General features: G+C 46.5%; 1 protein-coding gene across 4 annotated transcripts; it reads left to right on the plus strand.

The window, feature by feature from the left end:
• The first annotated feature begins 32,011 nt into the window (after positions 1-32,011).
• JCAD (junctional cadherin 5 associated) lies at positions 32,012-114,328 on the plus strand. Of its 4 annotated transcripts, none has more exons than XM_043563592.1 (5): positions 32,012-32,116; positions 57,021-57,104; positions 84,372-84,710; positions 100,180-103,922; positions 109,559-114,328. In XM_043563592.1, exons 3-5 carry the CDS (start codon positions 84,430-84,432, stop codon positions 109,576-109,578), a joined length of 4,044 nt encoding a protein of 1,347 aa, XP_043419527.1. In that variant the 5' UTR covers positions 32,012-32,116; positions 57,021-57,104; positions 84,372-84,429; the 3' UTR covers positions 109,579-114,328. The 4 variants fall into 4 exon arrangements, with proteins under 4 accessions (XP_043419527.1, XP_043419525.1, XP_043419524.1 ...); XM_043563590.1 differs by having other exon boundaries at positions 32,013-32,116; positions 109,464-114,328; XM_043563589.1 differs by lacking the exons at positions 32,012-32,116; positions 57,021-57,104 and adding an exon at positions 72,019-72,135 and having other exon boundaries at positions 109,464-114,328.
• Positions 114,329-144,179: the final 29,851 nt, after the last annotated feature.

Below are 144,179 nucleotides of genomic sequence, written 5' to 3' on the forward strand. Positions count from 1 at the left end.
GTTGATGGTATGTGCCCTTTATGTGATGTGATGAGAATGGTACTTTATCTTTGTGGTATTCCTCCTAAAATCCATAACCCTAGTCTAACCTTGAGAAAAACAGCAGGCAAACTCAAATAGAAGAACACTCTTTCCAATACTTGACCTGTATTCTTCAAAACTGTCAAGATCACCAAAAACAAGAAAGTCTGAAAAACGATCCCAGTCAGGAGGAGTCTAAGAAGACAGGCCTACTAAATGTGATTTGCTATCTTGGATGGGATCCTGGAACAGGAAGAGGACATTAGGTAAAAAAATAAAGAAATCTGAATATATTACAGCCTTTAGCTAATGTTGTAACAATACTGTTCATTAATTGTGATAATTGTTGACAATTAGGTAAACTGGGTGTGGAGGTATGGAGCTGTATACTATCTTTGCAACTTTTCTGGAAATCTAAAACTCTTAAAACCAAGAGCTTATTTATTTATTTATTTATTTAACATTTATTTATTTTTGAGAGAGACAGAGACAGAGTGTGAGTGGGGAGAGGCAGACAGAGAGGGCGACACAGGATTAGAAGTAGGCTCCAAGCTCCGAGCTGTCAACACGGAGCCTGACACGGGGCTCGGACTCATGAACCATGAGGTCATGACCTGAGCTAAAGTCCGACACTTAACCGACTAAGCCACCCAGGTGCCCCTAAAGCTTTTTTTTTGTTTGTTTTAAAGCAATGGCATGGTTTATCAATTCTCTTTTCAAAACCCAGAAATTCATTTGCATGCCCCTTTCCTTTAATGTTGCAGACAAATCCGTGGTCCCTAAGAGCGCTAGTTGGCTTTGGCCATGCCTTTCTTTCCAGAATTTCTCCTTCAGCCTGCAAATCAGCAGTAGCCCCTATTCAACTGTAAACGACTTTTGTTCCATGAATTTCAGAGATTTTCACAGCACAAAGTGTCTTCTGATTGTGACTGAGTCATCTGTGATGTATCCATAGGTGCCCCACCCCCACTCTGTCCTCATGTCATGGCCAAGGCCACCATGACCTCACTGACTGGTCCTTCACGGCCCAGCAGGCACAGCACAACACCGCCATGCACCACCCACCACTGCAGATTGTCCCTCACTCAGTACAATGGCCTGGTTTTTTAATTGGATGATCACAAAAATATTCTTTTGGGGCAGTTTACTTGTTTCGATGTTTGTAGGGTTTGGACCTTCCTCTGGCTGCAAATGATGTCGTCTTTCGCCTAAGGAGAGGCATTGAGGATACCTACCTTGCTGAATTGTTGAGAGACTATGGATATTAATGGCCATGCCTGCTAAAGGCACACACAGCTCTTGACACGCACAGACTCACAGTAAATACTATACTTCCTTCTCTTCCCATTCTCCTGAGCACAGGCCCAGGGCAGGGTTTCCCACATTGGGTTCTATGCATCACTAGTAGACTGCAGGGTAATGGGTGTGCTATAAACACACATGCATGGGAAATCCTATACACTATACCCATCTTTTGAAAAGTGACCGTATAAATTAGTCTGATGGAGGCTCAAAGAACCCTGTAGTAAAGAAAGGTTTAATTTTTAAAAAATAAAATTCCCTACACCCACTGGACCCTTTTACTGTGTATAAAGCATCTACCATTGAAGCAGCAGGAGTCCTTAAAATAGCAGGCCAGAGGCCAGGTAGAAGGTGGAGGATGTGGAAGTTTGAAGACTAAATATCTAAAAAGTAGACAAACACGTTAGCCACCAGCTGCTCCTGAGGATTTGGAAGACTGGGGTGGCCAGAAACCTTTGCGTGGCTCCCAGTGATGCCAGCCATGGGTGGTCAAGTCACTTTTTCCCTAGAAGGGTGAGTGGTGGAGGTGGGAAGGGGCTGTAGAAAACCACAGAATTATGTTCTCCAGATACACATGGTGAACTTACCACTAGCTCCAAGTCTTTTGCTGCCAGGGAAAGCAAAAGTGGTCCCTGAAGAGCTCTCCCTGCTTGACGCCACTGCATACACAACGGCTCTGGTGGATGCATGTGGCCCAGAGCCTCTCCAGGATGCTCCAGCTTTGTGCTGTTTACTGGATGGGAAGGCCTGGGTTTCTCCCCTGAGGTTTTCCAATTCTCCTGGGAGGTGATTAGCTGTCCTTCTAGCATCACTGTGTTTCCTGAGATAAGTTAATCCTTGAATTATCTGCTTAAGAGGAGATAACTCCAAAGTGTGTGCCTGTCCAGATCCCAAAAGCCTCTGAGAAGAAAAGCAGGCCTTTTCAAAGCAGCCACTGGGAGAGGGAAGTGCAAATGTGGCCGGCCCTTAGCCTGCAGCAAGGTCACGCCCTGCAGTGTTTGGTAGGCAGAGTCATAAATAGTTATAATCCCATTCTTTGGTTGATTTAAAAGCCTTGGGGACAGACAGAACTCAGAGTGAAACACAGAACTGGACGTTCAAACATGTCTAAGGAAATCCTCCTCCTATGAGATAATACATATGGGTCAGCCCTATCTTCTAGATCTCAAATTCTCCTTTGGTATAAACACAAAAGTAGCAAATCCACATACATTGCATTGCAGTTATTTCCATGACCTGGCCTGTAGTAATAGAGATTTTTTTGAACTGGTTGTAGTCTAGTTGCTTCACTGAATGACTGTATGACAAATCTTTTCTCTGCTCTTTGTCTTTGTACAGTGATTTCTATCTTATTGTGGATATTTAGTTTTGAGGGTGGGGAATGGGGAATGTTTCCTAGAGGCTGTGGGGCTTTTTCTAAACTGCAGTTCCTCATCAGTAAAATACTTGATTTCAGGGTTCTGGCCCCCAGAACTGTGAGAAACGAGATTTCTGTTGTCTTAAGCTACCAAGTTTGTGGTTACTTGTTACAGTGGCCCCAGGAATACAGCCCTTTAGAGATGAAGATAAAGTGTTTATTCAAAGATCTCAGAAGGACCCATGAGCAAGGTGACAGCCTGAGATGACAGTGGAGAGTCAGGAGCCAGGCTTTCCCAGGTCTTAGAGACCCTAGAAGATGTTTGGGTTGTTCTAAATACAATGAGAAGCCGTTGAGAAGTTTAAAGCAGGAGCTATAGTGACCTAGTTTTTAGAAGGAGACCATTCCTGCATGGAGAGAGAATGGAAGCAGAGAAGCTGATGCAGAAGCATGAGTGAGGGCTAACAGTGACCTGGATGAGGGGGTGCCGGGGGGGATGAAGGGCTGCAGAGAAAGTCAAGACATATTTGGTGGATAAAGTTGACAGGACTCGCTGACCGATTGGGTATGGCGGTGGAAGAAAGGGAAAAACCAAGAGTGATGCCTTGGTGTCTGGTTTGAGCCAAAGGAGTAGACATGAAAAAGCCTACAGAGAAAATAAGTTTGGAATGGGGAGGGGTGAGACTCAAGAGTTCAGTCTTGAACATGTGAAGTTTGAGATGGCTGTGGATTATCCAAACAGATCTGTCGGGCATGAATCCGAATATACAAAGCTGCAGCTCAGGAGAGACGTCTAAGCTATTGTTGTAATTAAGGAATCATTATTGAGATTATATAAAATTTGGGTCCCCAAGGGAGAGACAGAGAAGACACTCAGAACTAGACCTTGCAAAATACCAACATTTACAGAAGGGAAGGGGAAGATGATCCACTAAAGGAGGCAGAAGAAGGCCAGGAGATGGAGGGAAAGTTAAGGAAGTGTGCAGTCCCAGAGGCCAAGGGAGGGAGGTGTTTGAGAAAAAAAACTGTGCTCAACCCCTACGGGTGCTGCTCAGAAGTAAAATAAACAAGGCCACAGGGCTGGCTTTTTGATTCACCAATGTAGAAATCGCTAGAAACCTTGTGCAAAGCACCATCAGGTACGTGGTAAGGGTGGACGCCAGATTGGGGTGGGTGGAGGAGTGGGTGACATAAAATAAATTCCAGGTGGAATACAAGTAAAACCATAAGAACAAAATCATAAAAATATTGTAAGAACATATTGGAGAATCTTTTTTTATAATCTTGGGGGTAGAACTCTTTAAAAGGAACCCCAAATCAAAACTAAGTTTTGATTATTCAAAATTAAAATGTAAATAAACTTATTAATTTATTTAATAAAATTAGTAAATTTGATTACACATCAGTTATTAAAAATTTCTGTGTGATAAAAGAAAACTGTAAGCAAATTTGAGGGGAAAATGACTTATGGATTTTGACACGCAAATATTATATATTTGCAATGAATACAATAGAAAAAGGATTGCTATTCAGAATTTATCATGAATTTCTATGAATCAATAAAAAAGAATAAATAATCCAACAGAAGAGTGGGCAAAAGATACAGAGGCATTTCACAGAAGAGGAAAACCAAGTGGCCGATAAACATATGAAAATATGTTCAGCCTCATTAGCAATATGAGACATGTTCATATCAAGTACTGGTAAAAGGTCCGGGACTGGGCATTCTCAAACATGGCTGGTCATAGTGGGAGTGCAGATTGGTACAGCCATGGAGGGAAAATTGGAATACTCTTTATTAACAAAATCCACTTTGTGTGATAGGCCCTTCAGAAACACTTGCATGTAGTGATGCCTGGGTGGCTCAGTCGGTTTAAGCATCCGACTTTGGCTCAGGTTATGGTCTTGCATTTTGTGAGTTTGAGCCCTGTATGGGGCTCTGTGCTGACAGCTCAGAGCCTGGAACCTGCTTCAGATTCTGTGTCTCCTTCTCTCTCTGCCCCTCCCCTATTCCATACTCTATCTCTCTCTCAAAAATAATTAAACAAAAAAAAATTTTTAAAGAAATACTTACATGTGTCTAGAAGATGGTTCATTGCTGGACTTGTAATAGGGAAATGCAATCATGCCATCGGCCAGCCTGCTGTCCTTCCCAGAGCTCTGGGTCCTCTTTCCAGTTCACACAGAATTCAGTTCCTTGAGGCTGTAGGACTGAGGTTCAATTTTCTCATGGGCTGTCAGCTGAGAGCTGCTCTTAGTTCTAGAAGCTTCCCGCAGTCCACCGCGGTATGGCCCCCTCAAAACATAGTAGCTCACTTCTTCAAGGCCAGCAGGAGAATCTCTCTTCAGGAGAATCTTTTATCACGGGAGTTTATATTACGTGATATATTCAAGAGAGTGACCATCCCATGAGGCAAAAGTGTATAATATCAAGGAAATTATTTAAAGAGTCATGGAAGTTATTCTGGTATGGTGTGAAGTAAATAAGCCTATGATGATTTTTTGCTTATGAATTTAGCTTATCTCACAGGAGATTAGAAAATACTCAATTGTGCAGTATGAATACACTGTGTCCTTTATCCTCAGCTTGTAAATAGATTGGCTTATAGTCCAAAAACTTGACCTTGTGATCAAATTAAAGGGGTAACGAAAATGGACTAAACTAAGCTATTAAAAAAAAAAAAAATCCCTGAAACACTAAGCTTCCTGCTAGCTCTCTGCCCTGCTGCTGCTTGTACAAACATTTCCGTAGCTTCCCATCTCCTGGAGAGCACCGGGAAATGCTGTCAAAAGCAAAAGCAAGTTGTGTGGAGGGTTTTGCAACCTGGGTTTGGTTTGCTTGTTTTCCATTATGGATAAGCTCATTGATGATATAGGCCTTGATTAGAACTAAATATGACCAGCAGAAGAAGTATATATATGTATGTCTCCTATTGTATATATATACTGCTGGTGTATATATGTATATATCCTGGGATTTCCTGCAGAGCTTGTCATCTTTGGAACATTCACAGTGGAAAATAAAAGTATCCCTAGTCTTCTTGTTCCCTGTGGCTATGATAACACAAAGCTGTGTTCTTTAGATACTTTTTGCTGCTCAAGCAGTCCATAAGAGATTTCCTCTTTGTCATTAAGCCACCATCATGAGCAAATTGTTTTGTCAGTTGGCCAGGACCTCCAGATACTCAAGGATCACGTTAGCAGGAAACTCCAGCTGCGTGTGTGGAGGTGGGGTGGCCATGCCTTAAAGAAAGTTTCATTTTTGTTTCAAGTTGTCATAATCTTTTATTGGGCTTAACAACATCAGAGGAAAACACGTCCAGGGGTGTTTCTACATCTGGAGCTTAGCTGTCCCGCTGAGGATAGTCAGGGTGACTTCAGGGAATAACCATGGAAAATGATGAGGAAATAATTCTAAGATGATCCAAAAATATTAGATCCTGTGTCAAACCCACATGTGCCCTGGGAATAATCAGACCCTACCAAGGTCCCAGTTCTCTTCACCTCATCCAGCTGTAGGTCATCTACTGTTCATTTCTTTAGACATGGGCCAGCCTATGCCCTAGCCAGTGTCTGCTCTGGCAGGAAGTATATATGAAGGCTTTAGCCAAGACTTGTTGATCCATTGTACCCAGTTAATTGGGGCTGCTTGTGGTTTAATTTGCTTAACTTGCTGGACTCCCCATGTGTTTTCGGCCAATACTAACCACCTAGTTCTTGATTTTAGTTCAACCGTCTTCACTCTGGTTCAACCATACTGAAGTTCACCTATACTCTGGTACTCTAGATCTTTGTTCCATTACTTATACTCTGTGATTTGATCTTTGGTTGTCACACTCTTCCTAACCTCAAACTTTCCCTTTTAGAGCCTGTACAATGATTCTCTCGCAGTCTCAGTGCCCACTGACACCCAAAGCCCACCTGCTCCCTGATGTCATCTCTTGAAATCAAGACATCCTTACTCCTCCTTGACTCCACTCCATCTTCCCTCAGGGTGGAGCCTCAAGTTCAGGGAAGAAGTAGAGTGAAGGATAAGGTTAGACTCCAGGATGAATAGGATGGGGATGGGAGAAGGTGAGAGCCTACATTTCCTGGTAACTTACAAAACTGGACATTTAACGGTATGATCAGGGCTATGGAATAAGTATGAATGTCCAAATAAACTCATCAAAATGGCCAAGTCCAAATAGCCCCATAAAAATATGTGCTTTGGCTGCCCATGTCCTGCATGACAATAAGTGTTACAAGGCAACATTAATAACTTTCATGTTGTAGCACTTCTGAGTTTAAAGATTGTCTTTACATCTCATATTTAACTGATTTTAAAATTATAAGATACATTTTTTCATATATATATATATTTAATTAACATTTCTCAAACTATACGCATCTTACAATCGGTGTTTTATAGTCAGTGTAGGCAAGGTGTCAGTTGTTGCCTACTTCTTTTTAATAATCAATTTTGTTATTGAAGCACAATTAACAAACAATGTTATATTAGCTTCCAGTGTACAGCATATTGATTCAACAATTCTATACATTATACAATGTTCACTATGCAGTCATGATAAGCATAGAGAAGTTGTGACAACATTTTTACTACTATAAACATTTTACTACATTACCTATGCTGTAATTTTCACCTCTGTGACTTATTTATTTTATAGCTGGAAGTTTTTACCTGTTAATTCCTTTTATCTATTTTACTAGTCTCCTCAACCCCCTCCCCTCTTGTAACAACCATCTTGTTCTCCGTATAAAAGTGTCTGTTGGTTTGTTTGTTTAATCATTTGTTTTGTGTTTTAAAATCCACATGTGATAAGTGAGTTCATATGGTATTTGTCTTTCTCTGTCTGACTTATTTCACTCAGCCTACTACCTTCTAGGTCTATCCATGTTGTGGCAAATGGAGAGATTTCACTCATTTTTTTTGAATGAGTAAAATTCCATTATATTTTATACCATGTCCTTTTTATCCATTCATCTATCGATGGACACTTGGGTTGTTTCCATGTCTTGGCTATCATAATTAATACTGCAACAAATATCAGAGTGCATATATCTTTTTGAATTAGTGTTTTCTTATTCTTTGGGTAAATACTTAGTAGTGGGGTTACTGGATCATAGGGTATTTCTATTTTTAATTTTTTGAGGAAGCTCCATCCTGTTTTCCGCAGTGGCACTTGAAATTTGAAATTGATTTTCAGATTGAAATTGAAATGAAAATGAAAACCACAATGAAATATCATGTTACACTTGTCAGAATAGCTAGAATGAAAAAGATAAGATATAATAAGTGTTGGCCAGCACGTGGGGGAAGAAAAGGAGCCCTCATGCACTATTGGTGGGAATGTAAATTGGCGTCATTGCCTAAGTTTTATAAATGCCAGCATCAAAGTTTGCAGCATGAGTGACAGCAGCCTGGAAAAGTCCCAGGGACAATGTAGGGCCAGATTCTTTGGTGGGAGATAAAGGGAGGGAAAGATGGTGAATCCCATGGGTTTGGCAATTCTTACCGAGGAGGTTCAAAAGAAGGCAAGATCTAAATAATTGCAGAGCCAATTTAGGAGATCAGTACAATTGGCTTCTTGCTCTTGGATGGATTCTTTTAGGATGCACTGTGGCATTAAAACTCTTCATGGCATAGAGGACAGTTTATATAGAAAAACAATAGCTTTTAACGATGCTGAGTCAAAAAGCAGTTTGGAAGACTTAGAGGAAGACTGTGAAGATATTTCTAATTTATTTCTCTCGTGTCTTCCTCTTCTATATGTCCATATTATTATAAAACCTGTGTCTAAAGAAGACTAAAACAGCCCTTCCAGTACACAGAAGATAAAAACACTCCACAATGTGAAAATGTTGTGTCATAGTTTGACAAGTGTTTTTTTTTTTTTTTTCCTTCTTAGAAATGGTGCATCTTCTAGGCAGTGACTCACAGATCGTGAAATGTGTGTGCCATTTGGTCATTGAGAAGTAGACGATACTTTGCACTGTTGTGGCCCACAGGTCCTCCCTTTGACGTGACATGGATTCTTAGTTGACAGGATTCATTAGAGATGTATCAGTTTCCTTCTGCTCTGGTGGACTGATTTGGCTGTGGTCACAGAACATTCCTTACTTCTTTGTTTCAGGACACTCACAGTGGCTACCTACATCAAGATCTAGGCTGATAATGCCTTTAAAATTGCTGTGCCTTCTACGAAGCCAAGCTCAGGGATGGAATAGTGAAAGTACAACTAAGTGCATAATATCTGCCAAAATGTGCCGTGTAGCCTGAATAACGCAGGGAGGGACTGTCAGGCAGTTCCTTGCTCAGCCAGCAGCCCTAAGAAATGTAGGGAAAGTGTGATGAGGAAATATTGCAATCCAAGAGCATGGAAATCAAACTTTGTGTGATCAATGCTACCCTTCAAGAGTCCACAGTGCTCATGCTAGGATTTGATCGTAACCACAACATTTAATACTTATATTCCTTTGGGGAGAAAGACTGATACCTTATTGTTATATTCACTTTCCTTTCCAACAGCCACCAGTTTCCTTATTGGGGATTACACTCTCTTGTTGGACATTTTTTTGGCCTGAAGACCATCCTGGTTGCTGCCTCTCACTGCCTCTCCCTGCATCTCCACACAGTGGAGGCCAAGGGGCCAAATACTTCCTCCATCTGCCCACTGCTACAGCCAGAGTGTCAGCTCAGGTCAGTGACGAACATAGGCTTGACCAATCAGATGCTTGCTGTTGGGGACTTTGAATTCTGTGCATGTGACATAGGAAGGAGAGGAGTTTCAGAAGTTGGACTCATCACAGTGGTGAGTGTGACTCACTGGTGGCTTTCCTGGTGCCAGTGACGTCTTGATCATGCTGTACCTGTAACAAGGCTATTGCCTTATTTTATACATTATGACCCTTCTCTCCAGGCCTTTCATGGTTCTTTCTGTCCCAAGACTGTACTTTCAGCTTCTCTCACATTCTGAGAGCCCCAAATAGTATCCCCTTAGTCCCTTATTGCTTGGAAGAGCCAGAACCGGTTTTTATTACTTGCTGCTAAGAACCCTGATCCAATTCCGCTCATATGGGACAAGAGGTATTGCAAAGGAGAGAAGAGCCTAAAGAATTTTTCCAGGTGTCTTCTTTAGAGTTGTTAGAAAGGAGAGAAGAAGGAATGGAATCTTTCTCTAGAGATCTTTAAGAACACAATGACGTTGCATCTAACATAGGGTGGTTGTGACAAAAGGATAATAGATACGATGTTTCATGGTTTCTTTTCCTCAATATTAGGTGACTTGTATGTTATACAGATGTTCAACAGAAGCGTTTAGGCTGAGAACACAGGAGTCCTTGTCTCTAATAGCTCCCATCCTATCTTTTTCTCCCCGAGGTGCCAAAGGAGGGAAAGCCAGATTGTTTAATATTTTAAAATTAAACTTCCTTCCTAGGATATGCACATGTCTTAGCCTTGTCACACTAAGAACTGCCACACCCCTCCCCGTGCCAATGAAATCATACAAATCAATGGGAGGGGCAGTCATTTCGGTGACAAGCAGATCTAACTCCTAGAAGAAGGTGGTGGGGTATGTACATGTATTTTTGGCATTCAGAAATGGTTCCTCTGTTTATAAAATTATCCTGGACACTTCATTACATATTTCATGGCAACAGACAAAACAGAAGTGGCAGCCAGTGGCTCATGATGGCAGAAAGATTAGTATACTTGGTGCCCTTGGTGAACTGTACCAACAGATCCATCAATGCAGGAAGAGTCAGAATTGCCCATATCTGAAGGTGGTTTGGAGGTGCTCAGCAGTCTTGCCCTAGCTTCTCTGCAGCATGGAGGACTATGGCCCCGGTTTCTTGAGTCCCCATCCATTTGGTTCTCTAAGTCAATGCTATGCTTTGCGTGGGAATTAGACTTCTCATCCCCAGCAGGAGGACCCAAAATGTGAATTATTCTTCCAGTTAGAAGCAACATATTTGACTGGCTGGGCATATTTTTTATGCAGCTGCCCAGGCTTAGCAGTTCTACTCCAGATGCTGAATTTGCCTCAGAAGCACAGCAAGTGCTGACAACATAGCCTTGGCCAAGAGAGTCCAACACGCTGGCCACTAAGTTCTTCCTCCTTTTCCTTGGTGTTACAAGAAACGAATGTAGAGGGATTTTTTTTTTTTTTCAGTAACTCTTGCTCTAAAATTGGTTGGAGACATTAGCGCAACGGTGCAAGTTTCACTTGCCCAGTCAGGAATGTTTCCGTTAGTTACACGTAAGCTAAGGAGAGATTAAAGATGAATATTTCTGTAAAAAGGAAAAAAAAAGATATAAAGGAACTTGAACTTAATGGTAAGCATCACGGATAAAAAGCAAGGCTAAGGTAGTCAGTCTCTGGGCAGCACTTCCGAGTTTCACATTTAGAGATTCCTTTCATTTCTTAATGAAATGAAACTTGATGCTTTAAGCCTTATTTGCTCACATTTCAATTTGGGAAGGGTTAACAGGGAACTAAAGATGAGATCCTGTCCCGGTGTGAAGTAGGAGAGATAGCTGGGAGTTGAAGAGCCCACTTGGGAAAAGGATAAGCTACTTTGAAATGGGTGGGAGGTGTCCAAGACAAACATAAGCCCCTCTATCTGGTGAACTTGAATCTGATGTATGTCAGAGTTCCCTGGGGCCTCTTTCCAACAGAGACTGCTGGACCCCACTCGCGGAGGTCCTGAATCAGTAGGTCCGGGTTAGGGACCAAGAATTTGCATTCCTAACAAGTTTCTAGGTAAGGCTGATGCTGCTGGTCTAGGAACCACACTTGAAGAACCACTCATCCAGAACCCTGGGTTGGTTAAAGCACATGTGAGGCAGAATATAGAGTTTCATGATACCTATTGTCTCCTAACACCCATGGCTGTGATAGCACCTGGTTTGCAAACCTATTTAAATCTGTACATGGGCCCAACCTCTGTGATAGGTACTGGTTAACGTCTCAAGAGATAAATCTTAGAAGGAAGTCAGGTATCTTTATTGACTCTCTAAAACACTCTAGAACTTTCTCCCTGTCTCAGGCAATATCTCTGCACACAGGAGAGGTTAGAACTTCTTTCCTGGAGAATAAGAGTAGCAGGCACGTCAGAAGAAAGGCCAGGTCCTGTTGTTTATGGCATTATGTAAAAATGAGGAAATGTGACTTTAAGAACAGAGATGGTTCCTGTAATTCAGAGCAATCTTGATATTGGCAAGGTGCTGGCAGCATCCATCCTTTGAATCTCAAATTCCTGCTCTTTGACATGTTCTTCCAGGCTGCCCTGGCAGATTGTTGGTGGTCACCGTGGAGACAAGGATGTCATTCTGGCTCTTGTTACTTTAGATGGGTTCTTCTTGTTATGAACAGTTCAAGGACTTCTCAGTGAATGAGGCAAGATTGTCTTGGTCTGCTGAGAAGGGAGGAATGTATATGTGTGTGCATTTTAAAATGTAAGTTTTCAACTATTCTGTTCTAAGGATCCCGTTACACTCTTAAAAATTATTGATTACCCCAAAGAGCTTTAGCTCATGTAGTTATATCTATCAATATTTATCATATTAGAAATTAAAATGGAGATTTAAAAAAAATTATTTATATATTTTGAGAAAGAGGCACAGCACAAGTAGGGGGAGGTGCAGAGAGAGAGAGAATCCCAACCAGGCTCTGCACTTTTAGCACAGAGCCCAGTGCAGAGCTCGAACTCATGAACCTGAGCCATGATCTGAGGTCAAATCATGACCTGAGCTGAAATCAAGAGTCGGACACTTAACTGACTGAGCCATCTGGGTGCCCCTAAAATGGAGACATTTTAAAAATATTTATTTATTAATTCATTTAAAAATAAACACAAACTATATTTTCAAAAATAAAGATAATTAGAAGAAGAGTAGCATTGCTTTACATTTTTTGAACCCCCCTTCATGCCTGGCTTATAGAAGACACTGGATATTTGCTAGAATAGCTTGAATAGGGAAGACCATTTTACTAGCCTTTTTAGATAATTGTGGATATTCTTATTTGTTACTACATCAAAATTTAACCAGTGGCATTTTCTTAAAGATCAGTTGCAATGTAGAATCCAAAATCATATCCATGATCTATTAATACCCTGTTACATTAAAGTCTGTTGGTCTTTCTTATACTCTGGATAGAACTTTCCTTAGGCTTTTTGTTTGAAACATAATAAAATTAGTAATTTTACTGCTTTATCCAGGGTATTTTCAATTGAGGTTTTTCTTCATCCTCTGAGTTTGTGATGGTGAAGATTTTAATGGCTACTGGTAAAGCTGATTTGTGCTAATACATCAACAGTGGTACCCACCATTGTTTCTGTATGAATGTCAAGAGAGTGGAAAAGGTAAATAGCATTTTGGTATCATTCGGAAGGTAGTTTTGACTCCATGCACTCTCTGGAAAGGTCTCAGCGACCCCCAGAGGTTCATGGACCACAGCTTGAGAGCCACTATGCTAGAAGACTGAGGTAAGAACTATACCCTACATTTTTATCTTGCTGGCTCTCTGATCCTTTCATCTTTCAGTGTGATTAATAAAGAAAACCCCAAAATCACATTAAAACTCTTCTAATTTATTCATGACATCTAATTACAAGGCAAAACAAATGACCAAAAAAAAAAAATTGGAAAGTCTCTGGAATGCAATAAAAATAGTAATTAGTAACCCAATGGGGAGTTACCCTCCTGGCAGTCAGATAATGAAATACAGTATAGTCTAGAATACGTGGGAAAATATAAGCTTGAACTTGCTGTAAACTTATGGGAACTATCATGAGAAACTTAAGAAAAGTGGAATGCAATCATGTCTGCTAGGTTTTTGTTCTTTCTGTTTGGTGGAAGTAATGGGTATGACTGGAACCTCTGAAAATCCCATGGTGCAGTGGGGGAGAGGCCAAGCACAGAACTAGGGAAGACCTTTAGGGAAGGGGTGGGTAGGAGGAACGCTTAAATGTAAGAAGCCCCGACATTGAGCCTAGGTACCCCTGACCCTGAGCTGTGTGCTCTGTTCCTCCCCAGCCACCTGCTGAACTGGATCTGGCCACTCCAGACTCTGCAGAGATCAAAGAGCAGCAGTCTAGCCTCTGAGTCAATTCCAAGGTAGCAGTCATTTTGCATCCATATCCTACACCATCCTAGATCCTTGCCTTCCCCTGACACAGAGGCTTGGTACTCCTTGTCTTGACTTCTTGTCCTGCAGACCTCTAACTTGCCCTTGACTCTATGACTTTAGAAAAAGCATTCCCCAGGTTTGACTTGGCTCTTGGGGATTCTGGCTCTTTTCTCATCCGTCTCCCCACATAAGCCTGGTCCCTGGTCTCAGACCTGAATTGAAAGCCTTGGCCTTGACCCCCACCTGACTCTCTGGACTATTGGTATTTTGATACAGATATCCAGTCAACAAATTTTCAGGGCCAATGGGATTCCTTGGGAAGCTCAAGAAGCCAAGAGAACGATCTGTGGTGTCGGTATGGCCATGATAGTTAATGAATTGTCTCCTCTTAGAGAGTTTCCTTCAAAAAAAGTCTCCTCTTAGAGAGTGTGTTGGCACTGTCTGTGCTGTTGACATGTAGAACCAAGGAAACTCAGGCCATCCGGTTGCTCACCAGCCCCACCCCAACAAAACAAAAGTAGCCATCAGGATTCTTTCAGAGGATTAAATTCAGAGTTTGACCCTTCACACACAGATTGAAATGATTGGAAATGAATGAGTCACTAGCCAAGGGAAACTTTTATAGGAACCTCAAAACTATTCATGATGGAAGCACAACCCTCCAATGACTTGCAAAGGAACTCCAGAGATCACTGAATGCAGCTCCAAGGTGGCATAAATGTTGTTTGCCCACCACTTCATCTTCAGAGTCCATCCAAATGTCTAGCACATAGTAAAGGCTCACTAAAGATCTAACGAGTAAAGGAATGAATTAATGGAACCTCTGGACAAGAGCAAGGGGACCTTGGACATAAGGAAGAGGGATCTCCTGTCTCCCTAGATCTTCTTCCCATGAGTTTGGATTTCGAGGTTCCTAAGCATGATCAATGATACTTCCAGGCAACGAAGATGGCCTTCGCCCTTTGGAGACCAGTAGGGAGTAAGAAAAAGAAGCAGGCATCCTAGAAAGGAGGAGATGACAGTATTTTGATGACACATGGTCTGATTCTGTTAGTTTCTTTGTTTATTTCTCTTTCGTTATCTACAAACTTTTAATTTATTATTCCAGTGCTGTTGCAAATGCATTGTAGGGAATAGATGCAAGAGTTTCTGTCCACATTTAGGTCAAAGCTTTAATAAGGGCAGACCGTTGGGGCGCCTGGGTGGCTTAGTCGGTTGAGCGTCTGACTTCGGCTCAGGTCATGATATCGCAGTTTGTGAGTTCAAGCCCCGCATCGGACTCTGTGCTGTCATCTCGGAGCCTGGAGCCTGCTTCCGATTCTGTGTCTCCCTCTCTCTCTGCCCCTCCCCTGCTCATGCTCATGCTCATGCTCATGCTCATGCTCTGTCTCTCTCTCTCTCTCTCTCTCTCTGTCAAAAATAAATAAACATTAAAGAAAAAAAAAAGGGCAGACCCTTGTAGGCAGGCTTATAGTAGCCCTAAAAGGAAGGGTCTCCAGGGAGGCAGGTGTCAGAATTACAAGCGCCCAGCTGATCTTCCTTGGAGTTCTTACTTCATTGATTCTATTTTTTTTTCTTTTTTTAAGAAAGTCAAAGTTTTGCCCGCCATATTATCTTTGACCAACCTGGCTCTATTACTCTCCACTGCTTGGCATGAACAGAGGATTTGTGGGAGGCAGCGGCTAGAGCACATGCATTTGCATTAACCTGTGAACTACCTCTAACATCTGACTGTGGATCACAGGGTTGTCCCCACTGGATCACCAGTGTCAGCATGGGGGTGGAGGACATGGGGCCACCCAAGTGACGGGAGCAAATGACTGCAACTGCTTCGGAAACATGTCACACGAGTGTGTTCTGTTGACATCAGCATTGTTGGGCAACCACACTGATAACACAGAGTGTCCGTTGAGGGCAAGACAGTCTCATGGGCAGCTTTCTGACACGACTGCTTTTAAGTTTTAGAGACTTAACCATGTATCTTGATGCTCCAATGAATAGATATTTTTCAGACAAGTGGCCTTCACAAATGGAAGGTGAGCTCTCCTTTTTTTTTTTTTAACGTTTATTTACTTTGAGAAAGAGAGAGAGTGGGGGGGGGGGGCAGAGAGAGAGAATCCCAAGCAAGCTCTGGGCTGTCCGCGTGGAGCCCGACATGGGGCTCGATCCCACCAACTGTGAGATCATGACCTGAGCCGAAATCAAAAGTTGGATGATTAAACAACTGAGCCACCCAGCACCCTAAAGGTGAGCTGTTTCTAGTTCCTGATTAAAACAGCAGTGAGGAGCTCTAGGGCCAATTCAGCTCTGTAGCTGGGTGTCTACGCTTAGATCTCTACAAAGGCAGCCTGATGTTAAAACCCTCTGAGAAACTGGTGGTTGCGGCTGCCATGTTTTGTTTCGCGACTCAGTATATGATAATATATTTTTAAAGTTTGTACCAGATTTACTTAGAAACAAATGTGATACTGCATTCATCTGTTTGCCCTCATTCCCTAGACTCCACTGTTGCATTTTGTCACAGATCTTCTTCTCCAGGGCGGTCAAAATCTCCCAACACAGCAGAAGTATAGTTCTGAGGTTAAGAACATGGGCTCTGGAGGTGGATAGACACGTCCGAGTCCCACTTTTACTGTTTGTGCAACCTCACGGGGATCCATCTGCACAATAAAGATGGTGGCACCCACTCATCAAGCACCCAGAAGGATTAGTGGTAATCTACGTAATGCACTCATAACAATAAATGCCTGACCAATGATAATAAAGGCTTTGGGAAAATAAATATTAACATTTATGTCATCAATACACAGTTCCAATCCCCTAGGTTACTTCTACTTTAAAATGTTCTGTTCCCTTATCAGGCCAGGTGAGGGAACACGGGTTCAGGAGACGTGGTCACTTCTCGCTACCCTCCCCCCCGGAGGTACCTCATGCCTCCTTCAGGCAGCGGGTCAGCGTGGCCCACGTCCTGGGCTACAAGAAACGGGTTTGTAAGAGCGTGTCCCTGGGGCTGACAGGAGACTGGGAACTCTTCTAAACACGTCCTCCTGGAAGAGTCCATGGTGCTGCTTGCTGGGCTGCGCCCTGCAGGGAACAAGCTGGGGGCGGGTGCCTGCTGGCCTTAAGGACCATCCATGTGGAGCACTCTGCTCCTCCAAAGTAGGCTGCATGGGTGCGGTGTGGGATGGGTGTGCATGTCACGGGTGTGGCACGTGTCGGTGGTGTGGCGTGGCATGCGTGTGACGTGTGTGTGTGTGTGCGCGCGCATGTGTACGCGTGTGACGTCGTTGGCTTCGTAAAGAAGGGGCATTTCCTGGGGGGGGGGGGGTCTCCACGCGTGCCCGTGTGGGGCAGTCACCCCACGTCGGCATCCGGCCAGCCTTGCTGAAGTGCTTCAGGCCCTGGCACCTGTGCCTTCTGGATCGCGGGCCAGCCTCTTGGAGAGAAGGAAGACTGTGCCCCAAGATGGGGAGATGCCAGCCGCGTTCCTTTGCTTCCAAGCAAACCAGCCTTTCCTGAGCTCCACAATGACAGCCCCGCCTTTTTCCTGGCCCGAGCGTTTGCTCCTTTTCCTCCAGCATCCAGGGACCTCAGCGGAGCTGCCTCGCTCCCACCTCCTTGCAGCTGCCCGGGGCGGGCGGCATGCCCAGCTTTGCTCCCCGCCCCCAGCCGTCCCTGCTCCCGGAGACTGGGTGGGGTCTGCTATGTGGGCCGAGGTGGGGTCCGCAGGTGAACCCGACCCCAGCTCTTGCCTGCTGCCTCAGAGTCTCCAGATTGAACCTCCCTGGTTCATCCGGGGATCAGTAGAGCCTTCAGGAACGCTGTCTCCACACGGTGTCGTTTACCACGTGGGAGGGCCCTGCAGACCCACAGCTGGGACAGTTGGAGTCAAATTTTCTCCAGGTGGGGGACCCAGAATAAAAACACCGCGGGGAACCCTGATGCTAGGCCAGGGGTCTGAGGTTAAACTGGCTGCGGTGAGGTGCTTCTGGTCTTTCCGTGGGGGATTTTGTCCCCACGGTTACTTTCAAGGTAGGAAAATAGCAGATTTAGAATGAATGCTTCAGGACTAGATGCATGTTGGTTTTTTGTTTTTTTAATGTTTATTTATTTGTTTATTTTGAAAGGGGGGGGTAGGGGCAGAGAGATAGAGGGAGAGAATCCCAAGCAGATGTCCAGGGTCAATGAGGAGCCCAACGAGGGGCTCGATCTCACAAACCTTGGGCTCATGACCTCAGTTGAAACCAAGAGTCTGACACTTGACCGACTGAGCCACCCATGCGCCCCCCAAATCAATCTGTCTTACAGTGAGCAAAATCACTCCTCCCTGCTGTCAGCAGGAATGAGACAGGCTGAACCCATTTGATGCCGAAGTCAAGGCTTGAGGAAGACAGATCACTCACAGGGACAGGCAGAAGGCATATGGCTTAGAATTAAGGAAAGAGGAGGGCAATAATCCATTAAAAACATGCTGAGGCACCTCAGTGGCTCAGTCGGTTGTCTGATTCTTGGTTTTGGCTCAGGTCATGATCTCAAGGTTTGTGAATTTGAGCCCCATGTGGGGCCCTGTGCTGACAGCACGGAGCATGCTTGGAATTCTCTCTTTCTCTCCCTGTCTCTCTGACCCTCCCCGGCTTGCTCTCTCTCTCAAAATAAATAAATAAACTTTAAAAAAAGAAAAAGAAAAAGATAGATTGATTTAGTTTCAGCCTGAAACTGTTTTGGAAGTACTTACAGTCTGAGGCTATCACTGCTGAATCTGCATCTAGAAAACCACAGACATAAAATCCTAACTACCTGGAAACTTAGAAAGTGAACATCCCATACCCTCACCACAGAGTGGGAGGGGTGCTTTGCCTTCTTTCCTTCCGTCACTTCCACCTCCCTGCCTTTCTCTTCCATCCTCCACCCCCACCATCCCACCCCCACCCTGTCTCTTAACACCCTGGTATCTGATTGTCTTAAAAACAAAAAGAGGATGGCTTGTCCTGATGGATGCCCTCAAGGGAAGACTTAATTACTCAAACAGGAACTTCCTTGGTGCCTGAGGTTTTGGGATAATCCCCATGGAGCCTGGTGGGGTGGGACTGGGGACGTAGTTACCAAAATGCTGGGAAGAATCTCCTTTAACATTTTCCTTTTTCATTTGCCCTCCTGGCAAAATGCGAGGCGGGGCTGCAGTGAGGTTCTCAGGTATTTCTATCCCATCAGGTGTCCTTTATTGGTTATAGAGCGGAGTTTTGTGTTGCTTATGCTTCTGTGTGATGTCAGATTGCCTTAGGACCCTAGGTTTCCTCACCCCCCCCTCCCCATCTAGGCCTCACCCCAGGGTGCATGCCTGTTCTCTGTCACGGCCATCCATCACCCAACGATTGTGACAAACGGGAGGCCTGCCCTGATCGTGAGTCTGGTGGCTCCTGTCACCTCTGGGGGCTGCCGGAGACAATGTCTCATACTCTCAAGCCCTGACCAATCTCATAGTCAATGTGTGGGTGGTTGGACTTTGACAGGACCCAATTCTAGCTACTATATTCTGAGCACTTGTTCGGCTAAAGTACCTTCTCATTTAACCTTCAAACAATCTCACACTGTAGGCACTACTATTATCCCCCATTTTTCTGATGAGGGAACTAGGGCTCAGACAGGTTAAGTGTCTTGGCTAAAGTCACACAGCTCATTGATGCAAGCCAGGTCTGTCACCAGCACCAGAGTATTCTACTCCCGCTAGGGTTACAAGACGGGACAGTAAGCATTTGAGGAAGGAGGGCTGACAGAGACAACCCCAAACCTCTCCCTGCCTTCCCAGGGACAGTGTATCCGACCCTTGGGGCCGGGAATCTTCACTGGGGCTCTTGTTTATGTCCACAGCTGAGCTTCAGGGAGCCCCTGAAAACCCGCCTGAACCTGTGTGCAAGATGTGGTGGGTAACGTGTGGTATGTTTTTTACCTGAAGAAAGAATGCATAATTTCAGTGACCCTTGAAAGGTGGGTGTCCCCCAAATGTTGAGAACCCCTGACATTGTAACAGGGTCACATCAGTTTACCACACTGTCTGCCCCTCTTTTACTCTTTCTCTTGCCCCACCTCATCATCCCTGCTGATCATGAAGAATCCAATGCAGAGCTTATTTGATGGTGATGTGAGGTGAATGGCCACAAAGGCGGTCAAGCCTGACTCTCACCTGCCCAGCTGCCACATTCCTCCTGAAGTCTGCCCAAACTCCATGGATTCTGGACCAACTCTGGGTGGAGACATTGGACACAGAGCCCAGGGAGGCTCCTGGCCAGCCCACTTGGAGGTGTTACAATAGCAGGTGAGGGTCTGGTTTCACTGGTGTGAGGGGCAGTGGGCCAGCATACCAGCTGAGCCAGGGTCCCTGCCTCTGTGTGCTGGACCCTCACTGGAAGCTTCACTTGGAATCATAGGTGGCCTCACCCCCACTTCCGGCAGGGTCTTGCACTTGAGGGACCCTCCCATGAGAGAAGTTATGAGAGTCAGGAGACAGACCCCTGGTCCTTTTGACTCATTTTCTTAAAGTAGGAGCTTCAAAAGGAATTTCACATGCAGCAAACTTCAGCGGGGCAAAGGGTACGGAAACGAAAGCGTCAAACACCACACATTCCTAAACGATAAATAGTTTTCTTCTGAATAGAGGTCATGTCAGAAATAAAACCCTGTGAATTATGAACAATCACAAGCATGCTGGACTCCGATAATTGTGGTCCAAGTTAAGAGGAGCCTTGACAACAATCTGGCCTTCACTTCCTACAAACTCTTTTTCTGAAACTTCCCCGAAAACCATGACACCTCCATTCAGTTTTGCCAGTTGTTTTTGGTTGAAGAAAACTGGCCTTAATAATGGGGGAACAAATTTCTTTTCATTCTTCCTTCATTCCCACCCTGTTCTCCAACCTGAAAACAGCCTGCCTTTGATGAATTAAGACGATCTTTCACTCCACAAAAATGACCACGATAAACGTGTTTTGTTCTTGAGGCACTTGGGTGGCTCGGTCGGTTGAGCGTCTGACTCTTGGTCTGACTCTTGATCTCGACTCAGGTCATGATCTCACGGTTCGTGAGTTCTGAGCCGACAGCACGGAGCCTGCTTGGGATTCTTTCTCTCCCTCTCTCTGCCTCTCCCCTGCTCATTCAGTCTCTCTCTGTGTCTCAAAAATTAAAAACAAACAAACAAAAAAGGAGTATTTTGTTCTTTTCCTTAACTTGTATGGTTGATGTATCCTGAAACTGGATAAGAGCTGAGTTTTCCACCGAATCTGGTTAACAGCAGGTAAATATATCTGAAAGTCCTGTGGGCATTGATTTGCTTGAAGCCAACAATTGATTTTAGCCCTGAGCTGCCTTAAATCATTTTGGGAAGAAGGCATGTGCAGATATATTAATAAAGGATTTGGACCCTGGTTCATAACAAGAATGTGGGTCCCCAGCTGGACCAGGAAGTGAGCCAAGGGTCTTGGGTCACCCCTTTGTTGCCTGTTTACTGTTTGAATAGAAGAGAAAGGTCCTGGGGAAAGGCCCGATGTTAAAAAAATTTCTTCCCTCAACCACAAGTTTTATAATTTAAAGAGAATAGAATACAGTGCAAATAAAGTACTTTTTATTCTGGCCTTTTGGGAGAATGGAGTCAGAGATAGGAATGAGGATTGCTTGTTTGGAGCCACCGGGGAGAGACAGGTTCCCAGGATAGGTTAGCTCAGGTCATTCAGAAACTGACTGCTGGGCCCCTGTCCCTCCCCCGATGTGTGACCTTGAAGAAGCAGCTTAACCTCCTTGCCCACCCATTTCCTTATCTGTAATATGCAGATAGTAACTGGCCTCCTGGGGTTGTCTTGTGGATGAAAGGAGTTAACATATAAACTGGCTCCTGGAAAGCACTAGATAAAAGCTACCTGTGATTGCTGCCCATGTAGCAAATACTGTAAAAATCACCTTCATTCTAGAGGATGCCAGAGCCTCACTGGTCGGACTTATAAGGGTGTGATCCTCACCACCTCTTCTTTCCCCTGCCAGAATTCTACTGTTCCAGACAAAAATCTGTTTCTCCTCATCTTAAAAGTCTTTTGGAAAGGAGAGTCTACCAATTCCCCAGTTATCTGATCCGTAACAATCCTTCCAGTCAGAAAGTTTTCCTTATAAGTAAATTAACCTCTCTTCTTGAAATTAAAGCCATTTCCTCTCATTTAAACCCCTTGAAGATGGAGAAGTGTTCTCTCCTTAAAATAACTCTCCTATATTTAATTGCTTGATGAAATCCCGTTTCTGGCTTTTCATCTCCTGAAAAGAATTGGAATCATTTAACTTTTTCCCTAGGGTTCATTTCCATTACCTACTTGAATTGTTCTTGTTCTTGCCTTCCTGTTTTCTGTACCTCCCTCTTAAAAACCAAAGCCATGGCTGAAAAGAGCCAATTATGACAATTCTTGCTGATGCCGCGAGGGAGGGAGAGATTACTTCATAAGTCTAGTCCATTCTATTCCTTTTGTCTTGGTATCAGACTTGTTTTCATGGCCACGGTTAGACATACTAATGAATGACCCCCACACTTCAACTGAGGGGACCCTCCTTGAACTTCTTCAAGGTCTCACCCCTTTCTTTTACTTTCGTTCACTATTTTCAATTCTTTCTGTGCCTTTTAAAGTGCTAGACTCACCTCCAAATGTGGACTTAAATCTATTGAGTGAGAAGGTGATAGAGAACAAACTGAGGGTTGACAGAGGGAAGGTGGGCAGGGAATGGGCTAGATGGGTGATGGGTATTAAGGAGGGCGCTTGTACTGAGCACTGGGTGCTGTATGTAAGTGATGAATCACTGAATTCTACTCCTGAAACCGATATTGCACTGTATGCTAACTAAAATTTAAATTAAAAACGGAAAGAAAAAAAAAGAAATTACTCAAAAAAAAAATTGGTGAGCTCCTTGAGGCAGAATATTTGATGCTGTATCCCTGTACTCATCATGATTGATGCCTGACTCACAGTAGATCTTCAGAATACATTGCTAGATGTCTTTTCTAAGCCATGCTAGCTATGTGAGGTCTTGTTAGGACTAAGGCTGGTCCTGAAGACTAATGTGGCATTCCTTGATAGACTTCCTCTCTCCCACATTCCCACATGGACATGGCTGGGAAGTGGATATAGATGTAACTTCCCTCAAGCAGTGTGTACCCATATGGAGATGTGGTGCATAGATTTTTTTTTTTTTTTAACCCAAGCGCTATTTTATCTCAGAGTTGGATGTTCTCAAGAAGCATTTGCAAAACCTCACAAAGGGAAAACCTGATATACTTAGGGCCTGGATTCCATTCTGATGAGCTCTTTGGAGAGATATGGAGGGAAAAAGCCGGACATTGTGAAATCAAACGAACAATTACAATGTCTTATAACTCCAACTTGGTTGGGAATTATTGGTTAAAGTCACACTTTCCACAGGGTCACTGTCTCAGAATAGTGTTCTTCAAAGAGAACTACATAGCCACTTGTTAAATATACATAAACCAGATTTATTTCCATCTATTCCAATATGTGTCCCCTCCACCCTCGTCAGCTGGCCCTACTCCCTGCTCCTGGCTTAGTCTCTTTCCTGGCTTTGCTAATTCTGTTTTGTTTTTGTTTTTACCAGGGTTGCCCTGCCCCTTCTCCAGTCCAGGGACATCTCATGTAGCATTTAAATCCAACCTGAGCCCTCCTTTCTCACCGTCAGTATTCTCTCTTTGTTCATATGTGCAAGGTTTGTCTTCCCAATTACTCATCCCTGAAGATGAACCAGGGGATGCACTTCTTTTCCAATTTTAGCTCCCAGCATAGTTTAGTACAGAAGAGCACTAGATCAGTAGACTTCAAACCCAGTCAATTTCCAGAGTTACCTGAGAAGTTCTTAAAAATATCTACAGAATCAAAATCTCTGTGAAGCCCAACAATCAGCTTTTCACTTTTTTTTTTAATTAAAAAAAAATTTTTAATGTTGCAGACAGTAAGTCTGATGATAGGTCAAGTCTGAGAACTACCATAGTGTGAGAGGAATCTGTGCCAGGTCAAAGTTTTTGGTACTTAGGTGATACAGCTGCTGAGACTTTGACGTGGTCCCACAAAACCAAAAAGGCTTTCTTCCTAAGAGGTGCTCTTGAGTCGTTACCACTGGAGTTCCTGAGAACATTTGGCTGCTATGACACTGTTTACATCGAGATACTGGCTTTTCCTTTCCTACAGATATTTATGTACTTACTCATTTTGCATCACATCCACCTCCAAACTAAATACCACTGGCCTTACTAGCTAATCGATTTTGCATCAAGATGAACAAGGCTTTGCTGGTCAACTATCATTTTTCATCCCTCCTACCGTGAAAGATGGCTTCTCCTTGGCAGACATACAGGATAAATTCTGTTCAGCTTAGCGCTTATTAGTAATGGTTTTGTTCATGACATGCTTGTTCGTTCTCAGAAGGTACAGTCCCAACCACTGTCATTACCACATTCACCATGCTTTTCTAGACGTGCCTACTTACATGTGGCAGTGGGCCATTCATTTGTTCAAGAATAGTCCAGGCTGCAGGCTCTAACCTTTAGACACACACAGCCAGCTTTGCTCAGATGTTTGACTGTAGCCTTTATAAGCTCTGGCTTGGACTCTCCCATAAGCTTAGGATATGCTTTAATATGTTGACATGAAAAACTTTCTGAATCTGGAGGCATCAAATTTCACTTCCCATGTGCTATCCATTTATTTTATCTTAAATTACCATAATATCAGTATTAATAAAACCATTTATTGAGAACCTAATACGTGTAGGACAATGTACTAGGTAGGTGTTGGGACTTCAAAGATTACTAAGATAAGGTTCTTGCTCTTTAGAGGACCATACTCTGATGGGAGATATAGGATACCATTCATAAAAAAACAATTTAGAAAGCCACACAGAAGATATCAAGTATCAGATGAATGGCTCAGGATTCACTAACCACCCTTAGGTTTTGAAGGAAGGCTTGACCATCGAGTACTTGAAAGTTTCGTGGGGAACTTACTACCACATGGAGACTGGCGTATACCAAGCACTCAGTAATCCCTGCCAAATGAATGAATGAATGACTGAGTGGATGGCGCTAAGATAGGAGCTGTGCCTTGGAATATAGGTAGGGAATGTTCAAGAGAAGAAGAAGCACGCACAAACACACACACACACACACACACACACACACAGCTTCTTTATCAATGGAGCATGAACTTATTTTCAGGGAGTAACAGGAGTGAGAAATTTAGGAAAATACAGCTCTTGTTAAGGTTCACCTTTTTTTATTGGTGGTAAGCACTTACTGAGCAGTAACTACATTAATAGCACTTACTAAATATTGTTCATTTAGTAAGTAAATTATCAGTAAGCAAATTCTTAGTGCTTGAAGAAGTAAATTATCTTCAGTATATAAACACTCACTGTGCAAATTCTTTGATTCACCATAGAACAGGGAGACAAAGAGATACCTATTCAATCAGCTGAGCAATGTATAGTCACTACCTGGTTTATTTTATAATCAATTAATTTCTATTCTACCTCTTTCCAAAACACATTTAATATCGAACAATGTATAAGACCTAAGATAGGAGTCTTCTTGCAGTTTGGGCTAAAAGGAAAGCACATGAGTGACTTAGAACGAGGAATCAAATAAGTTTCTGGGAGAAGAAAGAAAAAAAAACCTTTCTCCTTGTTCCTAATTTCTGAAGAAAACTTTTTCATAGGGCTATTTTTATTCCTAATCCCTGGTTAATTGCTGCTATTCCCATTTTTACTAGCAGTGGCTCTCTTCCTACCAGCTAGTTAGCCAACTTTTTATGTGCCTGGCACTATTCTAAACCCAATACACACATTAAAAAAAGTTCTTCCTACAATCGCCCTGTGAGTAGGTCCTCACCTCTTGCCAGCAACTCTTTTTATGTGCAGTCCTTCCTAAAAGCAGCCGGATACTCTCTGTGAGTAGGTCTTCTCGAGCCTGGGAATCCACAGAGGGTGAGCTGACTACGGACGGCAGGAAACCTGCCCAATGGGAGATAAGAAGATACCACTGTGGAGACAACTTTGATCTCCAGTGAGGAATAGGCACACAACTATGTCTCATCTGAGCAGCTCAGGGAGATTCAGGAGGAGGTCTCGAGGCTCAACAAGAGAAGAAGCACCTCTGGTTGTCAGGGACACTGGATTGCTCAACCTCTGTCTTAGTTGTTTGGAAGAAACCATGTGTGGAGGCCGATACCCTGAAGTTGGAGTCAAAGAAGACGTTTCCAGCTGTCCTCATCAGAGCAGGCCACTCCACATCTCTTAGCTCCAGTTTCTCCTGTTAACTGAGGTAGGGAAGGAGGTCTGCCCTCTCTTCCGGGGAAACAGATGAGGAAGTGTGTGTAAAGCATTGAATATGAAACCTACAACATATGATCCAGCCCCAATTTAAAAATTGATGCGTTCTTGTTTCTACATGAGACCTAAGAGTCACTAAAAGTCCTTACTATCTTCTTTTATTCTCTTTCTTACTTTTGTGTCCCCTTCAATATGCCCCAAGTCCTGGTAGCTGGCTGCCTTTCTGCCCTGCCTGTCCTCTTCCGATCCTCACTTAGGGTGACACGACCCACCGTAGATAGGAAAGGAACAAAAAAGAGAGGAAAGGGAAGAATATTTATTGTTGTACAAACATCCTTATTTAAAAAAACAAAAAGGCAATTGTGGAACAAATAATCCACCCATCAGGTGTCACCCTAACCTGGCAACTCAGTCTTCCCCACACCGATTCTAATTTATTTATATGCAATAATGATTTTCAGATGTCTGTGATCACAGAGAGGGTACATTTTGTGACTCGTAAGTTCTACTTACTGAACACTGCTATGAACAGTTCCCAAGTTGCTACATCACTTTCATAATTATTTTTGCTACTGGTTGTAAACTATCCCATGGGGCAAAGCATCTCATGATGAAAATCCCAATTTTATTATGGTTGGACATTTAGGTTTGTTTTAATAAATAATGCCATAATGAATACATTGTGTATGTAGCCTTTTTTTTTATCCTAATGAATTAGAGGAAAAAGTGTTTATAATCTATTTTTTCTAAAAGCCAGGCAGAGTTTTCTAAATTCTCCACACACTGGTATTTATCAGCCTTCGCTGACCTATTCTGCTTTATCTTGCTTAATCCTCATGGGATCTTCTGGTCAGGGAGGCAAGGAATTAGCTGCTGTTTCTAATCATGATTTTTTTTTTCTATCAACAAGCCTCTTAAAATGCTGTTTCTTGTTCTCTGAAAAGGACAGAAGAGTTATGTAGATAGCCTCATAGCACTTGCTTCATGGTCACCAACTTTGGAGACATGACCCTATCCAAAGAATAAAAAGGAAGTCTACCCAACAGCATGAACGTGCTGTGCAGAGTCCCACTCAGGCTCCTGGCAGGTGCTGGTTCTTTGACCTAAAGCAGAAATGGCATGGATAGCTGTATCACTAAGGGTCCGACCAGGAAAATGAGAGCAATTATAAGCATTTACAGCAGGGTAGTGACCACAGATAATGGAAAAGCCAAGAAGCCAAATGGGGGTGGGGAGGCAATTGAGAGATCAGCCAAAGTGGAAGCCATACTACCCCCGGGCTGAAGGACAGAGACAGAATCATCTGGTAGAAGTTGGGCCCAGGGAGCCTGGCCCCACAGAGCCAAAGTCATGGGGGAGGAGATGTGGCCCTGCTGGCAAAACGATCAGAGGCAGAGAGAGAGAGAAGGAGAAATACCCTGGCTTCTCCTCCCTCCAGCCTTCCAACCAGTGCCTGTCCTTGGTTGAACCCAGCTGGAAACCAGGTGTCTTGAGAGTCTATGACATACAACTTGCAGGGGTGAGCATCCCCGCCTCCCCCTTGATACCGAGTGAAGTAGGGAAAGGATGAGGAATGAGCCCATGGGCAAACGAGCTAAGAACAAGTACAGAATCACATTGTCAAATACTCATTCAAAATGGCGCTGAGGCGAGAAAGGAAAACCCTCTGCAAGTGCTGGGCAAGAAAGCAAAAGGTACTAAATGGTTTGGTTTTAAGTCACCGTATCAGCCACACACAAGAGCATTGTTAGTTATAAATGGTACCTCTAACTACTGGGAGCCAAAACATTATTTATTGAAGACCATCAGTAGGTCACAGAACCTCCAGGAGACCCAGGTCAGGCAGAGAAGCTGCACGACCAGGAGGGAACACAATACAAGTTTTGTTAGGGGGCTGTGGGCTTTTGCTACAGAGGCAGAGCCAGGCCCCTGAGCTCACCCAACAGACACCCAATAGACACGATGACTGGCCTTCCTTGGGGCTGCCTCTGAGAGCTGATGACTCCCTGCCAAATGGCGCTGACCTCCTGTAGAATGGATTCAACCCCTTTCCTGCCTCTTCCTGGTCTTTACGAAGTTGAAGGCAGCTGAACACCCAGCCTGTGACATACGCCTGTGCCCCAGCTGCAAAGGAAGCTGGAAGAGAAAGCCTGGTTTCTGCTCTGAGAAAGGGTGACAACCACGGAGTGAGTTGTGTTCACCTCACCCTACAAAAAATTCATATGTTGAAGGCCTAACCCCCAATATGACTGTTTTTGAAAGCAGGGCTTTTAGGAGATAAGTAAGGTAAAATGAGGTTATAAGAGTAGGTCCTAATCTGATAGGATTTGTGGCATTATAAGAAGAGGAAAAGAGAGAGAAAGAGAGAGATGTTCCCATACGTGCAAAGGCCTTTGGAGAAGGTGGATGACAGTTTGCAAGCCGGGCACTGAGTTCTCATTGAACCTGAGGCTGCTGGCACTCTGATCTCAGAATTTTAGCTTCCAGAACCATGAGAAAATACATGTCTGTTGTTTCAGCTACCCAGGCCATGTTATTTTGTTATGGAAGCCTGAGCAGACTTAGACAAGGACTCAATGTGAGAATTCCACGTTCACCAAAGGAAGACTGTTCACAGCCGTGGAGTGGCCACGCATATGATAAATGTCCAGCACATCCACATAACCCTCTTTTGTTTACTGCAGAATATTATCAAGGTCGTGCCACCTTTGTGACCATTAGAAAGGATGCAAATAAGAGGAGGCGTAGCGGCACATCTACTGAGAAGGTGCAGTGCTACTGACCCCACAATGCAAGAAATCTGGCTCCTTTTGTGCCCCAGACCCACAGAGGGGACATCTGCATCCTTTGGCCATGCAAAAGCTCTGTTCTGATGGGCTCACACCAGGGAAACTAGGCTTTACCGGAACTAAGCATGAGAAGTGAGCTTAGAGAATACACAGATTCTTTTCCACCTGATGCCAGATCTTTCCAGGTCTTCTGACTGCTCTAGTTGTTACAGAGATTGTCTTTTTCTAACTGTTGTTGCTCTTTCTGCAAGGAGACTCTTCCTCCACAAATTCCAAATTAAAGGACCAGCTAACGGGGCACCTGGGTGGCTCAGTCAGTTAAGCATCTGACTCTTGATGTCAGCTCAGGTCATGATCTTATGGTTTGTGAGCTCAAGCCCTGCATCAAGCTCTCTGCTGACAGCATGGAGCCTGCCTGAGATTCTCTCTTTCCCTCTCTCTCTGCCCCTCCCCTGCTCTCTCTCTCTCTCTCTCTCTCTCAAAATAAATAAACTTAAAACATTTTTAAAAAAGGACCAACTAACAAAGGATGTGTAAAAACCCAACTCAGGGGCAGTGTTAGAAGGACAGACCCAGCGTCATCCCCGGGAAGGCTATTTCAAGAACACCTCATGTTAAGGGAGTGTCAGACAATCCTTTTGTTCATTTCCTTTAAGACCGGGTTCCTGTGGAGTAAGACTGACTGAGTTATGTTTGTAGAAAACCCCTAACAGAGTGTCCACTTTACATGTATTTTACAGTATTAGGTTCTGGGGATAAAAAGTTGAATAAGAGGTCATGATCTCGCAGTTCAGGGGTTCAAGCCCCACGTTGGGCTCTGTGCTGACAGCTCAGAGCCTGGAGCCTGCTTCAGATTCTGTGTCTCCTTCTCTCTCTGCCCCTCCCCCACTCAGGTGCGCACTCTCTCTCTCTCTCTCTCTCTATCTATTTATCTCTCTCTCCCTCATCCCCCAAAAATAAATAAAACATTAAAAATATTTTTTTAGAAGTTGAATAAGATATCATTCTTACTCTCAGAAAATGCATAGTGTGCTAAGAAAGGCAAACAGAGAGATAATTGGGGTAGAGCTACAAGAAATGCAAGAGAAAAATAAACAAAACACGATGAAATCCTGCAGGAGGGAGCAGCTAACTCTTTTTGGAGAGACCCAGAGAGGGTTTCAAAGACAAGGTGTACTTGGGGATGATATGGAGAGGGCCTGAGGGTGCTTCCAAGGCTGCTGTTTGAGAGAACAGTTGGATGCAGCCACTGTAGTTTCTTGGGGATGAAACTAGGTAAGCTGAGGCAATGTGCTAGGTAATGCCTGAGCGAGAGTTTCTCTGATGAAGGAATAATTGAAATGGAGACTCAGGGCCTGAATACGGGTTTGGTGGTATGAGTAGGTGCGTCTTCCATATTGAAAGAGACTCCTTGTTCGTTTTTTCTACCTCTAAGACAAGACACCCTAACTCCAGTCTCTGCCGCATCCACTCCACCCCACTGTGGTAGTACCAAAGCAGCCATAGACAGTCCATAGATGAGTGAGTGTGGCTGTATACCAATAAAACTTTATTTATAAAGCGTCTGGATTTGGCCCAAGGGTCATGCTTTGCCAAGTCTACTTCTATCAGATGAGATCTGAAAATGAAGTCATCACTGACTCCTGGTTTGTGATTTTTTTAACGTTTATTTTTGAGAGAGAGAGAGAGAGAGAGAGAGCCTGAGTGGGGAAGGGGCAGAGAGAGAGAGGGAGACACAGAATCCGAAGCAGGCTCCAGGCTCTGAGCTGTCAGCACAGAGCCCGACGCGGGGCTCGAACTCTCAAGCTGTGAGATCAAGACCTGGGCCGAAGTTGGAAACTTAACCGATTGAGCCATCCAGGGGCCACCCTGGTTGGTGATGTTGAGGTCCGTTTTGAGGTTGTATATGCAGGTACTGGGGAAGGGTGCTGGGGGACTCGGGAAGGAAAGCCACGTGCAGATCAGAGAGGTCCTGGCCCCAGGGAGGAAAGGGCCACGTCAGGAGCACGGGTCCCGCACATTCTTCCTCGCCGAGCACCTCTTGGCCCACTGTCTCACTGCCGCTCCAAACTGACTGCCTACGTCCGGGCCAGCTGCTGCTAGGCAGGAGCTGTGGTTCGTCCCCGAGGTGACTGTGCACAGGATAATTTATATTTTGGTGTAAACCCACCTCGAGCTCCTTTGAGATGAAAGAGTCTATATAAAACTGAATTATGACCCTGCTTAATGGGAGCACTGCTGAGTTTTTCCAAAAGTGGAGTTAAACCCCTCTGGCATCTGGGAAGGGCTGGCTGTAAAGGACTGTTGGCCATTTCAGCGGCTCTAGTTTCTGCTGTTGATCTGCGAACGATAAATCATTCTCCTCCTCCGAGTCCAAAGTGGCATTTCTATTTGCCAAGATACTGAGGAGGAAGATCTCCAACTGGTCTCAGCTGAGGCTGGATCTTTGCTTTTTCAGTTGTTTGGGAAGTGAGAACACACACGCACACACACACTCACACACTCACACATGTTAATCTTCCAGAATAACCTATTCCAGAATAGCTATTCCCTTACCCCATAACTTCATATGGCTTGTTCATGATACCGGTTTTGTTTTTACACAAAAGGTGTGATTTGGTCCTCCTCCTGTGTCATTCCGTACTTTTAACCCCCGGAAGACTCCTTTATTCGTGTGGAGCAAAGCTGTCTCCAGGTGTCACGGTCTCCTATCGGTGGCCCAGGGCTCCTGAGGCCAGCTTCATGCTTCAGACAGTATCAGACAGGGCATACCAACGTGTCTTTTTTTAGAAAAGACCATAAGTGTCTTATCTTACTCCTTTGGAATTTTCCGCAGCTATTTAACCTCTAGTTTAGGAAAAGTTGGTTTGAGGGTTCTTCAAATGTCCCCGAGCTCTTACATCAGATCGGCGAGCTCATTTCACTCGAGGTGGATGGTGCTTCTGCTTGCCAACGTACCTCATTTCCATCTCTCCTCCCTTCTGACTAGAAACCTTGTGGTTAAAATAACACACAGCCTCTATTCACGGCTCAAACTCAGAGCTGCCATCGGAGGCAGATTGGGGATTTCAGGAAGTCTCAGAAGAGGATTCCGAGTGGTTTTCTCCATATTCAGTTGTAGACCCTTGTGAAGACTTCAGGGATCTGGTCAGGTAAATGGTTTCTTTTCTTTTTCACTGTTTTATTGAAAGGGAAATATGATTAAGAAAATTGTGTCAGTAAGCGTTGGAAGAAGCCAGCTGATTTCTAGCTTTTGACTCTTGAACGGGGCTTGTGTCTGTTTCTCTGAAAGGGGAATCGAGTAAGAATCTCCTGGAGAGGAAAGTGCAGGGGCGATTCTGTTCCCGGAGAGAGGGCTGGGGGTTTGAGGGAGAGATGTGCCTTGGTGGGTCAACAAACCGCATTTGGGTGTGTGCAGGTCGTGAAAATAGGAAACAATAGTTGGGTTGGTCTTACTCTGTGCAGCTTTTGGAGATTGGTCACGTGACCAGGGCACAGGGGAGTGAGTCCCAGCCCTATCTTGTGATCACATCTTTTTATGGAATAAAACTAAACAGATTCTCCTTCCCTTGCTGATTTCTCCTCCACTAGTTGGGTGCCACCATAATCTATCTATCTATCTATCTATCTATCTGTCTATCTGTTTGTCTATCTATCTATCATCTCCCACTTCTAGAAATCTGTGAAATGTATCTCTACTATCTTATTTTTAAATATTTTAAACTCATGCTTTTCTCCAGTGATAGTACATTAAAGATTTATCTTATGTCTATTTGTCAAATGCATTAACATTTACTTTGAACACCTGTAACTATGGCATCTTGAAACAAAGTAACAATTCAGGGGCGCCGGTGGCTCTGTTGGTTAAGCGTCCAACTTCTACTCAGGTCATGATCTCACAGTTCATGATTTTGAGCCCCACATTGGGCTCTCTGCCGTCAGCACAAAGCCCTCTTCAGACCCTCTGTCCCCCCCGCCCCCCACCGCCCTTCCCTTGCTCGTGCTCACTCTCTCTCTCTCAAACACAAACATTAAAAAAAATTAACAAAACAATAAACTAATTCATTTGTAGAGTGAGCCATTTTTCTGAAAAATTTTCCACCACCCCTCCAAGTCCTTCTTCAACTATGCATTTTTTTTTTTTTGGCAAACATTTATGCCTATGGAATATTTCAATATATCTCACCCTGGCTGGGTCAGGTTCTGTTTACTTGCTGATTTTCCCTCCCTCTCTCTCTTCCCTTCCCTTGCCCAGACATCTTGTTTCCCTTTATATTTTAATTTGAAGAAAATTCCATTCTTATTTGGTGATAGAGCCAAATCAATCAATCAATCAATCAACCATTGGTCAATTAAACCTTTATTCAAGTGTGATCTATATGCTCTGTATTGAAATAGTTACCAGAGTTGGAGGAAGTTTATCTCAAAGTCTATAAATACCATCACTATGTTTATCATGTGTTCTGACTCCTCCATACATTCAATAAATAATTACTAAATATTATCAGTACAAAATGAAGTGGGAAATTTCAAACTTGGGATTATAGGAAATGCTGAAGCAGTGACCTGACCACCATTCCTGAGAGTTCATTACATACCAAGTACTAAGCTCAGCACTTTGGTCATCTTGTTTTATTCTCTTAATAGCCCACCTTTGATGCGGCAGGAAACTGAAGCCCAGGGAGGGGTCAGGTGCCCAGCCTCACATGGCTGATAAGCAGCAAACTCAACGCTCAGAGCCTCAGTCTAGCAGGTGCTCATGCTCTGGCAGGCGTCAGAAAATGTGTCCCAAGAAAAGAGCTTCGTGGGCTGGGCCCTAAAAGTGGCCAAGTGGCCAGAAGGAGCAATTCTGAGGGCGAGGCAGGGTGGGGGGAAGCGTAGGTGTGTCTGGGGGACAGTGCAGGAGTGCGGTGATGGGAGGCGGCAGGGAAGTGCTGAGAGGAGAGAGGCAGAGGTGTGGGCACAGAAGGAGCATTGTGCCCGACTGTGGAGTGAAATGAAGAAAGGGGGTCAGATCACCAGGAATATCGTACAGAGCTGCCGGCATGCTTTTCTAGTCCCTGCCTTTCCTGGTAATTACAGGGCACGAATCCTCCTGCCCCAGGTCTGTGACAGAGGCTTCTCACCTCAGCTGAGAGGTTTCCTGGACTCTGCTGTTCAAGGAGCACCCTGTGGCCACCCCCATTTGCTGTTCTTGCTGTGGTAAAATGCACATAACACAAAAATAGTCTTTTTGAACCATTTTTACAGTGTGCAATTAAGTGGTGTTTAGTAGGTTCACAACATGGTGCAACCATCTAATTCCAGACAAGTTTTCCATCATCACAAAGGGATATCTTACACCCTCTAAATCCTACACTCAGTCCCCACTCTTCCAGCCCCTGACAACCAACCACTGATCTGCTTTCTGTCTCTATGGATTGGCCCATTCTGGACATTTCAGAGAGATGGGATCATACGATATGTGGCTTTTGGTACTCGGTTTCTTCATCTTGGCACCAAGTTTTAAAGTTCATCCGCGACGTAGCATGAATCAATACCTCATTCCTTGGCATGACTGAGTGATATTCCGTGGTGTGCGTCCATCACGTTTTGCTCACCCAGTCATCACTCGATGGACGTTTGAGTCGTTCTCGCCTTTCAGCTGCCGCGAACAGTGCTGCGGTGACATTCATGGGCAAGTTTTTGTTGGAGCTCATGTTTTCAGTTCTTTTGGATGAAAGCACAGGAGTGGGATTGCGGGGTCATTTAACTCCACGTTAAACTTTGTGAGGCGCTGCCACACTGCGTTCCACAGGGTCTGCGTCACTTCACGGTCCCGCCAGCATGTGCGAGTGCTTCGATGCCCTCACGCCCTCGCCAACGTTGGTTACTTCCCATTTTTATTTTATTACAGCCATTCTGGTGGGTGTGAAACACTGTGTCGTTGTGGTTTCAATTTGCATTTCCCTCATGACACTGAGCATTTTTTCACTCGTTTGTTGACCATTTGCTCCGTTCACATTTTATTCCCTTTATTCAGCTCTATTCTTTTTTTTTTTTAAATAAATGCTTTTATTTGTTTTTGAGAGAGAGAGAGAGAGAGAGAGAACATGAATGGGGCAGGGGCAGAGAGCAAGGGAGAGAGAGAACCACAAGCAGGCTCTGTGCTGACAGCAGTGAGCCCGATGTGGGGCTCAAATCCACGAACCATGAGATCGTGACCTGAGCTGAAGTTGGACGCTCAATAGACTGAGCCACCCAGGTGCCCCTCGGCTCTATTCTTGATACATAAGTCCTGTGATTTACCACTTCTTGTCACATTACATGTTTATTTATCTATCTCTCCTGTGACTAGGTGATCTCCAGGGTCAGGGACTCTGTTTTGTTCATGGTTGTGTCTCAGTACCTGGGACAGGGTTTGGTACTGCAGGGACTTGGTATGTATTTGCAGAATAACTAAAGATCAAATTATGCTTATTCCCCACAGCCCTGAGCCTGAGGCCTCACGTTCCTGCTGATGGGTCAGCAGAAGGGCAGCACTGTGAAGGGAGAGCCAGAGCTGGTCGGTACATCAGTCCTGACCATGCTCCCACCCTCCCTACCCTCAGCTCAGGTTGCTAGAGCCATACTACCCTTCTGCCATCCACCCACCCTTTGGATTTTGGGGAGAGAAGTGGGAACAGCAAAGTACTTATAGAGATAGTCAAGGTTTGAAGTCGTGAGAGCCAGAGCTAAGGCGGCAGCAGCAAGAACAGAGTGGGAGGAATACCTAGCAGGGGGATATTTAAGGAAAAATCAGTAAAACTAGACGACTGGCTAAAGTGTCAATCAAAGTAACTTCAAATTTTGAACTTGGAAGGTTGAGAAATCAGTGGCACCATTAGCCATGGAAGGAAGTTGGGAGAAAGAGTGTCTGGGAACAGGGGAAGGGAAGCTTGCTTTACATTGAGTTTGAGAAGAAAACAAGAGATGGGAACGTGCATGCTGAGGTGGTAGTGGCAGACACAGCCCTGGACTCGAGGAGACCAGAAGGAAGATCCTCTTGATAAGGGAAGGTCAAGCATCCAGGACATCTATGAGATGTCCAACTCAGAGAATGGACAGAGCTCCAGAGAGAAGGGAGAGAGGCATAAAGAGGGAGGGAAACGTGTAAGTGTTGCACTGGTAAGTGTGGGTAGAAGAAGAGGGGGGAGCAAAAGAAAGAGGGGCAGGGGGAAGGGCACAGGGAGAAACCTAGAGTTGGGCAATGTTGATGCAGAAGAGAGGAAAGTGAGGGGAGGTAGGACACAGATGAGGGAGCACAACAAAGGAAGTGGGGAGGGAGAAAGGAGAGGGAGAGGTGGGTTAGGAAGAGGAGGAGGCAGTGAAGGGTTGGTATTCCAGAATACTTTCCACCTATTCAGAAGCGAGAGAGAGAGAGAGAGAGAGAGAGAGAGAGAGGGAACAGAGAGAGATTTGGCAATTGACTTGTGGGTCCACCTTTTTCCCTGCCCCCTCTGCCCCCTCACTCTCTCCAAACACTGTAAAACTAGCCTCACCTGACCGCCTGCAGCCCAGGACCTTCCAGATGAAAGGTTAGTAATGAGTAAAGTCCAGACTTTTCATTCAGAGAGTTTATAAGGACATTCCTGAGACAGGGAGCCTTTGAAGCCTCACATGGCTTCTTTGCCCCATGGAGCAAAGTTCTGCCCTGCACATGGGTATTCTCTGCACTCTGTGGAACCATGGTAGAGAATGACCTCAGTGCACATGACAGAAGTATCTAAAGATCCCTGAGCACAGGGGCATGTGAGAAAAGCAGCCTGGGGAAGAATGAAGGAGCTCGGCCCTTGGAGGATGGTGGGGAGCAGCTCCAAGGGTCTCGGTCTACAGCTCTGGTTCATGTATTTCAACCGGCTAAGTTGGGCCAAGGACTCCAAGCTCAGCTGCATCCAGATGCAGGGGTGGAGACAATCTACTCCCAAAGTGTTTAGTGGGGAGCGTGTTTATGGGAACTTGCCAAAAACATGTGTGAGCTAATTTTTTTTTTAATATGAAGGACATGGGGGTTTTCTCTTCCATCAAAATGTAGGCTGACCTATATTTATGAAGAAGGCACTTATTACTTAGGATGGAAAACTTTGACTTGGGAAAGAGTATTTAGTGGCAGAAATCTCCTCTCACAGACTCCATGGAGACTCCAGTGAGGGGATGGTCCCTGCTGTCCTTCCCTGTTGGCTAAGGACACCGAGGAGGGTGCTTGGTGTCACCAGGGATGATGGGGATGATGAGCCTCTCACTTTGTGTCCCTGTTCTGAAGTCTTAATAAAGGGTCTTCTGAAAAGAGATTAGAAGAGAAGTGCAAAGAAACCAGGTGCAGGGCTTCTTGCATACCGCTGTGGTCTCCCTACCTCCCTAGCACACCCAGCCAGGAGGATAATAACTGAGAAATTAAACGGGAGAATGGGCACCTTGTGAGTTATCCAAGCTTAAAGATGTATAGCCCAATGTGTTGATCCAAATTAACCCTCTGTGCTACTGCAGGCTTTGCAGTGATAAAATTCCAGAGAATGTACTCGCTTTTACATGATGCACCCTTCCCTGTTGTAAAACATCTGTTTAAAATAATAGATGATGTCTAAGCCATCATCTATAATAATGGTTTTAATGTTCTGGCATTGTGTTTGAGCAGAAACACTGGTAGGGGTCTTAGTGCCGTAGGATGTTTTATCCTAGATACTGCGGCTTCCTAGATATTGCCTCTAGGATATGAGTGATTACATGGGTTAGCACAGTTGGATTAAAGCTGGGTCTGAGCCATTTCAGGATTTAAGATGTAAAACCACCATTGTGGACTTTTGCACACAAACTGTAAAAATCAGCCTTTGATCTTTTATGTTTATCAAAAGCAGTAATGCCAGTTAATGCCAAAGCTAATTTATAATGGCAGATGATGAAAATAAAACAGCTATCCCACTGGCTTAATTTAGGCTTTGAAAAGTATTTTTTTAATGTTTATTTATTTATTTTGAGAGACAGAGAGAGAGAAAGAGAGAGAGAGAGAGCATGATAGGGGAGGGAGAGAGAGAGAAGGAGAGGGAGAATTCCAACTGGGACTCCACACTCAGCCCTGGAGGCCGATGCAGAGCTCCATCTCATGACGGCCAGATCATGACCTGAGCCAAAATCAAGAGTCAGATGCTTAACCAACTGAGCCACCCAGGGCATGTAGGCTTTAAAAAGTATACGATGAATTATTTTCTAATAGCCTTACCTTGCTGATTCTTAACTTTCTTAAATTAATACTGAAGTCATGTTTACGTTTCAGCACACACAAACTGAAGGTGAGGAATTGGGCCAGAAAACTGGCAGAAGGAGCCCCTTCGGGGTTAGATGTCACCCACAAGACAGGGCTGCAGAGAAGCATTGTGAAGCTCAGCTTTTGTCTTCTTGTCATCCTTTTCGATGCCAGCCATAAAAGGGTGTCTAAAAATTAGTTTCACCTCTCCCCTGGGTACTCTCCTAAGCGAAATCATTGCCAACTAGACTTAGCAAAGCAGAGCAATATGGCACCACAGTTAAGAGGGTAGAGTTAGAAATAGAACCCACTAGGTTGGTTCCCCAGTCTGCCTCTTTCCTAGAACCTCAACTTCCCTAAGCTTCAGTTTCCTGATCTGTAAAATCAAAATAATAAAAGCTCCTAGCCCTCAGGAATGTTATGACAATTAAGTTAATGTATGCGAAGCTCTTAGCACATTCAATCCGAGTTAACTATTATTATCTCAGGTAACCTGTGAATAATAGAAGTGAGCTGCCATCTTTCAGCCAATTGCCAGCCTGCCTCTTTTTTTCCCCTCCTGTGAGTTTAGTTATAAAGCACAGCTCTGATGAAGTTACTCCCCTGCTCAAAACTGGGGGTGGGGGTGGAGGTGGGGGCTGGAATTAAGTCCAAACCCCTACAGCTGCCATGAGGGGCCCCTCCTGAAGGTGTTTCTCTCTTCCTTCCCGCCAGCAACCCTCTCCAGCCCTGTGAGCCCTACATTCCAGCACCCCTAAAATCATAGCCCTTTCCTGCAAAAGCCCTATGCCCCAAGCCCTCTCTCTGTGAGTTAGCTCCCAATTCCCTCATTCTTGGTGCCCTTTCCTCCCCATCTCTGCCTGCTGGCTAGTCCCCATCAGAACCAGTCAAGCTGGAGTTAATTCCTTCTGGTGGGTTTCCATGATACTTTGTGCCTTTACTGTAGCACTAACCATGCTCACTTTGAATTATGCCTCCTGTTTTATACAGCAAGCTCCCTGAAACCTGGAACAAGATCTTCGTCAATTTTATGCCTCATATAGTACTTTGCATGCTACTTTGACCATAACCAAAGAGCAGAAAAGGTTGGTTGAATTGAACTGAGAAGTTGTAGGTCTCTAATTGTAGGTCATTCGAGTAACAATAGGGATAGAGGAAAAGTTTGTTTGGGATCAAAAGATCTGGATATTTAAGTGTGTGTGTGTGTGTGTGTGACTTAAACACACACACATACACACACACACACACACACATATATATAATATACATAGATTTCCTCATCTGTGAAATACACATATGACATACGAAGTTCCTTTCAACTCTGAATCTCTATGTATCTGGGTTACTGGCCTTCCCCCCATTTTTTTAAATGTTTGTTTATTAATTAATTAATATATATATTTATTTATTTATTTATTTATTTTGAGAGACAGTGTGAGTGGAGGAGGGACAGAAAGTGGGAGGGAGAGAATCTCAAGCAGGCTCCTTACTGCCAGCGCATAGCCCAACATGGGGCTTGAACCCATGAAACTGGGAGATCATGACCTGAGCTGAAATCAAGAGTCATATGCTTAACTGACTGACCCACTCAGGTGCCCCAAAATGTTTACTTATTTTTGAGACAAAGAGAGAGCATGAGCGGGGAAGGGGCAGAGAGAGGGAGACAGAGAATCTGAAGCAGGCTCTGCACTGACAGCAGAGAGCCCAACGAGGGGCTCAAACCCACAAATCACAAGATCATGACCCGAGCCAAAACCTGACACTTACCCGACTGAGCCACCCAGGTGCCCCTGCCTCCCTATCCTTATACGACACCTGTAAATATTATGGCAAAAGTATAACCAGGGCTCTGCCCTCTAGAGCCATGTGAAGTTGACTAGGCAAGAGGTGCGTCACCAAGAGTGCTCTGAAAGGTAGTGGGCCACCTCATCCTCTGGCCCAGCTGACCTTTCCCAGGCAGGGGCCACAGCGGAGTTGGCTCATTATTTCAGTCCTGCTTTTTTTTTTTTTATTTTTTTATTTTATTTTTTTTATTTTTAAAAAAATTTTTTTTTTCAACGTTTATTTATTTTTGGGACAGAGAGAGACAGAGCATGAACGGGGGAGGGGCAGAGAGAGAGGGAGACACAGAATCGGAAACAGGCTCCAGGCTCTGAGCCATCAGCCCAGAGCCCGACGCGGGGCTCGAACTCACGGACCGCGAGATCGTGACCTGGCTGAAGTCGGACGCCCAACCGACTGCGCCACCCAGGCGCCCCCAGTCCTGCTTTTGAAGTCAGAATGTGGCAGGTTTTCTGTTCTTCATTGCACTACCTCACATGCATGTTAGTACCTTGCTCACAGGAGACACCCCATAAATATCTCTTGAATGAGTGGATAATCTTTCATCAAATTAATAATAATAATAATAATAATTTTAAACACATCTATGACAAGAGTCTGTGCTTAAAAACAAACCCACAATTTCTACTGAGTAATGGATCCTCCTCTGTACATTATGCATATGCTAGCTCACTTAATTGTTACAACACTCTGTGGGTTAGGAGCTACAAATTCAGACTTTTTGTTGTTGTATCTAGCAGTGGTCACATAACATTATTTGTTGAGCTTATCACTATCCAAAATTATTTTATATACGTTCATGTTTATTATACTTCTCCCTATAAATGGAGATAGGGATTCCCCCCCACCCCCCGCCCCCGTCATCTTATGCATGGCTGTTTCCCTAGCATAGTGCCTGGCCCATAGAAGGTACTCAATAAATACTCGCTAAAGAGAATTGTGATTTATATCAAGACTTTGGTACTAAATAAGGTCTATGAGAAAGAGATAATCATTTAACCAGTGAAGCAACCTCATTCTGAAAAAGAGAATGCAGCCTGAGGTATAAGTAGTTGGTTGAGTTTAGGGAGGGGGGCGGTGCGTAGACTAATGAAAGTTTTTTTTTTAACCCTTGATTTGTTTAGATAAAACTGTTAATGAGGCAGAAAATGGGAAGATGGGAATCCCCTGAAGGTTTTGGAAATGATTATCAGAGACCTTTCTTTCCTAATGTTGTCTGTTTTGAAGGTATGGAGTAAGATGAGTTGGGGATAATTGTAGGTTTCATTTTCCCCACTTTTTAATATTTTTAAGGGCAAGCATGAAAACTAAGCAGATCAGGATTCCTGGGTGGTTCAGTCTGTTAGGCCTCTGACTCTTGATTTCAGCTCAGGTCATGATTTCATAGTTTGTGGGATCAGGTCCTGTGTTAGGGTCCATGCCAACAGCACAGAGCCTGCTTGGGATTCTCTCTCTTCCTCTGCTCCTCCCCCATGTAGTCATCTTCTCTCAATAAATAAATAAATGAATAAATAAGCAGATTGGAAATTTAGAGGAAGTCTACGGAAGAGATGACAGAAAAAGTCCAGGTGGAGGATAAACTAAAAATCTCAAAAGCCAACACAGCTTTCCTGGCAGACAGATGGCAAACAAGAAGTTCAGAGGCTATCAGTGAAATCAAGTGAAGGAAACAGTGGGGAAAAATTAAAAAATGCACTGTTAAGAAAAGAAACATAGACGTAGTTCAGTTTGCCAGCATGAGAGCTGACTATTTTAAGGAAATGAGAAGTTTGGAGGGTGGGGCGAAGGTAGTAAGTGGAGCAAATAAGGGAGCAGTAGGGGGATTTTTAGGTTAGAGATTTCATGGCAAAAAGTTATGGGACAATAAGAACTTTGGCATGGTGGTTAAAGATATAAGTCATCCCAGAGACTAAAGAGACTTCACAAAAAGTTGCGAATGTGTTAGGAATCAGAGGACACCTGTCATTCTGAAGATCTTACAAACAAACCAGAATTCATTCATTCTTTCATTTATTGAACATAAGCCAGCTACTGGGGCTACGAAGATGGATGAATTGGGCCAAACACAATCTCTCTCTTAGAGTATGCAAATCAATACATTAGATGATCTCACTGGTGAATATGTATGTTCAAGTAGGTGTTCTGGGCAAAGGAGTTCACATGGAAGCATGAATAACAAAAGAGCCAGGTCTGCATTGGCTGAGGAGGGTTGGAGGTATAAGCAGGCTTTCCAAGGAGTGGCATTAGAACTGGGATCTTGAAAGGGAGAGGAAGGAAGTTGGGTGGAAGAATCCTTCTAGATAGAGGGAACAGCATATGCAAAGCCCTATGGAAGAAGGTTCATGGCACCTTCAGGAAATAGAAGGAAAACCAGCGTAGCTAGAAAACAAAGAGTCAGGAGGTTGGGATGAAGTAAGGCAGGAGAAGTAGACAAAGCCACATAAGGCAGCCCAGGAAGTCATGGTCATCGTCTAGGGATTTATCTCAAGAGCAGTAGGACATCATATGGAACTACAATTTCTTCCTTGTGGGAAGGATGAGATGCACGGAGTGGCTGGGCTTTTCAGATAACCAAAATTCACTCATTTGTGTGCCAAAAATGCCTATATTTTTACCACCTTCTACGGACAAAGGTCTGGATGAGGTTTGCTCATTTTCTATCCTTCCTGAGGCTTACATCCCTGAATTCTTAACATTTTTCTCAATGGAGCAATGCATCAAATATTGTACTTCTGAGGTATAAAGGCTGCTTGTCCTATGCTCAGTAATCCTAGACTAGTTGTCTCTTTGAGTCCTGGTCTGTTTTCAACCTTTTTCATTTACAGTTGCTGCCATTGTGTCTGCCTCTCTATATAGTTGAACGCTCCAGTCTGTTGTGGAATGAAAAATCAGAGAACCAAATCAAGAGGCTTCAGATGAGCTTGAGTACACGGGCTTTGTGGCTCCCTTGGTACCTTTTAGGTTTCCTCCTACGCGTTTTGATGCTCTAAGTGGCAAGGTGACTGGAGTGGGTTTCAGCTGGTACCTTAGAGCTGTGTTGTACAATACGGTAGCCTCTAGCCACATGCGGCTGTTTAAACTTCATCAGTTAACATTGAGTAAAGTTAACAATTCAGTCCTTAGTCTCATTAACCACATTTCAAGTGCTCAATGACCACATGTGGCCAGTGGCCACCCTAAGAGACAGCACAAATCTGAACACTTCTATTATCACAGGAAGTTGAATTGGACAGTACTGTCTTAAGATGTTGGTGGAGACCATGAACTGAATAATCTATAGTCTTGTCATTCATATTTTTAAACATCTATCTGACAGTGACTCTAGGCATGTACCAAATGCAGAACCGGATGTGGCCTTTCTTGTTCCTCCAAGCTTACAAAAATACATCCCGTAAATTGTTCCTTTCAGAATTGTTATAATTACTGTAATGCTATTGAAGAAATGCTTAAAGATCTGCTATTTCCAGCAGAGAAATGGACTCCAAGCTCATTAAAATTCTACAGTTTCTCCCTGGAAAATCTGAGCTCTTGCTTGATTCACCTTCCCACAGTGTCTCCAAATAGATACACGTTACATATATGCCATGCAGCCTTAATTATCTGTTGGAGAAATTCGATGGCACCTCCCGAGCCTCCATCAGTTACACCTCAACTTCAGGAAACCAGGTATGTTCAGGAACCTGAGACCTTGGCACAAGCAGATGCTCATTAAAAAAAAAAAAAATCAGCTTGTTGAACTGATGAGCTAGTTATCCTATGTTCTGAGCTCAGAATAGCAAATGAAGAAGAAATAGATCGAAGATAGTCTGGCTGAATGTTATATAAAAGTCATGTCAAGGTGTGATGAATAATGCATTAGAGATGCCTTGATTTTCATTATGTGCTAGCTTGAGAATGTGGTCTGTGTCTAGATGCACAGATCATAACGCAGTCATAATGGCATGGATACAGGATCACTAATCCCTGGGATGATGCTGTAAGACAGGTAGCATTCTCGTTTTATAGATGAGGAAATTGAGGTTCAGGGAGATGAGGTTAGGGGCACAGCGGGAGTCCAGCTCAAAGCTGTGGTGACTGTAGGCCCCCAGGGCTAGCTCTCAGATGCTTGTTCCTCTGTCTCCTGGGACAGGACAAGGCACGCAGGCAGCAAGGCAGAGTGACTGGGAGAGCAGGACTTTATGGTCCAGGCTGCTCAAATTTTTCTGGAATCTTCTCCTCATTGTAGCTCCTCAGGTGACGGATGGTATGACTTGTGTGCACTGAACCTTGACTCTTACTGACGGTGAAAAAAAAAGTGAAACACGGCATATTTTTTGTTGTTGTTGTCAGCTGACTCAACATGGCATGACTTTCAGAGAGAAGTTCCGCTTTATTTAAAAGCGACAAATAAGCAAACAGAAACAAACAAACCTGCAAAAAAAAATTCCCCAGGATGAATGGAAACAGCCTACCTCCTGCTAATTTGGTCATTTGTTATTACTGCTGCTTCTGAGAGAAAGTACTGTCCATGGCAAGGGTTTTTGGATTCTGCAAGGCCTCTTCCCTAGAGAAACTTAACAGCTAATCTGAGTGACTCATACATGTTTTTTCTCAGCACCTGTCTTGTGTTCGGCACTCATGATCCAAGGGTCAGTGAGATGCAGTCCTTACCCGAGAGGAGTCCGTGGTCTGGCCTGGGAGAACCACACATCAGCAAATAATTAAAACACAGCAGGATAAATGTTATGATACCAGGACATAGGAAGTGTGAATGACTTGAGTACTAAATGCATACGTTCAACCCCAAATCTCAAGTTAGGTCAGGGTAAATGAGGATGCCAGCTTAGAAAGGGGACAGCTAGGAGCAGGCTGTGGTTAGCACTGAGGGAATACAGGCACGATGTCTGGGACATAGGCACCCATTGCTGAGGTCACAGGGCCACTGGGAAAGCTGGCCCAGGACTTAATTTAGAATAACAGTTTTATAAACCACCGTTCACTCAGAGAGAGAATCAGTTTTAATAGTTGGCTGGTAAATATCAGCAATACTGAACTAGAAGTGAAGAAATGGGCCTGGTGACAAAGATAACTTCAAAAGATGAGAGTCATGGACTCATCCATCGGGGCAAAATTGGGAACTGCAAGTTCATTGGGGGCACGGACCATGGAAGGACCTAGAATCCCAGGGCACAAAGGGCGGACATACAGTTTGTCCCAAGGCCACAGGGAATACTAGGGAGAAGGATGAAATGATCAGAGGGACTCAGAATCACACCATAGTTTACAATGGACCAGCCTGAACCCATCCTGGACTGAAGTCTAAATCACTGGGTCCAACATCCTACTCAGACAATTTGAATGGAACTTATCTCTGGTGAGAGCTAGATGTTCTCCTTGGCACTTCCGAATGGGGGACTTTGTAGGCTCGTTTTAGAGAGAGTGTGGGAGGAGGAAAAGATGGGAAACTACCCCACACCTCAGTGAGTTCAGGGACAGAGAAATTCGGGCAGAAGATTGGATAATGAAAATGACGGAGACAGGCAGGCTAAATCTGTGAGATGTGTGGGCAAGAAGAAAATAAGGTAGGAGTGGGTGGCTGGCCTTTACAAAGGCAAGAATGGAGCTTTAGTTTAGAGCAGTGAGAAAACCAGTTTCTTTCCATAAGACCACCACCTGTCTCCCCCAAGACTGTGTGGGGCGGAGTGCAGGAGGCAGTAGAACTCCTTTGCTTTCAACAAGAAGGCAGGCATTCTGTACAGCCCCCTGAGCAGCTACAGCAACTCCATAGCACCTGGTGGTCTGACTCACTCCTTTCTTTGCGCCTCCCATCATTCACAGCCCTCCCATCCTGCACCAGTGCACATGTCATGAATGTTCACCTGGGCTTCAATACCAGTGATGACAAAGCAGGAAGGCAAGTTCCTGCTGACTTCCTAGAGTGACCCTAAAGGAAGCATCACTTACCTTTCTTCTATATGGCAGTGCCTTCTTATGCTCACTGAGTCCCTGGGGGCCTACCAAGGTTCTAGGCAAGATTAGACCGAGTCCTAGGAAGTCCCCTCTAAAACAAGATGCCCAAGCTCTCACATGAAGGCCTAATTATTGCAAACAATAGCCAATCACCCAATAGTCTTTAAAAAATTTTTTAATGTTTATTTATTTTTGAGAGAGAGACAGAGCGCAAGCAGGGGAGGGGCAGAGAGAAGGGGAGACACGGAATCTGAAGCAGACTCCAGGCTCTGAGCTGTCAGCACAAAGCCCAATGTGGGGCTCGAACTCACAAACTGGGAGATCATAACCTGACCCAAAGTCGGATGCTCAACTGACTAAGCCACCTAGGGGCCCTGCCGATAACCCAATATTCTACACAACCAACCAGTTTAGAGTTTACTTTGGAGATGCTTATTAAGGAAACTTGACCTCCTTGGACGTCTGGGTGGCTCAGTCGCTTAAGTGTACGACTCAATTTTGACTCAGGTCGTGATCTCACAGTTCATGAGATCAAGCCCCACATAGGGCTCTGCACTGACAGCATGAGACTGCTTGGGATTCTCTCTCTCTCCCTCTCTCTCTGCCCCATCCCCACTCATGCACACATATTCTTTCTCAAAAATAAATGAATAAACATTGAAAACAAAAAGAAACTTGACCTCCAAGTAGTTGCTGAATCTCAAAGCCACATTCTGTCTCTGGGGCTCCTTTGGCTTTGGTGCTGCCACTAGACTTAAGGCCTGAGTGTCAGAGGACTGTCCTGATAATACAAGAGGGCTACATACAAGAGGCTGGAGTTCAGGAGGTATTTGCAGGAACTCAAGGATGCAAGGCATTCAGCCATCCCACATGCAGATGCTCAGCACCCCACCCACTCTCTTTCTCCGTTTGTCCCACAGTCCTGAGGGGGCCAGCTGCAGGCCTTCCGTTTGTCTCACACCTGTCCACAGGCAGCTTATATGCACCAATGATTTTACTGAGTTGCCAATTCTAAATAATCCAAACTGACACGGGTGCCCAGATGTGAAAAACAATGGGCTTGTAAGCAGCCCTAATATATGGACACGAAAAAGTTATTCTAGAGTAAGCATGCCATTGGGACCCACATGGACAGAGTAGGAGACCATCTGTGGATTTGGGTAACATTTAAACCACGGCCAGCGAGCGTGACACCTTAGTTGTGGCTGAAGGCAGATTCCTTTTATTACTTGGTCTCAGGATGTAGATCAGAGCACGGGCCTTTCACATCTCAAAATCGGAAAGTACAGTAGACTTAACATCCGGGACCCTGGCATATGTGCACATACGAATTTGAATTCCTTCTGTAGTATATCCTTTCCATTATTTTCTAATGTATCAATGCCATCTATTTTCTGGCAAAAACCTACGGCTCACTTGGAGCTTTTTGCACTTTTCACTTTCAAAATCAGCATACTTCGTTGGCTTTCTTTACAGAACTTTTCCTCAGCAGAACACTTTCAATGGTGCCTCACGAGAGTTACTGAGAAGAAAAATGGCGAAACCTGAGTTGAAATGCAGATGCCAAGCAGTGAGCCAAGCTGATCGCCAGCTAAGCGGCTGGCCCTCACCCCAGACAACTGCTCTTGGGCCATTCTAGTCCATGCCTCAGCAGAAGAACAAATTATTACATGTCACAGGCTTTTGGGGTTGTTCACAGAGAGTCCAGACCAGGAACAGTTGATCTGCAAATGTCCATTATCCAACGTGCTGGCGCTGGCACTATTATTGATCCTGCCTTCAGGAAGGAAAAGGCTTCTTTTTGAAGCCTCAGGAGCCACTCACTATGGGGGCTGTGTGACCTATGGCACTGGGCTTTGTGCTCAGAGGGGAGACTTTTGCTCAGGATGTTGGCCATGGGTTCAGGTGTACATGAGGAGAGCCCTTGGGTGTTTCTTCCCTCCAGTGGGGCTGCTGGCTCCTGTTTGCAGGGCCTGGGGGTTGAGTGGGGGAGGGAAGGGAGGTTGTGATGGTTTTGATGAATATGGAGGCTCCCAGCTGCTCTGTTCTGCCTGCCACCATAAGCCAGGAGCTGTGGTTAGGCACTGCTGTGCAAATATGTGTCTTTGGCCCTTCCTGCCGCCATGGCCCTACTTGGATCTCCACGTACAACCGCCCATTCCCTGACCCCCTGCCCGGCCCCTGTCTCCACGCTCCACTCTTCTTTCTCCTTCCAGAGGATCCCTCTGTGTTGTAGAAAACATACTCTGTGATTTTAGACCTAAAGTAGGTTGAGAAGAACTTACTAGAGTTTCGAATATGGTTATTGCCATCATGAGGACATTCAAATAGCTTTACATGCATTTCCACCTTCTTAACTCCTACACTCATCTGAGAAAATTTGACGTCAGTTCCCATGTGTCAGCCCCCCCACCCCTCCTTTTGACAGGAACTTCCTTTAAAGATAAATTTAAACAGAAATTCCATTATGCCATTAGAATCTCATCCAGAATCGCATCTATTTTTGAACCGTTTTTTCTTAGCGCTGTTTAGTGATCTTTTAATTATGCCAAACAACTGTCAGAACTCAGATTGCAGAGCTGCTCTCAAATGTACCAGTCATCTTTAAGTCACCATATTGTTACTCCTCCAGAGCTTGAATGCTTTTGTTTAGCCATGAAAATGAAGACAAGCCTCTGCACCTGTGGTCCCAAAAGAAGATTCATGAGTGTGGCCCCGCCCAGCTGGGAGGGCCCAGGCCAGTGCTCCATGTTCTCTAGGGGCTGGGTCTGTGCCAGGCTGCCATTTCTAATCTTGCCTGGGGCCTGGCTCTAATTCCCTCTCGCGCCCCCTATCTTATTTATCAATAGCATGTGAATTAGAGCAGAAGCTAACAGACAATGAGCTAATCATGGCCCACCCTTCTGCCTAGTGAGGACAGCTGTGTCCCAGAGGCCCGGATGAGCCACATTCCCTACAGTGACTTGATTTTCAGTTTCTGGAGTCCTGCTTCTCATGATATGGTAGGACCTTTGGTCGAATATGGAAAGGGATTTAGGAGTTGACAAACATAAGATCTCGAATGTTCACATTTTTCTTCTTTTAACTCCCTCTTCTATCCACATCCCTCTGTGATTTCCTTTCACTTGTGCAAAGATTTCTTCTAAAACATTCCTCAAGCAATCAGCAAGTAAGCAGGTTGTGTCCCGGATGAGTTTTGCACTTTGATTTATTCTTGGGGTATTTTTAGTGTCATTGGCTTTGGAATCCAGGGAATATACAGAACACCATTTATCACGCTCCTGGACCAGCAGCTTTTTGGCTGATAACCCCTAAATTAAAGATGATAATACTTAAATAAGTACCCATTAGGTTGAGAAGGAAAACATCAGCATATTCTCTAGTCATTAGTAAAAGGTAACCACGTTACAAATCACCGATGTTGACTACTGGGACCCAGACATTCTTTTATCCATTTTCATAAATATAATTGGGAACAAAACAAGCCAGTCATTTTGAATTTATATTGAACAATTGTGTTTCCATACATCATGAATAACTTTTACAGGGCAGAGTTGATGTGTGTGTGTGTGTGTGTGTGTGTGTACTTTAAAAGCCCCCAAATACATAAAAGTCTTTCTATTTGCTAGGCAGCCGGCATCTGCTGTTCTAGTCCCACAGATTAACTCACCCACAGTGACTTTTCACTCTTTCGGGTAAATCAGACAGTGTCACTGGCTACAAAAATGGTGGTGGCCAGCCTGTGTGCTACGAAACAATTATCCAGCAAACTCTAGATATTTTTGTGTGTTTCAGAAGGGACTTCCAAAAAGGTCTTCCAACATTTTGTCCCTAGACAGCCATTAGCAGCAGCTAAGAAAATATGGAAGGAGCATCCACATTTCACACCCCTCATCCCTGATGTTCCGCTGAGATTCGACAGATGGAAGCACAGCAGTAGCTTTGCGAGTAGCTGCCAAATAGGGCAGCCAGACGAAGCGGGGCGAGAAGAGGTGCTGTTCAAGGTGCTGAGAGACGGATGCTCCTCCTGCCTCCTCTCAGGTAGCCGTCCACGGACACCGTGGCAGCTCCTTTCGCTCACCAGTTAGAGGCCGCCGGAGGCAGAGGCCCAGCCTCACCACCAATGGAAGGAAGCCGCCTAGCCCTTCATTTCACAGATGGGGAAACCATGATGCAGAGAACGGAAAGTGACTTATCAAGGACACGGGACGTTTTAGGAAAGCTCTAGCCTCTTGACTCTCATCCCAGTGGTCAGTCTACCACATGCCAGGGTGCTGTTTCCATCACAGAAGCTAAAAAAGGGTTTAAGAACCAGATCCCTTTTGTCATCAATGGTTTCTAAAATTTGCCCTGAAGACGGGGAAAGACCCTTCTTGATTCGGGTTAATGAGTGTTATTTTTTAAACATCACCTCCCTCCTTGGGATAGAGATCAAGGCCTGGGAACCAAATGAACTTCTTCTAATTCCTGCTTTTGAATCACTGGGTTTTTGAACTTTATTTTATTTATTTATTTTTTAAAAAGAAAGAAACTGAAATTGAATCAGGGCCTTTATCTTGCTATCTTCCAAACTATTTTTTAAACATGAAATTTATTGTCAAATTGGTTTCCATACAACACCCAGTGCTCATCGCAACAGGTGCTCTCCTCAAAGCCCACCACCCACTTTCCCCTCTCTCCCACCCCCCATCAACCCTCAGTTTATTCTCAGTTTTTAAGAGTCTCTTATGGTTTGCCATAACTTTTTTCCCCCTTCCCCTCCAAACTATTTGATTTAAAACCTGAACACTGAGCTGGCAGATCTCTTCATTTGCTCTAAGTAAACAAACGAACCATGAGGCCTGCAGTGAGGATCCCTCCAGCTTTGGCTGAGACCAACAGACTGAGAACAGCGTTGTGTTCTGGCACTCCTAAGGGTGACGATTTTATCCTGAACTTCCCGTGGGGAGAAATACTGCCATTTTCTATTTTAATACTAATGATCTCTCTTTGGGTATTTGAAGCTGTTTCACACTGCCTGTTTATGATGTTCACACTCAGACGCCTTTGCTCTTTTCCACCAGATCCACTCTCTATCTTCATTAGTTTTAAGCAAAACTTTACTATTGGTCAGTGAGGTGCCAGGTACCATGAAAGAAGAAAAAACTCCCCTGACGATTCCTCTCCCACATTCAGAAACAGTTGAATCAGGCAGTTTTGTTACAGATCAAATGATGTTGGAGAATGTGGTTTCAGTCTACTAGCCAAGTGGGTTTAATACCGTGCCCCTAAATTAGACCTGCTTTCAACTTCGGACAGTGTTGCTGCTGAACAACCACGGCCCCCGCCTTGAGGACTGACTGTGTGTATGATGACTGGGAGGTTTGGGGGAGGAAGAAAGAAGGTGCTGAGTGTGTTCAGTTCCTCCCAGACTTGACAGTGAGATGCCACCTTGCCTCGTGCCTGGGGTATGGTGTGTGCGGGAGTGGAGAGCCTGGAGTATGACTCTGTGTCACCAGTGGGGAATATGGCTTCCTCCATCCTACAGGTGACCCTAAATCAGAAGGGCTAGGCTTCCTGCCCAAGTCTCCAGACCCCAAGTTTGAGATTGGGTCCTCTATACCTACCCTCCTCTTCTGACAGATAACAGCAAGAGTTCTTTAGCAAGACATAAAAATCTACCAAAACTAAGAAGTTTGCTCTGTTTTTTTAAAAAGGAGAGAAATATAGCAATATACCTTTTAGAAAGTTATTTCTGACTTCTTGGGTCGATTGAATTGCTTTTTTATTAAGAAGTATATGAACATTTCTATTTATTTTTTATTTTAATTTTTAAAAAATGTTTTGCTTATTTTTGAGAGAGTGCAAGCGGGGGAGGGGCAGAGAAAGAGGGAGACACAGGATCTGAAGCAGGCTCCGGGCTCTGAGCCATCAGCACAGAGCCTGACATGGGGCTTGAACTCGTGAACGGCGAGATCATGACCTGAGCTGAAGTCAGACGTTTAACCAACTGAGCCACCCAGGCGCCCTGAACATTTTTACTTCTTTAATGTTTATTTATTTTTGAGAGAGATGATGGGGGTGCTAGGGACAGAGAGAGGGGGTGACAGTGAATCCCCAGCGGACTCCACACTTCAGCACAGAGCCCGATGTGGGACTCAATCTCACAAACTGTAAGATCATGATCTGAGCTGAAACCAAGAATCAGATGCTTAACTGGCTGAGTCACCCAGGTGCCCTTATATGAACCTTTTTTAGATCATATGCCTCAAATTGGAAACAATTCAGGTCTACTGAATTCCCCCATCTCTTCCTCCAACATATGAGCTATGGGAAGGATCATGGTTAAAAAGCAAGGATGTATTTTGTCAACTGGAAAACAAAAACGAAAACAAAACAATGAACAGCTTTTTCAATAGTGGGACTGGATTTACACCCAGGCTAGACAGTAATTGAGGACCCTAATTTGTGATGTGACTCTCAGATGACAAAAGTCACTGTTGAAAATCCAAAGCTAAGATAACTAAACTTCCCAACTTGGGCTACTGATGTCATCCAGCAGGCAAACCAAGAGAAGAGACCTCTTGATTGACTTGTCTAACGCAGCTCATTTTGAACTCAGTAGTAGACTCTATTTTCTGCCCTGTCAGTAAAACACACCCTTTGGGTTAATGCCCTACACAGCTGACACACAATTTGTACTGATTTGTCTGCCAAAGGACAACTCAGTCCTTTGTGGAGGGGACAAGTTCAATGTCCAAAAAGTGGCAGACAATAAGTAGACGTTTCTCATTGTTTTTCTGGGCAGCTCATCTTTTGTGCACTTTATACGTGTTCATTCTTCCTTGAGGAAAAATCTTTTAAAAAAATTTAAATGTACTGGTTTATTTTTCTGGTGGCAGTTTGATGCTAAAAAAAATTCTGAATTTTACATTTTCCAAACGGGTTGGTAGAGATACAGAGTTTTATATATTTTGTCCATAAAATCCCATCCAATGCTCCATGTAGTTTCAATTTTTAACCTTTTGAAGGAGTTCATATAAACAAATAAGCTGTATAGAAGGAGACCTAGATTGGTGATAGAATTTGAGTAAACAAAGCTCTCTCCACTGCTATAGATTTCTACTGCACTGGTGAGCAGGGGAGGCAGTTAGGAGCCCACAGATCAGGCAACATCACCCTAACTCCATGGACACTCTTAGATACAATAGGTTAACTGAGTTATCAGTGATGCTAGAGATTAGGGCTCTTGGCCTAGTTACAGTGATTGGAGGGCATCTTCGAGGTCAACCCATCATTTCCCACTCACACACACAGTTTCCAACATCCGCCCTTGGTTCTCATCTCTTTGGCTCATAATGTGTATTATCCCTCACTTGGAAGCCCTTTCTTCTTCCCATCCGGTGAGGGCATTTCATTCCCTTCAAGTAGCCTTTTGTGATTACAAGGCTCTCACTGACCTCCATCTTTGCAGGGTTTCTGCAAAACCTGTGTCCCATATGTCTTCTCTCTAACTTGATGGTAAATTTGTTGAAATCAAAGACTTTTATTCCTTACAGAATTTTTGAACTAGAAGGAATCTCTTATGGTAAAGAAAAATGGACCTATGTAGTAATATGACTACACTTCACTGAAGTGTAAAGACCCATACGAAGCCACTTGAAAATAGTGGCAGATCGGGCAGATGGTCCACCCAGAACTGGGCCACAATGTGCTCATTTTATAGTGGATCATTTTATTTAAGCCTTGCCTGACTTCACAGTTTGAAGGACTGACTTTAACACCAAGTGTCTAGGTCATACCAAAAGACACCTCTTGAAATAGTGAAAATGTAAAAGCTGAACTTGAGTTCATAAACAAACTAGAAGATTAATGAACAAAAAAAGTTTCTATAACTGGAAGAAAAGTCACCAGTGAGCATCAGAGTACTTATTTCTGTATTTCTAATACTGTATTAGTACCTAATACTGTATTTCCAGTATCAGGATTGGAATGTACTGCTAGGTCAAGTATGAGGACTTTTACTTTGTTTTTGTGGGGGAAGATACAAGGGCAAATCAATCTGAAGACCATGTGAGGGCAGAAAGCACAATGAATGGTTTCCAGATTGTAAATAATTTTATGTGAAGCTAATTGGATTTACTCTCTTACCTCATGAATAATAAACATTTTCAGACTCTTTACAAGTGTTTTGGCCAATTGCATGTTTCCCTTCTTATGGTCTACGTGCCTGATTTCTGTTCTGATTCAGTACTGACTTATGTTCAGGCTGAAAGACAGAAGTTTCATTTGGTTCCCATGTAAAATTATGGATTGAGTCATTTAAACACAGATTGGATGGCTTGGCAAATAGACACTTGAGCTTTAGTTATTAAATTAAAAAAATTTTAATGTTTATTTTTGAGAAAGAGAGAGAGAGAGAGAGAGAGAGAGAGAGATTGCGAGTGGGGGAGGGGCAGAGAAAGAGGGAGACACAGAATCTGAAACAGGCTCCAGGCTCTGAGCTGTCAGCACAGAGCATGACAGGGGCTCAAACTCATGAACTGAGATCATGACCTGAGCGGAAGTCGGATGCTTAACCAACTGAGCCACCCAGGGACCCCTAGATTTAACTATTAAATTAAAGCTCTCTTGGGTGTCTGTAGCCCTGTATTTTGTTTCTGTTGAGTAGAGCGAGATGCCCATAAATAAATATATTTGAAATCTTGACAGCTGTTTGTGGTCATGTAAAATGTTGTCTGAGAATCTTTTATCAAATCATTCAGTAGATCCACATACACAGACATCTGCAGAAAATCTAATATGAGGGACTATTTATAGAAATGATCCTTTCGAAAATGCTTGCTCAGCATTGGGTGGAGGTGGTGGGAAGGCAACAGAGAGAATGCTTGGTTTCCAGCTGGTCTACCTCTAAACCATTATCGGACCCTAGACAAGTAATTTGCTTCATCTGTAATCACTTCTGAAGGTTTCACCAATTTTAGAAAACTCTACTTTTGTAAAATAGGAGATGATTTTTCCCCTCCTTCTTATGCTTACTATAAGAGAGAAAACCATTTCTACAAATGGGGACAGGAAAACTATGCATTTCTGGAGACCCCTGGAAATGTGCACCTGGAATTGGTCTGGAATCAACTGCATCATCTTTTAAAACACATATTGAATTAAGTTTCAGACCATTTGATCAAAAGCCTTTTTTTTTTTTTTGCATTTTGTGACATTCCTTAAGAGCAAATTGTCATAGTCGTCCCATAGCAAAATTTTTACAAAAGAATCCGTATCCTAAGGGATTAGAGTAAGTGAGAGCTTTTCTTAGCAGTACCTGAGAACTGACTCTATTTTTCATCCTTCAGGAAGCTGCATTTGACAGCTAATGGATCTGTTTTGTTCTAAAACTACCATCTGCTCATGGAACTTTTAAAGGTTTCTATCATCACCATTATGTGTGAGATGTATAAATATATATATTCAGAATTATTCGTTTCTAAGAAAAAGGCAAAAACACAATTACACTTTCACTTCAAAGGTGTAACACTTAAACAAATGTGGCCACGTGGAAATTGTAGCAAATAAATTTGATACATCCACCAAATCCTCGCTATGCACACATATGATATCCCTGAAAACTAAAAGAACATTTTGTTGCAACAGAATTGCAGGCAATGCTTGAGGTGATATTACTAGATAGAGCTTGCAAACAAGGGTCTGCTGATTCCAGGAGCTGCTACACAGCGGCTGTGTGCCATCTTTTCAGGGATGTGCTTCTGTGATACTGGTCTCTTTGCTAGTTAGAGGAACACTGGTACTACCATAGTACCTGCTGGCATTTGAATCCCAGGTTCTGGTTCAACTCCATGCCTTAACCTACCCAACTTGTTTGTCTACCTTTTCTTCAACCCCGTGATCCAACTACATCCCTGATAATGGCAATGCTAGTTCGAACTGGGTTTTTGTCATCTTAAACCAAAAAAAGATGCCTGACTGATGTATAAAATGTCAAAATAGGGTTGTCTGGTTCAGTCGGTTGAGCATCCAACTTTGGCTCGGGTCATGATCTCACTGTTCGTGAGTTCGATCCCTGCCTTCACCTGGGGAACTATGGGTGGTCAGCAGTAAGGAGGTTTGGGCCGCAGCGAGGATACATTCTATTGTTCTTCAGGGAAGTTGGATTACGAACAATGCGTGATACAACTTTAAAGCAGGACTGCACCGGTGAAAAGAGAATTTGTTTTCCTCTTTCCATAAGCCTACAGAGTCCTGTCTGGTGGGAGAGGAGCTTAGGGAAACAGCTGGGCAACAGGCGCCACAGACAAGAAGATATGGGCTGAGCCAGAGGAGAGAGTTAAAGGAAAGCCTCAGTGTGTGCAGACCTGGGCATTGCTGCTGGAATTGTAATCGAAGGGGGCCCGCAGGGCGATGATGATGGGGAGCATTCCAGAAGAAGCCTTGGCCTGTAGAAAGGCAGAGAGGAGAGTGGGCCTAGCGCAGTGGACTGAGGGTGGTCAGAGGTGGGGCCCACTACCCAGGAGAGAGGGTTGATAAACCAGGAAGCATTGGATTAGGAATTTAATATAGGAAGCGGGTGATGTAGGATTTGAATTCGACAGAGGCTTTACCACAGGTTCACAAACGGGAGTAGGGTGATGATCGGCATTCGATTTATGTCAGATTGTTCTCCAGGCTTTATGTGGGAAATCTGAGGGAGTAGAAGAAGGTCAATGGCAAAGCCCCAGACAGCACATTGTTGACGAAAGGGACAGGTCCAAAGGACACAAGGTGGTGACTGTCGTTAGGGAAGAAGAGGTGAGGTGGGAGGGGCTGAAGAGGATTCCAAGCTTCCAGCCCCAGGAACTGACTGGAGGGCACCATTTGAAGTGGGTGCCCTTTGAAGATGGGACCAGGGGAGGGGGAGAAGGGGAAACAACACTGGATCTTCAAGAAGACAGAAGTGATGCTTAGAAACTTGGTGGTTCTTCCAAGATGAGAATTCCAAAAAGAAAACAAGATTTTTTTTTTTTTTCACTCAGTGACAATTAGATGGAACCACTGGACAGTAAGAGGATCAGTTTGATCTGGACTCATTCCAAAGACATCTCAACTCCTCAACACAGGTAACTCATTAAGGGAACTCTCTTATAGACTTTTTTACTGCCAAGAGATTTGTATGGATATTATTTTTACTCTTGTTCATTCTTCAGGACAGGGATGTTTGAAATATTAAACAAATGATGAATAATAATTGGGAATAATTGTGCAAGTAAGACCTGAGCTAAATTCTTTCTATAATATATTCTCATAATCTCAAGAAACCGTTCCAAGTTTTAGGCAGGGGAGACAAATGTGAAGTCCTAGTGTTTGGTTTTCATAAGTGCAGAGTTAATTATGAGCATAGGTGTGATATTCCAGAAACCCTCCTGCCCACTGCCCTCAAGTGTTTAAATGGGAGCAGCCATGTTGTGTATCATTTGACCTAGCCCTCCAGCGCCCAAACCCCTATCCCCATCACAGCCAATGGGAACCAGGTCAATGAGCTGACACAAGGTCAGCCAAATCCATGGCCAGAAATCCAGAAGGTTTGGAAAAACAAAACAAAACAAAACAAACACTCCACCCAGAGATGATGGTGATTAAGTAAACCAATCAGATTGTTTCTCTTGGTAATTTCCCTCTTTAGAAACTCAAAGAGCCCCACCTAGAACAGTAATATCTCCCTCACTCTAAAGTTCACGTGTACCTTTCTGTTTTCTGCTGCCAATGAGCCAGAAGCTCTTATACTTACTTGACCTACTAACGAAGTCAGATCCCTAGACCAGCATCACCAGCACTTTCACTGGTGTTGAATGGAGGAGCCTCACCAGAGCCTGACAACTAGAGCCCGGAGCCAGATTTGAAGAGCTCTTACCGCCCTCTCCACCACACCCAATACAGTTACCGGCTTCAGGGGCATGTCAAAGAGATGACCAGGACATCTCACCACCCATTACCAAGGTGTATTTAAGAGCACTGGCCACACCCTTTCTCTCCTGGGTGTTCTCCCATCGGTCCCCCATCAGGGGTGTGCCGTCGTCCTGAGGGTCACCAAGGAGAAAGGCTCTGATATATCTAGTTCAAAAGAGGAATGCACGATTGTCCTGTGGCCTTTTTATGTAGGAGTATAAAGGGGCCTGCTGCCATCGGCCAATCACCTGAGAAGCAACTTCTCTGACTGATCGGTCCACATACAGCTCTTTCCAATTATCACAGGTATAATTTATGGGTCTTGCTGTCGGGTCAGAGCAATCAGCTTTTCCCTCAAAAAGCAGAAAACCCTGAATGGTCACCATTTGTCTAGCTTTTCAGCCATTAGAGAATCTATTTCAACTATCTTCACAGGCTTGATGGGTGATTTGCCTGGTTTGCACTAAATGGCAGGTCTCTGAAGCCGCGGTATTAAAAAAAGAAACCCTTCATCCAGCCCACTGGGATTGCAAAGTGTCTTTCTTGATTCAGATGTTTGCCTTTCTACAATTGCAATCAGTCTCTGTGTGCTATGTGGTTGTGACAGTTACACGATGGAATCCCTGCCGAGCTGCTCTGAGATTTGTCAGGAAACAGGCTGCACGCAGACACTATTTGGTTGACCAGGGCGAGCTTCTGAAATTTCAAAGGACAAGCCATACCTGTCTCAGTGACCAAATTATTAAGAGTATGGAATGCAAATCAAAACCCCAATGAGATACTGCTCTGCACCCATTACGGTGGCTATTTTAAAAAAAGAAAATAAAAAAAATAACAAGTGTTGGCAATGGTAGCGGGAAATTGGAACCCCCATTTATTGCCGGTGGGGTTGCGAAATGGTTCAGCCAATGTGGAAAATAGTTTGGGAGTTCCTCAGAAAGTTAAACATAGAGTTACCGTGCAATCTGTAGCTCCGCCCATAGGTACATACTGAAAAAAAATTGAAAGCAGGGACTCAGACAGCTATTTCTATTTTTTTTAATGTTTATTTATTTTTGAGAGAGAGACAGATCATGAGTGGGGGAGGGGCAGAGAGAGGCAGAAACACAGAATCCAAAGCAGGCTCTGGGTTCCGAGCTGTCAGCACAGAGCGAGACATGGGGCTCGAACCCACGAGCTGTAAGATCATGACCGGAGCCGAAGTCCACCGCTCAACCAACTGAGCCACCCAGACAGCTATTTCTGCACCAGTGTTCCCAGCAGCCTTATTCACAACTGTTAAAAGGTGGGACAACCCATGTCCATTGACAGATGAGTGGTAGTCTCAACACCCAGTGGACTATTGTTCAGCCTTAAAAAGGAATGAAATTCTGGCACATGCTCCAACGTGGAATCTTGAAAACTTTATGGGAAGTGACATGAGCCAGTCACAGAATGGGGAGTGTTATAGGAGTCCACTTCTGTGAAGCACCTAGAATAGGTACATTTAAAGACAGAACATAGAATAGAGGGTATCAGACGCTGAATGGGATGATGAGTGGGGACTTACTGTTTAATAGGTATAGGGTTCGGGATGATGAAGATGCTTTGGAAATGGACAGCAGTGGTGGCTGTGTACCATTGTGAATGTACTTAATGCTATTGAATGATAATGCTTAACAATGGATAACATGGTGAAAAGAAAGGTACATGTCTTCTGTTCAATTCCCTGCTGAGGGCAGCCCGATTCCATACACCATCTTCTGCTCAGGGTTTGTGAAAGAAGCCACACCCCGGGTGTCACCTTGTCACAGAGAAGACTAGAAGCTCTGACTCTGGGAGGCAGGTTTCACTGGACAATTCCGGCTGGCTTGCAGCCGCCTTGTTAATATTCTCCACAATTCCAAGTGTCTTCTTAGATTTTTTCAAGTTCAATCAAATACATGTCCGTGTATTTGCCTGTCTTCCTGGGCAAGCAAGTTCTGCTGGGGAATGTGCCTTCCCCTCTCCCTGAGAAACCCTTTTAACATGAATAAAACATGGGCCTGAGCAATTCAGCCTTCCCAGCTGGTTCTCACCAGCTTAGAGTATGTCTTTTGTTCCCTTCTACCCTTGACAAGCATGATGGCTTTGCTCTCATGCTGACTTCTATTACTGTGAAGTTGAGGATAACAGGCCTTCCCTCGGTCCCTTCTAATACAGACTCTGGTCATTCACAATGCCATGCTGCCCAGGACCACACGTGTGTCCTTATATTGTCCTACCTGCACACAGATAGCCCTTCACAATTGCACTGCAAAATTCGAGAAGGGATAGCCAGACAGCACTGGGATGCATCCCCTCAGGGATGAATGTGAACAGGGAAACGTGAACCCCTGTTTCCACATCTGGCTGCATGAGATCCACAGTCTCGGAGGATGATGCTTTGAAACTCAGCTCAGGCTGTGGTTTCCGCAATCAACAAACACCTGTACAGTGTAGCTCTTTTGACTGAATCAAGGCATTGGCATTCTATCTCTAGAAAGAAGGAACTCTTGTCAGATTTCTGGGTAGGCACCCAGTGCTCCAGAAGTCCTGTGTGAACCATATTTATAAATTGGAAGTGAAACCACGTATGCCCCAGGAAGCATCAGGCTAACTCCATTTGTCATCTCGGTCGAGAAGATTCAGAACAAATGGCAGTGCTTGGGACAAAGTGTTATAATGAGGATACAGTGGTGGCAGCCTGTGGAGAACAGAGAACACACATGGGCATGACAGCTTCGTTGCTTTTTACCCCAGTTCTTCCAAGGGACTTGCTTCCCCCCGAGCACACGTTAGTAAAGCAAAACACAACTGCCCCGATTTTTGACTACCTTCCCCCACCTCCTACCCACTTCCGATTTTTCCACTGGGCTGCTCCATAATCTGATGGCATGATTCTGACAGGCTGGCATCTGTCAGTGCTTGGTGTTTGGCATTTCTGACTTGACACACTGGCTTCATTTTATGCGAGGGTTTTCTTCCAGTCTAGAATGAATATAAGTTCCTGGAGGGGGTTAGGCGTACCGCTTCACTTCAAAAATCCAACAAAGTCGTAGCAAGCCTTGGGTACTCTGTCTCCTTGGCTGGCCATCAGCTCAATTATTACATAGAAACTACCCAGTGTCATCGGTACTGACAGGAATGTGAAATCAATTAGGCCATTCCAGGGAGTTGAGACAAAGCTGTGTGAAATGACACCGGACTAACAGGTCTAATGAGAAGAGCATGTTGTTCCTCAAGAATCCTACTAAAAACATATTGAAGGCAACACGTAACACAGTCTGTCACATGTGGGCTTTTTTCATAGCATTGCATTAGGTCCTCCATTTCCAAAGCACATGTATTTCCTTCAGAGATTAGGACAACCCTATCCCATTCCATTCTGGATTCCAAGACCTTTCTCCCCAGGGAAGAATATGGTGGTGCCTCGAAGTCTACACAGAGTTCCCGTTTGTGCAGCCAGAATTTGAATAAAGTCATTAGAGCCTTTAAGAGCTAGTTTGAGGTGAGAAATGGAAAGGAGTGGGGCGGGGGGCGGGGGGAGGGTCTGTCTTCCAAGCAAGTTTTTGCTTTGCTTCACATATGAGAAGCATCATGTGTTGGGATGTGAAGGATACAGTAAAGGGAATGGTCGGCATGCCGTGGGTAACACATGCTCTACGACCTTCCTCCTCCACAACCCTGCTCAGAGGATTCCAACACCCCTTTTGGATTCCTCATCCACGTGGGGATCGCTGGCAGCTGGAGGTGAGCACACAGCTGCAGATATTGTCTTTCCCTGGCAACCGTTGCCGTGGGTTGTTTGGGCAGATGCAGAGCCATGTACACACCAGAGCTACCCCTGCCATGACCCACTCGTACATGAAGAGAAAGATTGTCCACCTGGGAATGCAAGAAAAGCCAGGCACCGATAGCCAGGCTGACTCCTCTGGATATTTAGGCCGGAGAATTTGGCCCCAGATACATCAGAGTATTTCATCTTGAAATCACTGGAAGTTTCAGTGGGCTTATAATATGGTTGCCTTACTTCCACCTTGGTCGGTTGCCTGCTTGGCGCCCTCCCGTCCAATTTGGAAGAAAGGGGTGAAAGGCGGTGAAGTAATGTCCCAGCCACAGGTACGACATGTGTTAATATCCAAAGGAAGAGTCATGTAAATGTATCCCGCTCGTGTAGGCTTCAGAGGATATACTTGGTTTAGTATCAGATGGCTATTTTGTCCACAGTATTTTTGTCAAGATTTCTAACACATTTATTCATCCTCTCGTCACTGGGCCAAAACTGGTCTTCTAAATCCTAAAAGCTAGTTCTTTTACTGCCCTATACACACTTACACACACACACAGAGCCATATGCTCAGATTAAGCTCGGAGACTTCACATTTTACATTAAGTAAGAGTCCTTTTATTAAAGTGTTCTCTTGGAATCCTGTGATATCTGGGCTCCCTAGAAAAATGAAGGTACTCTAAATATCCTGCTTTACACACTATCTTAACTAAATTCTTTATGATATTTCAATAGCTTTAAGGACTTCTTTTTTTATAGAAGTTTATTTATTTATTTTGAGAGAGAGAGAGAGGGAGCACGCAAGCAGCAGATGGGCAGACAGAGAGGGAGACAGAGAATGCTAGGAAGGCTCCGTGCTGTCAGCACAGAGCCTAACCTCGGGGTTCAATCTTACGAACTGTGAGATCATGACCCGAGCCAAAATCAAGAGTCAGGTGCTTAATGGGCTGAGCCAGCCAGGCACCCCACTTTGAGGACGTCTAACCTTAAAATACACATGCTCTCTGCAATACCACTTTCTCGTCTGGAGAGAAGGGAGGAAGGAAAGAAACACCAATCTGGCTTTCCATCCAAAAGGCTAAGTGGAACAGTCTTTCTTAAAATTTGTTAATCATCTAGTATCTCTGTAACATTTTTCCTATAAAAAGCAAATGAATTTAGAAATAGTTTCCTCCCTTGGCTCTCAACAAATGAAGGAGCTGTGCTCATAAGTTATATTTAGTGGCCAGAAACTGACGATACTAATAGCTGTCATTTGCAGAGTGCTACGATGTGCCAGGTGCTCTGTGTTTCTCTCATTCATTCTCCTGTGAACCCGATGAAGAGGGCAGCATGAGACCAGCTAACATTTATGGAACGTTGACTCTGCACTGAGGACACTCACTAAATACCTCATTTAATCCTCATAGCAAGACTGTGCTCTGATATCGCATAAAGAAACTGAGGCTCAGAGAACTGATTTCCCTAAAGGTGCACAATTCATAAACAGCAACATGTGCATCCAACCCAAGTCTGTCTGACTCTGGAGCCCAAGTATTTCCTCCTTCAGGTTTTGGTACCTCCTGACAAGCAGGGGAATTGGGAGGCACTTTTACTGGGAATGCATTCAGCTCCCCCAGGGGGGCAGCCGGTCCCTTTGCAGTTAATGAGACCTACAGAGCCAGCCAAGAGGTGGTACCGGGAGACTGTGAGTAGTAGCAGGTTAATATCAGGCCAGGTCACAAGCTGTGGCTCGCAAACTTTGGTGCTCATTAGAATCAGGGAACTTGTTTTAAGGCAGGTTTCTGGGCCCCGCCTCTATGTTCCTGGCCAATGACAGCTAACCACCTGTTCTTTTCCAAACGGCCCATAACTTCACCAATTCATACTTCAACAGATTCGGACGATGACATTTCTAAGCTTAGTGGTTTATGTTGTGAATGGCAGTCGTCATCAGGTATCTGGCCATTAAGAAACTCACAATCTGGGGTGATGAAGGAGGCCTTCGTGCACATAGGAAGGCTGCAGAAGGCACACACTTATTTGGAGATGTTAGTAGAAATAGTGTCTGCCATAGCAAGGAGTACAAAACATAGCACGTAACCTGGAAAATGGGAGTGTTAAATAAATAGACGTAACTCAGCAGCGGGAGTTAGCTGTGAACTTAAAGAGGTTTCATGGCACCCGCCTTTCTGCGAAAGGAGAGAGCATTCTGTCTTCCCAAAGCAAAGATATATTGGTGTCTGTGGGGATCCTTCTTACTGTCTTTATATTAGCGTTTCAAATCTGCCTCTAAGAAAATCTACCTGTCTTCTAACTTTTTAAAATATTCTTTTAAAATTTTGTTATTTACTTTTAGAGAGAGAGGGCCAGAGAGAATCCCAAGCAGGCTCTGCACCATCAGCACAGAGCCCGATGTGGGGCTCGAACTCACAAACCGTGAGATCATGACCTGAGCCAAAATCAAGCGTCGGCCACTCAACCAACTGAGCCACCCAGGTGCCCCTGTCTTTTAACATTTAAATACATTCCTTTAAACGTAGTTACGAAGACCCTACGATTTTACATCAAATGACTGAAAATCAGACTTACCATCCCGCAACCACTTCAACATTATTTTGTCCTCACGCTCTTCGGTCTGCCAACATTCCCATTCCCCCCGTGTTAGTGCCCTGTTCATACTACAGTTCGTTAGGACAGCTGGATAGATAGATAGATAGATAAATAAATAAATAAAATGGAACAATTTACTGAGGGGTAGCCGTGAAGAATTCATAACTAGGAATGTTCTTCTACATTTTAAATGAATCCTTCAACATACAAAATCCATCATAACCTCATCAGTAGGCGTGCCTACTGGTAAACAGGTGGCCCCTGATAAAATAAGCAGGTGGCCCTTGACCACAGATAAGGCAGGGCTCTCTGGAAAGGATAGTCGTTGTGTTTATGAATATCATCTGTTCCAAGAATGTATAATATTATAGCTCCAGTGTATGCTGTATAGAGAAGGGGGGAGAATAGGACTGTATTTAATATTACATCTGTGACTGGTTAGTTATGGTAACCTTCAGGTATTTGGTGGTTTCAGCTAAAGGTCTGATGCACATTCCAGGCATCAAGAACTATAGGGAAGACTATAAAAATGTGTAGACAAAGAATGAATACAGTCACTAGTTTGAGAAAACTAGAAAGTACATGCAGTTCCTGCCGTCTTGAGAAAGGCACTCAGTTCGGCCTCTCACCAAGAAAATGTGCTCCTGGTCCCCATGCAGGAGAGGCCCCAGTGATGGCACTTGCAGGAATGGAGAGCCTTGCGGGGCCTTATCAGCAAAGACTGGGGAAAAATGAACCCGGTTATCAGGGGAGGGTGGGTTACAAAAGAAACACGGCAGTAACTATTCTGGAACCTGCTAACCAATGTTCTAGCCGAATGAGACGCTGGGCTACTTTTTAACTACTGTTGATGTAAGGCTGGCTTCCGCCAATTTATTTTCTTTTCCCTGAATTATGTTTCATGTCTGTTTGTTGCCTTCCTACAAACTACTGATTATTCCCTTTGCCCTCTCTTATTTGCATGTTGTATATTGCCTGCTTTTAGCAAATTTAATTTCTGTTGGATTACACCAAAGACACAAATAGCATGCAATCTGCCTGATCTCTATGTCACCCAGGTACTTGAAAGGCTCATCAACAGAGTTTGAGGAGAGTAAGCTGTTTTTAAGACAGAACACGGAAAAAGCAAAAGCAAAACTCCAAACAGATTTAACACAGACAGAAATAATTCAAGAAAACCTAGCCCTTTTCTCAAAGTGCTGGCCAGCCATTTTTCCTGTGGTAACCCTTAGCCCTCACCTAAGTGTTTTGACCCCATTCGTATGGCGAGGATTTACAACTTTGTATTTGCACAGTGTGAGTTTAAATGATCACTCTTCATTTCCGAGGTACTCACCAATTCAATTCAACAGATAGCTGTTTCATCTAGCTGCCAAAGGTATGGTGCTCGGTTGTGGTAAACAGTGGGACTGATTTGTACCTGGGTCTTAATTTATAAAGGTGACTGAGTGACAACCTGAAGATGTAAGTACCATTGGAAGAAAAGTTCCCGGGCACCTAGGTGGCTCAGTCGGTTGAGCATCTGACTTTGGCTCAGGTCGTGATCTGTGGTTCGTGAGTTCAAGCCCCGCATTGGGCTCTCTGCTGTCAGCTCCAGAGCCTACTTTGGGTCCTCTGTCTCCCTCTCTGTCTGACCAACCTCCCCCACCCCCACCACTCACATGCATGCTCTCTCCAAACAAATGAAAGAAAAGTTTCAAGTCACTCACTGCTCCCCTAGAAACAGGCATGGCACGCCATGCTGGACCACAGGGGGAAGCACCAGTGTCCATCAGGAGGCAGAAAGAAGCAAGAGAAAAGCACAGACCACAGCCTTTACTGAGGTCTCTGTGCAAAAGGCAAGGCAGGGCTGGGGAATCAGTGGAGGGTCCGCTGGTTTGAATAACTCTAGTAGGTTTTGAGGCAGGTGGAGAGGATAGGGGCTGCCTGGGACGATTAGGTCAGGGAAGACACTGACTTGGTGTGTGACAGGTAGATAAGGAGGTGGTTTAGAGGATGGGCTCTACATCACCAGGGGGTTGTAAACAACCATGGCCATCAGGTTGGCCCTGTACTGTGATTGATAGATGCCAAATAGACAAGCAGAAGGGTGAAGAAAATACAGTTAGGATGGGGATGATCCTAGTGGAAGGGGACAATCCCTTCCACTAGGAACTCAGAATCTAGTAGCTGAACTAAACACATGGGTTGATGAAGCAAATGCAAGGCATGCCACGATCAATGCTGTACCAAGAGCTTAAACAAGATGCTAGAGAAGTTTCACAGAGGCGAACAAGCAAGCTTGTTCAAGCAAGACATAGAAAGCTTTCTTATATGGGAGATTTCCGATATCTTCAACACTCAACTAGGAGCACTTCTTCAAAATCAGAGCACCCTGGTAACAAATGCTGCCCTTATGTACATGAAAGACAACAAGTCAAGACCTAGCAAGTACCTGGCACATAAGAAATATTAAATGAGGGCACCTGGGTGGCTCAGTCAGGTTTAGTATCCAACTCTTGATTTCAGCTCAGGTCATGATCTTGCCGTTTGTGACTTCGAGGCACGTGTTGGGCTCTGTGCTGACGGTGCTTGGGATTCTCTCTCTCCCTCTCTCTCTGCCCTTCCTGCACGCTCTTGCGTGTGCTCTCTTGCTCTCAAATTAAACAAATAAACAAAAAAAAAAAAAGAAAAGAAACATTAAATGAAAGGTAGTTCACACCTCTCCCTCCCAAGTCGGTGTCCTTTTTGTGTTGCTAGCCATTGCCAACTTAATAAGAGGCCAATATGTCATTCTCTCCCCCAATGGAAGCATTGCATTTTTTTTCAATGAATGTTGGTAACCAACTTGTATCCTTTTTGTTCACATAGTTACCAATTTTTAATAAGAAGTCATATGGTTTTTTTTAATGTTTATTTATTTTTGAGAGAGAGACAGAGCATGAGTGGGCAAGGAGCAGAGAGAGAGAGAGAGAGGGAGACACAGAATCTGAAGGAGGCTCCAGGCTCTGAGCTGTCAGCACAGAGCCTGACGCGGGGCTTGAGCTCACGGACCATGAGATCCTGACCTGAGCCGAAATGGGACGCTTAACCGACTGAGCCACCCAGGTGCCCCAAGAAGTTGTATGGGTTAAAGAAAATGCTAGAGTTGTTTTTAGTTGATCCCTGATTAGCTGGTATGTGATGGCAAGAGAGGTAGCTCAGGGCTGCCCATGTCTGGACCACTCTGATGTCGGCCACATCACTGTCTTTTTGAAGTCATGTGTGCATCTCCCTTCTACCAGTGGGATCCCAGCCAGCCACTGTCATTCCCTGGAGGACAGGAAAACAAGGTTTCCTTAATGAATCTGGGAAAGAATCGCAGACTGCAGGCAGGGGGATGCTTGGAATGTTCTGTCAACCACTAGTAAACAGAACCCTTTGCTAGGGTGGCGACAGGGCTTGGGAGAGAGGCAGAGCTAGGCTGTTTCCCATTAATGTGTAGCCTCATGGAGGAAAAAAGCCAACAAAGAGATAGCAAATGATTAAAAATGATTTTTCTTATGCAATAACCATGCAGATTCATTCTCCTTAGAGTGAAGGTATATGATTAAAAATATTTGTTATTCTTCTCTTAATCCCCAGGATTGTCAATTTTCTGTCTGGGTTGATGCCAAATCTTCTAAGTCAACAGTTAACAAACATCTATTGCATTTTATTCACAGGGGGCATCGCTGTACCATTCCTCACCATCATACAATGATGTTGATGACTACTGTATTTTGTTTTTTTAAAATTTTTTTTTAAATGTTTTTATTTTTGAAGGAGAGAGAGACAGAGCATGAGCCAGGGAGGAGCAGAGAGAGAGGGAGACATAGAATTTGAAGCAGTCTCTAGGCTCTGAGCTGCCAGTACAGAGCCCGACGCGGGGCTTGAACTCACGAACCGTGAGATCATGACCTGAGCCGTGCCTATCATTCTGTTAGGTTTTGACACACTCTTTCTATTTCTTGTGCTCTATTCTTGCTTCTCAAATTTTATTTGTGTAAGAATCATCTGGACCTTTACTGGACATTCACTTTAAGAGTACAGATTCCTGGGTCCCAACTGCGGTAATTAGAAATTCTGATTGTGTCCGACGTGGATGAGGACCAGGCATTCGGCTTCCAGTCAAACCCAACATTACTCTGAAATTAGGTGGTCCATGGAACGCAGTTTGAGAAACAGATTTCCAGTTTAGGGCTAAAAATAATTATGCAGAATAGCCTCTGAATTAATATAGACCATGTCAGTATCTAAAAAATATATGAGGTTTATTAGCACTTGTTGACATAAAACCTTTTGTAGTTTTTGTATAATACTTATTGTCTGACTTTTAGTACAAGCCAACGAGAAGGATTCAAGATTTTATCAAGGACATTAATCTTTAAAAAATGAGAACTGGTAGTGTTTTTCAAACTCAGAAAAACATCAAAGAATATCTAAGTCAACGAAAGGAAACCGTATATTAGGTCATCACAAAAGAGCCCTAAAGCAAGGAGGGAAGAGGGTTATTCTAGGTCCTTGAAAAGGCAAGGAGTTAAAGAAACAAGGTTTTTTTTTTTTTTTTTTTTCGTTTTTTTTCTTAAGAGGCCATTAAGCATTCTTTCTCTGGTCATCGCACATCTGCCCTGATGACTCAATAATCCAAGTTCCTTCCTGAGTCTGTGAAATCCCTTCTCCAGGACTCAGAGAAAGGCGGAGACATTCGGGCACCCGGGGCTGGAATCTGGCTCACGTTCCCTAGCCGGTGCTGGGTTTCTAACAGCATCACGCTCAAAGTTGTTTTCAATCATATTTTATATCACATATCCCATAAGCAGCAGATAGATATTTTTGTCCTGTGTTTAAAACTCCCCGAATCAAGTAGGTAGGAACAAGTGACTGAAGTTGCACAGAAGTGGGGTGGGTGGCAATGAGGAGAAGGAACGTGACTCTTCTTACAGTCAAAATAAAACTTACACAGGTGGTTTCTGAGCGACAAAATCCTGACTTATGAAGAAATTTCCTTTCCTCTAAAATCATAACCGCCAACATATGCATACATGCGTATGTACAGCTGGCTTCTCACATATCCTGTCCACCACCTCGTGTCTATGCCCCGGTCACCAGTGTGGCAAATTGCCCAACGGATGGACCTCACCAACTTTCATCCTCATCTGGGGAAGCACCACCCTCCCCTTTGTAACTCAGACAACTGCCTACTCATACTCATGTATCTTTTCAACCTTTCCTCCTTCTTCATTTTTCTATTTTCAAATCTTTTGAAAAAATCCCCCCCCCCCTTCTCCTCGCTCTCCAGCCCCTCCACCACCTTCTATCCTCATGTTTTCATTTGCTTGTTCATTTGAAATGGCCTTAGTCATGGTTGGGAAGCAATAGAACAGGGCTGGTGACACATCAGTGCTGGAGAAAGAGGGAAGCAAAACATCTTGAAATGAGGTTGTCATGATAAAGAGCCAGTGCTCAGAAACCACAAAAATCTTTGAAATTGCACCGTCATCTTCTTCAGAATCTACAGTATCTCAATCTCATTACCTTCCTCTAATGAAATCTGCCTTTACCAACCTTTCTGCTGAGACACAATTTCTTATTAAACTTTATTTAGGTATGTTTAGCCTAGTTGCTGGTATTGCTTCCGTGTTTTCTCTACTGCAACTATATAGCATTTCAGTGACATTATAAAACTTCTGCGGGGGTGACCCAGAAACCCAACAATATAACATTGTTCTAATCAGTTTTCGGGCTGATAAATGATCTCGCAGGAATATTGAGCTCCATATGTGTCTGCATAGTGCTGGGCACGTATAGGCATTCCACAAGAAGAAGAAGAAGTTATTTCATTGATTTGACAAATTGAGGACAAATGGGAATTGTATGTCACTGAAGCACTCTGTCCCTGAAAGATGTGTTTATGGCAAGAAGCAATGTCACCACTGTGTATGATTATGATTTTCCCGAAAAGCCTCTGCGATTCATTGTCTTTTTTTCTCATCTTAACTCCTCCAGCCTGGAGATGATACCCTTTGTCTCTGCCTAGACACAACCCACCTGTCCTCCAGGGTGCCCTCCCAGAATGCCTCCCCTGCCGGCTCCAGCCCACAGAACTTTCTATGGTAGGGGCTGCCACTTTCTACATTTTCACTATGTGCCAGGACTATGCTGAGTGCTCAAAAGGCCTTACTTACCTCCTTCAATTCTCATTTCCTAGGAGGTGAACACTGTCATTATCCCCATTTTGTTAGAGAGGAAATTGAAGTGGACAGAAGTAAAGTAACACATCTAGAAAGTGGCAGAAGTACCCCAAATCGGGATCCACACCTTCTTCCTTGAGCACCTGATCACGCTGTCCTGTCTGCACCGTCTCCCCGGTATGCTTGATGTGCGGTAGATAACGCACACACACACAGCATCGGATTTGATTGTTTCTCTTTTCCAGTGTGTTTAGCTCTTTTGCTCTCTTGGCCTATACACTCTTCCATAGTCAGGGTTAAGGGCAAGGGTCTTTGGCCTGATTCTGCAACTTCTGTGTGCCTCCCTGAGCCCCAGTCCCGGTAGTGAGGATAAAAAGAAAACAATCCTCGGACCGGGGTGGCCCATGGTGACAGTGCAAACAGCGTCATGTGTTAATGCTGTTCTGACACTAAATCTACGGTGTGGCTAAGAGGTTTCCTAAAAATTCTGCAGGGATTCCAGTCTGCTCTGCCATCCATGTTTGCCCCTTGGACTTGACTTAGCCAACACCCTCTCTCTCTCTCTCTCCAACTCATCAGCAAACTTGAACGCTTCATGTCTTTTCTCTACTCTCCAAACTACAAGGACTTTTGCCCCTGAGTGGACCTGGCAGTGGTCTAATCACTGCTGCCAGGGAAACATGGAGTGGGCTACGAATAATTGTTCATTCTGCTCTGAACTCTCCCTCTGACCTCCTCCTTACTCTTGCCTTTAGGCAAATCCTACTCCTAGCCTCAGTTTCCTCATCTATCACAAGAGAGGATAAACTAACTGGCCTCTAAGTCTCCAGCCTATAGCTAAGGCTCTTAGAGGTCTTTTTTTAAACGAGGAAATCCCAAGCACTAAGCTGTTGTCCCCGGCATTATTTACTGCTCCTCACACCTTCCATGATTGTGTTTTTCTGAAAGTGCGTGTGTATGGGTGTTTGTGTGTGTCTGTGTTGTGTGTCTTTGTGTAAGTGTGAGTGTGTATATGTGTGTATATGTGTGTGGGTTTGCCTGTCACTGAATGAGGGTGTTTGTATGCATCTGTGTGTGACTGCATATGGGTGTGTTTATGTGCATCTTTGCGTAATTATATACGAGTGTGTGCATCTGTATACGAATATTTTTGTTTTGTATGTGTGTGTGTGTGTGTGTGGACATTCGCACAGGGTTGAAGCCGCTCAAACCTAAGTGACAGGGAAAGAGAGAGAAGGTCCAGTCACCTGTACCTCTGGGGAGACCCACCCACGCAGGGCCCACCCGAGGCGGGTGAGCTAGGCTCCCTACTCGGGTGCCGCCCTCCCGCGGAGAGAGCCAGAGCCTGGAGGCCGCCTAGCGGGCGGGGCGGGGATATGGGCGGGGCGAAGCCGGGCGGTGGGCGGGGATGTGGGCGGGCCGAGACCGGGCGGCGGGCGGGGATGTGGGCGGGGCGAGGCCGGGCGGTGGGCGGAGATGTAGGCGGGGCGAGGCCGGGCGGTGGGTGGGGCGGGCGGCGGCAGCTCCGGGCATGCTCCGCCGCGGCGGCTGCAAGCGGGGCGGGTCGCGCTGGTCCCCGGCCGGCCGGAGCGGCGGCGGCGGCGGCGGCGCGGGGCAGCATGAGGGAGCCGCTCGGTAAGTCCCGGTGTGTCTCGCCCCTCCTGACTCCCGCCGCCCATTTGGCCCGTTCCCACGGCGCTACGCGGGCCTCGACCTCAGCCTCCCGCGCTCCCCCAACTTCTCCAGCCCGGACGTTGCTCCGGTGCGAGCCTCCCCCGGCGTTGGGGGGCGTCCGCACCCCCGCCCCGGGCGTCCCACACGGTGCCCGGCCCGGCCGCCGCGGGCCGCACGCCCGTAGCCTCGGGGTGAGGGAGCGTTCGCTTTTGCTGGGAGGGGGCGTCCGCGCCCCTCAGGTGCCCAGCCCGGGTGCGGGACTCGCGGGTCCCGCGCCGAGGGCCGCGGCTGGCGTTAGCGCTCGCTCGGCCCCTTTCGCGGGGAGGGCCCGGAGCGGCGGGGGTCGCTGCCTCGGCTCTCGGCGTCCTTCCCGCCGGCCCGGCTCCGGCCAGCCCGCTCTTTCGCCTGCGCGCCCCGACTTCGCGGACAGCACCCCAGGAACTGACAGCCGCTGCTCAGAGTCTCCGAGGCCCCGGTTCCCACGGTGGCCCCCTACCCGCCCCCCACCGCCGCCCCCCCCCCCACCCCCCCGGCAGTCCGGACCTGCCCGCGGGACGTTGGGAGCTCGTTGCCGCGCCCGGCGCTCCCTGCTCGGGTCTCCGCCCGGCCTTCCGCGCCCACCGCTTTGCCGGGTCAGGACCCGGGATTAGGGCGCTAATCGCCGCTGCTTCCCAGCAACTGCCCGGGGCTGCCGGGCCTCCCCGGCTGCTGGTGGTTAAGTTGGGGGTGGAGGGGGGGAGAGAAAAGGGTGGGAGAAAGGAAAGAGCCCCGCCTGAGAGTGCTGTAAATCTCGTTAATCAGCTCGTTTATGGGATCTGGAGCCTGCCTGCCTGCGCCGGGTCTTCGCACTTGGATCTCCTGAGTACCCCCACCCCACCCCCGTCGCCATCAGTTCACCCTAGAATGCCCGGGTTTGCCTAGATGCCCTGACCGCAGTGAGGTTCAGCACCGCTCTTGGTCCTTGTCACTGGAGGTAGCAGCCCAGCCCCCTTGGGTTCCTCTGGGGTTTTGAGAAAGGAGCTGTGATTTCACTACTGGAAAAAAGAAAAATGAGAACTCCTCGCCAGCCCGACCTGGTCATGCCCCATTCCTTGCTCATCCGTGCTCTCTAGGAGCAGAGGACTTTGGGGAATTAGCATAGGCAGATCACCCTCCCTTTCCCCCTCCCAACACACACACCCTGCCACCCTCACGGCCATCCCCAGCATCTCCTCCCTCTACCCCCATGCTCACCTCTCCCTCCCTTAGTCTAGTTGCCTGGCCTGTCTTAGGGAGACAGATGGAGTAATGTGGACCACACAATTTCAAGGGTGTGTGTGTGTGTGTGTGTTGCATCTTCAGGTCTTCCTTCTCTGGCTTTTTGTCTTTTCAGATTTGCAAAGAACAGACATCCTAGGGATTTGAGATGAGGGTTGGAAGATGGGGTGGGAGGGGTCAGGCTGCCAGAAATACTTAGACAAAAATGGCAGACTCAGTATTCAAAACTGAGTGGTCACAGGCTATGCAGGTAAAACTTCAGGAAAACAGTGCCTTGAGTCAGGCAGTTTTAGAAGTTAAGATGACTGGATTATGGCCCTTTGGCAAGGCAAGCGTGTATAGTGTTTTGGAACTCATATGTGGATTCTATTTCAGGAGAATTGTGATGGTTTTCATGTGAAATTGGGAATTTGGTAAATTCATGTGGTTTTTCATAATGTTGTGTGGGTTTGAACTTTCTATTTACCTTGCTATTAGGTGTCTAATTCTTAGCCACCAACTAAACAGGCATCCTGCAGGTCCCTAACTATTACTCTAGGGAGGCAACTTGTAGCAAACAGTTTTCACTCCCACAAGAGTGGGTGAGCAAATATTTGTTGAACAGAGGCCTTAATCTGCTGGGCCTTCCTCCTGGCAAACTTCACCCTGTGCTCCAGAGAATGGAAGGTCAGGCCCTTGGCAGGCCCAAGAGATTTAAGGGGATTGGGTGGGCGGAGAAAGCCTGTGCCAGGAAAAAAAGAAGAAAAAAAACAAACCAAAATTTTTTTGTCTTTCTACCTCCTTGGGATATAACTTAAAGTGCCCGAGTGTTCACATGCTCTGGAGGACTTGACAAGCTAATCAGAGTTAGCTAATAACGCATCTGAGTCGTCACAGACTCCGGAGGCATATGGCTTATTGTTCAATAGCTGTAAAATGTAACTGGAGATTGGAGGTACACAAGGAGAGTAAATAAGGACCAGTTTTTCATTTAAAAAAAAAAACACCCAAATCTGAAAAGATCCTTGGACTATAATTTTTTTTAAATGCAGCTTAAAAATAAACTCGAAATGCTATCAGTAAAGACAGCCCAGAAGTCTGTGGTTCCGCCAAGTTCCCATTGTCCTTGTTGGAGAGTCCTGTAGTTTGGGAGGACAGTAAACACCAGTCGTGCTGTAGGAGTCCAGAATTTCTCCCTTAATGAGCTTGGCGGGATTTCACGCTAATTAATCTAGAGAGAGTTTAGAACACAGAGTGTTGCGTTGAAACAATTGTTCTGTTGTGGTTTTGATTTTGATAAGCGAAGACTATGCCTCTGAAATCCTTTAGGTCTATCATTGATCCCATTACCGCTGTTTCTTTTTATTTATTTATTTACTTACCTTTTTGGTAACAGATGTTGTTTTTCACCTTTTGGATGGGAAGGGTTCTCTCACTCATTAAAACCTTGCTGCTGTGTTTTGTTCCAAGAGCTTACCAATTTAAGGAGTGCTGAGGGACACTTACTTGGTAAGGCCAGCAGCCTGGGGGGGGCGGGGGGGGGGCAGATGGGTCTCCAGTACTTTGATATATCCTTTAACCACTAACAGTCATGTAAAAAATACAGGAACTGCCCTGATACTGAAACGTCAGTTATCTTGATTTAAATTTGTGGTATCTTGTTTAGAATTTGGACTGTTACCTTTACTTTCTTTAAATATATTCTCCAAAAACTTTCTGTAGATAATATAGTTGGGCACAGGCAGGCTAAACTAGTGAAGATTAATTATTAGACCATGAAATATCCTTGTAAGTTGCTGCTTGTTGGTGATCTCTCTGTAGCTTACCTATAAGCTTGTTTCTTCTGTACGTAAATGAAAGAATGAAGAGACTCCAAGATACATTTTGAAGAAGAAAAAAAAAAAAAAAAGGAGAGTGAGAAAGCAACTGCATGTATACAAAGAATAGGAGAGATAGAAACCGAACTGTTGGTGGTTATCTCTTGGCACAGTGGGGTTACTGGGAACTTTTTTCTTCAACACTGAATTTTGCAGCGTTTCCTTCTAGAATAACTTTACATGACTTTTGCAATTAGAAAATAATTTACAAGTTTTATGAAATGATTTAAACTTTAACATTATTATAAAACCTTGGCTCTTTTGTTCTCAAGATATTTTCAAAGAAAACTAGTGTGTTCTAAGTTTAATAGACCATTCCAGGAATCTTTACATGTGGAGTTTGACATGCATGTTGGTAGTGGGATTAAATTCTAGTCTAAGTTTTATGGTTATTTTCGCAAATAGCCAGAAATTCCAGAAGATTTAAAAAATCTTATCCAATTTCACTCCTTTTCTTAATGACCACTAATCTTTCAGAAATGTTAATGAGGTACTTAGGGTCTCATAAAAAGGGGGTGGGGTCACCAAAGCAATAATTGTGTGACCGAACGTAGAGGTGAAAGAGAAGACGGGAGCGTGTGTGTGTGTGTGTGTGTGTGTGTGTGTGTGTGTGTTCACTCAGATCTTGGGGGAAAAGACAAAAAAGAAGTTAGAAGAGATAATATTTATGAAAAAAATAAAGTGCATAACATTTGGTACTTTGTTTCCCTTGTCTATCTCTGTTTTGGAATCAGTGCCTTAACACCGACCCAACCCAGCAAGATTAGCATTCCAGAAGTCCTTTTGATCTGAGACCCAAGTTTTCCACCTCCTTTTTTTTTTTTTTTTTTTTTTTTTTTTGTCACCCTAAAGAAACTTAACTCAGGAATGGTTGCCATACTGAAATTATTACTTCACAGATTAAATATGCTTTTTATGTGGAGAAGATTTTAACAACTTGAGTGCCCCGACAAGAGCTGGTCATCACAGTATTGTGGTATGGTAACAACAGCGTGTGAGCACTTCACCGCGCCAGAGCTTACACTGAAACTGTTGAGTTCTTTCTTTCACTGAGATGGAAAAGAGAAATGGCAATCCTATTGTTCATAATAAAGTACATAGAAAGCAGTAAATATCCATGTGTCAGTTAGCAACGTGCTTCATCCTGCTGTTAGGTCTTAGCTATTTACCTCTTGTTTAAAGAAAGTACTTTGTTATATATTAATCATAACATTAGACTGAAAAGTTGTCAGTGGAAGAAGTATTTACAGTGAACTGCCAACAACTTGAGGGACTAATTACATCTTAAATATGGAATGTCAGTGAACACAACTGAGAAGTTTTAGGTTTTCTAGAAGAGTAACAATGTCTAATCAAGACCTTTAGGATGCTGTTTTGTAATCGTGTATTAGATTTTTATCAGCAGAACATGTAACTTTAGGCTTCCTGGAAACAGGTTAAGAAACTCTGTAGCAGATAAGACCCATGTGCCATATACTAGACCCTTAGAACCTTATGTAATTTATTGCTCATTTATTTTTTTCTTCGGTGTTTCTTTTCACTGAGCCTTCCAAATACATAATATATTTTCACAGATACATTTTCCTAATCCTACCTAAGAAACTGTTCTTAATTGTTTTTCTTTCTATCTGTCCATCTATCCATCTATCAATCAAGTAAACCCTACCCCTAACGTGGGGTTCGAACTCAACAAGCCCAGGATCAAGAGTCACATGCTCTACTGACTGAGCCAGCCAGGCACCCCTAAATTTTTTTTTTCTGATGGTGAGATCATATCAAGTTAAAGTACATGAAAGTGTCAGCATGTGGCCATTTTTTCCTTGAAAACGGCGTTACTTCATATGGCTCTACCAAATGCATTTCATGACAGGTCACTGTAAAATACAGTAAAATATAAATAAGAACATTAAAAGAAAAAGCAAACCAGAATAAAACACCACTGTTGACATTTTGATATGTTTCCTTTTGGTGATTTTTCTCCTGTGTGTGTGTGTGTGTGTGTGTGTGTGTGTGTGTGTGTGTGTGAAATTGCTATTGCACTGAATGTAGGGTTTGTATCCTGTTTTTCTGTTTAACGTGGTACCATGAGCATTTCCCTGTGCCATTGTATATCTGAAAACATAATTTTATACATGTGTGTACATATTCCAGTCTACTGTGTGGATGCATCAGAGTTTTGTTTTGTTTTTTTAACCATATCTCAAGTGGACATTTATTTGGTCTAATTTTTTTGTCATCATAATTGAAACTTGGGTAAGTCTCTTTATAGAAGACTTTGTGGGTATCTCTGATTATTTCATTAGGATGGATCCCAGGAAATGAGATTATTAGAGTTTCAGGTTTTTGAAGATTTTACAACATATCACTTTTAAGAAAGGAAATACCCATTTACACACAGATACTTCCCCCCTCCCCATTCATACGCCCCCACAAATAGGAGAACCCTTACAGCTTACCATGCCCTTACCAACAAATACTGCCTTCTGGAAACTTCGATAATTTGACCAGTGAATAATGGCATTTGGGTTTAATTTACGTATCTTTGATTACTAGTGAGAGTGATCGTTTGTTTTACATTAAAAAAAAAATTTTTACGTTTATTTATTTTTGATAGAGACAGAGCACAAGTGGGGGAGGGGCAGAGAGAGAGAGAAGGAGACACAGAATCCAAAGCAGGCTCCAGGCTCCGAGCTGTCAGCACAGAGCCCGACGCAGGGCTCGAACTCACAAGCCGTGAGATCATGACCTGAGCCGAAGTCGGACACTTAACCGACTGAGCCACCCAGGTGTCCCAATTTGTTTTACATTTTTAATTGGGTATTTGTCTTTTTCCTTTATTTTCAGTGCATGTTCTAGGCAAATTTTAAAAGGAAGAAGAGTTTTGTTTGATCTCATGAGCTTATTAATAGTTTTATTTCATTGTCGTGGGGAGCCTTACAACTGTAAATACGAGAACAAAAACTATTTTTATTTTTAAGGCTGTAGAGGGAGGAGGAATTGGTACCTGTTATGAAATAACATCCATTTGCCAATGTCTATCCTGGTGATGAGCCCCTAATCGACATACTGCAACCTAGACCATTGCATCTGCAAGGGAGGGTGTTGGCTGGCCTTGTGTCTTTATGTTCTTTAGTGCAGCCCAGTGCCTAGCACATTCAGTGTAAAACAAGTGTCCTGACCAACCTACGTTGGAATAAGTGTGCAACACCTGCCCTCCGGGACCCCTGGGTGGAGAGTTGCTGGATGGTGTACTCCATGGCCTCAGCCCCCACCCTCTCCTCTTCCTCTTCTTCGTGTGTGACCATTTTGCTCAGCTCTCTTGGTTGGCCTCTATGGGTGCTAATGGGGCCAAGGTCAGAGGTTCTGTCTTCGTGTGACCTATTTAGCTTTGTTCCGTGTCATGGCCACAAGCTGTACCCTTTTTACTGTGGCCAGCTGACTTAGAAACACATGCTGCTCATCACAAGGGTGAATAGGCTAGAGAGACAGACAGATTTCTAGAACGAGAAGGACCCCGAAGAACCTTCAGAGAAGACTGAAGCCCAAAGATGTTCCCTTCTTTTGTGCAGTGTCTCAGGCTCAATTCAACACAACAGATACATATTGAACAACGTGGAGAAACAGAAATTCATCCCTACAATGAAGGGGTGGACAGCTCTCTGCTTAAATGCTAATGGCTAATATTGAATAGAACTTCGAAATCTACCACAAAATAAGATTACTTTAAGTGGTCTCATTCCGGTTTTTTGGACAGGACAAATAATCTGATGAAAATCCACTCAAAAATGATTTGGAGAAAAAAATTTATGGGACTGGGTTGGTTAAATTAAAATCAAATTACCTGTCATCTTCTCCAACCGACACTTATTTCTGATTTCCGCATTTCTCTTAAATGACCATTATCTTAGTCGCCAAGTAAGACATTACACTTGTTTTCTTGAAAATTACTTGTATTATTCCTTTTCCCCCATCTCCTCTGCTACCAGCCTTGCATGTTACAAGAGAAGAGACACAACTGCTCGTCTGCACGTCTGTCTGTGTTCTAACCACTTTAGTTGTCCACTTTTCCACCATACTGATTGTCAGGCACACTTTCCTCTGCTCGCCCAGACACTTGTGGTTTCCCCTTGCCCAGATGAAGCCCAAATTCTATCAGTGTTGTAGATAAGAGTGACTATTTCTAGATCGATAGTTTTTCTTTTAGAATTTTGGTGGCTTTTTTTTTCTTGGAGGTTACTCACTCCTCTCCCATTTACCATAGCTGTAGTTTGTCTGCTTCTCCAGTTCACACAACAGGTTTCACGATAGCTCTGTAGGAGCCTGAATCCATAAATGACCAAAGAGGGCTACTGAAGGTCACAGAGCAATGACGTGATCTATGTGTGAATGAGTCCTATTACTGGGCATTGAAAATTAATACAAACACTGCCATCGAAACCTTACAGTCAAGTGAGGCATCAGGCCTTGCGGCTGTGTGTGCCTATGTACATATGTATGTGTGCCCTGGTGTGTATTGGGAAAGAATCCTGTAGAAGAGCCATCTTAACCCAAGAGAAGAAAGGAGATGCTTTTTCCCTTTTAAGTATAGTTTTGCACTTAAAAACTTGTTTTTAATGTTTATTTTTGACAGAGAGAACGTGAGTGGGGGAGGGGCAGACAGAGGGAGACAGAGAATCTGAAACAGGCTCCAGGCTCCGAGCTGTCAGCTCAGAGCCCAACACGGGGCTTGAACTCACAGACTGTGAGGTCATGGCCTGAGCCGAAGTCGGGCGCTCAACCGATTGAGCCGCCCAGGCGCCCCTAGTTTTGCACTTTAATGTCACCATGCCTTTCATTTTTCTTTGTTTATATTTATACAGTATTTGGTAAATTAGGAAACTTCTATTGTCATCAAGGAAGGAAATTTAGATGGGTAAGCCTAAAATAGTAGTGAGGGCTTTGAAGCTAGACAGACCTGTGTTTGAACCTCCGATCTGCACTTACAGGCTCAGGCCCTCAGCCTCAGTGTTCTTGTCTGCAAAATGGAGACATCCGTAGCTACCTTAGGAAGTTTGCTGGGAGCATAAAATGAAATAAAGTGTGCTTTCTCTCTGAACATGTTTGTTCTTATGTTAAATGTTTCATCTGTGTGAATGGTATTTAGATATTGACAGAATGAAAAAAATAAATATTTAAAGTGAGCTCATTTGTCTCTTGTGTCCTGGCCCAGCTGGTGCCAAAAGTCCCCTCCTTCCCTGAGATCTATCCAGGCACCTGCACTGTCCTGATCCCTCTTGCTAGATGAACAAGGTAATGAGCCAAAGTAGGGAAGGAAAACATTTCTTAAATGAACTGGCTGGACAATCATACTTACAGGGTGATCTTACAGTGCAGATCTACCTTGAGGTGGATTTCAGTCTTCCTTCCAGAAGCTTCCTTGACCCCTTGAGACTGGGTTAGGGTCCCTTCTGCCTATTTTCCTGCTGTCTGTACAGCAGGGTAGTAAGATTCTCAAGGGCAAAGTATGTGTCTTATTTATTATACTTTGAGTGGCTGGTGGTTTCTAAGCACTCAGGAATTGTGCTTCAATGTTTTGGGCTCTCCAAAGTACCACTTACTCTTCTAAGTGACTTGGATGGAGATCGAAATATCCATTCCCAAAAGATGAGATATGTGGGTGATATAAAGCAGGTTTGACCTTGGAAATCAAAAGTCAGATCCCAAGGGATACAAGAGGAATTAGGAAATGGTCTAAACTTCATGGCGAAAATTAACTAATATGAAGTCCTTCCGTAAGGCAAGTAGTAACCCTTCAGAGACAAACTAGAACCACGGTAGCATGATAAATCCACAATCTTGGATTTACGTGGTGATTTATACTTTTATATATCTTTATTTGGTCCTCAAACAGTCTAGTGGCATGGGCAGATGGGAGCATTGCCATTTTGCAGATCAGGAAACTGAGGTTTGGTATAGTTAGTGACTTATTCCAGGGGTCATAGCTGGGGCTGGGTGGCAGCGGCATTAGCACTAGGATTAAAAGGATCACCCCTGATACTTTGTTACTTGAGCCATACCCATACCTTTCGAAGTTGTTAAATCCAATGCTATAATAATTTACATTTATGGCAAATTTTGCTGTGTATTTGTATTTACAGCCACCCTGTGAGTTGGTGGGTGGGTGATCAAGTTAAATACTGTTGATTTAGAATGCTGGGATCTCAGGATCAGAAAGAGACTTTAAAAGGGACAGCTTTTTGTCCAGTTCATTGGATGCCTGTCTCCTCAGCAAGCCAGCTCCTCTAACGGTGGCCGCTGTGACTGACGTGTGATGGGGCGCTTGCTACCTCTTGAGGCAGCCCATTCCGTCTTAAGTAGATGAGGATGCTAAAGACAGTAAGCAGAAGGTGATAGGGATTGGAAAACCCATGTAACTGTTCCCAGATCTGTCTCAGGTGGTGTTTAGCATGGGTGGAAATGAGGTGGAGGCCCAGGGGAAGAGTTGGGATGAGAAGGTGAAGAGTGTCAGCCCAAGGAGAGAAGTCCTCGGGGATCGGGTGGAGGCTGGGACCGCCCATTTGGGTTGTGGGGCTTGCGGGTCATGCCCGTTGCTCTTTGTTCTCCCGCACGGCTCCTGGCCCGGTGTCCTGAAGCTGGCGTGCGTTGTAATCCCGCTCCGCAGAGGCACCTGGCCTCTGTGAGGCAACACAAGTCCGGAGTTTCCAATAACTAGTATGCTTTTGACCTCACACCTGTAAGTTCGAGTTATGGCTCTTACCTTTTGAATCTTTTTGGAAAGAGGTTTATGTGTCGGCCTGGGTCGTCATGCCACTTGAGGGTTTGTTAAACACAATGTCCACGCGGACGTGACCATACCAGACCAACCAGACCATCTCCTTCCCCACTAGGAAGAGGGGCCGCGTGCGTGTTTGGTGAGGGCCCTCTCTCCTTGCGCACTGGCAGGGGGCTGTGCCGTGGGCGCTGCCTGCCCCCCCTGTGTCCTGCATGGTACACTTGGCTTTTAAAGAGCCTCTTCTTTTAAAGCCTCTTCTTTCTCTTTCTTTTAAAGAGAAACTGAGTGTAATCAGACCTACATTCCAGGGCTTACTGTGGTGCCGACTGTATGTGCGACATGAAGCCAGTCAGTGGGGGGGACCCTCCCCGATCTATGGGGGCCCTCCCTGATCTAAATGCTACAATGAGATACTTGCACCCCAGATCTATTTTATATACCAATTCCCTCTCTCATACACGCACATGCAGTTTATCTAGTGAACTCCTAATCATTCTTCAAAACCCAGCTCAAATGTCCCTTTCTCCTTTTGTGCATTCATTCCATAGTTATTTATTGAGAGCAGGCTATGTGCTAGATGCCGGGGGTATAGCACCGCACAGAACAGGGAGCCGCCTTCGTGGTCTTGCCTCTGTGTTCCCGTAGCCCTCCTCCCTGTGTTTGTAATGGGATCACTTTCCCCTGTGGACCGTAGTCCAGTGACTTGCAGTGGAATCCGAGAACACATGCTCGCCTCTCTGGTCCTTCCATTCCTGTAAACGGCCCAAGTGGTACAACCCCTGCGAGCCATGCAGCAGGAGCGTCAGGAATGGCTTCTGCTACAGTAACCGCCAGGGCCTGTCGGCCTTCCATAAGATGTGGGGGCCTCGTGGGAAGTGATCGACTTCCCGAGTTCGATGCTCTCTGCGCTGATGGCCGGGACTTTTCTGCCACTGTAACAGAGCATGTGGTGAAGAGTGAGGACGCGCCCGGTCAGCAGAATTGTGGGACGGGCCCCCGTAAGAATTCCCCCGACAGGAAGCACATGTGTCTCCCTTTCACCTGCACACAGGCCGGCAGGCATTTCCTGGCCATTGTTCGCGGGGGCTGCCACGGCGCCGTTTCCGTCCACCAGAGAAGTGGGGCCGGCTCTGGCCTAGCTCTTGCAGGCCTGGCCTGCGGCCCAACCTCCGGGGACGCAGGGCTGCTCCCCACTAGCCGGAAGCCACGGGAAAGAAGATTCCCCTGGTTAAAAACAAACACGGCCCCGCCTGTTTTACACCTGTGCTCACAGGTAGGTTCCTTCTGTTCTCCCGTGGTCCTGCTGCCCTGGGCCGGTTGACTTGGGAAGTTGCCCAAGTAGAATTCATCTACCACGATGGGATTGGGCAGTGGCTCCAAGATGGAAGAGCTGCCCCAGGATTTGTTGGCGAGAAATCTGAGTCTTAAAAATTTCACGTCACAGGGGCGCCTGGGTGGCTCAGTCGGTGAAGTGCCCGACTTGGGCTCAGGTCGTGATCTCGCAGTCCGTGAGTTCGAGCCCCGCGTCGGGCTCAGAGCCTGGAGCCTGCTTCGGATTCTGTGTCTCCCTCTTTCTCTCTGCCCCTTCCCTGCTCATGCTCTCTCTCTCTCTCTCTCAAAAAAAAGACAAACCTAAAAAAAAATTAAAAACAATTTCACATTGGAAGGGAGAAGTTGGGGATTGTGGAGCGTGCTGGGTGTGCGTGCTTGGCCAGCCGGGCCCGTGGTCTCTCACGATGCGCCCAGAGACCTGGGCTCTGCTCGCAGCAGCCCGGTGTGGCCGCCCCCCAGAGCCCCCAGAGCGCCAGGGTGGATCACAGCTCCGTGCTGATGAGAGATCCGGCTCTGCCCTTTGAGAGCAAAAGGTATGGCTGCAAGATGACAAGTATAATAAGGTAAAGCCGGACACTGGCAGTTTCTCATTTTAGAAACTCAACGTGGTAATTGTAGCTTCCGCATCTGTATTTATTTTGCCTTCACTGCTCGTGCCCGTTGTTTTTGGATGCCCGGGGCAAGGGAATGGTGGACACTGTTAGTCATTTCATTGCTTCAACGCTAGTCCAGACTCTTCTGCAAGAGGCAGCCGGCACAGGGTGGGGTCCCCAGGTTTCCCGCCTCATCCTGCAGAGCCCGTGCCACGTGCACCATCCCCAGTGAGTTAGACGGGACAGAATTTTAGGGGGAACAATCCCCATTCCTTCACGTTCCCAACCGGGGACGAGTTTGGTGGGAGCGAGGGGAGGAGGACGTGTCAGCCGCAGCTCCGGGGAGAGTCGGGCACCCCTCACGAACCCTCTCTGTTGTCCCTTCAGGGTGGGTCCTGCCAACGCGACGGTCCCGGCGGCCGAGCTCCCATGAAGCCAGCGCATTATGTACAGCGTAGAGGACCTCCTGATTTCTCATGGATACAAGCTGTCAAGAGGCATCCCGGCGCCACACGACGGTGACCGTGAGGGCCGCCGGCACGCCAGGCCCCGCGCGCGAGCTGGCCAGGGCCTGCTGAATGGGTGCGAGGATGGCCCTGCGGGTCCTCCCCCCAGTAAGCCGTCCCCGGGGAAGGGCCACGTGAGCGCCTCGGAAGACAGCCACCACCTACGGAGAGCCCTCGGGGAGCCCCAGATCGCTTCTGCTTCTAGAGCTCGTGAGGCGGGGTAAGCTCCCACAAGAGCCCACCGTTTTCTTTTGTCTCAGGGACTTGGCGGCAGGTTTGCAAGACCGATCCTTCAGAGAGAGGTGGGGAAGGGTGAGAGACAGAGGCGCTTCGTTCCATGGGCGGGGGGAGGGGGGGGTGTAGGGGGGTGGGGGGGTGGGTGCAGGGTTCGCCTCACTGAGCACAGGGCCTGGCCACGGGAGGCCTTCGATGAACAGTGGTCAGCAGGTGAATTCTGTCATGGGAAACCCACGGCATTTTAATACCCACCCTCTGTTTTCCCTTAGAATCTCCTCACGTTGCCTTCACTAGGAATCGTTTAAAAACCCTGGAGAAGCTAGTTTCTGTCAGGCACACATTCCTAGTGCATCAGGCTTCCTTAGTAATTAGTATGTTTCAATATTGTGTACATTACAGAGTTGGAAGAGGTGTATGTCCCCCTCCGTGTATGAAGAAGAAAACCTTTCTTCTTGTACATTTGTGTAATTTCGTTGGCTTCCAACCCATCTTTCCCTTGCACACACTGGCCCTAATGTGGGTATCCCATCTGAATACAGCTGCAATCTGTGGGTGTTTTCCTACAACAAAGAAGAGGGCGTGTTGGCTGGGGGGCCAGCGGGGGGGTAAAAAAGAGGGAACTTGGGCGGCTTGCCACAGAGCCGCATGAGAGGGGAGCCCTGTAGCCCTCATGCACCTAGAGGAGTTTCCACCTCATGCACCTAGGGTTTCCACCTAGAGGAGACCCTTGTCATCACTTCATAAAAGTGCGTTTGTCTCCAGGGCTGCGTTAGGACCAGGCTCCGACTGGAGGAGGAGGGTTCTGCCTCTGTAGAGCAGGTTATGTAATTGTGCATAACCGGCAAGAAAGGGACCAAAGCAACCAGTGGAAGCAGAGGCCTATCTTCAAGGGAAACAAACAAACCAAAAGCCAAGCAAACTTAAAAGGGGAGTGAGTTCAGTCTAAAGGGAAAGAAGCAGGCTTCCATGGTGAAAAACTCACCTTTTCCCAGAAAGGATTTTCCACGTGGGTTGACGGCTTTCAGGTGAAGAAGGGAGAGGGTTCATTCTTAAAATTTAGAGCGTTCAGCCCCGTCGTTATCGAGTAAAAGCCAAGGTGATTGCCTTCCACGTGCGCGGTGCAGTGAAAGCAGGCTTATGTTGCCACGTCAGAACCATTTCTCTGGCCAGGGGCAAGGGTTAGTGGCCAGGTTCAGGACGACACCCACAATGGAAAGGGACGTAAAACTGCTTTTATTTAACCTTGCCCTTCAGACTCACACTTGTGTCCACTACTGTCTTGGGCCTAAGTCTCTTTTTGGCCACGTTCCCTGAAAAACACGCCCGCCCTGGATTTTGGAAGAGGCTGCTTTCGGATGAGTTGGCTGAGAATTAGAGAATTAGTGTAATTACCACTACACAAACTTGTGCTGGACTTTGTCCTGCCCTCTGTTGCTTCTAGCTCTGTGCTGAGTATATCTGTACCTTCCACCTTGGATTTCGGGGCCCTGAGGCTGTACCCTGTCTCCCCTTCTTGTGTGTTTCCTACGGAGTTTGTTATGGTTGCTGGATACCCAGTGTGTTTAATATGTGCTCGTGGATTCAGTTCTTTCTTCCACTGTTGAGGGGCAGAAGTCCTCAACTTGTAATGAGGTAAAGACTGGGGCAGTGGAATCCCTACAAATGGCCCTTGGAGGCTGTGTGGGGGCTCCCTCAATCTCAGAGGGCTGGATCAAGATCAGAGTTGGGTCCCACAGTGGGAGGCAGTAAAATCCCCTCTAGAATGCTGTGTGGGCCATGTGGCCCCCACACTCGTCTACAACTTGCTCAGGACTTTCTAGCCCCTTTGTGCTAAAGGTTTTTGGGGACCCCAGGCACTCACAGCCCAGCCCCTAGGTAGGTAGGCATAATCGAATCTGTAGGCAGTCTTTCTTTTTGTCATGAAAAGTGCTCAGTTCAGTGGCTTTGTGTAGCAATGGGATGTCTTCATACAGACGACCGCGTTCTCGGCAGATCTGGCCATGTCCCCCCAGTTCTGAGGGGGGCTGATTACCTTCTGAGATGTATCTTAGCTGTCAGACTGAAGGTTGCCTTGTAGGGTAAAAACAGAATATGCATACATGTTCACAGAAATCCATGCTAGTGCCCAAAGCCTCCTAGACCAGCTGCAAGCCTTCCTGGGTTGAAGTGAAAAGATGTTTTCTTTCTTTAGTAGCTTATAGAGACCTGAAAACAGGAGGCAAACAGAAAAGCAAACAGAAAGGTAGGCAGGAGAATGTGTTTTCAGGAGAAAAAAAAAAGTGCCTTGAGAGGAAATAAAGAGGTGCTAATCGTTAAAGCCTGAAAACTGAAGAAAAAGCAAACCCAACAATACTTTGGCTTCTGTGAACTCTGAATCTGGATGAGCAAATGGTGCTTTGCCAAATCCTAGCCTCCAGGCTGCCGACCAGGGCAGCTGTGGTCCTGCTGCGTGCCCGTCCCACACGGCGACTCTTCTGGGCTGGGCTCCAGGTCTGGAGGGGCAGGGGGCCCCAGGAAGGGCAGGTGGGGCCCCCAACTCCACGCCATCAGGGTGGCTGGGAAGCATCACGAGGGTACCCTCTTGCACTCTCTTAGGAGGGTTGAGGTTTGCCTTAGAGAGTATCCCCCCCACCCCAGGCCAGTCCTCAGGGCCTCGTGGACTTCCCAGAGAAGGCGGTGGTCAAAGTGGTTTCCAAGGCCACGGGGGCCAAAAGAAGCCTGGTTTGTTTTATTCTGTTAGGAGAGCACGTTAGCAGAGTCATATTTTATAGCCAAAGGACATGAAGCCCAGAGGTCCTCGGTGACTCTGTAAGGGCCACTCGGAAGGAAGCCTGGCTTGGGCCCCAGGCTCCGGGCTGCCAGGCAGGCCAGTGTCTGCTGCTCCATAGCGGTGTCGGGCCCGGATCAGCTCTCCCCAGGTGGGGCCTGTCCCTGCTTGAGAGGGGCCTGCATTTCTCCAAGCTCCTTTCACAGCTGCCTTGTGGCGGACTGTCCTCTCTCACTTCCTTGTCCTCCGCCCTCTCTACGGGCACGAGGGGATGTGCGGGGATGTGCGGGGATGTGCGGTGGCTCCTAGGGCACAGCTGTGTCCCTTTCCTGTCTGGGGAGCTGCCTAAGGAATGCATCCTGTCGTATCTAATCTAATCTAATCTAATCTAATCTAATCACCTAGATCAGATACGTGTGCACAACGTGGCTTCTCTCTGTGATATTGTCTGTCATCTGGGGTGTGGCTTAAACATCAAGACTGCCTTGGGAGCATGATCGCGCTTCTTCCTTTCCCTCGCGAATTAACATCATCTTACAACAGAGTTTCTTATGTAAGGGCTGGTTATAGCCAGTAAAATGAAGAAAAAAGAAAAAAAGAAAAACCACAAATATGGAGCCTTGACTAGATTTCCAAACATGCAGGATGCATGTTTCCCAACTTGGCCGAAGAGGCTGTGCTTTGAGGTTGCACTGTTACCGCAACAAGTGACACGGAGATCCCGACACGGGCAGAGCATGACAGTTGTGTCATGTGGGGAGCTGAAGGAGCCGCTGGCTTGCTGAGAAGCTCTTGTACTCAGGTGGTGCAGACGGGCCCAAGAGTCACTTCCTGCTGGTACACACGTATCCGAATTAGTGAGGAGAGAGCTCCCTTCCAAAGCTACGTGCAGGGTGTTGCACTGGGTCCTTGACCCCCTTCGCCTGCAGCATCACCCCCCATCTCCGTATGGCCCTGCAGGCCTCCTTCTCCACGCCTGACCTGCCTGCCCTGTGCCTTCTCGTGCTTTCAGGGTGCCAAGCGCATGGGGCCACCGTGTGTTCCCCAGCACTAAGCCCCGCCTAGAAGCACCCGGGGCCCTCCTCCCACTCCCCTTGGAAGCCCCACCCATCAGTTTGGTGGCTTCTTCAGCTCTCCCAGTCGGAATGACTGGCTCCCCGGTGCTCCTCCAGGGTTGCCACCAGCTTCCTGAAAGCTGACCCCATTTCTGATTCACCTCTGGTTTTGCTAAAGCCTATTAAGGAATTTTGCACTTATTAAAACACTCAGAAAAACTTCTTTTGATAAATTGGATGAAACCTAGTGCTTTCCACGCCAAGGCAGTTGTGGAAGTGCTGAGCATTTCGGAACATTGGGATAAAGCGGGATGGGAAACGGAGGAGGTTTTTCCAGCGGGAGGACCTGTGTGAGGCTGGGGGTGGGGAGGAAGGTTCCACTGTGACAGGGAGGGGCGCTGGCTTTCCGCGCCGGGCAGCTGAGGTAGCAGTTTTGACGGCTTTGTCCACATGCCAACTCCTGGGGGATGAACAGGGAGGGAGGGAGAAGGAAATGCGAGTCACAGACTCGGCCAAACTCCCACTAGGCCGAACGGCCTCGGTGGTAAAATTCGCCTCCTTTGTAGATTCTGTGGGTGCAAGAATCTACAATCTAGCCCACTTGAGTGAGACGGGCAAGTCTTCGTGAGGCCATACTGGGGCGGCTCGGGGCCCACTGCAGGGAAGAAATGGAGCCTGGCTGGGCCTCCCCGAGGTGGGAATGAGAAAACTAGGAGCCAAGGCTGGTAGTCAGGTGACTTCTCTCAGGGTTGTGAGTTGTTCCCCTGGGGGGCGCTTTCACGCTGGGTCCCACCTTGTCTCCTGTCTCTGCATCTCCCCGCGCTTCTGCTCCCTCCTTTGCAGACCGGACTCTTCCCTTCACTGACGGTCCCTGCTTTCCAGTAACTGGCTCACAGTGACTTTTGTTCCGCTCTTGCCTCTATGTGACGGTTTAGCTCCAGACGGCCCTGGTGACTGCCACCCATGTCTCTTACGTTTTTGAGACAAGGAATCAGTATTTGGCCTTGGTTGGCACATCTCAGCCCTGTGCCATCAATGGGGACAGGGAGCAGGGGCTGATTAGGGGAAGGCAGGGTGGACGGGGAGGAGGGGATGACCAGATGTGGATGTCTGACCTTTACCTGCCCTCGATGAAGGGGCTACGGATGAGGGAGGTGAGTGCTGACCGTGTACCCCAAACCTGTTCTCTCTTCACAGGCCATTCATTTAGTAACTAGAGATTTGGCATTTCCCCCTTAAGTCGGGTACTCCAGAGACCTTCCCCTGATGCTAAACCACTCCTAAGTGGTCTCAGTTGGCAGATTGTGACGATGGAGATGCCGCAGGCTTTGCACGGACGTCACTCCCGTGGTACAGGAAGAACCTCACAGGCAGCGTCAGATGTCCCTGCAGAACTGATAGGTTCATAGCTGGAAAACCAGGAATGTCCTAAAACTGCACAGACAGTCAGCATTCCACTTATCAAATGACTTGGTGCCAGATTTTTCTTGTATCCTAATTTTTGCCGTCTAACCAACGACAGATACTTCTCGAGCGCATCCTATGTGGCATCTCTGTCCTCCCTCTGGCGATATGGAAAGGATGCTTCTGAAAGCTTACGTTTACATCCGTGTTCAGAGACCATAAAGAGAAGTATTCTCTAGTTCGTCAGTTTGCACGCACTTTAGCTATTTGTGCACCTACTGTGTTGTTCCAAGCCTCGCTTGCCAACACACGCACACGCGTGCATACACCCGGGCACAGACACGCGCACGCACGCCCACACCTGCCAAGATTAAGGAGAGAATAGAGGAAGTGGGCACGGGAGAAAAGCTAACTGTTATCTATACGTGGAGGAAACTGTGTACTTAAAATGTAAGTAGCCATAATTGAATAATACTTAGCTACCTTTAAAATATGTAAAAGACTGTTATCAGGCATTCACGGTTTCCTTACTGTGTTTCCTCTGAGAGACTATAATCAGAGGAAGCTGTAAAATAACTTAACGTAGCAGAAGTTTGGATCTGAAAGTCATACCATAATAGGTTCTTCTCTGCTTGGCCCCAGGAATTCTGATAAAGATGTTTGTCAGTTAACCCTGAGAATAACTTGTAATTCTCTCTTGTCATCAGCAGCAGTCATAACCGTGTAGAGACATAGCAATCTAGAAGAGCCTCTGATGTGGCGGTCGGGGGCCTCATCTCGGGAGGTTTATATTTGATTAGCAAACGTCCGTTCTAGATGGTGCTCCTGGGTATGGCAAACAGTCACTTTTCAGAGGCTTTCTAAGCTGCTGTCCAATCATATCCTGCTTATAATGGTTTCCCAAGAAGGAATGCTTCAAGTTTAACGTCTGTTTCTATATCTCTCTTTGTCTTTATGAAATTACATTTCCACAAGCTTCGCATCCTAATTATTAGGTGTTGTTGTTTTGACCTCTTCACAGAGAAAAGTGCCAGCTGTTTGAGCTGGTGAGCTCATGAACACACGTAAAGAGGCAGACCCCTGGTTTTTCCCATGGTCTTTTCAAGAACAAACCCTTCTTCTGGGGTGCTTTGTTCTTGTTGTTAGGCAGTGCAACCTTTCGGAAGTGCCTGGAGCCGGCCCCCTCTCCTGCAGACACTCTCAGGGTGCTTTCCCGTCTGCAGTTCTTCCCAATAAAAAGCAGGAGAGGAGACTTGTGGAAGAACAGAGAGGAGGATGAGGAGGTGCCTCTAGAAGAAATGGGAAGACTCCAGAAGCACAGTCTAGAACTTCATTTGTCTTGGTAGCTGGGCCTCCATCGAGAGAATTGTGAGTTGCGTTTCTTTGTCAGGTGGAGAACCGGGTTCGTAAGGAAGCCAGGACGTTTCCAAGTGAGAGGCACTGGATGGTAAGGATGTGAAACCTGGGTCCAAGAAAGCACTGCAGTTGGGTCTTCGGTTCTGGTTCACTTTGTTTCAGAGATGATGATGCCTCTGAGTGCTTGACGAAGAACAAAGAGCCTTAGACCAGAGTCTAGCTGAGGTACTGACAAGTACTTGATGTACATGACTGTGGGATCAGTGTCCTTATCTGTCTACACAGAGAGCCGACTGCTTCCTCCTAGCTCCTTCTGGCTCCGGTTTACCTTCCTTGGTGGCTGCCTCCCTCACTCTCACTGTCGTAAGCTTCGCTTCTGAGGCACAGAGTGCTCCATAGACCGCCACGTGAGCGTGGGGGTGCCGACAGACTCGTGAAAGGGAAGTGAGGAACTCGGAGTGGTTTGTTTCATTTCATTGTCGATGGCGGCAGTGTGTGGATTGCGCCAGTGAAGACATTTTACCTTGGTGAAAGAATATCCCTGTTAAAGAGAAAATAGGAAAATACTGAGACAGTCTGCTTCACCTATTGGAGTTATGTGCAAAAAAAGGGATCAGAGCTTGCTCTTCCTGCTTTGTTGTAATAAACTAAATATTGGTTTTGTTCGACATCATCATTGTGGAAACGGGTGTAGCTTCTTCCTTAGAGACCAGCCATCACCGGAGGGGCAGAGTCTTGTTATGACAGTCAGCTATATCATTATTTCCTGTTATTGTGAAGGCCCATTGATTACAACTTCAAAAAAGACAATACGGGCCGAAAATAATCATCACATAAGGCAAACACTCAGTTCTTTCTCTCTTTCCTTTGTGCCCCTTACCTCCTTCCTTGATGTAAGGAAAAGAATTTCAAAATTATCTACTCTGCTGAGAATTTATTTTAATTGGGTTAATAATAGTAGTGATTGTTTAAAAAAAAAACCAAGGGCTTATTGTGTGTCAGGCACTCTGCTAAACAGTTTAAATGCATTATCTCATTAAGCCCTCCCAACAAACCCAAAAAGGAAGGAACTACTCCCGTCCCTTGAGTATAAGTGAAGAATGAGAGGCAAAAGCCAAGTGAAGTATCTTGCCGAAGGCTCTGATTGGAAAGCCCGCGCCCGGGCCAGGGGCTCACGCTCCCTGGTGGCTTGCCTCACTCTCCCCATTGGCATACTGAGAAGTCCAAAGCCACCGACGCTCCCGTCAGCCCTGTCGACTCCGAGTAGCCCTCCCTGGGGGGCAGGCACAGGTACACTGGGCTCCCTCCGGCCTGACTGCAGGCCCCATCTCTTTCCCCTCTGCTCTGCCTAAGCCCTGTCTTCCGGAAGCTCAGACATTCATCAGAAGGTGATTAGGAACCAGCAGTAAATGCAGCCTACCATTCTTGTTGAGACTGAATTTTTGCTAAATAGTGATATGCATTCATAGTGTTTCCAGAACAGCCTCATCTTTCCTGACTGATCTTTACGGTAACCTTCGTAGGTTAGGCTTAATCTTCTCCTGACTCCTTTTTCCCCTTTCCAAAATTACCTTTTTATTACCCTGTGTCAGAGGGTTACTTACCCAGTATAGTGTATCGAATATACCAAGGCACACTGAAAAATAAAATTGCAGGCTTCCGGGCCCAGAGAGCATTAAGAGCAAATTCTGTAGCAGCAGATGGCTGACCCTCTCACGGAAACATGGCAAACATCTCACACGGGGCTGGTGAATATGAGTCACTCTGAAGAGATGCCCCAACGCCTCTGCCAATCTCCAAGAGAAGAGCTTCTCCCTTGAGGAGTATGAGGCTCCTTAAATGACCCGTTCCACCTTTATGCTCAGACTGTGCATTTGGACTAGGGCATGGCTTTTGAAGGAACAGAATTGGCACAGCTGTCCCCTGGTCCAGGACATGCCCACTGGTGTGGGAAGGCGGACGGCCATACTGGCATCTGCTAGGCCAGCGGGCAGGCTTGCTAACTGGAAGAAATCACTGGACCAGGAGACCACTTGGGTGGAACCTCCCACCCTCCATGCAGGCCTCCGAGGGAAGCCCAGTTGGCTAGACTTTGGGGGCTGCTCACGGGGAACCAGGTTCGGGATTTTGTTCATGGAGGAGGGAGGGCATCTCTCCCACGCCCTCCCGTATCGACACAGAGCTAGGCTGTAGTGTGCCTGGATGGTAACAAGTTGGTACAGCTGAGGACCGTGGCGTCAGAAGATTATCCTGGAATGTGTGAAACCATGGTTGAAAGTCATGTCAGAGGGGGGACCTGGTGGTTCGGTTGCTTAAGCGTCCAACTCTTGATTTTGGCTCAGGTCATGATCTCACGGTCTGTGAGTTCGAGCTCCGCGTCGGGCACTGTGCTGGCAGCCTGGAGCCTGCTTGGGATTCTCTTTCTTGCTCTCTCTCTGCCCCTCCCCAACTTGTGTGCATGCTCTCTCTCTCTCTCTTTCTCTCTCAAAATGAATAAATAAACTTACAAAAAGTCATGTCAAATATTGCCAATCTACATAGGCTTTTACTTTTTTTAAAAGAAGGACAGTATTTTCTGTTGTGGTTGAAAAGGAGTCCTGAGAGCACTAATAGAAATGTCTCCGGAGGTTTTTCATCATTAGCTTTTATTACTTCAGTGAATGGGTTTGCCTGTTTTCCTTTAGACATGTTGTTTTTCACATGTTCACATTTCAGATATGTCCCAAGCAGTTTCTTATCAGTTGTTTCGTTGCTATCATGTCTCTTTTCTGTGATAAGGCATGGAGCTGTTAGCAAGTGTAACTTCTGTCTCACCTCGGTCCTGTTTTCCCAGGGGCTCTGTATAAAGACCCTGCTTGTCTCGTTGAACTTGTCCACACAATTTATTTGAGCTCTCACATTCCTCTTTGTTTTTCTTATCTTTTTCCCACCCTGTATTAATGTGTTCAGCATGTTTTTGTAAAACGTCCCATTGTTAACTTTTTTAAGATGTAAATTATTAGGTCTCATTTTTTTAAAAAGACAAATTTGATCTCATCTTATTTCCTCAAAGGTATTAGAAAACATATTCTTGGCCTTGAAGCCATGTGAGGGAGGACACAATTGAGCCAGGAATGGACATCATGCATGGTAGCCAGTAGATATCCAGGCTGATAACTTGTCCGAGGGAGAAATTTACAAAACTGCCACCATGTGGGGTCCACTCACGCCTGTCAGACTCAGGCTTATACTGGGTACAGAATAGATGTTTGTTAAATAAGGTCTTTAGCACTATATCCTATGGCTTAATTTTAAAATAGATTATTTAAGGGGCACCTGGGTGGCTCCGTCTGTTAAGCATCCAACTTCAGCTCAGGTCATGATCTTGCGGTCTGTGAGTTTGAGCCCCGCATCGGGCTCTGTGCTGACAGCTCCGAGTCTGGAGCCTGGTTCGGATTCTGTGTCTCCCTCTGTCTCTCTGCCCATCCCCCCCACCCCCAAAAAATAAGCAATTAAAAAAACAGATTATATAAGATTTCCCAGATGACCTGTGTTTACCTTAAATTGGGATTTTGGTGTATTGTACAAAGGAAGAAAGGTTAATCCAGAATGCTTAGCCATTTGGGTTAGTCAGGGCAGATTTGACAAAGGTTATAGAGTGTAACCTTTTTAGGTGGGCAGGGAAGAAAACAGACTGCATTACTTGTGTAGGTAGTTAGGGTCTGATTATATTCTTGCCCTATTTATGTCATTTTTTATTTGTCTTCTGATGGTGCTCATGGCACTTACATAGACAAATAGCACCTCGGGAGTCCAGCTACCTCTTGGCACTTAAGCACGCCACATGTTTACTGAGAAACCAGAATTTCCATTGGGAAAATGGGCAAAAGCGACACTGTGGATTTTTCCCCTAAAGTCGGTGTCCCGGCAACATGTTTATGGGACTGTAAGGATCATGTGTGAGTGGTGCTGATTAAAGCCATTAAAGCCATGTGGTATCCACTCCCCGTCAGCTGAGGAATCAAGGCAGGAGAGGAGATTCTGAAGCAAGGCATCAGCCACACACGTCAATTATTCGTTTTACTCTCTCTTAATCGGGGCTGTGACAACTGTCACCCCAGAAGCGGTTCATCCCCTAGCGTTTCTCGGCACATCTGTGATGGACGGGCGGTCATGGAGGAGTTCGTAAGGGAAGGGCCCGTGGCCTCTGGGGTTCAGGAGGGGGGTTCCTTGGCTCACCAGGGTGGGGACAGGAGACGTGCACGCAGGGCTGAGGGTGGTGGCTTCCACGGGAACCATCCTTATGGAACCCGACCCGAGAGGTGTTCTGTTATGCATTCAAAGCCTGAGTGCCCAAAACGTGATTTTGATAACGACTAAAGCCGTGAAGACGTTGACCTTCAGCCACGCCCAGGGTTAACACAGCTGTCACTACGTGTAAGAAGTAAACGCAGAAGCACTTAGGCTGCTCAGTGGCAAATGCTTTACCTCAAATTGATCTGAAATCTTTTCTACTTTTTCAACCCTTTCATTCAGTGGCTGCTTAAAAAGTTACCTGGGAGTGGGAGTGGGGGCAGGACTTGAAGAGCAACCCTCACTTACTAAGGCAAGGAAGTAATTCCAAGACACTACTGCTACTACTATTAATAATGATGGCATGCCTTGGAGATATTTTGGGTTGGGTTATGAATTTTTTGGTTTTCTGATGCATATTAAAGCAACGTGTACACCATACTATAGTCTATTAAGTGTGCAACAGTGTTACATTTGAAAAAGCAGAGTATATACCTTAATTTAAAATATCACTAGGGGTGCCTGGGTGGATCAGTCGGTTGAGCATCCAAGTTTTGATTTGGGCTCAGGTCAAGTTCCCAGGGTCGTGGGACTGAGCCCCGTGTCAGGCTCTGTGCTGAGCATGGAATCCACTTAGGATTCTCTCTCTTTCCCCCTCTACCCCACTCATGCTCTCTCTCCACAATAAAAAAAAAAAGCAAAAAAACATATTGCTGAATTGGGGTGCTTGGCTGGCTCTGTCAGTAGAACATACAACTTAAAAACAATTTTTTTTAATGTTTATTTCTGAGAGAGAGAGAAAGAGTGCAAGGGAGGAGGGGCAGAGAGAGAGGGAGACACAGAATCCGAAGCAGGCTCCAGGCTCTGAGCTGTCAGCACAGATCCCAACATGGGGCTCGAACTCATGAACCACGAGATCATGACCTGAGCCAAAGTCAGACGTCCAACCGACTGAGCCACCCAGGCACCCCAGAACATGTAACTGTTTATCTCAGGGTTGTGAGCTCGAGCCTCATGTTGGGTGTAGAGATTACTTAAAAAAAAATAAAATAAAGCATTAAAATATTGCTGAAAATGCTGACCATCATCTGAGCTTTCAGTGAATCTTCCTTTTGCTGGTGGAGGGTCTTGCCTCGAGGTTGATGGCTGCTGACTGATCAGGGCGCTGGCTGCTGAAGGCAGGGGTGGCTGTAGTTTCTAGAAATAAGACAACAGTGAAGTTTGCCACATTATTGACTCTTTCTTTCGCAGTTGGTCTGTAAGATGCGATACTGTTTGATAGCACTCGACCCACAGTGGAACTTCTTTCACTATTGGACTGAATCCTCCCAGACCCTGCCTCTGCTTTATCAGCTGAGTTTATGGCATATTCTCCATGTTTTGCTGTCACTTCAACAGTCTTCACCAGGAGTAGACCCCATCTCAGGAAACCACTTTCTCTACTCATCCATAGGAAGCAACTTCTCATCCATTGAGCTTTGATCACAAGGTGGCAGCAATTCAGCCCCATCTTCAGGCTCGGCTTGTAATACCAGTTCTCCTGTTGTTTCCAGCCCATCTGCAGGGACTTCCTCCACTCAAGGCTTGAATGCTCAATTTGTAAAAAAAAAAAAACAAAAAAAACCAAAAAAAAAAAACGTAGTATCTGTGAAGCACGATAAAGCGAGGTATGTCCGTGATCGTAATGATGGATGTTTACTATGCATTTACCATCCGTATTTACCATCCTGGCTCCCGCAGAGCGGCAGCCTCCTCCTGTGTGTTGGGAGTGGTTCCCCTTCAGCCAGTCCCCACCGTTGTCCCCTCCAAGGCCTTCCCCTGCTGTCGCCCGGACTCCTCCCTGTTCACACCGTCCTCTCTCTACCACCTGTCGGCTGCAAAGTGGGCTGTGTTGTAGAAGTCGTTTGGAACCACAAATGACACCTAAGCACATGAAAAAAAAAAAAAAAGGTAACCTCAGAAGTAATCAAGGAAATGCAAATTAAAACCAATCAGGAGTTACTTGCACTTCTATAATAAGGAAACAAATTGACTGGAAAACCCAGAGATGGAAAAAATCAGCAAGACTGGTGCCCTGCACTGCAGGTGGGAGAGTAAATTGGAACCGAGGGCAGATCTGACGATATAGACAACATAATGCCCCCAACCCACTAATTCCTTTTCTAAGGATTTATTCTACATAACCTGAGACACGCTCAGTGTTTGTGAATGACAGTGTTTCTCAAAGCGTTTAGAATATAATCTACGTAGATGCCCAGCGGTGGTTAAGTGAGTCATGTGCATATGACACAATACTCTTCAACTGTTAAAATTATGCACTTGAGGAATTTTTCATTACATTAGGAGAAGTAAAACGGAGTGGCTAACTGAATGGGCTTCATGGAGGGTCACACTTCCTGGGTTTGAATCTTTCCCTGTTACTTACAAGCTGTACCACTTGAGAGAGCTGTCAAAAGCTCTCTGTGCCTCGGTTTCCTTATCTGTAAAAGGGAGAGAGAACAGTGGTTATAAAATTTAAAGGAAATAATTCGTCACACAGGGCCAGAACTTACAGCATAAGCGCCCAAGTGCATGTTAATGTTACATTACTTCTGTACCTCAGTTTCCTCCTCTGTCAATGGGAATGACATCAGTTCCTATCTCCCGAGGGGTGCGGGTGCGCAAATGTACTGAAAGCACTAAGCATGGGCTGAGCACAGAGTAACCGCCACGCAAGTGACAGCTGCTGTTTGCGCTGTGAGTGCAGGGAAACGTTCACAGAAAACCAGATCCCTCGTAGAGAACCAAGACTACTTGAGAACCCACATCTTCACCCACACAAAGACTGGAAGATATATATCAAGATAACTATCTCTGGGGGGAAAGATTCCATGGCGGTTTTGTTTTTTGTTCTTTCCTCTATTTTCTGAATTTTCAACAACAGCTACATATTACTTTTATAATTTACAAAACGAATAGCAGTTTTGGAGCTGGAACATTGTCCGTGTAGCCTATGGTTAATCAGAGTAGGGGAGTGTGCCAAAGCTTCCTTCCAGTTGATGGTTTTTCTGTGTTAGCGTCCTGGTCTCTGGTCACTTGTACACAGAGCTGACTGTCGCAGACAGTGTAACAGTTGTTCGGATTTTTTTTTCGCCAGCTGCATTAGAGCAGTGATTCCAAACTCTGGCTGATGCTTCTAGAATCGCTTGAGGAGATTTTGAAATATACTGGTGGCTGCTGGCTGGTCTGATTAGATCAAGATATTTGGGGGGTGGGCCTTAGGCATTAGCATTTCGCAAAGGCTCTCGAGGACATTTCTGCTGTGCAGCCTGGTGATGGGGGGCGACCTAGAAGTAGGCTGGCGTTTGACACACCCTGTCCCACCTGGCAGGGGCTTCTGCCACATGGACAGAGCCCCCCTTCTTCTGGTCAGAGTCAGCCCGAGCCGTATTCCCACATCACCTAAGTTAAGACTCGCCTGGAGGGCTCATTACAAAAATGTGGGCACCTGGACCCTAATCCAGACCTACTGAATCTGAACTTTGACAGGAGTGACGTGGTCGTGTGTGTATTTACTGAGCCCGCTGGGTGATTCTTGCCATCAGGGAAGTGTGGGAACCCGGCTGAAGTCCTGGTTCCATCTCAGCTGCACACTGGGAATATCAGGGGCGCCTAGAAACACGCCGATGCTGGGTGTCCCTCCTGCCTCCACAATTCTGACGCAGTGGAGCTGGGACACTGTCTGGGCCTCGGGACTTGTGAAGTCATGGTTCCCAACAACTAGCAGTGATGGTTCTCACAGTGGGGTGCTGGGACCCCATCGCTTGGGCACATGTTAGAAATGCACATTGGGGAGGGGCACCTGAGTGGCTCAGTCAGTTAAGCGTCCAGCTCTTGATTTTGGCTCGGGTCATGATCTCATGGTTTGTGGGATCAAGCCCCACATTGAGCTCTGCACTGACAGCACGGAGCCTGCTTGGGATTCTCTCTCTCCTCCACTCTCTCTGTGCCCCCAACCTCAAAAAAAAAAAAAAAATCAAAACTTAAAAAAAAAAGAAATGCAAATTGTAGAGCTGCCCCCCTCCACCCCCCGCCCCGAAGCTGCTGAAGCAGAAACTGGGGATAGGACACAGCAGTCTGTGCCTTAGCAGCCCTCTCATGATTCCTGCTCATGCTGACGAACCACCGCTCTAGGATGGGGCTGTGAGAAGCAGGTTCCCAGACCGACTCCTGAGAGAACTCAGTGGTCTGGCCTCTGTGGGGCGTGGACTCCCAGTGGCCCATGACCACACTTGAGAAATACTACTTGCGAGTTTACCCTTGCTCCCTTGGGCATTTCAAACTTGTAAGGGCCTCGACATCTGTCAAGTACCACCAGTGGCCTGATGCTCTTGTGGGAAGCCTACTGCTGAGACTCCTAGGCCCTCGGTGGCAAAACACGTGGCTGCCTTCCAACCATAATTAGTTGGGACGTGTTTTCTTTAAAGTCAGTAAGTACTCTGGTTAGGAATACACTTTTCAGAAGTACTGACCTGAGTTTGACTCAGAAGCAGACACATCCACATTTCTTCCGTGTGGTTCTTCCCCTGCTATAACTTCCACGCCTCTCTGTTTTATAGGTTTTATCATCAGCCCGTGCTGAGGTGGTCCTCTCAGCCCCAGACCGCTCACGACCACGCCTACTGGAGAAGAAAAGGACAGGAGGTCGGTGGCTTGCTGGGGCCAAGGGCCCGAGAAGACCCAGAGGTCAGAGGGATGGCCCAAGCCCACAGTCTGCCCGTTCACATGAGGGAGGGCCCATGGGAAGTTGGAGGAAGGACAGAGAACGTGATGAAGAAGGCAGTTTGGGAAGAAGAGCTGAGAATGGCAGGACCTGCCAAGTGGCAGAATATAAGCCTGGAGAGCTGGAACCAGCCAAGGAAATTAGGGAGGCAAATGTCTGATGGTGATGGGGAGAGACTGTTTCAAGATCTGTACCCATTCGTGCAAGGAGAACATGTGCTGAATTCCCAAAGCAAAGGGAAATCCCAGTCATTGCCCAGGGTTCTTTCCCCCGAGGGCCTGAGTTGCATGGAAATTCCCATTCCATTAAATGACGGACATTTTCCAGGTGTTCCTAAAATGCCATTTTATCCCCCAAATTGTGCGCCAAATTTGGAATCCAAAAGGAACCCCGAGAAGGGGGGTTCCTCGGTCCCTTTCCCCCGGCCTAAGTTTGGGAGACCCCTCAAGCCTCCACCTTACGACTCCCACCAACACTCCAGGGCGGGCGTGGAGGCCAGTGACTCTCTGGACAGTCAGCAGGCGGACTTGTGCGTCTCCTACTTGACCAAATCCAGTGAGCCCCGGCTGGAGCTGTGCGCGCCTGACTCTAGTTTGGAGCCTCCCGTGTACGTGCCTCCGCCATCGTACAGGTCGCCGCCCCAGCACATCGCAAACCCCTACGCGGAGGACACAGTGCCTGGGCCCGTGTGTGGTCCCCGTCAGCAGCAGCATCCGTTGGAGCCGGCCGGCCCCCCTGGCACCGGGAATGAGTATGGTGCAAGCCCACACTCTCCTCGCGGGGTCCCTCAGCAGCCCCGGCCGACCACCGCGTACGACGGCTCCGTTCTGTATATTCCCTTTGATGACCCACGGATACGGCATTTTAAACTGGCCCGCCCCCGGGGTTTCTGTCAAGAAACAACAGGCAACGAGAAGTCCTACAACTCTAGTCCCAGCACTGCCCCGGCCCCCGCTCATGGAAACGGTCAACACGATGGTGCCGTTTTGAGCCCACAGAGTGTGAGAACCTCGCCGGGGGGTGTGAGCGGCCCGGCCACTGCCGATCCCAGTCCCTGGTGGCTGTGGGACCAGCTCCCCAGGGATGCGGAAAATGGCGCTCCTGACCAAAGAGCCCACGGCGCCGTGGGGGGACAGTGGCCTGCCCTGGACGGCGGCCGGGGCGGGCACACAGAAGGCCTCGTCTCCCCCCCCAGCCCGCAGGGCGAGAGTACCTGTGAAACTCGAACCAAGCTCAAGAAGTTCGAAACTGGGATTCGGACCAAGAAAAGTTCAAAGAAGAAAATGAACGAGACAATATTTTGTTTGGTTTCCATCCCAGTTAAATCAGAATCACATCTGCCAGATATAGATACGAACAACAATGACTTAAAACAGGGCACTGATAAAAGGAATGGGCTTGATAAGAGCGCAGCTTTGCAGGAACAAAGTCTGCTGAGCATGTCTTCCACCGACCTGGAGCTGCAGGCACTCACAGGAAGCATGGTGGGGAGAACAGAGTTCCAGAAACAAGATCTGGGGGAACCAGAAGAAGGCAAACAAACAAATGACCTCAGATTCATTCACCCTGCACAACACAGAGAGCTCAAGTATTCTGGCTCGTGGCCAGGGCACCAGTACAGAGATCAGCAAACCCAAACCACTTTTGCAGAGGAGTCCAGAAGCGCGCTGCCCCTCCCCGGTCAGAAGCCGGGAGGCTCACCAAAAGCAGTGCTGACTCCAAAATACTCAGACCCTCTCGTCTCTGAGGCTCACGCGCCCACGGAGTTAGCTCCCGGCGACCGAAACGAGAGGCCAAGTGCTCATCACCCGAAAGGCCAAATGTCCCTCAGCCCCTCCAGCAACAGTGCTTTCTCAAGGACTTCCTCCTGCGTAAGCCAGGCACCTGTTTCAAAAGCCGGGCCCAGTCAGGCCTGCGCCGAGGGCCGTGGCCGCAGAGCCAGCCCCGTGCCCAGGGGCGACGTGGTGAAGGGGGAGACCACCGGCCCGTGCAACAGCAAACAGCTGTTTGGTCAGTTTCTCCTGAAGCCAGTTAGCCGCCGTCCCTGGGATTTGATTAGCCAGCTAGAGAGTTTTAACAAGGAGCTTCAGGAAGAGGAAGAGAGCAGTCCTAGCGGCAGCGACAGCGACAGCAGCAGCGAGGACAGTGACACAGAGTGGCAGCCCGAAGGCCATGCTGAGGCCACGGGCAAGCACTGGGGCTGCAGGGGAGACGGCCAGGCGTGGAGGGTTGAGGAGCCCGGGGCCAGGCCGGGAAGAGCCAAGAGTAAGTCTGAAAGCTGGAGCGAGGGGCAGAAGCCTGGCTGGCCTGGCACCCGTGCTCAGTGCCCGGGCCCCGTGGAGGTGGAAGGAGGCCGGGGGGCGGCGGTGGCGGCACACGGAGGCCCGATCGCCGACGAGGGAAACCAGGAGGTGGACCACGCACTGAACACCGAGCCAGCCATCAGCCCAGGTCCTGTGAAGAGAGCGGCTTCCTCCAGGTCAGGTGACACAAAACCAGTGCCCTCGTCGGATCCAGACTCGCTGAGGCAGCCCCCGGGAAGCCAGGCACTGCCCCGTGTTCCCATTTCTGCCGAGCTGAGCCCAGCGACCCCTCGGAAGGCCGGTGGCGAGGAGGGGAGGAGCCCGCCGGTCCCGCTCGCTCTCGCCAGCAAACCCCGAGGGCTCTCGGCGCCGGACTTGAGGTCTGTGGGACTGACGCGGGCACAGGAGCAGAGCGCCGGGAAGTCAGATGTGTCTTCAGGTGAAGCCAGTGCAATAGAAATCCCCCCAAATGAGTCCCTTCAAGCAAGGGCTGCGAGGATCCTGGGCATCGAGGTGGCCGTGGAGTCCCTGCTGCCAGGCACCAGGAGAACAGGACAGGACCAGCACCCCGAGCCTGACGGAGGTGGCCGCGGGCCGGAGGCCCCCAGGGAGGAGCCTGGGTCCGGTTCACAGCTGGATGACCCCGCAGCGTCCCCTGATGCCTTTTACGGCAGGAGAAAGTGCGGCTGGACCCAAAGCCCTCTCTTTGTAGGGGAAAGGGACAGCGCCCGTCGCGCTGCCCTGGCCGCTGAGCCCTCGGGTGCGGACGGGACTGTCCCCAGCAAGGCCCCCAGCCCCGAGCCTCAGTACAGTCCCCAAGAGTCCAGGTCCTTCAATCCCAAGGACATGGGGACAAAACCACCCTTCAAGTCCACCCTGTTCCATTTTATAGAAAGGACCCCAAATATGCCAGGCTCAGAAAAGAGGCTCAGAAGCACTTCCAAAGTGATTGAAAGTTTACAAGAAAAACTAGCTTCGCCCCCTAGGAGAGCAGACCCCGGCCGCTTGATGAGGATGAAGGAGGTGAGCTCCGTGTCCCGGATGAGGCTCCTGACCTCCCGGAGCGCTGACTCCACGGAGGAGGCCGAGGAACCGAAGGCCGAGAGGGACCCCGGGATGCAGCCCGGAGGCCCGGTGTCTCTGAACGCCGGGGACCTGGCTCGGGAGGCCGGGCTCCCGCTCGTGGTCTCCAAGGGCGCCCTCCCGCCGGAAGAAGACGGTCGTCCAATGGCACACGGGGAGAAGAAGACCGTCCATCAGGATTTCTGGTGCCCAGGTGAGGAGTCAGTGTGCAGGCAGGCGTTGCAGAGTATTAGTGTGGTGCTCTGAGCGTGTCACGCCAGGCTGGTGGATGATACCAGTCCTGCGCTGGTGAAGCTGATACTGTGCATTGTTGCCCCCAAAGATTCTCCATTGTCCAAAGAATTATCCGGAGGCTTTCCTTAAAAAATCAAGATCGGTAGTGTACCGTAAATGGTTGTATATTTACGGAAATTCCTTATGCAAGCAGCTGTATATAGGTATCTATACAGACACATTTTGGGCCCCGTACCGTGCAGAGGTAAATCAGTAAAGTACTGGAACTGTGCTGCTGTACCACGATGAATCTTGTAGGAGGCGACAGTGTGTGCTCTGCACCCTCCCCGAAGACAAGCGCTCCCCCCAGACCCCCACATGCTCTTTGTACCAACCTAATCATATGATTAAGTAAACTACGCAGCCCAGGATGCTGTCTTACATTGTACCTTCCAAAATCCTTTGGCCCTCATTTTATGTTTTTGCTACCGGCCATTTATGAAACTTTAAAAAGCTTTAGTAAACAAAAGGAGCAGTTTGCACTGTGTCAACACCCTAAACAGGGGGGCTCCATCGGTTAAGTGTCCGACTTTGGCTCACATGATGATCTCACGGTTCGTGGGTTCAAGGCCCAGGTCGGACTCTCTGCCGTCAGCACAGAGCCACTTCGGATCCTCTGTCTCCCTCTGTCTCTACCCTTCCCCCTTTCATGTCCTCTCTCTCCAAATAATTAAACATTAAAAAAAAAAAAAGTTCACCCACCAGCCGTGTCCCATAAGGTCCCCTATGGTCTTATGCACTAAAGCCCAGGACAGAGAACTTAGGCAGCAGGGCCTGGCACGCCTCTGGGCCCTCTCCCTTCTGTCCCCTTCACACCTTCAGAGCTGCTCTGGTTCAAACCACAAGGCGGGTTCCCAGTGGTGGCAACGGGGATTTTCCCCAAACACGGTCTCAGCCTCAGCTCTGACACAGACAGGGATCTCTGTTTCTGGCGTTTTCTTCAGGGCCGGGGAATTATCGATTACGTATCCTAGAACTGATTCGAAGAAGAGTTGTACATGTCAGAAGGCCCACATGCAAACCGCAGACAGAAGAGACCATGAATCATTCACACCTTTTTACAGTGAGGCGAATCCGTTCCCTTGTGTGCGGGACAGCAGGGACCCTGGGTCCCAGGCCCACCTCCGGAGCCCAGCCCTCTAGTCTTCCTGAACACCCCCTCTCTCTGCTTCCTGTGGTGAAATCCAAGGATTTAAAAGTCAGTGGACAAGCTCGCTTGTTTTCAGCTAGAAAAATCCAGAATTTTTGTTTCATGAAACGCCTACTTGGCACTTTAAAAATTTTCCCACAAATGCAGTATGATTCTTAGGAGTGTTAGATGGTGTTGCTTGGTTCCTTATACAAAATACATTATTGAAACAAGCCATTTGTCAGGGCTCTGTCAGATCATCTGACTTAACAAAGTTGGTCTTTTCTGAGAAAGAGAACACTAGGATGTGGAACCATTGCCAGAGGGCGGAAAAAGCGTTACACGGCCCATGTTTTAAGCTGTTGGGATTTATTAGGTTTCTCCTCCTCTCTTGGTCCCCCCGCCCCCACCTCCCCAAATATGCCCACTTGCTTTTCAGTACTAGTTAAAATGAGTTTCTTTATCAGTCCTGTCTCATCCTGAGAATTGTAAGAATTTTAAAATAAGACAAATCCGGGGCGCCTGGGTGGCTCAGTGGGTTAAGCGTCCGACTCTTGATTTCGGCTCAGGTCGTGATCTCATAGTTCGTGAGATCGAGCCCCACGTCAGGCTCTGCACTGACATCATGGAGCCTGCTTGGGATTCTCTATCTCCCCTCCCCCCACTATCTCTCTCTCTCTCTCTCTGCCCCTTCTCTGCTCATATGTTCTCTCTCTCTTTCTCAAAATAAATAAGTAAACATTTTTAAAAAATAAAATAAGACAAATCCTGCTATAATAAAACACCAGGGTGTAAAGATTTCTATGTCTCAGTCCATGGGCACATATTCTGGGCAGTATCTTGTAACACAGAAGTTTTAGTTCAGTCAAGTGCCCCTCAATTTTTAGCGTGATCCCTTGGCATGTGAATGAGGTTGGAGAGGTATCTGAAAACATGTAGATTGTGCCAATTTTAGTGTTAGCTAGCCATCTAAAACACCTCTTCCATGACCTTATTTTTTTTAACCATAGTGACTAACAAGTAGAATTTTTTTTTCTCCTCCCCACCTGATGCATTTGTTAATAAATAATGAAATGACCCCAAATCTAAAGGCAGAGAGATACTCATGATGCCACACAGCTACGGGTGGCATTCTTAAGCAATTGCATAGCAGGACACCCCGAAGGACGGTTTCATACCCACATAGGGGCTCGGGTGAACCTCCGTCAGTCCTTCATGGCATGGTCACCAGGCCTACACAAAATCAATCAATCGTCTGGAGAGGAATGTGGATCATGTGACTGAAATAGTCAAACTCTGAGATATGTTCACTTTTCCACTTGTCGTTTTACAAGTTAGAGTTAAGCCTTACCGCATTTTCACAGATGGACTTCTTGGACTTTGTTTTCCTTTTGATACATTTTATCATTTTATGCGCAAGAATCGTCTCCGCCCCCGCCCGTCCCCTGCCCCCCTCAACCCAGTGTGCAGGAACCACTTCAGTGCTCCTGAATTCACTTAGATTCAGATTTTGTCCTGGAATTTTAAGATAAAACTATACCGTGAGTATCTATAACCTCCTCCCGCCCCCGCCAACGTACACACATGCACACACCCTTCTAGAACTTAATGATCTGGGTTGTGATGGAGCGCCTACTGTATCATAAAGTATCTTCACGCCGTTGAAAGACGGTCCTTTCAGCTGACATCTTTTTAGTGGTCTTTTGGGGCTCTGGCCAAGAAGTCAGCACCTCAAAAGTAACTCAGGTGACAGCAGTCCATCCCTTCTGGGTGGATTGTGTTCCAATTTGGAAGTGTAATCCCAGGCACTGGCAGTGCTCAGAACGTGCTGGCTCCATCAGCTTTGGTGGCACACTCCATCCGTATGGGTGCGGGAGGGAACAAGGAGAGACCAGCCAGGGAGGGTGGGATGGAGCCGTCTGTCGGAAGGCTGGATGTCAGCACGATGTCAAGGGCAGTAGCCCTCGAGGGTGTTAATACACAAAATATCCACAAGGGTTGGGCCTTACTGAATTGTCTTCACCTGAAATATTGCCCACCAGAACCAGGATTCTAACTACTCGGTAACCTGTCTGTCTTCTAGACCTGCTAGCTCCTTATTACATGTGGGTCCTTGAGCGTTTGAAATGTGGCTCATCCGAACTGAGATGTGCTGTACGTGTAAAATACATGCCAGAATTCAGAGACTTAGCAGATAGAAAAGTTTAAATTTCTCAACAATTCTTATGTTGATTACCTGTTGAAATGATCGTGTTTTTGATAGATTTGGTGAAATGGGATATATTATTAAAATCAATTTCACCTGTTTCCTTCCATTTGCCTTAACACAGCTTGTAGAAAATTTTAAGTAATGTTATGTGGCTCACGTTATATTTTTATTGGACCTACATGCTCCACGATCTGAAGAAGGAGCCCATTGTTCTCCAGAGTTCTAGCCCCAGTTCCCTGGCTCCAGGCCCTTAGCTTCATCAGTGGGGCTCGGGGGTACACGCACGGTCTGTGGAGGTGTCTCCCGGTGCCTGGCCCGAGGTGAGCTGCTCAGTGCCCACTGTCTGTGTACCTCAAGGCTCAGTGGATGCTCAGCCTCCTGGCCTGTCACAAGCTGAAAGCGTGCCCTTCCTACCGTGTCATCCATTAGTGACCGCTCTCCTCATTCTCAGTGGAGAAGAAGATATTTTTGCTCAGAGGAGGCCCCCCATTCAGAAGCAGCCCCACTCAGAGGCTGACTGAGCACAGAAGTTTAGCGCTCAGCTGTTCACATCCTGTGTCGTCACACTGGGCGTCGTTCAGCGTAACATGTCAGAAGGCAGCCGACCCACCTGGACTCCACTTGCTTTCAGCCCAGTGGTGCGGTAAATCACGTTCGAGGAAGAACAGACTTCTCTTCCTAAACGCAGACGCTTTGTCCTATCTGGCTTGTGATGTCGGGCTCAAAGCACCGTAGGCACGCTCTTAGCGTCACGGTTGTCTTACGTGCGGTAAACATATGGTGGCTATGCCGAGAAGGTGTGAGGAGACGTGGTAGCACATTTTGTGGCTAGAAAAATTGGGATGTACGTGGCCTTCGTGATGTACAGGCGTCCAGATGGGTTTGGGAAGAGATCGTTCTGCCACCGTTTTTATAACCGTCAAATTGTACCAATCCTCCTAGGTTTCCTAAGCGTTTTCTCTTAAAAAAGTCAGGACGCCTTTGAGCTTCTGTGGCAGGAAATTCTGGCCGTAGGAGGCACACGTGTGGCCTTGGGGCTTATGTGGGTCCCGGAGGACTGTGAATCCCGGGGTGGTCAGATCAAAATCACCCAGCTGTAGGACTAACGGCAGCTTCGGACCATCGTTCTGGATGGCGGCCCATTTTGGAAACGCAGCTCACTCGGGCCCAGGCTGGGATTTTCCAGTTGTGGGCTGTAGCACGGGTCAGTGTGGTGGCCCAGGCTCCTACACCCCTGTGCGTGGGAAAGGCCTAGAAGAGTGTGTGAACAGGCCTGTGTCCAGGCCTGGGCCTGTCTGCTGGCTGATGGCGGCCGGAGACAAGAGGCCTCTCATTGCTGGCCAAGCAGTCAAGATTTCAGGGTCCTCAAGCCTTCCAGGGACAGCATTTGATCACAAAGATGCATTTTTTAAAGCAAGATTTCAGTGGAGTTGTAATTTATAAGAAACAAAAACAAAACAAACAAGCAAACAAAATCCTTAGTATCAGCCAAGCATGCCTTTGCTGGTTTATGTGTTGTATTTAAAGTGAATGTTGTTCCACTGTGGACAACAGGAAAAGATTATCAGAAATTAAGCAACTAACATTTTTCTATCAATGATTAGGTAATGATCATACGTGTCCTTTTAAAATAGCCTTTTTAAGAATTTTTTGATTTTTTAGTTTTAGAGAGAGAGCTCGTGCTGGCTGGGGAGAGGGGCGGGGGAGAGAGAGAGAGAGAGAGAGAGAGAGAGAGAGAGAGATAAAGGAAAGAAAGAAAAGAAAAGAAAAGAGAAAAGAAGAAAAGAAAAAAAAAAAAAAAAGAAAAGAGAAAAGAGAAAAGAAAAGGAAAGAAACGAGAAAAGAGAAAAGAGAAAAGGAAAGATCCCAGGCAGGGATCGTGACCTCCGTTGAAATCAAGAGTCTGACGCTCAACACTGAGCCACCCAGGCGCCCCGAAACAGCCTTTTGGTGATAAGTTTTTTTTGCCTCTCAGCGAAAATAATATTGTTTAAATGTTGAAGCATTAACTCTACACTTGTGGATTTTGCTCCTTAAACATACTTATTTATGGTCTGAGGATTAAACCAAAACACGCAAATTGAATATACTACTAATTTTTTTCTTTTTTTTCTTTTATACAGATTCATACGACCCTAGCAGAGTGGAGAGGGTGTGAGGAGACGCCAGTTGAGCACGGGACCGCCAGAGTTTACTAACTGAGTGTTCTCTCGTTTAGCCCGACTTGCCCGTGTGTAAGCTGGAGACTACTGGCCCTTCGTGTACCGCGTAACATCCTTTACCACTGCCACCGAGAACTTCGTCGTCCCCACGGAATCGCTGTGTGGAAATAAAGCATTAGTCCGTTGAAACCATCTGTTTTTATAATATAAAGAGTGAATGCCTGTATTTGGAAGGGAGTCACATAAACTCTCCTTCATGACGGGTTTCGCCAAGCTGGTAGATAGTTTGGTGTTAATCTGGTTCTATGTGAAAATTCAAACGTGAATGATTTTAAAAGGACTGTGAATGTCGTAAATTCCCCTCTGCGTCTCCACGGCCTGTGGTCCGCGCTTGTGTTAAGGAGTTTGGGACGTGGGCCAACTGCCCAGCGTCCCGGCGCTTTGAGTTTAGGGGAGACGTGATGAATACATCTGACCCATTTCTAAGCAATTTGGCCTTCTGCTGCTGCAAGTAACTCTGTTTATAAGTAGCTTGCCATCAGAGGATAAGAGCGATACCTTTTAAGTTTCTAAAAGATTAAAACTTGTACCATAATGTACTCAGAGTATTATTTATCTGGCAGTGAAATCCTTCGATCACTCGCAAACATGCCACTGTCTGCTTTGCACTCCGTACTATTTTTATGTTCTGTATGGATGTTTAGAAATCCTTTATATGAGAAATGACTGCTGGTTTAAAATAGACCATTTTAACAAAGTAACTCTATTTCTTTTTACAAAAATGCTATTTTTCTATGATGTAAACAATTGTGAGGTGGCAGATTTTTAAGGAAGTATTATTTTATTTAAGAGTCTGTATCCCTTTGTGTGAGAGGAGCCCCCAAAAGGGCTCGGATTTTGCTTTAAAGCACACGTCCCTTGCCCACTCACACCTCAGCCACTTTTATTTTATCTTAGAGATGTCACTGTAGACAGTTTACAGGGTTAATAAACTTTTCACGAAGATGCTTTTGCAAATGTAGCTGTAAGGTTATATGTGAAAATAACCCTCTTAAAACCAGCCAACATCCTTACAACTATTTTTGCTGCCATATCCTCTAGGATTACCAAAAAAACATGGTTTCATCTTGATAGGTCCCAGGATCAACCGTGGGACCAAACTTTCCTCCCCCTTCCCCCTGCCCCTCTATGAAATATGTATTTTTATCTGGGATGGTCGTTAATTATTAGTCTCGGCATATTTTTTAAAAGTGCTAGAGACATTATATATATGCCATCACTGAAGTATTATGAGGCCTATGCATTCTGCTGTGTTTACCGTTGCAGTAACGTGCACAGAGTTAATGGGTCTTCATGCTTCTGCCCCTCCTTTCTAAGTAAGGTGTTCTCATTAGCGAACACTTCCTGAATGGGTTCTTGTTGCCTTCCTTCCTCCTTCCCTTTCCTGTCCTTCCTTCCCCCTCTCTCTCTTTCTCTCTCTCTTTTTTTTTTTTTTTTTTTTTTTTGTTGAGAAACCACCTTATCTATTTTTAGACATTTCAAATTCCTAAAATGTGAACTGTTGGGTGGTCTGCAATTTGGCCCGAAAACACCTCCGACCGGGCTTTCGTGGCCCGTTTTTATCTGTACCATCTGATCTGATTTCCTAAGAACTTCATGCATTTGGACTGTAATAAACAATACAGAACCGAAGTCGTCCTGAGCAGTCGTCTCAAATACGCTTCTCTGCAGTCTTGGTCCTTACCCATTACCCCGAGTCTTCTACTTCCTTCCAGATTTTGGCTCCTGTGAAAAGTTGTCGTGGGCTCTTGCTTTCCCCGCAAAGGACACGGGCCAAGTCTCCGCGTTAGGAGTGGCAGAAACTTCTTCCCGGGAAAAGTTTTAATGGGGAAGAGGTCAGTTACTCTGTTACAGTTGGTGAATCGCTCAAGTCATCTGAGAACTAATTGAGGGGGGCCACAGGGAGGTCTTTGTGGGGGGTTCTTCCCTCTGCATTGCAGATGGAAGAAGGTATACGTGTATATATATACGTCCACATATAGGCACATACATATATCCATATGTATTCACTCTGCTCTGACTTCCTCCTAAATTTGCTGATCCCATCTAAAAACCTCTTGTAATGAAAATAATTTGAGATTTAGCTGACTCCTCAAGAGAAAGAAAAGGATCCTGAAGAGAAAAAATTATAGTAACCTATGTAGATCACAAAGCAAAATTTCTTTCAGTTTCTATTTGAAATTGTATCATCTTTCTGAAACCATTCTGAATTTAGCCACAATTATCAATATTTATACTTTGAACCTTAATTTCTGGATTCCAGCCTGTATATAAATCTTTGGTGTGTGGCGAGGAGGATAGCTTTGACAATTTGACTTTTAAACTTGCATATTCTGAAGTAAAACATTATCTAATCCAAAATAGCTTTCCTGGAAGTTTTGAACTTAATGCTGATTATTCTCTTATTATTACTGTTTCTCATACATATATAACTCTCCATTATTATTTGTGGCTGGAAAAAACAAGTGTTCCTATTTTGTGTTTGTCATTGTTTTCTCGCACGGATGCTAACCGGTCGTGTCTCGTACTTTGGGGCTTATAAAATTAAAAGCTATAATTTTGACCATTTGGACTAAACGTTACATGCGGCATTGCATATGAAATGTATTTGTCTTTTTTGATGTGCAGAGCAAGGGAAAGAATGTTGGTAATACAGCTCGAGTTCCCTTTTTTTTTAAGACAATTTCTAAATTATCGAAAACCAAGTATCTTCATTATCCCATTCAACCTTACGTTTCTGCAGACCGCAGAAAACCGCCCGCTAATGGGGCACAGCTCCTGTGTCTTCAGAATTCTTTTCCATGCCGCTTGGAACATGGAATTCTTTAGAAGTCCCTTAAAACGCATCTAGTCTCCGAGATGCTGGTTTCCTCACTGAAGTCGTAGGTTAAGGTTTGGATCCACGTGCAAATTCGAAGTAGAACTTTTTCTGTTCTGTCGCACTGTTGGTGAAGTGTTGTTAACGTGGAGCTCAAATGTGTAATAACGTGGATGGCTCCGGAACCAGACCCTGACCGCCTCCTGCGGCCACAGAATGACTTCCTGTGATGGCAGCTCGGCCTCGGGCTCCCGAGGAGGAAGGGCGAAGCCGATCCGCTGTGGACACAACTGCTTCCCAGCTCTGAGCAGAAACGACTGATGGAAAATCTGATTCAGCCACCATTTCATCCATGACCCCTCTCCTGCCCCCCTCCCCGCCCCAGAGATTGTGTTTGTGTGTTTTGGCTATTTTGCTTTGTTTTGTTTTGTTTAAAATGATTAAGCAGTACACAATGAAGTGTCAGGTTAGCAGCTCTTGGAAAGTGACCAGCACAGCAGAACTCCCACCGTCTAAATATCTGAGCTTTAGAGAAACACTCCCAGCTTCCCAAGTTCTTGTGAGCAGTGACTTTTGTGTCTGGACCATTTTCTGCCAGATCCATCTGTGCTTAGGGGACGGAATGAAGGGTGGGAGTGCGTCTCAGGCAGGGCTCGTAGGCCTGGGGGAGTTCTGCGTTTTCTTTTGCTTTTGTTTTTAGCAGCAGATTCTGTACATCTGTTTGTAGGAGGAGAGTTGCTACTCAGGACAGGATTTAAGAGACAGATTCCAAGTGACCTTTAAGAGTCTGCGTGGTGGGAGGCCCTTTTCCAGGAGTGGGGGTTGGCCCACTTTGGGACCCACCAAGTGAAGAAGGAGGGGGATGATAAAGAATAACATTAAAGAAAGAACACCCCACCCCCTAGCCTGCACGCTTTGTTTAAAAAAAAAAAGAGGGTTAAGACTACAATTCGGTTTGAGACCTCTTAGAAAGGTCGATACGGTCTAGCAATCTGCCCATTGAAACAGTCCTTGGGTTCATCAGCAGTGCGGAGAGGCGGGCGGAGTGCCTGCAGATTCCTGGCTTTGACTTCCGAGAGCCCCTATCGCAGTTGTGTTTGTTATAGAAGACAGGGAGGTCCTGGTTCTGTGGCCTCTGCTCAGTGACTGAAACTTGAACCCGAAGGCAAGTCCAGATTGTCCAACCATTCGTGGCATTGCCTTGACTGGGAGTGAGGAGGAGACACTCCTCCTAAGATCACCTGTCCCCTTTTCCATACCGAAGTCAGGTCTGCTGGGGCCTGTGGCTAAGCCGAAGGAGCAAGACATCTCTCTCCTACTACCCTTCACTCCACCCTGTAGCAGGGCCAACATGCGTGACACTCACTGTCACGGAGCAAGAGAGAGACAAGAGCGAGTTCAAGTTGAGAAGCATATGGCAGAAATTAGAAATGAAAACCATATGTCGGAGCCAGGGAGAAAAGCAGTAACCTACGGATTATAAAAATCAATGAATTACGCCCCACTTGGGTCAGCTGAAATTTGAGCCCTCACACTCAGGCCTGTCAGGAATGCTAAGCAGAAGCATCTCAAAAAAAAGAAAAAAGAAAAGAAAGAAAGAAAACTCCCGAAACTTGGTGAAAACAAGGCTCTGTAACCCCACAGAAACTTTGTATCTGCTCATTTCTTTGGGCACCATTAATAACGTAAGGCAGGTAGAGAGGGTTCCAGGAGAAGACACAACTGGTAATGGCCAATCGCCGGTTGCTGGTCATCGCCCCCAGTTCAGGCAGCACCAGAGGCCTTAAGGTGATGAGGGGTGGAGGTGGGTGAAGAGTAACGCCAGCAGAGCACAGATGAATGTCTCCCAGGAGCTCCTGTATCCGCACAATGTAAAGACTTGCTCTTTCAGGATGGCTGGCCTGCACAGTAGCACACGTATTCCAAATAAACATTTTGCATGAAAGGACCTCTGTCCATTGTCTTTGGCTGTGGGTGCACGTGCCGCCCTGAAAGCCTTTAAGGCTGGTCTTCGGACGGCAGCAGGCTGAACAGGGTGCGGCTCGGGTGGTATCGTAATACAGGGACGGGTGGCCCAAGGGGCTCCGGCACCTTTTGGCATTCACCAAGTATCGCCCGGGTGGGTGTTCAAGGTCCTCTTGGATCTCCCGCAAGGACTCGCTGACGCGGTGGAAAAGAGGCCTGTGGTCAATTTGGGGACTAGGTTTGAACTTGGGCTTCATTATGAGCCACATGGTCTTGCACATGTCCCTTCCTGGCTTCTGTTGCCCCACCTGCCCCTCTTATTCCTTGACTATAAGGACCAAACATACAGAGAAGCCCACGTCGTGGGTGTTCAATGAATGGAAAATGGATATAGACCTGGACCTTACGAGGGATGGGGAAAATGCTTGTCTGGGAACTCACAGGTTTTAGAATCCAGGCCTTAGTCCCCTTCTAGGGATTCACTCCTTGTTTTTAGAATCCCAGCTCTGGAAGCACATGCAAAGTCCCAAACTGATGCTCTCAATTTGTTTCCAGTAGCCCAGGAAACTTATAAGCTGGTGTTTCTGAGTTTAAAAAGAAATGATTTGGTCCTTCTTTCCAACTTAAGCTCCTTCTTTTTTCCCCCTTCGCGTGTGTAGATTTGTCCTCACTCCTTCTGTGTCTCTGCCTGTGTGGGGCTCCGTGCTCGAGGGTTCCAGGGCCCTCTCACTAGTCTGACATTTCGGATCATGTTCAAATGTGGGTATGAAAGAGCTATTCCCGGTTGGGTGATGATTGAATCCACGTAAGAAAATAAAACTGAAAAAGAAGTTCCTCGTCCAAATTAATGCTGTACGATGAAATACGTAACCTAGGAATCGGGGGACCCAACCCGGGCCTGGCTCTGCAGTAACTAGCTGCGACTCTGGCCACCTCCCCTACTCTCTCCGGAACACTTCACAAGTAGAGAAAGTGGGATTGGACTAAATTAACTGGTTTCTTCCAACGCTAAGATTATATAGTTATTTTTTGGCAAAATTGGAAGTCCATGGGGTCTTTGCCCTGCCAGAAGGGTCCGAGAGTAAAATAACTTGAAAACTACGGCCATACATGACTGAGGACCGGGTCATCGCCAGGGTAGGGAGCCCTGCCATTATTTCTTTCACCAGGGTGGTCCATTTCTCCATTCCAACAACTTATCATACTTCTCTCCGCCTCGCCATAGTCTGGAACCAGCCAAGAGACTGACAATATTGAATTCTCCCAAACATATTTTTCTTATGTTAGAGCAGGGCACTGGGCGTTTATGAGCCTGGCTGGCAGCCCAAGACATTAATCTGCAGTGTCTGTAGAGAGTGCTTTTCTCACAATTTGCCTGCTTGGGGTTCTTTTAAATGCACTGAGGTTTGGAGATGTTTGTGTCTCCCCAGCAAAGTTGGCCTTTCTGCTACTACCCCACGCGTAAATCTTTCCCCAGGTTGTGTTTCGCGGGCTGGAAATGCTGTGAGTCACCCCACTGCTCAGCAATTTGGGGACGATGGCTCCAGGCAAAACCGGGGGGCATCGGCGCTCCCAGGTACAGTGGGCCTCTGGTTTGGCTTCGGCTGGAAGGGAGCGTCTAGCTCTTCTTTGAACAAGAGGAGGTCTGTGCCAGATCATGTGGAGCATCCATTTGCTTCCTCTCTTGGTTACCTCCCTCCGTCCTGTGCGCCCGCTGTGTTAACCGTGGCTGTTTCTCCCCAGCCTGACCCTACTGGTGTTTCCCCAGTTACGATGGCAGGGTCAGCTTATGCAGACATGAAGTCAAATGTGCGTTCACCTAGAGCCTTTTCTGAGTCCTTAAAATGTTCAACATGGGGGGGCGCCTGGGTGGCGCAGTCGGTTGAGCATCCGACTTCAGCCAGGTCACGATCTCGCAGTCCGTGAGTTCGAGCCCCGCGTCAGGCTCTGGGCTGATGGCTCAGAGCCTGGAGCCTGTTTCCGATTCTGTGTCTCCCTCTCTCTCTGCCCCTCCCCCGTTCATGCTCTGTCTCTCTCTGTCCCAAAAATAAATAAACATTGGAAAAAAAAAATTTTTTAAAAAATGTTCAACATGGGGATGAGGGGGCGACAAGGAAAGTAACATTGTTGGGTCCCCACCGTGGACCAGGTACGTTGCATGCATTGATTAATCTAATGCATATCACTTTACAAAAGACAAAAGGGTACAGGGAGGAGACGATAAAAAATTGCAGCCTGCAGCTAGCAGGAGAGGAGAGACTCAAACCTATTTCTATACCCCAAAGTCCATGCTGTTCGTCTTAGCTTGCTGTATCCTGGGAGGATGAGACAAGGATCCTCCAGGTAAGACATTCAAAAGTCACAGCTTCACGATACTAACTGCATTTGTTAGGATCAGATTCAGCTGCTTACATCAGAGAATTAGAAACAACAGTGGCTTAAATGAGATGGAAGTGTATTTCTCTCGTGTTTCAAAGGAGTCCAGAGGCAGGTGGTCCGGGACTAGCATCTCACCACCATGGCAACGGGGGAGCCAGGCCCCCTGTCCCTTCTGCTCCAGCCTCTTCACGTGGTGGCTTCCATCCTCAGGATGACTTTCTGGTCCGCGTTGGCTACTAGGGTGCCAGCCATCTTGAACGCCTTCCAGGTAGCTGACAGGAGAAAGAATTCTCCTTCCAAACGAGTCACCTTCTTTATAAGAGATGTGCAGGCCATTTGACACCCTTCTGCTTACATTCCATTGGCTGGAACTCAGTCACATGGTCAAGCTAGCTGCAGGGGAGGCTGGGAAATGTGGTTCTTTTTAACCCAGGCACTCTCAAGGGTCTGCATAGAATCAAAGTTCTATTAGTAATCAAGAGAGGAATAATAGTCAATAACTATAGGCAACCACCAAGCAGCCTCTGCGGCATTAAATTACGGACAGGCATTAGCCCCAGGGCGGACGGGTGCCCACCAGCCACAAAACAGAGCAGTCCATGTGCCTTCCACGTCTCTGTAGAGCGTTCACGACAGAACTCCACAAGCAACACTGAAGATTCTGGCTCATGAAAGATTAAATAGTTTGCTTCAAACGGAGAGTTTTTGATGGTGCCTTTACCCCAAGGAGGGAGCCACCGTGAAGCCAACAGGGCGAGCTGTAGGCACCCACCCTGCAGTCCAGCCTTCGGGTCTGACAATGTCCCTTGCTTTCTAGGATATGCACTATCCAGCGAAGGAAAATGATGTTTCCACGTCAGCGCTCATGAGGAAGTGTGAGGCAAGGTGACCGGCACACAAGGGAGTGGAGATGCCGCATTTGCGGGTTCTGAGGACCACAGACTGTGTCCAGCCGCCTCCAGGCTCCAGTGGCCACTCATCACACCTTCTGCCCAGAGGCCCTGGGCTGAACTCTGGACTGTCTTCACAGAGGTCCCAACAGTCCTCAGGAGAAAGTCCCCAGGGTGGGTGGGGGAGGGGCAGCTGGTGGATGAGCCCGAGGTGGAAGGGGGCTGGCGTGGGGACAGCCACCGCGGAGATGGATGAAGCAGCGTCTCCTCCTGCCTCCTCGCTGGAAAGGTCTCGAGAGGGGGCTTATGCCAGTGCCTTCCTGCCCAAGATGGACGCTTTCAGCCTTAGAAGTCCTGCAGTTGACCACAAGGGAACCGGACCAGAACTCTGAGCAGGTCAGATAGCACGTTTGACAGTAGAATATTCTGCCTCTCCAATTAATGATCTCAGCTGGTAAACGATGCAAGGGAAAGTCCCTGAACCCCCTTCCTGGTCATGGAGATTTGTATTTATAGATGCATCTCTACTGAAGCAGATGTGCCCCAGAAACTTTTTTTTTTTTGGCAGACATCATGACTAAAGGCAAAAATGAAACAGGATCCACGAGAAAACATTTAAAGATGTCCAGGGTGTGGGGAAAAGTTGACAGGTAGCACTGCTCATGCAGTCTAACAGCATGCTCTGGAATATTCCGAAGGGCATAGAATACTCTCCCCGGAAGGTCTCCCCAAGAGGAGCGGAAGAGTTGAGCTCCAGTCGGGTGGGCGCGCTATGCTAAACAAGGGAGGAGAGGCTCGGGGAGTCGGGAAAGATGACCACCATATTTTCACAAACCTGGGAGACATGTCATTATTTGTTCGGAAGCAAATGCTGTCGGTTAAATGATTAGTTGCCTTTGACTCTAAGTCCATCCCGATTTCAGAGATGTTAAGATGTGAGACAGGGACGTGCCCATGCAGTTGATGAAATGCAGGAACTGACCTTCACTCCCTCTCCCAGTCTGCACGAACACGTCTCTCCCTTGCTGGGGTGCTGCGGGGCTGGTTCTGGAATGACCAGCCTGGATGCCAGGAGCGCCAGGCCGTCCCCACAAGCAGCGGCCCCAGGGCTGTGGCTTGCAAACTTGGGTGTGTATCCTGTTTCCTGGAACTTGTTAAAAGAGAAAAAAAGGCGGATCCAGTTATCTGGCGTGAAAACTAGGACACTTCTTTTTTAACTAGTAGGCATGTGACTTCCACGTCCATCGTCCTGTAGACATTTGAGGAAACTCTTCTGGAGACAAGGCCGGAGGGGCACCTGGGAGGCTCAGTCAGTTGAGCCTCTGAGTCTTGATTTCTGCTCAGGTCATGATCCCATGGTCATGGGATTGAGCCCTACACTGGGCTCCATGCTGATGGGCACAGAGCCTGCTTGGGATTCTCTCTTTCTCTCTCCCTCTGCCCCTCCCCTGCTCATTCTCTCTCTCTCTCTCTCTCACTGCCTCTCTCTCTCTCTCTCTCTCTGTCTCTCAAATAAAAACAAAATTAAAAAATAAATAAAACAAGCCTGGAAGTGTTTTCACCAAGATGTCAACAATTGTTATCTCTGGGGTCGGGATCATGGGTATGGATGTAAGTGTGCATACATCCTTTCACTGTGTTTTCTATAGGAAATCACTGTTGCATGGGCAAAGAGGAAAGAGTTTAAAAAGAGGAGAAAAACCAGCCAGTGAATCGAACTGGATCCTGAGTGGGGTCAGAGTTGCCCATGTTTACACAGGGTTGTTGGGATTTGATGGGTCAAGGCGGGGGCTCGGTGGGAGGCAGATTCAGGGCTGTGGAATCTTAGCCACACACAGGAGGTCCTGGCTCTGTCGCTGGAGTTCAGGGGAGGTGGGCGGAGGGCGTGAGCAGGCATGGGTGGGAGGAGAGCACCCTCCCCCTCCCGCTCTGTCTTCCCCACATAGCCTGGGCTGGCCCTCCCCTGTCTTTTTTCTTTTTTAAAGTTTTTATTCATTTTGAGAGAGACAGAGACAGAGGGCCTGAGTATGGGAAGAGCAGAGACAGAGAGAGAGAGAGAGAGAGAAAGATAATCCCAAGCAGGCTCCTCACTGTCAGCATGGAGCCTGACAAAGGGCTTGATCTCTCACGAACCATGAGATCAAGACCCGAGCCAAAACCCAGAGTTGGAAGCTTAACTGACTGAGCCACCCTGACGCCCCTGGCCCTCCCCTGTCTTGATGGTGGGTCCTGTGGATGCCGAAGGAAGGACCCCTCCCCCACTGCAGAAAGCCCACAGATCCCGCACGGCCTCTTTACCCTATTCACTCTTCCCAGGGCCGTCCGTTCCCCTCACATCAGACCTCAGGTAAATCAGCAGGTGACGGCAGGGGTGCACCCCCATTCCTCCTGGTGCGTGCCTCCTCCATACTTTCAGCGTGGGACGACGCCTTTTATTACAACTAGGCATAAGATCAGGCGCTGGTTGATGGATTGTTGCCTGATATTCACTCCGAAATCTAGCCACTCGATCAGCCGGTGCCAATGACTGATTTCAGATTGATTTCCATTTCCGTAGGAGAAAGGGATTTCTGTTTAAAAGGCCCCTGACCCTGAGCTGGAGGCCTGGTAGCCAGCCTCACAAAATGGACCCTGTAACCCTTGCTCTGTAGTTTGCACATGCTTACGGAATCTTCTCCCACGTCGAGGAAGGCGGAACTTTGTACCCAACGGCAGGTTGCAAAAACGACGGTGTGTGAATTCTGAAGCTCGATCGTTAAAAAAAAAACACCACTGGGGTGTCCAGCTTGGTGTCTTGGGTACCCCACTTTGTCCTGCCTCCACGTCAGGATGTGCTCCTGCAGCCCTGGGGAGGGCGCCACGAGGTGGGGAGCTGAGGCCCTCGCTGCCAGCCAGCGCCAGCCCCCCACCGGGCCCTGCGAGCCAGCCGCGGAGGAGGCAGGCCTTCTCGCCCCCGTGGAGGCTTCCAGAGTCTGCCGCTGACATCTCCAGGGTGGCCTCAAGGGACACCTCGCGCCACCAAGCCCGGCTGCTCCCACATGCCGGCGGAAATGATGTGGAATAATGAACGTGTCCCGTTGTTTTCAGCTGCGGTGTTTGGAGGGGATCTGTTGCGCAGAACTAGGAAACTGATTCTGGATGTTTGACCTTGAACCCGAGCAAGGAAGTCAGAAAGCAGAGGGAAACTTGTGGTCGCCATCAGGGAAAAGAAGAAGAAACAGAAGACCGGGGGGCTGGGAGGATTCATTCCGACAGCTTCATAATTTTGCCACGGAGTCTGTTCTGGAAGAACAAATGATACAAGCTGTCAGGAGAGTCACTTCTGCCTTTGGGAAGCCCCGCGTGCATGAGCTTGGACGGAACACTGTGCTCGGATCACACGGGTGTGCCGCGGGGTCCCTACCACGATGTTAAAATGATTATCTTTATCATGAAGGTCTGTTACACCGAAGATGCCCTGTCAGAGTTAAAATCGTGCCCATATTATATTTGGTTGAGATCCGTCCCACGTACGTAAGGTCGTACCATGAGGAAAAATAAGCTGAAGTCTGCAGAATTCATTTCGTTTACGACAGAGCATCTTTATTCAGTTTAGGGACCTCCAGTGGACGGTCTCTGTGGAGGGTTTCAGTTTTTTTTCTTAATCCAGAGAAGTTTCAAGTCCCAGAACCATCGCATAGATCCCACACAATAGAGAGAAAACGTCTTGTGCAAACAACATGTGGTTTCCCAGTGCAGATTTCTCCATCATGTCTTGTTGGAGACAAGTGTTAGAGACACTGTGCCAGGCCACCCGTTTCAAGGCGTGAGCGCTGGCCTGAGAACCAGGAGTCCCACGGAGGAACGTCTCCACAGGCAATTCCACACTGACCAGCTTGAAGACCTGCCTGGGTGGAGAATTCTCAGCCCGAGGAAGCTGGACTGTCACAGGGCCTTTACCAAGCTGGCCTGCAGAGTTTTGTCCATTCTTGAGTGGTTTTTGTGAAGAGTAGTGATGGCTCATAAATAAGGCCTCCTGTGTGGGAATAGGTCACCCATCCGAGAGTCAGCCCAGCATCTGCTTCTACATGGTTCTGTGTATCCCACCCACTGATTAAGTCAAAGGCACACGAGGGTCCAAAGGGGTGTAATTGTTTGGATTACAGCTGAACAAACGTTTAGTCTCTAATCTCCACTCCCCCCTCCTCAGTGCACACATGGAGGGTGGAGAATCAATTCCTGCCCATTGAGCTGGGGCTTGGCCACACAGCCTGCTTTAGCCAACGATGCATCAGCAGACGGGATGTGAGCAAAGGCTGGAAATGTGTTCACATTGTTGGGCTTTCCCTCTTGTGCTTCTCTCATTGCCATAAGAATATGCCCTAGGCAGCCCTCATTCCAGGGAAATAAGAGACACAGAGAAGCAGACCACCCCAGTCAACCTGAAGACCCATAGCTTGACAAGGGTCAGCTAACCCACAGATCCATGAGGAAAACAACCCTGAAATCTTTCTGGTTGCTTGTTACGCAGCATTACAATGGCAATGGTTGCTGACTGAGACATACGCTAATTCCATTTTTTATGTATATGCTATTACATTCAAGGGGAGAATTGTGCCTGAGGTCAAGGCCTTCAGGAATATCAAGAATTTCCTGGAGAGGGAGTGTACTCAAGAGATTGTCTCTCGGCCCTTTGACCCTGCACCTGAGCCGGAAATATCAGTGCTCGATTAGCCTAGGACTGGTGCCTTGGGAAATCTCACCATGCAGGCTCACCCCCATTTATTCCTGGTGGTCAAGTTGAACTCAGGCTTTTCCTCTCACACTTCTTCAAAGGGTAATGATCTAATGATTTTTAATCATCAGAGGGCTCCTCTGCCTTTTGTACATTCAAAACATTTTTCTAAAATCCTAACGTGAGGAGTTGCTTTGTTCCTTAGTGTACAGATTATTTTCTTCGGACCTAGGTTTCTAAAGAGACGGTGACATGGTAAAAAATAAAGCTGGGGGGGGGGGGCGGCGCCTGGGTGGCTCAGTCAGTTAAGCGTCTGACTTAGGCTCAGGTCATGATCTCCCAGTTCGTGAGTTCGAGCCCCGCGTCGGGCTCTGTGCTGACAGCTCAGAGCCTGGAGCCTGCTTCGGATTCTGTGTCTCCCTCTCTCTCTCTCTGCCCCTTGCCTGCTCATGCTCTGTCTCTGTCTCTCAAAGATGAATAAACGTTAAAAAAAAAAAAAAGAGAGAGAGACGGCGACATGGGAAAGAATGGGAAATAGATCTGAGGTTTGTGGAATCCGAGCTGAAAATAGTTCCGTATCAACACTCGCCATTTGGGAGGTGACTGTAGCCAACAGTGTACAAAAGTCCCCCTCAGAGTCAAACAAAACTCCCTTCTTGTAGAGCTGAGCTTGCAGGGGTCCTGGCAGCCCCACGTGGCACACGGATGCTGGGGATTTTCACACGGGGGGGCCTCGCTGTCTGTGTGGGAGAGCCCGCCGGGAAGAGGCCCATTCTTCAGAGTGGGAAAATGTGGGCTCTGTGCCTCGCTTCAAGAAAAGACCAGGGGCCGCCACCCTGCGCGTCCTGAACCAAGGAAGTGTCCTGCCGCTCTTTGGCCACTAGAGGGCAGCGTATGCTCATGCCACTAGAGGACAGAGTGCCTCAGCGCCCGGGGCCCTGCTGGATGGGACCACAGCTACAGCTTTTCCTGCGGAGCCCACGTGGTAGCTTCTGTACAGATCTAGGCTGAGGGACTTGGCTGCAACGGGCTGGCACAGAAGAAAGGCTTTTAAGGGATTCTGCTCCCGGACCCCTACCTGATTTGTGGAGATGTGCAGATAACCCACAAGCCCTTGGCTGGAAGCACACACGGATGGGCCTTCAGTGAATTGCGGTTCGGTTACTTACCTGTGTGACTGGAGCATGTCACCGTAGGAATGCATCTTGTGAGGATTAAATAAGGTCATGCCTGCTACGGGCTTGTCACAGCACCGTTCAACCAGTGTCAACAGGCAGCCAAACTAGTGACTTGGAAAGGGGCCCCCCCGTTGGGCATGAGCCCCCTGAAGAGACCCAGCAGGCAGGCTGCTGCTTCTGCACAAACCCCTGCCCCTTGGCGGCAGTGAGGGGGGAAGTGCCACCATATTTGTTGAAGCAGAGACCTCAGTCCCAGGCCATGTGACCTCTTGAGGCTGGCAACCTTCAGCTGCTGCACAGGAAGAACCCCTCAGGGCAAGACCCCTGGGGACAGAGCAGCAATGGGCGGGCAGGTGTGAGGCATTGGCTGACCTCCACCCCGCAGGCCTGCCCCTCCCAGGCAGCTCCTGGATCAGGAGGCTCACAGAGGCCGATCCCCTGTGGCGCCTGATTGCTCCTGGGTGTCGCCGAGCTCTTTCCTATCCCTCCCTCCAGACATCCAAGTTGGCAGGTCAGGACAGCCCCTGGAATCATTTTGATAACCCAGAACAGAGCCTAGTTATTCAGGGTCCATATCACCTGTTTTCAAATGAGCTCAGTCTTGGAAGCTTTAGAAGATTCTAAAGGCAGTGAGTGCTGAGTGCCCCCCGGGTGTTACAATCTGTAGATTGTAGTGGAGATGAATGAGTGAGAGATCATCTTGCCAGTGGCCTGGAGTCTAGACTTCTCAGTGTTAGACATGGCAGTTCACCAAGTGGCTTGGTGGCCGTAGGCAAATACTTAACCTCTTCCTACCCCAGGCTCCCGATCCACCTAAGCGACAAAATGGTAACTTCTGCTTCTCCCTCCTCATGGGGCAATTGTCAGAATACGTGAAGTCGGATGCCCTACATGTGCACAGTGTGCACCCTTTATACAGCACTTCTGTGGGGAGATAATTCTCCATGGGTCTCCCACGTGCCCACAGAAGAGCTGACTGCTTTTGTTCTGGACTTTGCTCAGGACCAGCTTGCCAAGGGTGTCTGTAGAGCGAACAGCCTGGGAAGACAGAGGCAGTGCTGTCTCCACAGCAAAGGCAGGTCTGTTCACTGCCCAGTAGAATGAGGAGAATGTGTCTCTGTGGGGCAGAGCTCACACCAGCTCACCACCCATTCTAAATGCCGTGGGCTTCCTGAGTGCAGGGTTCCTGTCCTGCATGGGGGTCTTATGTTGCCCCGTGAACTGGGTTTTAGGTTGGTGCAAGAAATGCTGCTACCCGGCTTGCCGCTATAGCTGTGAGGAGTAGAGTCCTTCATCTCTGACCCAAGAGTCTCGTGTCTTCCACCACCACCCGCGAAATTGGCCGCCTTACTGGCTAGTTTACAAGGAAGGCGGCCGTGCCCAACCCCTCGTTGAGCTGAACAAAAGTTTGAGCCGATGTCTCCTTTCTGGCCTCCTCAACCCCCTGAGAGCCAGACACGGCAGTATTTTCATTCCCATTTTGCAGGTGAGGCAACAGACGCTCAGGAAGTTTAGGGACATTTCCAAGGTCAGCTAATACCATGGCAGAGGAGACCCGTCTGGACAGTAAGTGGAAACGGTATTTCCTCCAAACCTCTCTTCTCTTCCCAAACCTGGATGGGGTAACTAGGAGTTACATGTGTGCTTGCTATTAAACTAATTTCTGGTTCCCTACAGAGAGCGAGTGGTACCAATGGGATTTTGCTTTATTATCCTCTTGCTCAAGGGACCAAAGTACATGGGGGTTTCCCTCGGCCATTCCTCCTGCGTCTGTCTCCCTGGAGCCTCAACAGTCACATACCTAGACACCTGGGCCAGGGGGCAGCTGGTGGCCTCCAGGTGATCCCCTCAGGAAAGCATCAAGCCACACCCATCAGCCAGGCTCTCTCAGCCAAGGAAATGCTGAAATGCCCGCAGGCAGGGAGCCCTGAAAGTCCCCACCTCGACTCACCCCAGCCTGTGGGCGCAGGGAGGGGGCGGGCGGAGGCTGAGCTCCTAGGAGAGGAAAGGGCTGTGACTGCTGGGACTTGCAGCTTCCTCAGCAACAAAGGAGTTGGCACTGTGCGCCTGGAAGGAAGGTGATAAGAGGCGGCCAGCACTGGAGCAGAGGAGGGGCCGTCCTGGCCTCACTGCGGAGGGCAGTACTGAGCTCTCTGAGGGGACTTCAGCCGAAGCCACGGGGCCCCCAGAACAGGGGCTGGAGTCCAGCTATGAAGAAGTGCACGAGTCCGACTCTCTCTTCCATCCCTTTGGGTTGTGTTTTATGTTATATTTTATTAATATATTTTAAGTTTATTTACTTTTGAGAAAGTGCGCGTGAGCAGGGCAGGGGCAGAGAGAGAGGGGGACAGAGGATCCAAAGCAGGCTCTGCACGGACCGCAGTGAGGGGCTAGAACTCACGAACTGTGAGATCACGTCCTGAGGCAAAGTCGGACATTTAACCGACTCAGCCACCCAGGCGCCCCTGTTTTGTGTTTTCTGATAAAAGGCAACTCTAATAAACCTCTAACATTAGGTTCCAAACATCGTGCGTGTGTACCTGCCTGTGTATATGCTTTTGTGTGTGTGTGCGTGTATTTGCACGTGTGTGTTTGTGTGCATATATATGTATACGTGTATATCTTCTGTGTGTCTATCTTTGTGTGTATTTGTGCATGTATATATTTGTATGGGTCTGTGTCTTTGTGTATCTGTGTGTGTGTGGAGAGTAGGATGAGGGGACACACTACACAAGGGGAAAGAAAGGGCTAGGCTGCCATTTGATATTTGGTGACACAACCTCAGGCTCCTGATACTCCTGATATCAGGCTCCCGACCTGAGCTGAAACCAAGATTCGGGCCCTAACCGACTGAGCCACCCGGTCACCCCCTGGGTGATTTTTTTTTTAATAGCTCCCCAGATGACTCCGATGCACTGCAAAGACTCAGGCCACTCCGTCCGCACGGAGCACCTGGGACGCGGCCTGTCTGGAGCGAGACACATTGTAAGTGGAAAGAAACTGCACCCCAGTTTGAAGGCTCCGTGCAGCACAAATGTAAAATAGCCCAATATTTGTGTATTAGACGTTGAAATAGCATTTTGATGTATTGGGTTACATTAAATACATTGTGAAAAATAATTTTACCCATTTCTTTTATTCAAAGGTGCTACTAGAGAATTTAAAGCCCCCAGTGTGGCCTCATTGGCAGCTCGCGCTGTATTTCTATCGGGTGCTGCGGCTCTAGCAGCCGCTTCGTGTTCCAGAAACGGGGCAGGGATGAAGTGGCCTGCCTGCCATCACGGACCTGTTGAGCCCAGGGCTGGATCTAAGGCAGCGACTCTACTCCCCACGCCTGCCTCAGAGCCAGGCGGCCCCACGCTGGCTCTGGGTGCAGCCCCGCCCGGGAGAGTGTCAGAAGGAAGCTTCCTCTGGAAGCAGAAGGCATTCCGGTGGTTTTCACTGCCGGCCCCCTGCAGCACCCGCAAAATGCCTGGCACCACGTAAGCAATCGACTGAGGCAGCCTGGGAAGTTGGTCCTCTGTGAGTACTGCTTCTGGATGCAAAGTCCTCGCCCTCCAAAGCCTTTGCAATGCTGTCCCCTGCTGGCTGGTCATCGCAAATGCTCTGTGAGGTCCCTCGGAAGCAACCTGCATGTGAGTGTGAGTGCACGCGTGTGTACCGTGAGTCACAGCAGCGTGTGTGACATGTGCGTGCGCTGTGTGTTACGTGCATGTGTTGCATGAGCGTGTTATGTGCACTGTATGAGTTGCAGGAGCGTGTGTTACAGGTGCACGTGCAGAGTGTTGTGTGTGCACGTGTTGTGTCATATCACATAGCGTGTGACGTGCACCGTGTGTCGCACAAGCGTGTGTTGCATGCACATGCGCTGTGTTGTGTGTGTACGTGCTGTGTATGTGTATCGCATGAGTGCGTTACATGCGTTCCGTGTTGCATGAGCGTGTGTTGAAAGAACATGTATTGTCCACGCACGCTGCACGAGCGTGTGTTACCTGTGCAGGTGCTGCGGCTGTTGCCGCGAGCGTGTGTTGCGTCGGTGGGCGTGATGATGCGCGTGCGCACTTGCGCTTGCTCTAACACTCCCAAAGCGACAGTGTTCCTTATCTTACCTCTTCCCCCATCCCCCGTAGCAGCAGTTGCTGGGGCCAGACATCCTCCGTGGTTGTGGGAAGAGACCTCTGTTTACATGTCAGGGTCCCCAGACTTCAGGAAGGTCCTGCTGCCGTGCTGGGTCTTTCTACAACACAAAATGGTTTCCATAATTGTACACAGATGTCCCCCCCGCTGGCCACAAGAAGTCTCAAGTAGGACATTCTAGTTCAAACCTGTTTTGTGGTTCAGATGTCCCCTGCTTTGCACTCCACAGCTTGCTTTCAGGCTGGTATCTTCCTGGGGGAGGGGGCGGTGGGGGATTGAGAGCAGTGGGGGCAGACTTGGATTCTCCAGAGTGGAGAGACCCTTCCTTGCCTGATGCCAGACAAGAAAAAAGAACAAGGCACAAATGTCTAATGCCCGAGCTTCCCAGGAGACCAAAAGCACGTGGCACAAAATTCACACATCAGCAACATGTAAACGAGTGACTCGCTCTCCCGCACGCAGGCTCATCCGAGCGCTGCACATGAAGAACGCAGATGGGGCCCTGGGGACCCAGGTGGCTTCCTCTCGGTCACTTTTGCAAGAGTAAAACTGAATCACGTTATCGCTACAGACCGCACAGGCAGGGGCATCCTGAAATCCACTCTGAAAAACATTCTCTCTCCTCCAAGGGGCAGTTCAATTGTGGTTTCTGGCCAAGAATCAAATGACTAGTCCGCTGGCGATCTCACTTTCAACATGGTTTCCTCATCCATAAAACGGCCCAACTTTTCTCAGTGGGGAGACAGAGGCTCTCTGGAGGTTCTGTATGCCCACAGCTCTCGGTCCTGGCTGCGCTGAGAATGACCACGGTCCGTGTCTCCATGCAGACCCATTCCGTCGGAACTTCTGGGTGTCGGGGTTGGGGGGGCGCCTGGATGGCTCAGTCGGTTAAGCATCCGACACTCGATTTCGGCTCAGGTCAGGATCTCATGGTTTTGTGGATTCGAGCCCTGCCTCGGGCTCTGTGCTGGTGGCGTGGAGCCTGCTTGGGATTCTCTCTCTCCTTCTCCCTCTGTCCCTCCCCCAGTCTTGCTGTCTCTGTCTCTCTCAAAATAAATTTAAAACTAAAAAGAAAAAAAAAAAGAATGTCTGGGTGTCCGGATTGGGCATCGATGCTTGCTCTGGCCGGGCCAGGCTTGTGTCTGTCCCATGATGGACATATCTGTCCTACTGTGCTCTCGGTGCTCCCAATGGCAGGTGACATGGTGAAAGCTGGCTTTGGGAGCAGGCTCGCTGACATTTAACCTAACCTGGCCGAAGGGAGTCTTGACTGGGGGCGGGATCAGGACCCACTTTCTGCAAAGGAAATAAAGTCAGGGCCAGGCTTCCAGCCCCGGGCTTCTCTGGGCTTTTAGGTTCCGCTGTCTCCCTCCACCTCACCTCTGTCCTCTGCTCCTGCACAAACCCCTTCCTCTGGTTACTCTTCCCGGGGTTGCCCAGGAGGCGAGGGGAGGGCTCATTTCCGTCCCTGTCTCCAGCCCAGCCAGGTGTAGGTCTCTGGACTGTGCTCACATGCCTGGACCAAAAACCCAGGGCAAGGGAAGGCCTTTTATTCATTTTTATTATTTTTCCCGGGCCTTTGCATTATGTACAGTTAGCTCTGACTAACCGTCAGAGATGGAAAGAGGATAAATTGGGAAGATAATTAATTCCCTCAGCACAGAAATTCTGCAGGGAAGTAGGAAAAATGTCAGGGTGCCCATTGTTGGCATAACCCCAGCCCCAGGCCTGCAGTGTCGCTAAGGAGGGCCCTAAACCCACCAAGCTGGCCTTCTCTCATCTTCTCTCAAATAACTCGTGCCCTCAGAAGGCTTACTGTCTCTTCCCCGAGGCCTATGTTTGGGGGAAAGGCAGATGCCTGCCTTTAAACAAACTTTGGTCCCAAATCAAGGAGTACGTGGAAAGTTTAAGGGGTCAAGTATAATCTAGAGAGATTATAAAATTCCTTGGAGCGCCTGGGTGGTTCAGTCAGTTGAACGCCCAACTCTTGATTTTGGCTCAGGTCATGATCTCACAGTTCATGAGTTCGAGCCCCGGGTCGGGCTCTGCACTCATAGTGCAGAGTCGGCTTGGGATTCTCTCTCTCTCTCTCTCTCTCTGCCTCTTTCTCTCTCTCTCTCTCTCTCTCTGTCTCTCTCTCAAAATAAATAAATAAGCTTTAAAAAAAAACACATTAATCCTTTTTTGAAGGGATTCCAGAATTTAAACTGGAATTCTTCATTTGGCAGATGCTGGTCAGAGTTCTCCCAACCCTGATCTTCCTTTCTTCCTTTCTTCCTTTCTTCCTTTCTTCCTTTCTTCCTTCCTCCCTTTCTTCCTTTCATAGGACCACAAAACTCAAGTCATTTATACACATCGCTGCCTTCCTTGTGGCTGGGTGTGGCCACATAGCTCGTTGTCACCCATGGAATGTGAACAGAAGAGGTATGCGCCACTCCCGCCTCACTTGCCACAGAAGGAATTTGCTGCCCTGGACTCTCTTTCCCCTTCAGTGACATCTCATGGCCTGGCTTCGGTCTGGCGGCCAAGGACAGTACCCTAGGAGATGGTGGAGTCGTGAGATGGACGTCTGGGTCCTTGCCAATAAAGGTCAAAGCTCTCGTTTTTAGCAGAGCTGATCCTCCAGTATGGGGAGCATTAATGAGTGGGAAAATAAGCATCTGCCCTTCTTAAGGCACCGATTTTGGGGCTGTTTGTTACCCAAATGCACTCCCTCCTCTGTGGAATTTTCAAGGACCACATCCCCTGCATCTAGGTTCAGTCCTCACGTGGCTATTCACACCTATCTTCCCAAGAATGGCAACTTGCATGCCTCTATTTGCAAAATGCCTTGAATTCCATCCACCTTTCTTATAATCCCAGGTGCAGCAGAGGGTCCTCACAATGGAGTACCCTCCGACTTAGAGGTTGGGGTCTAACGTTAGAGCATGAAGTGCAGATTGTGGACAAAGTACGCCTTGAAGAGTCTTGTAGTGTTCCTCCACGTCAAGAGCATTCCTCAGGAAGCCCACGATGGACCAGCTTTTCATCTATCCTGGATAAAATGTTTGAGTTGTATTCACAAGTTAAGTAGTAGAAGAAATGTCTTTACATATGTCTTTATATTCTCTTTTTCATTTCCTTTTTGAGTAATCTCTACACCCGACATGGGGCGTGAGCCCGTGACCCCAAGATCAAGAGTCACATGCTCTTGCAACCGAGCCAGCCAGGCGCCCCCTGGAAATTTGAAAGTGTTTATTGTGGCAAGATACTCACAATACAGTAAGCTCTTGGGTTCTGAGCAGGTTCTCACGCTCACTTTCTCTAGGGCGCTGGTTCCCAATCAGAGGTGGGTTCGTCCCTCAGGGGCACATCTGGCGATGTCTGGAGACCTTTTTGATTGTTATGGTCGGGAAGGGGGTGCCACTGGCATCTGGCGGGTAGAGGCAGAAATGCCATTAAACGTCTTACAATGCGCAGGACAGCCCCTATAGAAAAGAATTCTCTGGCCCCCAGTGTCTATAGTTCTGAGGTTGAGAAACCCTGCCATAAGGCATAGGTTTGTTGAAAGGCATGGGAGGTTAAGTTGTACATGCACTTTCCAGAGCTGCCCCCAGGCCCTTCCCTGACTTGCACATGCTTACTCTAGTTTTAATTTGAGTAAGTTACATACACCGTTACTGTTGTTCCTCTGGGCCAGACAGGACACAGATGGCAGGATCATGGATCCTTGGCAATTTCCTTGAGGTACTAGTGTTCTAGAGACCAAAGATGTCCTATTTGGTTCGATCCCTGGCTGGTTCAGGAAGTTTCACCTACAATAATTAATAGTACTGTGTTCTAATTTTTTTTTTTTTTTTTTTTGCTTTCTAAGTGACAGAGGCTCCAACTCTCCTGTTGAAAAAAAAAACACAACTCTGCTGACCTGCTGTTTTTTGTCAGGGACACCCCACAACAGCCAGTCTTAGGTTGTCTCCCCTTGGTTTTATCCTGGAGCATTTCAAGAAACACTCTCGTCGTGCTAGGCTCACACCACATTAATAGTTGCTCTCCCGTGGCGTCTTCTGCTCTCAGTGGTCCTTTCTCCAGCCACGCCTTGTAAACCGGCCTGTCAACTGTCCTCACTGGAGCCAGAGCTCTTCTCTGAACCCCTCCAGTGGTCCCGCACCATGTTGGTGATGAGGTGCCAGATGTGAATGGACAGCACCTGTGTGATCTGCGGGAGTCTCTCCAGCCCTGCTCTGGGAGGCACACAGGGTGACAGCCGCTGTGGGGGCAAGCAGGGACACTTCAGAAGGCTTTAGTGCCTCAAGAGCTAAAACAGGCACCCCAATTCACAATTCTTGTGGGTGCCTTTGCTGGTGGATGGCCCCAGGTATGCCCTCCGTACCTGGGCACGTGAATGTGAGCTACGGACGAGCCACCTGGCAGGTCACACAGTCAGAACGATGACAAAAAAAACCCAGCAATCATTCATGAGGTTCTGTTGTGCATCGGGCATAGTGCCTGCTGCTTAACATACATTATCTCATTTAACCCCACAGCCTCGGGACCGTGACTCTAGGTATCAGTTCTGGGCACCGGGGAAACAACAGGGAATAGAGCAGACAAAATCCCGGCTCTTAGAAGGGCTGCATTCTACCCTTGGGTACCCAAGCCACCTCGGGTGGCTCAGTGGTGAAGCGTCCAGCTTTTGATCTCAGCCCAGGTCATGATCTCACAGTTTGTGAGTCTGAGATCCCCATCGGGCTCTGCACTGACAGTGTAGATCCGCTTGGGATTCTCTCTCTCTCTCCCTCTCTCTCTCTGCCCCATCCCCACTTGTGCTCTTTCTCTCTCAAGATAGACAAACTTAAAAGAGAGAAGGGCTGAATTCTAGTGAAGAAAATAAACGAAAATAAGCAAAATGCGTAGTTCTTTAATTGAATCCTCATCTGTGATAAATAGAAAATTAGAAGTAGAACTTTCTTAATAGGCTAAAGGGGAACTCTAAAAATACCACCAGCAAGCATCCCAATCAATGATCATCTGATCATTGAAGGCTTTCCCTCTGACATGAGGAAGGAAACAAAGAAACCTGCTCTTACCACATTTTTTTATGTTTATTTTTTATTTTGAGAGAGAGAGAGAGAGAGAGAGAGCCAGACACCGTGAGAGAGGCAGAGAGAGAGAATCCCAAGCAGGCTCCACACTCAGCATGGAACCTGGTGTGGGACTTGATCTCACAACCAGGATATCATGACCTGAGCTGAAATCAAGAGTTGGATGCTTAACCAACTGTGCCACCAGGCTCCCCTGCTCTCACCACTTACTATTCATTCTGTGACAGGAGGTCTTAGCTGGTGCAATAAAGCAAGAAAAATAAATTGATAAATAAATAACTTTTATAAGAAACGGTACTGTTATATTGTCAGGCACAATGATTTTGAACTTAGCAATTAAACTTTTAGGGTAAATAAGTGAATTTCTGAAGGTTACTGGATTTCAATGTTTTAAAAACTCAACTGCAGGCCATAACACCACACAGTTAGAAAATTTGATTTAAAATGCCATTTGCAGTAGAATAAAAAGTCAAATATCTAGGAACTAAAGTATTCAGTATCTCTACACTGACTGCAAAATACTGCAGAGAAATTCAAGAAAACCTAAATAAATGGAGGGATATAGCATATTTACGTATTGAGCTAAAGATTGAATATCATAAAGGCTACAATTTTGTCCCCAATTCTCTCCAAGCTGAATAAGTGGTTCAATGTAATTCCATTAAAAACACCAGCCATTTTCTGTAGAAATTAGCGGATTCTAAATTTTATATGGAAGGGCAAAGGGAGAAGAATAGCAAAGACAGTTTTGAAGAACAGAGTTGGAAAATATGCACTGTCAGAAATCAAGTTCATTACAATGCTACATAATTAAGAAAATGTGGTGTCAGCCCAAGAAGAAAGAATAGACCAGAGAAAACGAATGCGAAGTCCAGAAACACATCATCCCCTACGTGGTCGCTTGACTAAGACACTTCAGTGGCAAAGGATGTTCTATTCAATCAATTGTGCCTGGAGGTATTGGATATTCATATAAGAGAGAAATCAACTGCATCCCTCCCTTATGCTATCAATAAAACCAATTCCAGTTGGATTTTAGATCTGACTGTGATAGGGAAAGCATAAAGTTCTACAAGCTAATACAGAAGAATGTCTTCATGACTTTGGCTAGGCAAAGTATTCTTAAGCACACACACAAAAGCATACTTAAAAATTTTAAAAATTTGACTATATTAAAATTAAGAATTTCTGTCAATTAAAAGCTACCACTAAGAAAAAGAAAAGACAAGGCACAATGTGGGAGAATGTATTTGCAACTCATGTCCCAACAAAAAACCTCAGATTTAGAATAAGAATTCTTTTTTTTTTTATTTAAAAAAAAATTTTAACGTTTATTTATTTTTGAGACAGAGAGAGACAGAGCATGAACAGGGGAGGGGCAGAGAGAGAGGGAGACACAGAATTGGAAGCAGGCTCCAGGCTCTGAGCCATCAGCCCAGAGCCTGACGCGGGGCTCGAACTCACAGACCGCGAGATCATGACCTGAGCTGAAGTCGGACGCTTAACCAACTGAGCCATCCAGGAGCCCCAGAATAAGAATTCTTATAAGTCAATAAGAAAAGGCAGATAGCCCAAGAGAAATATTACAAAAATACTGAATGTATACTAGAGGAAAATATCCAAATGGCCATCAACATATGAAAAGGTGTTCAATCGCATTAGTCATTAAAGAAATGCAAATTAAAGGGCATTTAGGTGACTCAGTCAGTAAAACAGCTAAGTGTTAAGCATTGGACCCTTGATTTTGGCTCATGTCAGGATCTCAAGGTTCTAGTTCCTGAGTTCGAGCTCCACAGCTCCGTGTTGACAGCGTGGAGCCTATTTGGGATTCTCTCTCTCTTTCTTTCTCTCTCTCCCTCTCTCCCTCTCTCTCTTTCTGCCCCTGTCCCACTCATGCACTCTCTCTGTCTCTCAGAATAAGGAAATAAACATTAATAAAAATAAAAATGCAAATCAAAACCACAGTGTAGTATCTGTACACTCACATCAGAACGGTACAATTTTTTTAAAAGATTGACAATATACAATGTTGGTGAGATATGGAGCAAAGCACACTACCCGCTCTGCCCATCGTCACGTAAACTGCTACAACCACCTTGGAAAACTGACCGGGAGCGTCTATTAAAACAACATACATGAATCCTATCACCCAGCAATTCCATTCGTCAGTCGCTACCCAATATGTTGATCGAAAGATGTGCAAGAATCGCTCTGAACTAGAAAGACTGCAAACGGATAACTAAACTATGGTATATCCGTGCCATGAAATAAACACAGCATTGAAACTGAACAGGCAGCTCAGTCCCGTGACATGAATGCATCTGACACGCAAGAGTAAATGAGAGAAACCAGACACGAAGAGGACGGATTTTCCAGCTCCATTTATATAAAGTTAAGAAATAGGCAAACCTAATCTATAATGACAGAAGTCCAGGTAATGTACACTTGGGGAGACAGCTTGTGACTGTGGAGGGCTTCTGGGGTGCTGGAAATGTCCCATGTGTAGGTCTGGTGGTCATTACAGTTCAATGACATACGTAAAACACATCAAGCCGCACACTTACGCATAGGGCGGATTACATACTTTACTGTAATCATTGAGTTCAATTTAAATAATTAACCCATTAAATAAAGTCACAGTGTTAAAAAAAACCCCTCTGATTTATTCTTTTTGCAAATGGCGTGTGGGGGTGCAATGGGTACAGAACAAGGGGCTGGCAGCATGGGTCTAGAAGCTGAAGAGCCTGGTTTTTTGTAACCACTCACACAGTCTCCTCTCCTGTCTCTTGAGGGAAGGGAGTTAAGCCTGATGATGACTTTAAAAGTTGCTCTGCTAACCAAAAATTCTACAACTGACCGTATGCAGTTATTTTTTGGGGGGGGGCAATCGAGACTCCCATACACGGATGACAAGAGCGTAAATTGGAGGCAATTTGGCAGCTATCGATCACAGGTTTTAGGACACACAACGTTTCATCCAGCAACTGCAGTTCTAGGAGTGTGTACTTGCCCATACAGACCCACGAACCTGGATGGAGGGTGTTTATTGCTGCCTCCTGAGAGAAAAAGCAACAATCTAAAGGTCAATAGGAAACGATTACGTAAGACACAGAGCACACGCAGAAGGGAATTTTATGCATGGCGCGGCCGTTTAAAAGGATGAGATGAACAGACATGGAAATGTATTTACAAAAGACATTTTTAAATACAAAATAAGTTCAAGAACCAACAGGAGAGCTGGTCTGACTTGGTCATAGGCAAGAGTTCTACAACCAGACAGCCGGGGCTCAGAGCCTGGCTCTGTCATTTCCCAGCAAGCCACTGACTCTCGGCATGCCTTTTCCTCCCTCTCTGTGTAATGGGGGTGTAGACAGTACTTACAAGGCTCTTCTGAGGCTTAAGTTCTGCACGTTAAGGACTCAGGGTACCGGTGTCGAGCAAATACCTCCAAAATGTTATTTGTTACTATACATGTAGTGTGATCCCATTTATGAAAATCAAGACAATAGCCAATGGATAGGCATCTCGATAAATATGTGCAGACACACTTAAAGAAGAGCTATATCATAGTTTCCTCTCTATATGTATTAGTGACATAATATTTTTACTGGTGCATTTCAAAAAGGCCACATTCTCTCAGTCAAGCTGTATAAAGCAGAGAAATAGCTCCCAGCCCCGTCAACCCGGTTTTAGGATACAGTCTGCCGAATGCTCAGAGCCTCTCTCCCATTTCTGGAGATGCAGCCTTCTTCACACCCGCCCCACCCCTTCAACCCCACCTTCCGCAGCCCCACCCCCATCCGGTCCGTTTCCTCTTTCTTTTTTCTTCTTTCCACCTCTAATCAGGAAAACATTCATTGGATATTGCAAGAGAGCATCATAAAGAAGCAGAACTGATTTTAAATAAAAAAGTATCGTTCCTTAACCAGTTCTATCAAACCAACATGCTGTTCTGGAAGGGACCACTTTCTCCAATAATGCTGGAATTTTCTGGAAGTCTTAGAGGCTAAGGAGCGTAAACTCGTACCAAAGGCTCAGACAGGACTATCAAAGTAACTCCCTTAGACACAAATGATGCTCCCTTGAATGTTCATCTTTCACACATACCTGCGGGAATGTCTATTACTTGAGTTTGACTCGCTTTAGGTTCAAGGCCGAATTGTGAGAAAGTTTTTAAGAAACTTAACAATCTAGTTTCCATAAAGTTTTTAATAATCAGGGTACCACAAATATGGCAGGAGATGCTAACAGTCGGTGTGGCTGGGATGGAAGAGAGAACAGTTAGAGACATCTGGGAGGAAATGGTACTTCCGTGTTGTCTTGAAAGCTAGATAACATCAGATCAACAAAAAGCTGTTAAGCTGCATGAGGAAAGATGGGAAGAAGAAATGCACAGAGCCTCCAGGGAAGCCTTTCTCCATGGGCTGGGTTTCTATTTTCATCTCCAGTGGAATAGTCCATTGGATTGATGGCAGGAAGCGGAGAGGAGTTTGGAGCCTAAGCTATCAAAGAAGAAAGTTACCAAAAATACATTGAGCTAATGTTGTTCCCAGTACAGTGTGGTTTTATACTGAAGCAACAAGTAGCCATGGAAGACTATTATTATTATTATTATTTTCATTGGGATAAGTGTACTCTTTAATCCCCATCACCTATTTCACCCATCTCCCCCTGCCCACCTCCTTATATCCATGGGCACTTGGACTGCTTCCCTATCTCAGGTATTGAAAATAATGCTGCTATAAACATGGCGGTGCACACATCCCTTTGATTTAGTGTTTTTGTTTTTTCGAGGTAAATACCCGGTAGTGAGATACACTGGATCATACAGGAGCTCTATTTTAAATTGTTTGATGAAACACAATACTGTTTTCCAGAGTGGCTGCACCAGCTTGCATTCCCACCGACAGTACACAAGGGTTCCTTTGTCTCCACATCCTTGCCAACATTTGTTGTTTCTCTGTGGAAGATTTTTGAACAAGTGAATGACTAAATCAAAATAACATTTGAAAATTGCTAGTCAAGGGGCGCCTGGGTGGCTCCGTTGGTTAAACGGCCAACTCTTGATTTTGGCTCAGGTCGTGATCTCATGGTTCATGAGTTCAAGCCCTGCATCAGGCTCCACTAAGCAGTATGGAGTCTGCTCAGTATTCTTTCTCTGCCCCTCCTCCACTCATGCACATGTGCACTCTCTCTCTCTCTCAAAATAAATAAATAAAACTTAAAAAAAAGAAAAGTACTAGTCAAGCAACAAGGAAAAGTCCTTCTATGAGTCAATGGCCAATGGAATCCACTTTCTTTTCTCATTCAAACTTCTGCCTCTGGGTAGATTAGCCTGCTGTGCACACAGCTTTTCCTCCTGCAAGCTTGGGGCCCCCAGTGCTCCGTGTTGGGCCACGAACACACGAAGTTTCTGGGGAGAGGTTGGCAAACACCATTTCCAATTCTTTTGCTATAGGTGTCGTGGGTTTAATGCCAAGACCTCTCACCTGTGCCATCTAGACTCTTGCTACTCCAAAAACGGTTTAGTGACCAGCAGCACTAATGTCACCTGGGAACGTGTTAGAAAGTTTCTCTGGCTCCCCCCCAGCCCTAGTGAAACTGTACTGTCACGGAATTTCTAAATGATTCATTTGCATTCTAGATCTCTGGGTCTCCCCTCCACCTGCCAGGCTTACCTGGCTTTATCCCCCACAGCTTTGCCTGGGCTCCCCATCCCACCTGTGGGCTCCACTGCCATCTCCCATGCTTGGCTTGGGTCTCTGGATACCCATCTCTGTGCCATCAACCTCTTCGCCATCGACATTTCTCTGATTATCTGCCTATGGAGACCCACATGGTTATGGAGACAACCAAAAAGAAGCCAAGAGTCATCAGAGAAGAAAACAGATCTGTTAGTTGATGCTCATGACTTCTTTCTTCCTTTCTTCCTCTCTTTCTTCCTTCAATTTCTTTCTTTCCTTTTCTTTTCTTTCTTTCTCTCTCTCTTCCTTCTTTCTCCTTCCCTTCCCTTCCCTTCCCTTCCCTTCCTTCCCTTCCCCTCCCTCCCCTTCCCTTCTCTTTCTCTTTTTTTCTAGTCCTTTCTTTCTTTTGTTCTCTAATGTGCTCTGTGGACCCACAGCACCAGCATCCCCTGGGAACTTGTTAGAAATGCAAATTCTGGGACCCCCAGTACTAACTACTGAATCCGAAGCTCTGGGGTGGGGCCCAGCAGCCTGTTAAGCAAGCAAATTCTGCTTCCTCCTATTCAGGAGAAGCTCTGTCTGAGCTGCCTCTCATTGACTAACGCAGCCGTGGCAGGTGAAGTCACCAGCTTTCTTCAAGTGTTACAACTGCTCTATTGATTCCCATCTGTCCTGTTGTATTTATTGATTTGGAAGACAAAATAGAAGATACCTGAATGCCTACTAAACTGGCAGATCATAATATCGTGAGTAGGCTGATGGTTCTGTGGTAATTTAAATACAGTAGAAGGTATTTCCAACATCTGATTATTGATCTGTGAGGTGGAGGAGTGATTTCAGCCCATTGTGTGAACCCAGCTCCCTCTGCCTCAATAGGAGGTGATTCTGTCCCCCGGGTAGATAATTACAGACCCTCCCCCCGAGGCAGCCATCACCCCATCGGGTAGGAAAATGATCATCCAGCTGAAAATTTTTGAGACAAAGAAGAAATCAGATTCAAAAGCAGGTTTGTTTTTTGTTTTTTGTTTTTTGTTTTTTTGGTGGGTGAAAGAAAGATTTCATTTTCAAAAATCCATTTCCTTCCAGTAATGAAAGGCAACAGTTTTGAAGTTAGAGATGAGCCATGAATGAGCGTTGAAAAAAGTGGCTCAGCACTTAAACCTTACGTTCGCTCGCACTTAAGCTCAGCATATAAAACAAAGCAGAGGTGCAAAATTCCCCATAAATGTGTTTCAGAACTTAACGTTCACCTTGACATCACAGCCCAAGTTCACGGTCAGAAGTAACAGGGAGAGACTGTCGGACCCCTGAAGGGAAACTGAGCCCTTGGGATAATTAAGGCCTGTTCTTAAAGATAGAAATCTGTGTCCGAGTCCTGGGTCTTGGGGCCAAGCTGTTTCCTGTGAAGCTAGGGTGCCCACAGCTCCTCCTGCTTCCTTCTCTGTGGCAATTCAATCACCAGGGCCTTCCTATCCCTGGGCCCTTCCGCCCTCTTCCTTCCCGTGGCCAATTCCTACTCATCCTTCAAGGCTCTGTTCATAATCACCTCACACAGAAACTCCGTGGCTGCCAGACTAGTTTCTCTCCCTTAGCTCAGCTGCCCCATGGTCCCCTGTCCTTCTCTCCTATTAGAGGGTGCTGCAGTTTCTAAATGTACTTCTCAGGCCAGGATCTCATGGTTCATGAGTTCAAGCCCCACATCGGGCTCTCTGCTGTCAGCACAGAGCCCACTTCAGATCCCCTGTCCGCAACCACCCGCCCCCCCACCCCCGCCACCTCTCCCCTGCTCAGGTGTGTGCACACACGTGGGATCCCTCTCAAAAATAAAACATTAAAAAAATTTACTTCAAAATCAGCACAGGGTGTGGAATTATTTGTTCCCATTAGTCGAAAGGTTGGCACCTAAGCAGGTATGATCTGACACACGTCAGAAACACGTAATCTGATTAAAAAATAAGCAGAGGACCTGAATAGATAGATTTCTTTTTTTTTTTTAATTTTTTTTAACGTTTATTTATTTTTGAGACAGAGAGAGACAGAGCATGAATGCGGGAGGGTCAGAGAGAGAGGGAGACACAGAATCCGAAACAGGCTCTAGGCTCTGAGCTGTCAGCCCAGAGCTCGACGTGGGGCTCGAACTCACGGACCGCGAGATCATTACCTGAGCCGAAGTCGGCCGCTCAACCGACTGAGCCACCCAGGCGCGCCGGTAGATTTCTAAAAGAGACTTACGGATGGCCAATAAGTACACGGAAAGATGGTCACAATATCACCCATCATCAGGGCAATACAAATCAAAGCCACAGTGAGATATCACCTCACATCTTTTCAGATGGCTACTTTCAAAAAGACAAGAGATAAATGTGGGCCAGGATGTGGGGAAAAGGGGACCCTTGTGCAATGTTAGTGTGTATGTGAATTGGTGCAGCCGCGGCGGAAAACAGTACGGAGGTTCCTCTAACTATTGAAAAAAGAACTGCCACATTATCCACTAATCCCACTTCCAGATCTATCCAGAAGAAAGGAAACCAGTACTTGGAAGAGATGGTTGCTCTCTCACATCCACTAAAGCATCTTTAACAATAGCTACGATATAGAAATAACCCAAGTGTCTGTCAATGAATGAATCAAGATGTATATATATATATATATATATATATATACACACACACACACACACCATGGAATATTATTCAGCCATCAAATGGGGAAACCCTGCCATTTGTGACAGTTCAGATAAAAGTGAAGGGCATTAGACTTAATGAATAAGCCAGAGAAGGAAAATACTGTGTGATCTCACATGTAGAATCTAAGAAATTTGAAATCATGGAAACCGAGACTAGAATGGCGGTTGCCAGGGGCTGGGAGTAGAGGCTAGAGAAAGTGGGGATTTGTCGGCAAAGGGGGTAGACTTTTCGTGATGAGATGAGTACGTTTGGGGGTCTAATGTGCAGCATGGTGAGGGCAGTCAAGAACATCGTATTGGATATTTAGAACTTGCTGGGAGAGTAGATCTTATATGTCCTCACCACACGCACACATAACCAACGGTGTGAGGTGATGGGTGTGTTAATTAACTCAGTTAGGATGATCATTTCATAATGTATACGTATAGAAAGTCATCACATGGTACACCTCAAATATACACAATTTTATTTGTCAGTATACCAAAATTTTATTTTGTCAGTAAAGTGGGGAAAAATCAAGCCATCGTCCAAAGGTGACCACTGCAAGGTCTTGTTACCTATTCCTGATCAACTGTTCACTCCATTCTTCAGCACACGAAAGGCTATCCTTTAGCATATGAACCCTAGAAATCAGGTTTTTAATGTTGAAAACAAAGGATTATTGACTAGTGTGTTAAATGTTAGCAATAAGCCCTCGTTAGTGGAATGCAAGGAGGTCGAGATATGTGAGCTATGTGGATAGGAAAAAATATTTTGGAACTACTCCTCACCCTTGTAAAAGGGAGGCCCGTACCCTTAGGGATGGTCCTGGGGTTCGGCCCCAATGATCTTGTTTCTGATGGAGTTTTTTGAGGACGTTTTTGTTGTCTGATGCCCACAGAATGTACTCTTCTCTAGAACAAACTTTTCACCAAAGGGGGGATTGGACACCTAAACAAGGAGAAAACAGCCTTCATCAAGCTCCCAAATTAGTTATCTAGGCCATTAGGGGCCTGCATGCTGCAAATAAACACTTGTTTAGTAAGTGTCGCCGTGTGCGGTGAAATTTGGTCGAAGGCTTGCTTCTACTGTGAGCTGGTGGAAAGGTGGCGAGGATTACCAACTCCCCAGCACCCTGAATTTCTTCCAGGCTGCAGAGGCCTCCCAGAAAGAACCCGGGGCTGTGCAAGCCCTGACCGTGATCACTTGCCTTCCGTCTGGTTGTTCCTGGTCAAGTGTCAGGCAGGGCAGGGAGACCACGCGTTAAACAACTCATCGCAGTGAAATCCCTTCGAGAACGGATGGCCAAAGTGTTGCGGCCTGCCAGTATAGCCACATGAAGATAGCCCAGGAGCACGTGGGAAGAAAGTATAAACAGGCGTATGAGGCCCAAGTATGAGAATACATTTGCCAAGAAAATGCTGGGTTTTATGGGATCTCACAGAAAAGAAGGTTGGCAAGTAGAAAAACAGCAAGAGTTTTCATACGTTGCCTTTTTTTTTAATTGAACTAATTTTTCTTTTGAGTTTTGGTCCTTCTTTGCTGTAATTTAAAATTCGCTGCTTCCATAATGGAGATGATGTACAAACATGGGGAGAGGAACAGATATTTTTGGTATTTTTAAAGTATCAAATTCATTATCAAGTTACCCCATACTTCGGTTTCTGTCATTTTCTTGTGATTCTATGTCAGCAGGGTACAGAATACTGCATGTGTAAGGAATTAAAAAAAAAAAAAAAACCCAACAGGAAAAAAGCTTCTCTGAGCACAGATGTGTGATAAGTATCTGTTAGACTGAATGAAGAGAAGGCCAGAATTCCTTCCCTCTGGTGCTGATTGTCCTCATCTATCATCAGGCCTGAGCTGAACCTCACGTCGTGGCCAAAGGCTCTTCCAGGATGGATGGTTTCTTCTGTCCTGTGGCTCACGTTCTTTTGACCAGCCAGGAGCTGCAGGCTAATCAGTGTTGCTACAGATTCTGCTCCGCAGTTCCCCTGTACAACTGGGTGGCACCCGGCCACATGTGGTTATGGCAGTGTGGCTGGTCCCAACGGAGATGTGCTCCAAGTACAAATACATACTGGGTTTCAAAGACTTCGTATAAAAAAAAAAAAAAAAAAAGAATAGTGTCTCTTGGTTACGATGTTCATTCGATCACATGTTAAAATACTACTGTGGAAACATGGGGTCAAAGAAAATACATTTGAGTTTACCCATTTCTTTTTACTTTTTTAATGTAGATACCAGGAAGTTCAAAACGATGTAGGAGGTTTGCTTTTGGGTCTCGCATCGTATTCCTGTTGAAAAGCATTGGTCCAAAGAGAAGTTCTGTTGGAAAAGTGGCAGATGAGGGGAAGCTGGGCATTATCTGGGCTGGAGGGGTCTTTGCTGGCACTTGGCTTTGGCCATCCAGGGTTCCCGCGAAGATGTGCCCCTGGACCTGTCCAAATCAGGCCAGGTCGTTCCGAAACTCCACATGGTCTCGTGGATGGATAGACACAATGATTTATCGTTCACTCATTCAACAAATACCTACCGACTACAGACTATGTGCCACACGCATTGTTAGTCCCCAGGCCAGAGACGCTGTCTTCTGAGAGAGAGAGAGAGAGAATTTCGATGCAATGAGCAAGATTCTAGAGCTCAGAGTTAGCAGAGTTCTCCTAAATAAATGGATTTGGAATAGGGAAGATAATAGGATTCGATGTTCAGACAGGCCCAGGAGCTAGAGACTGAGAGGCATTTTGAGTAGTGCGTAGATGATCTCTAGGGGGAGAAGTGAGGAAAAAGCCTTCTACGCGTTCTTTTGGGAATCCTGTCAGAGATGGAGAGGGCTCTCCTCTCTCTCCCCATTCCCCTGGGTTACTAATTTGATGTGAACATTAGGTTAATCACCCTCTTACTGCCTCGCTAGCCATATTAATGAAATATTCCACCTAGCACGAATGCCGGTCAGGCCTTCCTCTCTCCCCTAGGGAGCCATTCCCTTGCGCATGTGGAGTTGAACTTTTCTTCTCCCCTTTTGTTCTGCTGAGTGAGCAGACCCGGACTAACAACACCTGCATCCGACTCACTCTGCAACTCGAGCCAAAGGGTAGGGAGGCT

This window comes from Prionailurus bengalensis, chromosome B4 (genome assembly GCF_016509475.1).
Source record: "Prionailurus bengalensis isolate Pbe53 chromosome B4, Fcat_Pben_1.1_paternal_pri, whole genome shotgun sequence".
NCBI lineage: Eukaryota > Metazoa > Chordata > Mammalia > Carnivora > Felidae > Prionailurus > Prionailurus bengalensis.

Coding starts and splice junctions, on each gene's coding strand:
- JCAD (XM_043563590.1), top strand. CDS start 84,430: ATGTACAGCGTAGAGGACCTCCTGATTTCTCATGGATACAAGCTGTCA. Junction 84,711..100,179: donor TCTAGAGCTCGTGAGGCGGG/GTAAGCTCCCAC, acceptor TCTGTTTTATAG/GTTTTATCATCAGCCCGTGC. Junction 103,923..109,463: donor TCAGGATTTCTGGTGCCCAG/GTGAGGAGTCAG, acceptor TCTTTTATACAG/ATTCATACGACCCTAGCAGA.